At 43.1% G+C, this 144,179-nt stretch overlaps 4 protein-coding genes across 16 annotated transcripts in view; 1 reads left to right on the forward strand and 3 right to left on the reverse strand.

The window, feature by feature from the left end:
• Window positions 1-922, reverse strand: part of LOC106566436 (crk-like protein) — a 14,379-nt gene extending 13,457 nt beyond the window's left edge. Inside the window, exons 1-2 of one of the 3 annotated variants that reach the window (XM_014134491.3) lie at window positions 535-922; window positions 1-75 (exon numbers count right to left, since the gene is read on the reverse strand). The exon at window positions 1-75 is cut by the window's left edge and continues 255 nt beyond it. In XM_014134491.3, coding sequence (XP_013989966.3) covers window positions 1-56 — 56 coding nt within the window. In that variant the 5' untranslated portion in view covers window positions 57-75; window positions 535-922. The other 2 variants (XM_014134481.3, XM_014134472.3) reach the window with 2 other exon arrangements.
• Window positions 923-17,141: 16,219 nt separating this feature from the next.
• LOC100195848 (mediator of RNA polymerase II transcription subunit 15) lies at window positions 17,142-51,746 on the forward strand. 5 transcript variants are annotated; one of them, XM_082955388.1, is made up of 18 exons: window positions 17,142-17,314; window positions 19,091-19,178; window positions 19,323-19,374; window positions 19,489-19,515; window positions 19,632-19,787; window positions 41,484-41,806; window positions 41,993-42,259; window positions 42,487-42,612; window positions 45,641-45,751; window positions 47,285-47,409; window positions 47,543-47,673; window positions 49,469-49,603; window positions 49,690-49,753; window positions 49,838-49,904; window positions 50,119-50,279; window positions 50,513-50,679; window positions 50,941-51,039; window positions 51,289-51,746. In XM_082955388.1, exons 1-18 carry the CDS (start codon window positions 17,157-17,159, stop codon window positions 51,423-51,425), a joined length of 2,394 nt encoding a protein of 797 aa, XP_082811514.1. In that variant the 5' UTR covers window positions 17,142-17,156; the 3' UTR covers window positions 51,426-51,746. The 5 variants fall into 5 exon arrangements, with proteins under 5 accessions (XP_082811514.1, XP_082811515.1, XP_082811517.1 ...); XM_082955389.1 differs by having other exon boundaries at window positions 47,546-47,673; XM_082955391.1 differs by having other exon boundaries at window positions 47,291-47,409.
• Window positions 51,747-51,824: 78 nt separating this feature from the next.
• ccdc74a (coiled-coil domain containing 74A) lies at window positions 51,825-57,846 on the reverse strand. 4 transcript variants are annotated; one of them, XM_014134394.3, is made up of 7 exons: window positions 56,941-57,846; window positions 56,110-56,157; window positions 55,765-55,894; window positions 55,463-55,682; window positions 54,038-54,138; window positions 53,890-53,940; window positions 51,825-53,802 (listed from the first exon to the last, which is right to left on the reverse strand). In XM_014134394.3, the coding sequence occupies exons 1-7, from the start codon at window positions 57,224-57,226 to the stop codon at window positions 53,667-53,669; spliced, it is 972 nt and encodes a 323-aa protein (XP_013989869.1). In that variant the 5' UTR covers window positions 57,227-57,846; the 3' UTR covers window positions 51,825-53,666. The 4 variants fall into 4 exon arrangements, with proteins under 4 accessions (XP_013989869.1, XP_013989874.1, XP_013989873.1 ...); XM_014134399.3 differs by having other exon boundaries at window positions 55,765-55,882; window positions 56,941-57,842; XM_014134398.3 differs by having other exon boundaries at window positions 55,463-55,679; window positions 56,941-57,839.
• Window positions 57,847-70,343: 12,497 nt separating this feature from the next.
• nsma3 (Sphingomyelin phosphodiesterase 4) lies at window positions 70,344-80,022 on the reverse strand. Of its 4 annotated transcripts, none has more exons than XM_082973434.1 (20): window positions 79,792-80,022; window positions 79,211-79,301; window positions 78,964-79,050; window positions 78,624-78,760; window positions 78,421-78,496; window positions 78,210-78,318; window positions 78,041-78,093; window positions 77,788-77,939; window positions 77,445-77,577; window positions 77,268-77,339; window positions 75,792-75,881; window positions 74,919-75,061; window positions 74,694-74,784; window positions 74,431-74,528; window positions 74,092-74,255; window positions 73,736-73,941; window positions 71,467-71,694; window positions 71,246-71,377; window positions 71,017-71,145; window positions 70,344-70,787 (listed from the first exon to the last, which is right to left on the reverse strand). In XM_082973434.1, exons 2-20 carry the CDS (start codon window positions 79,247-79,249, stop codon window positions 70,479-70,481), a joined length of 2,448 nt encoding a protein of 815 aa, XP_082829560.1. In that variant the 5' UTR covers window positions 79,250-79,301; window positions 79,792-80,022; the 3' UTR covers window positions 70,344-70,478.
• Window positions 80,023-144,179: the final 64,157 nt, after the last annotated feature.

Genomic DNA, 144,179 nt, shown 5'->3' on the forward strand with positions numbered 1-144,179 from the left:
ACCGGCCCAAAATACCAACTGGACCGGTCCGATGGATCGAACCGTGCAGATGACATATTTGATCAAAATTAACTTCTATAAACAAAATAGAAATAACAAATATTAGTTTAAAACAATAAATAAACAAAAACACAAAGTTAACTAAATAAGCTGGATAACGATTTTGACAACGTGATTGTGAAGATCCAGGGAAGGGTAATCAGCCGCCCTAAAGCGCTCAAATTGATTTTCAAGTCGAAGGCTGCAGGCTTCAGTTAGTTAAATGCAATACAAACGTTTCAGAGACAGGCTGCGAATAGCTTGAGACAACTCTGAAGCGTAACGGTTATTCGTTTGTCAATGACAAATGCCAGTTCTCAATGTCTAAAAGTAGAAGCTATACATATACAGAATGCCTGACTGCAACAATGATCAATCAAGGTTCCTCTTTAAGTTCCGTCTTCCGAAAAAGCAAACATACATCTCTATCTCATGAAACAATATAATGTATCTCCAGTCCCTGTCAGTAAATGAGAACGGAAAAGGTCGCCTCACTACTTGATTAAACGAGTCTCCATGTCGATACAATGTTGCAAATTGCTGTGCGCCCGAGCCCAAATTGTTACTTTGTATCTTCTTGGTCGAACTGTAAGGCACGAAATATATATGTTCAATTCTTTTCTTGAGTCCCGACAGACTTTTGAGGCAGTAACAAAAATGGCGGCCTGCAACACGTCTCCACACAAAATGAAATCACAAGAGTGTCTCGGATCCCATGCATGCATGTAGAGTCCCAAAACAGTAGAACTACTTGAGTATATTTCTGTCCTCTGCTTTTTTCCAATAATAAGGTCTCACTAGTATTTTTATTTCCCTTGTTTATACTCGGCTCCACACCTCCAACCTGATTGAGTCCGAGACCAAAAAAATGGCGGATAGAGGGCGGGTCTGCGCGCTCCCAGTCTATCTGCACGTCACTGTCGCCTCGAGCGAGTGCTCCACCCCGGCGCGACAAAAAAAAACATTGTGGGTTTCTGAGAAGAAGAAAACAATCACTATAGCTGTCTATATGAAATAGATGTCTATCTGAAACGACACAGTGGATTTTATTATTAGTTGGCCGAGGCTTATCTAATTGCTTGAAAATCCCCACTGATAATGAGTGGAGGTAAAAACAGGTTCTTAGCCTGCATCCAATCATGTGGACAACATAGGAGGACCATAGGAAGACCTTGATGGTGGACCTTTGTACAAATGTATAGTTTTCAAATGGGCTTTGATTCAGAATGCAACTTGTGGTTCTAGTCAACATTTCTAGACATAGGGGCATAGCTGCTGGAACTGCAGCACCCGTGAAGAAATCCCAATTATAAAACAAATGTTAAATTTTTAAAATATTATTTGCTAAAAAAAAGTAGTACACTGGGCCTTTACTTTTTAAAATGTGTTATTTAACCTTTATTGAACTAGGCAAGCCAGTTAAGAAAACATTTTAATTTACAATGACGGCCTACCAAAAGGCAAAAGGCCTCCTGCGGGGACTGGGCCTGTGATAAAAAAAATATATATATATATATATATTTTTTTTAAATAGAACAAAACATGCATCACAACAAGAGAGACAACACAGCACTACATAAAGAGAGACCTAAGACAACAACATACCAAGGCAGCAACACATGAAAACACAGCATGGTAGCAACACAACATGACAACAACATGGTAGAAACACAACATGGCAGCAGCACAACACATGGTACAAACATTATTGGGCACAGACAACAGCACAAAGGGCAAGAAGGTGGAGACAGCAATACATCACGCTTGTATTACTTGTATTAGCGGACCGATATAGATGTCTGTAGCTCGGGCAAAACCTTTTTTAAGCATATCTGCTTTGGCAAAAAAGGTACAATAATTCTATAATTAAGAACAGTATCTTGCAGGATTCAATAGTTGGAATTTTAAGCCCTGTCCCTTTCTCTGCAATTGTAATTCTAATGGAATCCAAAAATAACAAAACCATGTCCTCAAACATTTACATCAAACGGTTCAAAGTTATGGGAAAAGACAGAAAACATCCACATCAAATTAGATATTTTTCTTGATCAAATAACATGGAAAACAAACACTTTTTGTGCAGTATTAATTTACCATCCTTACAAACCACTTAATGTAAATATACATTACTGGATCTTACATAGCCTGGTCATCTAGATTTGTACCATTAGACTTTCTATCACCACTAAGAAAAACTATGCACAATACAGTAATTGAGTACATTGAGACGTCTAGTGGTTTATGGCAATGTGATGTGATGATGTGGCTCAGTTGGTAAAGCATGGCACTTACAATACTAGGGTTGTGGGTTTGATTCCCATGGGGGACCAGTATGAAAATGTATGCACTCACTAGTAAGTTGCTTGGATAAGAGTGTCTACTAAAAATGAATGAATACACTTTTTCAGTTTTCACATAGAAATAAGTTGCATTTGCAAGGTATTTCAAGAGACTGGACAAGATATATCAAGCAAGTATTTTTTATTCCACAAGTATTATCAGATTAACCGTTTTGTACAGATAATTATCAGACTCAAGTTACAAATGCTGGTAAACATTCAAATACATTTAATGTGTTATTTTTTATACTAAAGTAGTGCACTGGGCCTTTACTAGTCCTGTATTAGTGGACCGATTTAGACATCTTCAGCACAGGCAACTGTTAAATTGACAGTAGATTATTAGCCTAGTGTATGCTATTCACTATTCAGTCTACACATGAATAGATGTCCCCAGCAGCATATTTCCCTATTTTCAATTCCTGTTGATCCTCAACTTCCCCTCCATTCAAGCTTCTCTGAAGTGTCATCTGGCACAGAACCGTGACAGATCAACTTGGGCCTCCCCACATTCTAGAAAGGGAAAGGCTGTATTTGAATGCAGGAAACATTGCCACCCAAGACCCCTCCGAAAACCATAATGCAAATGAGTTCATGCATGGCATTAGGACTAATATTAGCATGAGATATTGTTTTGTAGACTTTGTGAGGCAACCACATAGGACAGAGCAAAAAGTATAACATTGGGCCACATTGAGATTGTATCTTCCTCTCTTGGTTTGGAAATAGAAGAGGTGTCATGGTCCATACCTCTTGAGACTGCAGCTGGTTTGGTCTCATCACTGCAACACAGTCTGAATGTTAATAGATTTGCACCCACTGGTTCTTGCTAATGCCTGCCAATTCCCACATTCTCGCAAAGGCTCACTGGTGCAACAAATTGGATGAAAACAATCAGGAGTTTTTATGTGAATGTATAATATCTGCTGATTTTACCAGAGGCGGCTGGTCTGAGGAGCTATAGGAGGACAGGCTCATTTTAATGGATGGAATGGAATAGATGGAATGGAATCAAACATGTTGTTTCCATGTGTTTGATGTGTTTGGTACCATTCCATTTATTCCATTCCAGCCATTATAATGAGCCCGTCCTCCGATATCTTCTCCTATAGCTCCTCCCACCAGCCTTCTCTGGATTACAGGTATAGGCCTAGGATGCTTTATACAAATTGCATTTGTTCTCTTCACTGACCAAGATGGAAAATACCACAAAGAAGGATTTACAGAATTTCTGCGAACCTACTGATTTATTTTTTGTGTTTTTATGTATAATTTCTGCATTATGGTTCCTTGAAAAATGCCTTCTAAGTTATTTGTTTCATTTTAATTTCCAATTGAGGAAGAATGTTTAGTGTGGCTGTTTTTTATGATTGTGTTTTGCTTTCGTATATTGTTTTGTATAATAAAGTGTATTTTAATGTGTATGGATGTGTAATTTAATGTGTATATTGCATTTTGATGTGTAATGTTATGCAAAACAGGGCTCATCTGGAAAAGAGACATTGGTCTCAGCATTGACTCCCTATCAATACATTTCACCAGCAGCATACCACCCAGCATCCCACTGCTGGCTTGCTTCTGAAGCTAAGCAGGGTTGGTCCTGGTCAGTTCCTGGATGGGAGACCTGATGCTGTTGGAGGGCCAGTAGGAGGCACTCTTTCATCTGGTCTAAAAATATCCCAATAGTGCAGTGATTGGGGACACTGCTCTGTGTAGGGTGCTGTCTTTCGGATGGGACGTTAAATGGGTGTCCTGACTCTCTGAGGTCATTAAAGATCCCATTGCACTTATTGTAAGAGTAGGGGTGGTAACCCCGGTGTACTGGCTAAATTCCCAATCTGGCCCTCATACCATCACAGCCACCTAATCATCCCCAGCTTACAATTGGCTCATTCATCCCTCTCCCCTGAAACTATTCCCCAGGTTGTTGCTGTAAATGAGAATGTGTTCTCAGTCAACTTACCTGGTAAAATAATGATAATAGTTTTTTTTTTAATTGCAGGAATGACCAATGATTCTGTAAAAACAATAAAACGCACACACAAAAACAACTACTATGGCAGTCATAAGTGTTGGTAAGGACAGACAAAAGTTGATATACTGTAGGCCTATGCATATCAGAATCAGACCTGTTTCCTTGTCCCTTTAAAATACACTTCCCCTTTCCAAATAACAAATTACCCATGCAATATACTGTGTAATTTATGTTAAAAATGGTAATGCAAAAATGTATGCATTTAGGCTATTTGGGAGATGCAATCTTTGTGTTTGTTTGACTCTGCTGGAATGCAGGACACCTGGTTTCCTCGATTTCAACACCCTCTAGTGGGTAATGGAAACCACCATGAACCTTCATTTATTTATTTAGAACTTTCATTATTTCCACAGTGAGGTCACATGATGCTGAAATAGATTCTGAATAGACTGAGGTCCCTGGAGGAGAGACTTGGATGAACATGGGTGAATATTAACACGAGTGAACATTTAAATCATATATCACATTAACCCTATATATAGATTCCTCTCGCTTCTTATTTCTCGTGTTTTATTTATATATACACTGATTGTACAAAACATTAGAAACACCTGCTCTTTCCATGACAGACTGACCAGTTGAATCCAGGTGAAAGCTATGATCCCTTATTTATGTAACCTGTTAAATCCACTTCAATCAGTGTAGGTGAAGGGGAGGAGACAGGTTAAAGATGGATATTTAATCCTTGAGAAATGGATTGTGTATGTGTGACACTCAGAGGGTGAATGGGCAAGACAAAAGATTTAAGTCCCTTTGAACAAGGTATGGCAGGCACACTGGTTTGAGTGTGTCAAAAACTGAAACGCTGCTGGGTTTTTCATGCTCAACAGTTTACAGTGTGAATCAAGAATGATCCACCACCCAAAGCATATCCAGCCAACTTGACACAACTGTGGGAAGCAGTGGCATCCACGTGGTCCAGCATCCCTGTGAAATGCTTTCGACACCTTGTAGAGTCCATTCCTTGGCAAATTGAGGCTATACTGACGGCAAAAGGTGGTGCAACTTAATATTAGGAAGGCCTTCCTAATTTTCTATACAATCAGTGTGTGTGTGTGTGTGTGTGTGTGTGTGTGTGTGTGTGTGTGTGTGTGTGTGTGTGTGTGTATATATATATATATATACACTGCTCAAAAAAATAAAGGGAACACTTAAACAACACAATGTAACTACAAGTCAATCACACTTCTGTGAAATCAAACTGTCCACTTAGGAAGCAACACTGATTGACAATAAATTTCACATGCTGTTGTGCAAATGGAATAGAGAACAGGTGGAAATTATAGGCAATAAGCAAGACACCCCCAATAAAGGAGTGGTTCAGCAGGTGGTGACCACAGACCACTTCTCAGTTCCTATGCTTCCTGGCTGATGTTTTGGTCACTTTTGAATGCTGGCGGTGCTTTCACTCTAGTAGTAGCATGAGACGGAGTCTACAACCCACACAAGTGGCTCAGGTAGTGCAGCTCATCCAGGATGGCACATCAATGCGAGCTGTGGCAAGAAGGTTTGCTGTGTCTGTCAGCGTAGTGTCCAGAGCATGGAGGCGCTACCAGGAGACAGGCCAGTACATCAGGAGACGTGGAGGAGGCCATAGGAGGGCAACAATCCAGCAGCAGGACCGCTACCTCCGCCTTTGTGCAAGGAGGAGCAGGAGGAGCACTGCCAGAGCCCTGCAAAATGACCTCCAGCAGACCACAAATGTGCATGTGTCTGCTCAAACGGTCAGAAACAGACTCCATGAGGGTGGTATGAGGGCCCGACGTCCATAGGTGGGGGTTGTGCTTACAGCCCAACACCGTGCAGGACGTTTGGCATTTGCCAGAGAACACCAAGATTGGCAAATTCCTAAAGCCTGACTGCCATTAGGTACCGAGATGAGATCCTCAGACTCCTTGTGAGACCATATGCTGGTGCGGTTAGCGCTGGGTTCCTCCTAATGCAAGACAATGCTAGACCTCATGTGGCTGGAGTGTGTCAGCAGTTCCTGCAAGAGGAAGACATTGATGCTATGGACTGGCCCGCCCGTTCCCCAGACCTGAATCCAATTGAGCACATCTGGGACATCATGTCTCGCTCCATCCACCAACGCCACGTTGCACCACAGACTGTCCAGGAGTTGGCGGATGCTTTAGTCCAGGTCTGTGAGGAGATCCCTCAGGAGACCATCCCCCACCTCATCAGGAGCATGCCCAGGCGTTGTAGGGAGGTCATACAGGCACATGGAGGCCACACACACTACTGAGCCTAATTTTGACTTGTTTTAAGGACATTACATCAAAGTTGGATCAGCCTGTAGTGTGGTTTTCCACTTTCATTTTGAGTGTGACTCCAAATCCAGACCTCCATGGGTTGATAAATTGGATTTCCATTGATTATTTTTGTGTGATTTTGTTGTCAGCACATTCAACTATGTAAAGAAAAAAGTATTTAATAAGATTATTTATTTCATTCAGATCTAGGATGTGTTGTTTAAGTGTTCCCTTTATTTTTTTGAGCAGTGTATATACAGTTGAAGTCAGAAGTGTACATACACCTTAGCCAAATACATTTAAACTCAGTTTTTCACAATTCCTGACATTTAATCCTAGTAAAAATGCCCTGTCTTAGGTCAGGTAGGATCACTACTTTATTTTAAGAATGTGAAATGTCAGAATAATAGTAGAGAGAATGATTTATTTCATCACATTCCCAGTGGGTCAGAAGTTTACAAACACTCAATTAGTATCGATAAAAGTGTTAAACAAACCAAAATATATATTATATTTGAGATGCTTCAAAGTAGCCAGCCTTTACCTTAATGACAGCTTTGCACACTCTTGGCATTCTCTGAACCAGCTTCACCTGGAATGCTTTTACTACAGTCTTGAAGGAGTTCCCACATATGCTGAGCACTTGTTGGATGCTTTTCCTTCACTCTGCAGTCCAACTCATCCCAAACCATCTCAATTAGGACTATAATTTGAGGTCAGGTGATTGTGGAGGCCAGGTCATCTGATGCAGCACTCCATCACTTTCCATCTTGGTCAAATAGCCCTTACACAGACTGGAGGTGTGTTGGGTCATTGTCCTGTTGAAAAACAAATGATAGTCCCACCAACCGCAAACCATATGGGATGGCGTATCGCTGCAGAATGCTGAGATAGTCATGCTGGTTAAGTGTGCCTTGAATTCTTAATAAATCACAGATAGTGTCACCAGCAAAGCATCCCCACATCATCACACTTCCTCCTCCATGCTTCATGGTGTGAACCATGCATGCGGAGATCATCCGTTCACCTACTCTGCATCTCACAAAGACACAGCAGTGAGAACCAAAAATCTTACATTTGGACTCATCAGACCAAAGCACAGATCTCCACCTGTCTAATGTCCATTGATAGTGTTTCTTACCCCAAGCAAGTTTCTTCTTTTTATTGGTGTCCTTTAGCAGTGGTTCTTTGCAGCAATTCGACAATGAAGGCCTGATTCACTAAGTATTCTCTGAATAGTTGATGTTGAGATGTGTCTGTTACTAGAACTCTGTGAAGCATTTATTTGGGCTGCAATCTGAGGTGCAGTTAACTCTAATGAACTTATCCTCTACAGCAGAGGTAACTCTAGGTCTTCCATTCCTGTGGCGGTCCTCATGAGAACCAGTTTCATCATAGTGCTTGATGGTTTTTGCGATTGCACTTGAAGAAACTTTCAAAGTTCTTGACATTTGCCGGATTGACTGACCTTCATGTCTTAAAGTAATGATGAACTGTCATTTCTTTTTGCTTATTTGAGCTGTTCTTGTCATAATATGGACTTGGTCTTTTACCAAATAGGTATATCTTCTGTATACCACCCCTACCATGTCACAACACAACAGATTGGCTCAAACGCATTAAGAAGAAAAGAAATTCCACAAATGAACTTTTAACAAGGTGCACCTGGTAATTGAAATGCATTCCTGGTGACTACCACATGAAGCTGGTTGAGAGAATGCCAAGAGTGTGCAAAGCTGTCATCAAGGCAAAGGGTGGCTACTTTGAAGAATCTCAAATATAAAATCTATTTTAATTTGTTTAACACTTTTTTGGTTACTACATGATTCCATATGTGCTATTTCATAGCTTTGATGTCTTCACTATTATTCTACAATGTAGAAAATTGTAACAATTTCAAAAAACCCTTGAATGAGTCGGTGTGTCCAAACTTTGACTGGTACTGTAATATATATATATATATATTTATATATATATACTATGTTGATGTTGATTTCTGGACTGTTCGGTAGAGCTTGCGAGTTAAGCATTTCACTGACAATAAAACTTGAACATAAACTATAGCTACTATTACAGATATTTCAGCATATAGTCTCATTCCAATTACATGGTGATGCTTTGAAGCTGGTACTGATAGCCTGTAAAAAACACATGCCACCTGGTGTATGTTTGTAAAACAATGCACATCTAATTCCTTGTCTCACAGTTACATCCTTAGAATAGAAGGCTTTGTAGACCCATGAAATTCATAGACCAAGGCCAAAATTTTGTCATTGAAGGGATTTTCCTGCCTACTGATTTAGATTGCCTTGATTTGAACCATTTCTATTTTGCGTACAAAAGTGCATTGCTTCCCGTCAAGGATTTGCTGATCACTAGTACAATCAACTTAATCAGAAATGTCTTCAAAAATTACAGTCACATTGTTGCATCTATTGAATGGATGGAAAACTTTAACAGTAAATATGTCTATTATTCTGCGGTGGGGTTTAATGGTGGTTGGCATCCAATATGTTGCATTACCGCCCCTAACTGGACTATAGTATAAAAAAACACCCTTCCAACGAACCCTACACTCAATAAAAACCCACTACCCCATTCCACTACTTTGACCCTATCTGCTCCTGCACCATGCCAACGGCCTGGGAGGACAGGACACCACCAGTCAACACACCCTGTAACTCTTCTGAAGTCAAATCTCGTATACCCAAGTACTTATCTGCAGCTGACACCACAACATCTATTGTCTGTGATTTACGTTCAATTTCTATGAACGCTAAGAAGCCAACATTACTGATGCATATACCACTTGTTGGCGTATCCCTCTGTGCTGGCACAGATCCACTAATGCCTCAGCATACAACACCTTCTGCACTACTCTGACTCTGGCCACCTCAAACTGCTTCTCTCACACCGGACACTTCCGATCTCCAGCACCATGTCCACCCATACAATTAGCACATACCACTAATTTCCCCAATACTACACATTCCTTTGTCTCATACTTTTCTGCACACTTCTCACACCTAGGAACTTCCCTCATACACACTGCTGCCACATGCCCATAAGCTTGACACCTGTAACAATGTAATGGATTTGGCACAAAAACTCCTATTGGATAACTGAAATATCTAAACATCACTTTGTCAGTCAAAGAATCAACATCAAAACAACAGACAACAACTCTTCTGTCTCACCGCACGCGCCACCCTGCCTACGTTGCACCAACCGAGCATCACAAACACCGGGAATCTTCCCATTCAGCTGGTCCACCTTCACATTTACTGCTACCCCAATAATCACTCCTTTCAATGGTGCCCTGTTCCTAAGAGCAAAGCATTAAACCGATCTTGTCCTGAGTTGCGTGACAAGGAGCACCTGCTCCCTCTGGTTGGAAGAAACACACACAAATATCACAAACCCGCTACGTGTTACTTTCACTGACTCAACTCCTTTTCCATCAAGCCTGAAACCACAAATGGATCCGCCAAAAGGCAAGGATCCACTTTCTCCAAAAATCTCACTCCTACTAGACCAGATTCTACTTTATCATGTTCATTGATGCCAGGTTTGGGCTCTGACCTATTCACCACACCTTCCACTTCACTTATCTTGCCATCACTCACTTCCATTTCACCTCCAGCACTCAACTTGGCATACTGCTCACTCTGTACTTGACACCAGTCTTCTTCACCCCATCTCCCTTTCTTCTGTAATCTTCATCAAATTCAACCTCTGCTTTCCTCATTCTCTTCGATGCCTTCTTCCTCTTTTTCCTCACAGCTAAAAACAGAAGACTTTCTCCTTGCAGCTTAGGTAGCGGCAGTAAATCCCCACACTCATGGGGAGTGTTCCTGTTGTTCCCGCTTGTCTCTGTAGCCATTTTCCACTCTACTGTCCCCACAAAATCCATGCTCCTGGATCCGCCCCTGCTATGTAGTTAGCTAATGTTAGTTAATGTTAGTTAGCAAGATGCTAGCTACAACACAGACCCCAGCGACATTCCTGCTTGGCCTCACTTGGAATAAAATGCACTTTATCTGCCAGGAATGTAACTAATATCATTGGCATGTGTTGCTAGGAAAATACAGCAGGCAAAATCTATCTGAATCGCTTCCTCTTTTTTAGTGAGTAGGAGATGAGAAAGGCTGGGACTCCCCACACGAAGTCCAGCAATGATGTGGAGAATCATGTTCATGTCAAAGCCAAATCTAGTGTAAGTGAACGTTTTAAATTACACACACACCTAGTAATCCCATCATGGATCATCAGACAACTCTTTAACATTGTATGTGAGCAACTGAAATTTTTGGTAAATAATGATGACCATCTCTCATCTAATAAGTATGTTATTGTTTACTTCTGAAAAGGAAGAATACTTGTTCCTGGTAGCAAGGTGGATCATTCACTTATGGGACATTCGTACGTACCCCACATACTTTTTCTATCTGCTATGTAGTTCTGGTTCACAATCAGATTTTTCGAGACAGCTATTCTGTCAAGTTGAGTTGCGTAATGGACTGTGCTTTGATTTGCAGATAAAAAGGTGCAAGGAGGTCGTCCTGGGCCATGTTTCAGAAAGCGGGTTTAGAGTTGACTCAGAGTTTAAGGAAACTTTGGGTTTTCGGTTTCACAAAGCCAGTTCAGCTTGACTCTGAGTCAGTTACTATGGCAACATACTCTGTGAAGCTAACCTGCTCACTGGCAGGTTTTCTTCAACTAACCCTGTTTCTCCTCCTCTTTAGCTGAAGCCTTCAGACTGAAGGAGGTGTCAGACAGGAGGTGTCATCTACCGAAGAAGGTGTCATCTACTCAGACATGGCATGTCCTTTTCTTGAAGAGTCAGTTTATATAGGAGCACAAATACTCAGCAGAAATCTCAGTCGGGAGAGAGTGATCAGATCCTGCTTGGATGTTTTATCATTCCCTGATGCTTATCTGTTTGAGCGTTTCCGTTTTTCTGCACGATTGATCATTCATCTGAACAATTTTCTCAGGCCTCATATCGTTCATATGACATATCGTGGTCATGGTCTCAGTTCGGAACAAATTCTTTGTGTTGCACTAAGTTTTTTTGCCAACGGGAGTTTTCTATATAACCTCGGTGACACTGAGCATATTTCCAAGGCAACAGTCTGTCGGGCTGTCAGAAATGTGACTCTTACACTGAAATGTTTACTGTACACTTTTGTGGTGTTCCCAAGTCACAGACCCACAAGACTCAAAGAAGAATTCCACAGAATTGCAGGTATCAGTCTAATCAATAATTAATTACGTATGAAGCTTTGAGACTTGAAGCACCAATCAGTTAATTTGATATATTTTAGGATTTCCAGGTGTGATTGGCTGCATAGATGGCATTTATATTCCTATCACAGCTCCTTCAGTAAATGAAGGAGAATATGTGAATAGGAAGTCTTTCCACAGCATTAATGTGCAGGTAGGCCTAAATAGTAGCCTTTGGCATTCCAAATGAAAGTTACATCAGAATACAGCTACTGCAGCTAATTACTGTTCTGCACTGAAGATCATATGTGATGCAGCCCACATCAGCCACGTGGAAGCAAAGTGGCCTCGGTCTGTGCATGACTCGCACATTTGTGAGTATACACTGAGGGCTAGATTTGCCTGTGTTGATATATATATATATATATATATATATATATATATATATATATATAGCTATTTCCAATTGTTTCCTCCTTTTGCAACTGAAAATGTCAACTGTGTCCTCGTATTATCATAGGGAGTTCGATGGTTACCTGCTCTGTGACAGAGGGTACTCCTGCCAGCCCTATTTGTTGACCTCTTACCCTGATCCTGAGCCCGCCTCGCAGCAACTTTATAACTTGGCTCACTGCAGGACACGAGCCAGGGTAGAGATGACCATTGGGATGCTCAAGACCCGATTCCAGTGCCTTCATAGGCTCAGGATCACCCCAGAAAGGGCATGTGACATTATTGTGGCATGTGTGATTCTCCACAACATTGCCACAATTAGAGGAGATCAATGTCCTACTCAACCAGTGAACGATCCTGATAATGATCTTGACCACCGCCTAGTGGTTAGAGCGTTGGACTTGTAACCGGAAGGTTGCAAGGTCGAATCCCCGAGCTGACAAGGTAAAAATCTGTCGTTCTGCCCCTGAAGGCACCCACTGTTCCTTGGCCATCATTGAAAATAAGAATTTGTTCTTAACTGACTTGCCTAGTTAAATAAAGATAGAATAAAAAAATAAAAAAACCCGCTGACGCATGAGATGGAAGAGCAGTCAGACACAATACGCTACCATAATTTCTGATTGATCCATCACCTCCCCAGTGTCAAATAAAGACAATATGTCTTTCTTTTTATGAAGTCTTTATTTCCTGCAAGGACAAATGCAGTACAGTAGTTCATATTTGTATGTTGTTCAAACAAGTTAAAGCATCCACCTGTGGGTACCTCACCCACCTTTAACTGATGTTCTAGCAGTTTTATTTATATTTTTATATTTTGCATCTGCAACCTTGTGGTCAATTTCTAAATTACATTTTTCAATTTGTTTCTGTAAGTAGACCTTGTACAGCTGTTTCATAGGGAGCTATAGGAACACAAAAAATGACATTGAATTTCACAAAGCCAGGTCTACTTAGTTTCATTGTAAGTCATGGGTCAATGCTGTGGAGGTGGAGGGACCCTCTTCCTCATTGTAATTTGCAGCATTGCTCTGTTAGAAAAAAAGAAGGTGCAAGTTTTATTATGGTACAACACTATCATCAACTGATAATGTTATTTAAGGTGCAAACCTCAATAGGCCTCTCTGTATCTTCTCTCTCTGTGGCAGCTGACAAGGTGTCTTCATCCTCCTGTAATGAAAATTCAACACTTTTGGTGTTCTACTCTAACCCATTATGAAAAATCTGTGGAGTATCAAGAGTACTTACAACTGCATGGATGTCTCTTATGGCAGAAGGCTCCACCAGACAGATTTCACCATCAGTAACTGGTAGAAGATGAAGATTAGAAAGTTAAATTATAACTTTACCCAGAAAAGTGCCCCACCTAATATGAATTTTGTTTTTACAACAGTGTGCAGGCCACATCAATTTTTTTTTATATATAACGCTGAGTCACCTTAAAATAGATTATGTCTGAAGGACAATTAAGAATCTGAAAAAGTAACAGCAGTCAATTACAAAGAATTGTACTGCTTCAAGAAAATCAGTGTGCCAAGTTGTGTCTAAGATGGATGGGTGGGCGTCACTGAGGTGACACTGGCAAAAGGATGAATGTACATATAATTTATTTGAATAACTAACCTCTTATGTAGGCCTTTGTGTCCCTTCAGCCTCTGTGGGTGGTGGTGGACCCCCAACAGTTTTTCAGCCCTCAGCCTTTTTTATATTGGCTATAATGGAGGTCAAATTTGAACATGTCCAGTAAGCACAAATTTGGAGACTTGTATGTACAAAGGCATTTAGGTGTTACTTTAAAATAGACAATATTAAATATTGGCAGTGTTGGGATGGCTGAAAATGCTACTTTCTTTTGCATTGAAAATTTCACTAACTACTTAAATATCACATGTTGAATGTAGCCACTGAATGCTGTTTAATTAGGTAGTGTCATGACGTTGCCCTCTTTGGACACAGCGAGCACCATCCCCCTACCTCTGCACCATCCCTCTCTCTCCTACACTCAGGCTGCTGTGGTCAGAGAGGTCGGAAATTCCTAGAGGAGAATCCTCTCCTCATGGCCAGAGTATAGAGAGAGACTGAGTTTGAGAGAACAAAGGAATTTCTTCCACCTCAGAACTGGAGAACCGAACAATATTTATGTTCTGGAGAAGGGATAAAAGATCGGTGAAGAATCCAGCTACGAACTGGTCCGTTTGGTACAATTTTGTGAAACTCATGAGAGACAATACAGCCACATTACCATAACCATGTTTAAACAAGTGTCTCCGTTATGAGGCTTACATCTAATGGTTGTATAAAATGAATGAATAAAGATGAAACTTTGTGAAATTATGTAATGTGATTTTAGACTGTTTAATGAAGGAAACTCCAATTCCCTTTGGAGTTTAACTAAATCAGAGGACCGCCCATGAGCACCGTTATGGTCTGGCGTCATGGGACAGGCCCTTTTCTGCTCACCAGACCAGCCTACCTCGATTTCCACGAGAGGGCTAAGGTTTCAGACCAGACCATAAAACCTGAGTATAAGCTAAGGTTGTAATGGTTGTTGAAACTAAGACTATCGATACCGACAGAATAAGAACAAATCTTTGATACTAATTACTAGTCTGCAGCTAGGAATTCGGTATCATTGAACGCGAAGACCGACAACCGCCGAAACATCTATTCTATAATGACATGAATGAATGTTGCTCTGAACTATCCAGACAGACAGACAAACTCTCCAACAGAAACAAACTTTCCAACAGATATCAGGACACACTGAGCGCAAATACATACACTGATTGCAATTATTCCCGAATGAGTGAGCGTTCATGTGCAAAGGTTTAGCATTTCAATTGTTATAATTATCAACTGTGTGTTGTCTTCAGTTGACCCCCACTTCCCTTTTTGTCTAACAAGCCGCCATGCCGGTTTAGCCCACTAGGGCACATTCCCCTATCATTTCCTTGTAACCATATCTACTGTTTGTTATGCATTTCTGTGAATTACTTAGTTAGTAAATAAAGGATTTAAGACAATTGATGTATGGATGACTCATAGTGAAGACTGGGTTCGTGCAAATAACCAACAATTTACGACATTTGGAATGAGACTAGCGTAAGGTAAATAATAATTCATTAAGTTGAAGACTAATTGATCAGATATTAAAATATCTGAAAGTTAGATTAGGAAAATTATAACTTTGTAATCTGAATATTGTCCTTGGTGCCCTGACTTCCTAGTTAGTTACAGTTACATGATTAATCAGTTTAATCGCATAATAATAATAATTACAGAGAGTTATTTGATAGGTCTTCAGTTTTAATGATGCCAAAGACACGACAGTAGGGTAGGCTAAACATCACAATTGCTTGTAATGAAATTATACCTTACCTGTTTGGAGTATATTTTTATATTTCATCTTCAGTTGCTGCCAAGTACATTTTGTGCCTGTTGGGTTGCACCTGCATAACACACTATATAAAATGTTGAATAAGTGGAACACTCAAGATAAAAGCATTTTTTTTGCCACGCCAGCTCACGTTCTTTTGCTGCTACTACTGTATTGCTGTTTTTCTTAAATATATACTCATATTCTGCATACACATTCATTAATATTTCTAACTCAACTGGTGTGAAGCAGGTTTGAGACCTTTTTTCTCCTGTTGCCATGATGAATCATGTTATTTAATTAATTTCCCAAACGCTACTTTACCACTCTATATTGCTATAGAATGTTCACAAATGCCTTACTATACGTCATTCTTTGAATTTATGAAAATGTGAACAGGGCACCGCTCAAAGGGGTGTTCAGTGGGGTAGCGTTGAGTGTAGAGGTGGCTCAAAGGAAAAATAACATTCCTGGTGTTTGTGACGCCCACCGTTTGGTGATCCATAGACTCAGTGGCATTGGCGAGACTGAGAATAAATTGTCTGTTTTGTAGATCTTTGACACAGAGTTTCTATCTGATGAGTTCAGGTTAGGTTGTAGTTGCTACTCTGTTATGAAACCTCTACGGTGCTTTAGGTGCCAAGGATTCAGACATGTTGCAGCAATATGTAGAAGGGAGATCCCAAGATGTGAGAGATGTGCAGGAGGACATAGTCAGAGGGAATGTACAGTTGGGATAGAGAAAGCACTGTGTGTCAACTGTGGGTGCACCCATGCAGCTGGGGATCCGAAGTGCCCTGTGAGAGAGAGAGAGAGAGAGACAGGTTGAGATTGCCAGAGTTCGAGTGTGGCAGTAAGTTTCCTATGCTGAGGCAGCGAAGAGAGTAGAGGATAGCCCAAGCGTGAGTGATTAGACTGTGAGCCCCCCCAGTGAGTAGGCCTGAAGAGAGAGTTTTAGTAAGGTTGGATTTCTTGTGTTTATAGCCATGGTGATCAACTGCACTGTACTGATGGAGTGGGAATCACAGGAGATAGCTGTGGTAGTTGCAGCAGCATAGTTTTTTCCCCTAATGGTCTTTCCTATGCCCTATATGAACTTGTTCATTCCCTTTGTTATTATTCTGAAGGCCATTGAAGGCTGAAGCGTCAATCTTTTAAACTTGTCTAATAAAATGATGTATTTTTATGGTGAGAAAGCGTTGCGCCTTTTCCTCTCCAAGGTTGCAGCAGCAGATAAATATTTTGTGTGTGAGAGGTTTTAGTGCATAAGATCTACAGGAAGTTGAGAGAAGGGGTTCCATCCTCCCAGGTCGACAGCCTGGCATGACCATTTAGGGCCAAGTAGTGGGATGGGGTGGTGGGTTTTTGGGATAGTGTATATGTGCAGGGTTAGATGGTTGAGCAATTTAAGATTTCCCCATTCCCCTGTGACCAAAATGTGCAATCCGCACTCCGACCGGCGAAAGGCAGCAATACGCAACACAGCGTCTAGTCTGCCGGAAATTTACACGAAGAAGAAGTGTGCAATGGAGGTCCCAGGACCAGATAGCGACTGGAGAAGCCCTGCATTCCGACAGAAAGTTGTTGCACAAATGTGAGACAATTATGTTTTATTAATACTGTTTGTAAACGCTGTGATATTTTAGTTACTCCGCTATTATCACTACAGTGGCTAGCTAACTCACCACAACTTCAGTCAGCGCTAACGAGTTAGCAGCTAGCCAGCTAGCCGGGGCAGCCGCTAGTTGGCTTTATGGATCAGCCCATTAGCGGCTGCTCTGGTTACTAGCCAGCTAGCTATGAAACATGCTTGTTATGAGGCCGTTAACCAAGCTTAATCGGGGTTGATGTAGTTAGCTACATGTGTCCGTATTTGCCATAAATACCTAGTTAATTAGAGTTTTTTTTCCTGAGAAGTTGAGACGTTTAGCTATTTGGGCTTTCAGCTAATGGTTAGTTAAACTAGCTAGTTTCTATAGCCTTCGCTGGCTTTGCTTACTATGTAACTTCTTCAGAGAGGTTTAACGGCGGTTGGCATCCAATTTATGTTGCATTACCGCCACAAACTAGATTGGGATATAAATCCATTATAATTTGATACACAAAATGGGGGGGGGGGGGGGATAAACCTACATATTAAAACCCACCACCCTATTACACGATTTAACCCTATCACGCCTTACCCCAGGACAATGGCCTGCGAGGACAGGACATCAACACACCTTGTAACTCTCCTGAAGTCATATCTCGTATTCACACATACTTCTCTGCTGTACAGTTGGTAACCATAGCTACAAACGCTAAGAATCCAAGCTTACTGAAGCATGTCACTCATTGACCTATCCCTCTGTGCTGGCACAGATACTATTAATTAGCAGGGATTGTCTCACTATCCCTCACCCTGGATCCATCTTCCTCTACATTTTTCACTGCCTCAGCATATGACACCCTCTGCACTACTCTAACCCTGGTAACCTCAACCCGCCTCTCACCGGACACTTCTGATCTCCAGCACCATGTCCACTCCTACAATTAGCACATACCGGTTCTTTCCCCAATACTACACATTCCTTTGTATGATGATTTTCTGCACATTTCTCGCACCTAGGAACTAACCTCCTACACACTGCTGCCACGTTCCCATAAGCTTGACACCTGTAACAATATAGTTGCGTGACGCGTAGTGCCTGCTCTCTGGTTGGAAGAAACGCACACAAATGTGTTACCTTCACTGACTCAACTCATTTCCCACCCAACCTGAAACCACAAATGGATCCACCAAAAGGCAAAATCTCACTCCTACTGGACCAGATCATTCGTTTTCATGTCCATCGATGCAGACCTTGGGCTCCGACCACTACACCACACCGACTTCACTTAACTCGCCATCACTCACTTCCATTTCACCTCCAGCACTCGACTTGGCATACTGCTCACTCTGTACTTGACACCAGTCTTCACCCCCCCCCAAATCTCCTTTTCTATCGCCATCATCAAATTCAACCTCATTCTCTTGCACACCTTCCTCTTCCATTCCTCACAGCTAAAAACCGAACACTGTCTCCTGCAGCTTAGGTAGCGGCAGTAAATCCCCACACTCATAACAGATGTTCCTGTTGTTCCCACTTGTCTCTAGCCATTTTCCACTCTACTGTCCCCACAAAATCCATGCTCCTGGATCCGCCCCTGCTATGTAGCCAGCTAACGTTAGTTAGCAGGATGCTAGCTACAACAGACCCCAGTGACATTCCTGCTTGGCCTCACTTGGAATAAAATGCACTTTATCTGCCAGGAATTTAGCTAATATCATTGGCATGTGTGCTAGCAAAATACAGCAGGCAAACTCTCTGAATCGCTTCTTCTTTTTCAGTGAAGAGGCAATGAGAAAGGCTGGGACTGCCCACACGAAGTCCAGCAATGATATGGAGAACCATGTCTATGTCAAAGCCAAATCTAGAGTGAGTGAACGAACGGTTTGATTTACACACACCTAGTAACCTCATGGATCAGACAACTCTGTAACATTGTATATGAGTAACTGGAATAATTGGTAAATAATGGCCATCTCTCATCTAAGTGTGTTATTGTCTACTTCTGAACAGGAAGAATACTTGTCCCTGGTAGCAAGGTTGATCATTCATTTCAGAGACATTCGTACGTACCCCACATAATTTTTCTATCTACTATGTATGTCTAGCTCATTCATATTTCTCGAGACAGCTATTCTATCAAGTCGAGTTACGTAATGGACTGTGCTTTGATTTGCAGATAAAAAGGCGCAAGGAGGTGGTCCTGGTGTGTTATTTTGCAAAACATGTTCTCCGTTACTAAAATACATTCAGAAGAATATCTACATAGCTACACATGCCACTGCACATGTGTAAATGTACACATTGCCTCCCCTCTTCCAGATCCCATGAATGCCCTGACAAATCTCCCAGGTGTTCCAGGGGTTCCAGGGGGCATCGGTATGGGGCCTCGGCCACCTGGTGCGCCCATGGGTGGCATGGGGCAGATGCAAATGGGTCAGCATGCCATGGCAGGAGTGGCTGGAAATCCTCAATCGAGTGAGTGTAACTCTGAAGCTATTTAATTTTCTCACATTATTGCATGTTTATACCATGGCGTTGTTGAATACTCGTTTTTGATTGGCTTGAAGGGCATTCTAGAGCCTGCATTATTTCACTAACGCATGGTAGAATTCAATGGCTATAGCTCATTCTCACATGTTCTGTTTGGGCTGCTTTTGAAAGCAAAAGTTGAATTTAAAACATTGGTATTATTAGATTTTTATAATAGCAGGCAAGGACTGATGGTTTGGTTTGCTAAACTAGCTGGCAAGTTAGGTTTGGTTGGCAAGGCAACTACTATAGCTATCTAGTAAACTTGCTAGCTACTTCAGTGGATGTTGAACACATTTCTACCTGCAAATGAACACATTTCTTTCAGCAAATGTGTTAAAGTGATACTGACAGCATTTTAACTATATACTTTGCAGATATGAAACAATCATACCAGTCAAAAATAAAATTCCCAGTTTGTGAGGTTTTAAAAATAGGTTACATTTGACAAAAAAATTCCATGACATACAGTAAGGCATTGTTGGCAGAATAGATGGATGCAGTTCAATATGATTCACCAATACTTGGTAGTCCAAAACATATTGCTATCAGGTTGTAAATCAGATGGCCTGGTACATTGTTTGCTGCCTCCACCCAATCGGGGCGCACCGTTTGTTTCAATGACTCAATATTTTGAACAAAAACAGACGAATGTAACTACAATCAAATTAGCAAGAGCAATGATCACAAGTCAGTCATAACGTGGATAATAGGTTAGCGCACATGTGTAACAAACACAAAGCCTGTGGGCCGACTACGGCACACAAGCGAGGATAAAGGAGGCAACAGTTGAGTCATCTACTTTATGAAACTACAGGCTGATGCGCTTGCGTTGTTGAATTCAACATCAACTGCGCTGCTTTCGTGTGTCCCATTTAGAGCTTACAGCGCAGGGAAACTGTAGACAGACAGACAGTCCTATCTAGGCTGCTAAAATGTTGCAGTCTGGTTTCGGGTTTTTACAGCTGGACAATGAATGACCAAAAACTAAACACCATGCAAAGGAGAAATATGTAGGCCTATTACAGCAACATATTAAGCAGTAGCCTAGGCTGGCTACTCAACTACAATACATTAAGTGCACCATACAGCAATGCTGCCTTCAACCGCACCGGGGATTCATGCAGTACAAACATTTTTGAAATACATGTTAAGTTTAAATGTTACAACCTATAGATAGGTTGTTTTTTGGAGTAATTAAATACTTTTTGATTAGGGTCGCAACATTATGCACACCTGCAGGCATAGCAGCACAAATATTATTTATCTTTTGTTTAAATTAGTCAAAATGCTATATACGGCATCCTATGTACATAAGTGGACATTATAAAGGGCCATATTTTGGCCGAAGTTCCACATAAAAAATACATAGCCTCTGTCTAGCCCGCAAATTCATTGTTTTTTTCAATATGGCCCGTGATACCCCTGGGCTAGCATATATCTATCCAAGATCGCGTAGCAGTCAGACGTCTTTGTCCTGTCCCGTGTGTATATATTTTTTTTCACATAGATTTAAAAAATATTTTTCCTAAACCTCAACTTCTAAATACTCTCCTGCAACCCGCCTCACCCAATGTGGCATGGATCTGTTTTTTTTCCTGAAGTATTTCTATTTACTTTGGATCTGGAATCCCTCAACTGAAGCTAGCCAGCTAACTACCTACTAGCAAACCACTGCTAGCGGTAATCAGCTAACCTTTAGCTCGGAAATCTCTCACCAGTTCGTACAACGTGACTCAAACCAGAGCATAACAGACCTATTTTTTTTTTCTCTCCATATCCCCGGATTCTTACCGCGAACTCTGAACATTTATCTGGATCTTCGCAACTAGCTAACCGCAATCCCGGGTGACTACTCCTGGCTCGCGTTTATCCCGGAGCAAGCACCAATTAGCCTGAAGCTAGCACGGGTAGGGCTCCTGTGCTACCACCGAAGCCCACTCCTGGGCTACAATATCCGGACCCCTTCTACTGCCGGTATGGGGCACGGAACCCCGCCGATCCTCTACGACTGGAATACCGACAACCTGCCCGATGATTCCAACAGGCCCCTCAGGCGCGACGTCCGCTGAAGGCCCATTCTGCTAACCGCGGCCTGCTAGCTACCTAGAGCTACTTGGAACCCTACTAATCCACGACTGGTCTGTCGGTCACCGCACGAAGAGGCAAAAACAGACTTACCTCCATCGCGACGTTCCCCAAAGGCCCTTCTGCTAACTTGCTTGCCCCGGGCTGCTAACTGACTGAATCGCCGTGTCCCCAGCCAGCCCAACCACTCACTGGACCCATATGTTCACTTGGCTACGCATGCCTCTAATATCAATATGCCTCGTCCATTACTGTCCTGGTTAGCGATTACTGTCTTATTTCACTGTAGAGCCTCTAGCCCTGCTCAATATGCCTTAACAATGTTGTTCCACCTCCTACATATGCGATGACATCACCTGGTTTAAACGTCTCTAGAGACTATATCATTACTCAATGCCTAGGTTTACCTCCAATGTACTCACATTCTACCTTACCTGTACACTATGCCTTGAATCTATGCTATCGTGCCCAGAAACCTGCTCCTTTAACTCTATTCCGAACGTGCTAGACGGCCAGTTCGTATAGCCTTTAGCCGTACCCTTATCCTACTTCTCCTCTGGTGATGTACAGTGAGGGAAAAAAGTATTTGATCCCCCGCTGATTTTGTACATTTTCCCACAAAGAAATGAGCAGTCTATAATTTTAATGGTAGGTTTATTTGAACAGTGAGAGACAGAATAACCAAAAAAATCCAGAAAAACACGTCAAATGTTATAAATTGATTTGCATTTTAATGAGGGAAATAAGTATTTGACCCCCTCTCAATCAGAAAGATTTCTGGCTCCCAGGTGTCTTTTATACAGGTAACGAGCTAAGATTAGGAGCACACTCTTAAAGGGAGTACTCCTAATCTCAGCTTGTTACCTGTATAAGACACCTGTTCACAGAAGCAATCAATCAGATTCCAAACTCTCCACCATGGCGAAGACCAAAGAGCTCTCCAAGGATGTCAGGGACAAGATTGTAGACCTACACAAGGCTGGAATGGGCTACAAGACCATCGCCAAGCAGCTTGGTGAGAAGGTGACAACATTTGGTGCGATTATTTGCAAATAGAAGAAACACAAAAGAACTGTCAATCTCCCTCGGCCTGGGGCTCCATGCAAGATCTCACCTCGTGGAGTTGCAATGATCATGAGAACGGTGAGTAATCAGCCCAGAACTACACCGGAGGATCTTGTCAATGATCTCAAGGCAGCTGGGACCATAGTCACCAAGAAAACAATTGGTAACACACTACACCGTGAAGGACTGAAATCCTGCAGTGCCCGCAAGGTCCCCCTGCTCAAGAAAGCACATATACATGCCCGTCTGAAGTTTGCCAATGAACATCTGAATGACTCAGAGGACAACTGGTGAATGTGTTGTGGTCAGATGAGACCAAAATGGAGCTCTTTGGCATCAACTCAACGTGTTTGGAGGAGGAGGAATGCTGCCTATGACCCCAAGAAAACCATCCCCACCGTCAAACATGGAGGTGGAAACATTATGCTTTGGGGGTGTTTTTCTGCTAAAGGGACAGGACAACTTCACCGCATCAAAGGGACGATGGACGGGGCCATGTACCGTCAAATCTTGGGTGAGAACCTCCTTCCCTCAACCAGGGCATTGAAAATGGGTCGTGGATGGGTATTCCAGCATGACAATGACCCAAAACACACGGCCAAGGCAACAAAGGAGTGGCTCATGAAGAAGCATTAAGGTCCTGGAGTGGCCTAGCCAGTCTCCGGACCTTAATCCCATAGAAAATCTGTGGAGGGAGCTGAAGGTTCGAGTTGCCAAACGTCAGCACCGAAACCTTAATGACTTGGAGAAGATCTGCAAAGCGGAGTGGGACAAAATCCCTCCTGAGCTGTGTGCAAACCTGGTGGCCAAGGAATAGATAGTCCTTGGTTCACTCCAGACCTGTCTGCCCTTGACCGGCACAAAAACATCCTGTGGCGTTCTGCATTAGCATCGAATAGCCCCCGTGATATGTAACTTTTCAGGGAAGTTAGGAAAGCTAAGGCTAGCTTTTTCAAACAGAAATTTGCATCCTGTAGCACAAACTCAAAAAAGTTCTGAGACACTGAAGTCCGTGGAGAATAAGAGCACCTCCTCCCAGCTGCCCACTGCTCTGAGGATAGGAAACTGTCACCACCGATAAATCCACTATAATTGAGAATTTCAATAAGCATTTTTCTACGGCTGGCCATGCTTTCCACCTGGCTATCCCCACCCGGGTCAACTGCCCGGCACCCTCCACAGCCCCCACCATTTCTCCTTCACCCAAATCCAGATAGCTGTTCTGAAAGAGCTGCAAAATCTGGACCCCTACAAATCAGCCGGACTAGACAATCTGGACCCTCTTTCTAAAATTCTGCAGAAATTGCTGCAACCCCAATTACTAGCCTGTTCAACCTCTCTTTCGTATCGTCTGAGATCCCTAAAGATTGGAAAGCTGCCGCGGTCATCCCCCTCTTCAAATGGGGTGACACTCTAGACCTAAACTGCTACAGACCTATATCTATCCTACCCTGCCTTTCTAAGGTCTTCGAAAGCCAAGTTAACAAACAGATTACTGATCATTTCGAATCCCACCGTACCGTCTCCGCTATGCAATCCGGTTTCAGAGCTGGTCATGGGTGCACCCCAGCCACGCTCAAGGTCCTAAACGACATCATAACCGCAATCGATAAGTGATATTACTGTGTAGCCGTATTCCTCGACCTGGTCAAAGCTTTCGACTCTGTCAATCACATTCTTATTGGCAGACTCGACAGCCTTGGTTTCTCAAATGATTGCCTCGCCTGGTTTACCAACTACTTCTCTGATTGAGTTCAGTGTGTCAAATCGGAGGGCCTGTTGTCCGGACCTCTGGCAGTTTCTATGGGGTGCCACAGGGTTCAATTCTCAGGCAGACTCTTCTCTGTATACATCAATGATGTCGCTCTTGCGATTCTCTGATCCACCTCTACGCAGACGACACCATTCTGTATAATTCTCGCCCCTCTTTGGACACTGTTATCTAACCTCCAGATGAGCTTCAATGCCATACAACTCTCCTTCCGTGGCCTCCAACAGCTCTTAAATGCAAGTAAAACTAAATGCATGCTATTCAATCGATCACTGCCCGCGCCCGCCCGCCCAGCATCACTACTCTGGACGGCTCTGACTTAGAATAGCTCTATCGCCTCAAAGCATCCTTCACTCATGCTGCCAAACATACCCTCGTAAAACTGACCATCTTACCGATCCTCGACTTCGGCGATGTCCTCTATAAAATAGCCTCCAACACTGTACTGAAAAAATAGGATGCAGTCTATTTACAGTGCCATCCGTTTTGTCACCGAAGCCCCATACACTACCCACCACTGCGACCTGTTCACTCGTTGGTTGGCCTTCGCGTCATACTCGTCGCCAAACCCACTGGCTACAGGTTATCTACAGGTCTCTGCTAGGTAAAGCCCTGCCTTATCTCAGCTCACTGGTCACCATAGCAGCACCCACTCGTAACACACGCTCCAGCAGGTATACCTCACTGGTCACCCCCAAAGCAAATTCCTCCTTTGGTCACCTTTCCTTCCAGTTCTCTGCTGCCAATGACTGGAACGAACTGCAAAAATCACTGAAGCTGGAGACTCGTGTTCATGCGCGTGTTCATGTTGGGTACCCTCGTTCCAATACGTTATAAAAGAGTATGCATTCGTCCACCTTGAATATTATTCATGTTCTGGTTAAAAAAGGCCCTAATGATTTATGCTATACAACGTTTGACATGTTTGAACGAACGGAAATATATTTTTTCCCCTCGTTCATGACGAGAAGTCCGGCTGGCTTACATCATGTGCTAACGAGACGGAGATTTTTGGACATAAATGAGCTTTTTTGAACAAAACTACATTCGTTATGGACCTGTGATACCTGGAAGTGACATCTGATGAAGAGAATCAAAGGTAATGGATTATTTACATAGTATTTTCGATTTTAGATCTCCCCAACATGACGTCTAGTCTGTATCGCAACGCGTATTTTTCTGGGCGCAGTGCTCAGATTATTGCAAAGTGTGATTTCCCAGTAAGGTTATTTTTAAATCTGGCAAGTTGATTGCGTTCAAGAGATGTAAATCTATAATTCTTTAAATGACAATATAATATTTTACCAATGTTTTCTAATTTTAATTATTTAATTTGTGACGCTGACTTGACTGCCGGTTATTGGAGGGAAACGATTTCCTCAACATCAATGCCATAGTAAAACGCTGTTTTTGGATATAAATATGAACTTGATAGAACTAAAAATGCATGCATTGTCTAACATAATGTCCTAGGAGTGTCATCTGATGGAGATTGTAAAAGGTTAGTGCATCATTTTAGCTGGTTTTAGTGACCCTGTCTTTGACTTGACAAAACATTACACACAACTCTTGTAAATGTACTGTCCTAACATACTCTAAATGTATGCTTTCGCCGTAAAACCTTTTTGAAATCGTAAAACGTGGTTAGATTAAGGAGATGTTTATCTTTCAAATGGTGTAAAATAGTTGTATTTTTGAAAAATTTGAATTTTGACATTTATTTGGATTCAAATTTGCCGCTCTTGAAATGCACCTGCTGTTGATGGAGTGCACCACGGGTGGCACGCTAGCGTCCCACCTAGCCCCAAGAGGTTAACCTCTTACATCTAGACGTTCCGCTAGCGGAACACCTGCTCCAATATCCAATGATGGGCGTGGCGCGAAATACAAATTCCTCTAAAATCCGAAAACTTCCATTTTTCAAACATATAACTATTTTACAGCGTTTTAAAGACAAGACTCTCGTTAATCTAACCACCCTGTCCGATTTCAAAAAGGCTTTAAAGCGAAAGCAAAATATTAGATTATGTCAGCAGAGTACCCAGCCAGAAATAATCAGACACCCATTTTTCAAGCTAGCATATAATGTCACAAAAAACAAAACCACAGCTAAATGCAGCACTAACCTTTGATGATCTTCATCAGATGACAACCCTAGGACATTGTTATACAATGCATGCATGTTTTGTTCAATCAAGTTCATATTTATATAAAAAAACAGCTTTTTTACATTAGCATGTGACGTTCAGAACTAGCATACCCCCCGCAAACATCCAGTGAATTTACTAAATTACTCACGATAAACGTTAACAAAAAACATAATTATTTTAAGAATTATAGATACAGAACTCCTCTATGCACTCGATATGTCCGATTTTAAAATAGCTTTTCGGTGAAAGCACATTTTGCAATATTCTCAGTAGATAGCTAGCCGTGATGGCTGGGCTATTTAGACACCGACCAAGTTTAGCCCTGACCAAACTCCGATTTACTATTACAAAAGTTTGATTACCTTTGTTGTCTTCGTCAGAATGCACTCCCAGGACTGCTACTTCAATAACAAATGTTGGTTTGGTCCAAAATAATCCATCGTTATATCCAAATAGCGGCGTTTTGTTCGTGCGTTCTAGACACTATCCGAAGTGTAAATAAGGGTTACGAGCATGGCGCAATTCGTGACAAAAGATTTCTAAATATTCCATTACCGTACTTCGAAGCATGTCAACCGCTGTTTAAAATCCATTTCTATGCCATTTTTCTCGTAAAAAAGCGATAATATTCCGACCGGGAATCTCCTTTCAGGTAAACAGAGGAAAGAAAACAAAGCTTTCGGTCGACGCGGGCACGAGCCTGAGTCTCACAGTACTGTAACCAGCCACTACCCAAACGCGCTACTTTGTTTCAACCAGAGCCTGCAAAGCCACGATTCAGCTTTTTGCCGCCTTCTGAGAGACCATGTGAGCCGTAGGACGTGTCACGTAACAGCAGAGATCCTTTGTAATGGATAGAGATGGCAAAGAAGGCCAAGAAATGGTCAGACAGGGTACTTCCTGTACAGAAACTTCTCAGGTTTTGGCCTGCCAAATGAGTTCTGTTATACTCACAGACACCATTCAAACAGTTTTAGAAACTTGAGTGTTTTCTATCCAAAGCTAATAATTATATGCATATTCTAGTTTCTGGGCAGGAGTAATAATCAGATTAAATCGGGTACGTTTTTTATCCGGCTGTGAAAATTCTGTCCCCTATCCATAACAGGTTAAGCACCAGCTGTCAGAGCAGCTCACAGATCACTGCACATAGCCCATCTGTAAACAGCCCATCTACCTACCTCATACTGTATTTATTTATCTTGCTCCTTTGCACCCCAGTATCTCTACTTGCATGTTCATCTTCTGCACATCTACCATTCGTGTTTAATTGCTATATTGTAATTACTTCACCACCATGGCCTTTTTATTGCCTTATCTTACCTCATTTGCGCTCACTGTATATAGACTTTTTTCTACTGTATAATTGACTGTTTTGTTTATTCCATGTGTAACTGTGTTGTATGTGTCGAATTGCTATGCTTTGTCTTGGCCAGGTCGCAGTTGTAAATGAGAACTTGTTATTAACTAGCCTTCCTGGTTAAATAAAGGTGAAATAAAATAAAAATATTTATGTAGCTAGCTAAAAATCACAAAGCGTAACATTAGCTAGTTGCTAGGAGGATGTCATTGGAGGAGTGGGTGAGTGACTTTTCCCTCTCTTTTTGGGTAGCTACAGCTAGAGATGCAGGTGGCATTTGGTTAGCTAGCAAGAAATGTGAATCGCTTTGCTAGCTATCTAGTTAAGCTGAACTTAGAACGACTTATCCACAGTGTCACGAACCGGCTCAAAGCACATAACAAACAAGGAGACAACGTGGAGATAGTTAAATACATACATTTTGTTATTGCCTGAAGTAAAATAAATATAATTAACAATGGTGTGTGTGTAGTCAGTAGTGTAAGTGAGTGGTTGCGTGCATTAATGTGATGAGGGGTGTTCAAAGGTGCCAACGCCACCAAAAAGCCACAAAAATGCCACAACCAAAATCTGTGTCTGCATGGAGAGAGTCTCCTCAATGAATGGGGAAGAGGTGCATTTATCCTGTGACACAGGTGAGTCCCATTTCGCTGTCGACCCTCCCAGCTCCGACCACCGACATCCCATTAAGGAAAACACAAGCAAAGAGAATTCGGCAGACCGAGTGGGAGGGTCATCACACACCCCCCCCACCCATATATCCTGGGACCAACAAAGACCCCGGAACACCATACCAGTCACACAACAAATTAATCCAGCCTTTGCGTCCCTTTGCCCCAGCCAACCTTGTCCTCCCCAGACCTCAGCAACCTTTGGACAGGAAGCAACCTTTAAGAGGAAAGAAAACGAGACCAGAAGGGAACAGACAGGAGCGACATAACAGGACAATACCAGACACAAAATAACATTTAAGGGAGCAACCACAGTAGAGAAGTTCCTTCAAAAACTACGGTAATAACCAATCATTCCCAAGAAACGCATCAGTTCCTTTTTAGTAGTTGGTGGTGGAAAAGCATCAATAGCTACCACTTTAGCCCAAACAGGACTCACTTCACCCTGCCCAACCACCTTTCCAAGGTATGTAACGGTCGCCTGAGCAAACTCACATTTAGCCAGATTGTGAAGCAACCCGCAGCTAGGCGGTCGAACAAGGCTTGAATACGGGACAGATGTTCCTCCCAAGTATCTGCATATATCACTACATAGTCCAGATAAACAGCGCACCCGGCCAGACCAGAGACAACCCTGTTCATAAGTCACTGAAAAGTGGCAGGTACATTACGCAGGCCGAAACACATAATTGAATACGAGTACAGACCAGAGGGTGTAATCAAGGCAGAGATTTCACATGCCCTACTCATCAGTGGCACCTGCCAATAGCCCTTTAACAGGTCAAATTTGCTCACAAAGTTAGCTGCGACGACTTGATCAACACAGTCCTCCATCCGAGGAAGAGGAAATGAATCTGGCTCAGTGACACGGTTTACCTTCCGGTAGGCCGTACAAAATCTGTTTGTCCCATTCGGTTTACTGACCAAGATACAGGGAGAAGCCCAACTGGGGAAATTAGGCTCTGACATCTTACTCTCCAGCATGTACCTGACCTCAGCATCCAGACAACGCAGTTTCTCTGAAGAAACTCTATAGAACCGCTGACAAATGGGGTCAGCATCTCCAATGTCAATATCATGTTCTATTAAGTTTGTATGGGTAGGTGTATCAGAACAAACCTGGAAATCTCTGAATCAGACCAACCACCTCTTTCCGCCTATCAACCTAGCATGACAAGAATCCAGGGCAATAACGGTATCGGCCAAAAGAACAGGTTTACCGTCCTCTGTAGAATCCCAATTCAGTCACAGAGGAACGTGCATAATAGGGTTTTAAAAATGTACATAGCACAGTTGGTGGCAACTAGATAGTTTTGCTCAGTGTACTGGCGCACCACCGTATATGGACCATGGAACTTGGCTTGAAAAGGAGAACCAACGATTGGCAGCAGAGCAAGAACCTGGACTAAAGTGACGAGGCTCAGTTCGCCGATCAAATATGCCCTTCATCCTCTCCTATGAAGATGATAGCTTCTCTTTAGCCATTTCACCAGCGGCGTACAGTCGTCGCCGGAAATCACACACATACGATAACAGGGACTGAGGGGACTTCCAATCATCCTGGAGAACAGATAGCAGTCCACGCCCCTTATGTCCAAACAAGGTCATTTGGACTGAAACCCGTGCTCTCCTGTGAAACCTCCCTAGCGGCTAACGGTAACCAAGGCAACCCCTTCTCCCAAGCCATCTCAGTACAATAAGCGCTCAACAAAGACTTAAGTGTTTGATGGAAACGTTCCAGTGCTCCTTGACTCTGCACGTGATAGGCGCTAGACAAATTGTGTTTAATATGGAGCTGTTGGAGAACCTGACCAAACAGATTGGAGGTGAAATTAGATCCTTGATCACTCTGAATAACTTTAACTTTAGGGATTCCAAACAGTGAGAAACTGAGTCAAGGCTTTTAACACAGACTTAGTTGTGATAGACCAGAGAGGATAGGCAGCAGGAAACCTAGTGGTCTGACATTAGTGAACAGGTAACTACTACCCTTTTTAGAATGAGGCAGAGGACCAACACAGTCAGATACTCAAAAGGTTGACTGAGTACAGGAATAGGAAACAGTGGTACCGGCTTAATAGCTTGATTAGGTTTACCAGTTAATTGACAGGTGTGACAAGTTGATGAACTCAGAAACATCCCTCTAACCTAGGCCAAAGAAATGTCTTAATATGTGATTGTAGGTTTTCCTCACACCCATATGTCCAGCAACGTTGTTGTGGGAAGTCAACACCAACTCACGAAGCTTAACTGGTACAACAATCTGACTAATCGCCTCCCCCAGAAAACAACTACCATGAGACACCCACTTTCTCATGAGAACGTCCTCTTGGAGAAAATAGCCATGGGCGACATCTCCCAACTGTTCCACACGCAACCCTTCTAATGTGGGGTCAATCCGTTGCGCATTGATTAGATCGGAGCGGGATACAGATAACGGGATAACAGGGAAAGCAGTGACAGACTTCTTTGTGGTATTCTCGTTAGCCGGCGCAGTGACCAGGTCGCCACGGCTCATAGAACGCGTCACTGCACACGCAGAGAACACCTCTGGGAAACTCTGCGCACTCATCAGGAATCCCTACAAATGACGACTTAGTGGAAATCACTAGAGATGGAAACATGACAGGCCATACATGTTCACCAGCCAAGTTATTCCCAAGGATAAAGTCGGTACCCTCAATAGGCAACGAAGGACGCACCCCCACAACAACCTCACCAGTCCACAATCCAACATCAGTTTTTATTAGAGGTCGACCAATTATGATTTTAACGCCGATACCGATTATTGGAGGACCAAAAAAAGCCGATACCGATTAATCAGCCGATTTTATTTATTTGTAATAATGACAATTACAACAATACTGAATGAACACTTATTTTAACTTAATATATCAATAAAATAAATTTAGCCTCAAATAATGAAACATGTTCAATTTGGTTTAAATAATGCAAAAACTAAATGTTGGAGAAGTAAAAGTGCAATATGTGCCATGTAAGAAAGCTAAGGTTTAAGTGCCTTGATCAGAACATATGAAAGCTGGTGGTTCCTTTTAATGAGTCTTCAATATTCCCAGGTAAGAAGTTTTAGGTTGTAGTTGTTATTATAGGACTATTTCTCTATACGATTTGCATTTCATATACCTTTGACTATTGGATGTTCTTATAGGCACTTTAGTATTGCCAGTGTAACAGTATAGCTTCCGTCCCTCTCCTCGCTCCTACCTGGGCTCGAACCAGGAACACATCGACAACAGCCACCCTCGAAGTAGCGTTACCCATGAAGAGCAAGGGGAACAACTACTCCAAGTCTCAGAGCGAGTGACATTTGAAACGCTATTAGCGTGCACCCTGCTAACTAGCTAGCCATTTCACATCGGTTACGCCAGCCTAATCTCGGGAGTTGATAGGCTTGAAGTCATTAACAGCGCAATGCTTGAAGCATTGCGAAGAGCTGCTGGCAAAACGCACGAAAGTGCTGTTTGAATGAATGCTTACGAGCCTGCTGGTGCCTACCACCGCTCAGTCAGACTGCTCTATCAAATATCAAATCATAGACTTAATTATAATATAATAAACACACAAATACGAGCCTTAGTTTCCGGATTCGACCATATTAATGACCTATCATCTCAAACTATCATCTCAAACAAAACGTTTATTCTTTCAGTGAAATACGGAACCGTTCCGTATTTTATCTAACGGGTGGCATCCCTAAGTCTAAATATTCCTGTTACATTGCACAACCTTCAATGTTATGTCATAATTACGTAAAATTCTGGCAAATTAGTTCTCAACGAGCCAGGCGGCCTAAACTGTTGCATATACCATGACTCTGCGTGCAATGAACGCAAGAGAAGTGACAATTTCACCTGGTTAATATTGCCTGCTATCCTGGATTTCTTTTAGCTAAATATGCAGGTTTAAAAATATATACTTCTGTCTATTGATTTTAAGAAAGGCATTGATGTTTATGGTTAGGTACAGTCGTGCAACGATTGTGCTTTTTTTCACAAATGCGCTTTTGTTAAATCATCCCCCATTTGGTGAAGTTGGCTGTCTTTGTTAGGAAGAAAGTCTTCACACAGTTCGCAACAAGCCAGGTGGCCCAAACTGCTGCATATACCCTGACTCTGTTGCAAGAGGTGACACATTTTCCCTAGTTAAAAGAAGTTCATGTTAGCAGGCAATATTAACTAAATTTGCAGGTTTAAAAATATATACTTGTGTATTGATTTTAAGAAAGACATTGATGTTTATGGTTAGGTACACGTTGGAGCAACGACAGTCGTTTTCGCAAATGCGCACCGCATCGATTATATGCAACGCAGCACAGGCTAGATAAACTAGTAATGTCAACCATGTGTAGTTAACTAGTGATTATGATTGATTTTAAGATAAGTTTAATGCTAGCTAGCAACTTACCTTGGCATTCACGTAACAGGCAGGCTCCTCGTGGAGTGCAATGTAAAGCAGGTGGTTAGAGCGTTGGACTAGTTAACCGTAAGGTTGCAAGATTGAATACCCGAGCTGACAAGGTAAAAATCTGTCGTTCTGCCCCTGAACAAGGCAGTTAACCCGCCGTTCCTAGGCCATCATTGAAACTAAGAATGTGTTAAATAAAGGTGTAAAAAAAAAAAGAAAAAAAAATGGCAAATCGGTGTCCAAAAATACCGATTGTTATGAAAACTTGAAATCGGCCCTAATTAATCGGCCATTCCGATTAATCGGTCGACCTCTAGTTTTTAATGCAATGGAACTAACAGTGTTCAAACCTATTCCCCTAATTAGAACACTATTCCCCGAATCAGTCTCAGCAGAGAAGGGTAACACAGATTCCAACAAACAATTCAGAGGCACCTGTGTCTCAGGATCTTCACTGGCACTAGGTTCTTACTTCCTAACAGACACTATCCCCTCCGTAATGAAAGGTAAATAGTCTGGGTCAATATGGACTTTCACATGCCCCTGGGCATGAGACAAGGTGTCAGGAGTGAACTGATGTGGAACAGGCGCAGCTAACGCCATAGGCTTAGATTTAACGTAAGCACATGTACTGAATTTACCCCTAGCCCTGAGAACCGGACATTCGTTTTTCCAATGACCTGAACCTTGACAGTAGTGACACTCTTGACCAAAGGAGTCAGGCTCAACCCTAGTTGAATGTAACTCTGCCCGTGAACCAAAGTATCTCGATGAGCGAGGCCCAAATCGCTCCGAACGTTCCCACTCGCTCCGAATGCGTGGCTCTGCAAAGACACTTGTGAGTCAAAACATACTCGTCTACCAAAACCGCAGCTTCAGCGACAGTCTTAACTTTTCGTTCGTTAATGTACATGGCTATACAAATCAGGGAAAGTGTCCTTTAATTGCGTTAACATAATCAGATCACACAGCCCTTGGAAAGTCATAACTGCAGAGGTGCAACACCAGCGATTAAACAGTGAAGATATTCTCATGTAAACTCAACACGAGTCTGTTTATCATCCCTTTTTAAAGTTCTAAATCGTTGGCGGTAAGCCTCAGGAACCAATTCGTAAATCTGTAACACAGCTGTTTTAACCTTATAACTGACACTGTCAGCAACACTAAGAGCTCAGTCAGCACACACTGCAACATTAAAGTGCGGTCAGAATCAGGCCAACTCCTAGCGTCAGCAACACGCTCAAACAACGAAAAGAATGTCTCAGGGTCCTTTTCATTAAATTGAGGCAACAACCGTAAATTCCCAACAATGTCAAATGTGTCCGGGGCACGACCAAAAGAGGAACGACCCCTAGGTACATGTGGGTCACCTTCCCAGAGCAAACTCCCTTGAACTTTCCTTCCCTAACCAACTCTAACCGCTCTTGTTGCAGCTTAATTTGAGCACACTCCAAATCCAGTTTAAACACCAATTCCTTTTCATGATCATGCTCTAACTGTAACAGAAGCAGTTCTTTCTGCTGTTCAAAAAGACTACTAGGACTAACCGATGGAGCGGTCATTTTAACAATACGGGGAGACAGCGAGTCCTCAGAGGCTGCCCCAGTGGTAACTTCAAGAATACCACTCCATCAGATTGGCCTTCAATATTAACCTAATAGAATTTGACATTTATCACTAATTTCAACCTTGTAGTGTTCAGCAACCTTCAACAGCTGTTCTTTAGTACATAATTCTAACAGTTCCTCTGATGGAAAGCGAATGAACTCGTCTACGTAGGACGCCATAGTCACAAGAAAATAGAAAGAAAATCAAAGATATCTCACTCTTCCCCTCTGCTGAGCACACCAGACCACAATCAGAAATTACAATCACACTGGGCACCACAGAAGAGAGAGGAGATATGTATGGAGCTTCCCCAAAACCTACAGTAACTCAACCCTAGTCTTCGTGCGGATTTGCAGTGGGTAATTACGCACTGTAGCCCGCTGGCAAGGAAATAAACCACCCAGCACACTGGCAGATTCCTCCAAGCCACAGATGTGCCCCTGAGACAACTGCTCAGTCCACAGACACCACACAAAAATAACAAACAAAATAACCATGCCCAACGTATTCCAAAGTGAAATATGTCGCTAAGCCTAACAGAGCAAAAAAAAATAACTATAGCTCCAGGTAGCTACTGTCACGACCCTACCCTAATCTCCCACTGAGTTACACAGCCAATTGTACTCACCCCCTCGGACCAATGTCCCAACAGCGAGTAGAGCAAGAGTCTCCAGCCTGGGCAGGGGCCTGGAAACTAACCAATGTACTTTCTCCAATGCAGCACACAAACTATCCACCGCAGTGGCAAGTTTACCAACCAAACAAACAAAGGCAACCAGTACTGGGCACCAAACATTACAACTCAAACAAGCTGTAACAAAAGATGCAAACAAAGCACCTACAGAGTTTAACATTAACTCCACATTTTCTCCCAAACACAACACACATACTAGTAAGCCAAATTACACTAGTATTAGTCCTTCATAATGCAACAAAGTGCTATACGCCAAAATGTCTAGGAACCAACCTTATGAAATCCCGGACAAGCCCCCACTTGTCACGAACCAGCTCGACACACATAACAAACAAGGAGACAACGTGGAGATAGGGAATAACAAAATGTATGTATTCAACTAAAGTAAACTGAATATAATTAACAAGGGGTGTGTGTGTGTGTGTGTGTGTGTGTGTGTGTGTGTGAGGTCAGTAGTGTAAGTGAGTGGTTTCGTGCATAAATGTGATGATGGGTGTTGCCCGGTGCCAATGCAAACAACCAAAATCTGTGTCTGCATGGAGTCTCCTCAATGAATGGGGAAAAGGTGCATTTATCCTGGGACACACCCGAGCCCAGGTGTGTCCCATTTCGCTGACGACCCTCCCGGCTCCGCCCACCGACATCCTATTAAGGAAAACACAAGCAAAGAGAGAATTCGGCAGACAGAGTGGGAGGGTCGTCACAACAGTAGGCATATCTCTTAGTTGTCAATCAAATGTATTTGGCATCGATCAAATGGGTGGGCTGGCAAGTTCGTCAAAATGTGGGTTGGGACAAACATGCATTGGCAGTCAAGCTGCAGAAGGACGAGCAGGCGATTATTCCACGCCACTATTCCCCATCGTTTATCTGTGAAATTTTGACGGCCAACTAGCTGAAAACGTTTGAGAGGGTTTATCTGTTGTTCCCTCTAGATTTTAGCTAGTCTTGCTCTGGCTAGCATTAGTTGTTGATCTTGTTGATGTGCATAGGCAACTGAGGGAGAGAGCCTAACTTTTCATGGTGGTTTGATCAATAGGACTGTGAAATCTATTCAGGTGTATGTTGTGTAGCTGTTGCTACTGCCTGTAAACACAGTCCATTTCAAAGTGAAAGATATTGGGCCCGTATGGCAAATGGGTTATTTGCATATAGGCCCACTGTAGCTCTGATTGGCTATAGCGCACCAGTTTGCTTAGACTCCGGTCTTGGACAAGACAGATGTTTTTTAGGTTTTATTTACTGCAGTGTCTGTCTATTAATTGCCCAAACGCACGACCGCTTTACCACTCTATATTGCTATATAATTTTCAAATGCTATACTTTGTTCCCAAACATTCTATAGATTTATGAAAATGAATATATCTAAATTCTCGCTTGTCGGAAAATGTCATATTCTTCCCGGGGGTGTATATGAACAGATTTTAACAAGATTTCATGTTGCTAAAATGCTGCGAGTTCCACTTTAAATTATAGCCATGGTATAAAAGGGATAATCAACTCGAGGCTCTTTGCGTTCTCTGGAAAATAATTCAACCCCGTGGAAGGTTAGTGGTTCCTCAATTAAAACTTTCGAGATTAGGCCGCGGGACTTAAAGGTAATTTGTGGTTTAGTACGTTACCCTGCGCCACTGCTTCATTGCTCCAGACCACCGCAAGGGGGAGATAGAGCGCTGATTATGCTTTTTGGTCCCAAGGCGTTAATGGGTGTCTACCTGAATGAATGCTGTCAATGATTTGGCGATATAAACCAAATAGAAAATGATAATTGTTACTACTAATTACTATAAATATTGAACTTTCATGAAATCACAAGTGTAATACATCAAAATAAAGCTTAACTTGTTGTTAATCGATAAAGTCCCTCTTTATATCCAAAAATGTAAATTTTGTTGGCGCGTTTTGTTCAGTAATCCAATGGCTCAAATGCAGTCACAAGAGGCAGACACAAATCCCAAATAGTATCCGTAAAGTTCATAGAAACATGTCAAACGATGTTTATAATCAATCCTCAGGTTGTTTTTAGCCTAAATAATCGATAATATTTCAACCCGGACAATAGCGTCGTCAATATAAAAGAAAAACAAGAAAGGCGCGCTCTCGGTCGCGCGGAGCAAAGAGCTCTGGGGACATCACACTATCCACTCATTGAAAATGGTCATTCTCCCTCATTTTTCAGAATAAAAGCCTGAAACAATGTCTAAAGACTGTTCACAACTAGTGGAAGCCATAGGGAACCCAATCTGGGTCCTATCCCTTTAAATGGTGGATAGGCTTTCATTGGAAAAACAGCCATTACAAAACACTGGCACTTCCTGGATGGCTTTTCCTCAGGTTTTCGCCTGCCATTTCAGTTCTGTTATACTCGCAGTTTTAGAAACTTTGGAGTGTTTTCTATCCAAATCTACTAATTATATGCATATCCTAGCTTCTGGGCCTGAGTACCAGGCAGTTTACTTTGGGGACGCTTTTCATCCGGAGGTGGAAATAGTGCCTCCTACTCTAGTGAGGTTAAACTAAGGTTTTTATTCTAAGTGAAACACAGATGTTCAGTTATATTCCATTATATTCTTAAAATATCTGTTGACTGAATATAAGCAGCAAGTGATGTCTGCTAAATAAACAAGTTGATGGTGCAGTCATATAGCCTCGGCACATACAAACGACAACTACATCACACTTGCCCAGACCCACCTGCTCACACCCCCATCTCCAGCGCCTGTATCACTCTCTGCCACATGGCCTCAAACTGCACTATTTTGTTTCTCTCCGTTGCCCACACACTTTCAACATTTAGATAAAGCATTTAAAGGCTGACTTTGGTTGATTTTCAGTTTGTAAGTATACATTTTTTTCAAGATGATTGACGAGAAAAGTATCGTCCAACCCATAGGGTATCTCACTGCACCCTTATATCCCAGAAGAATGGCTTCGGAGGGGATGGCTGGTTGAGAGAATGCCAAGAGTGTGCAAAGCTGTCATCAGGGTAAAGGGTGGCTACTTTGAAGAATCTATTTTGATTTAACACTTTTTTGGGTTACTAAATGAATACATATGTGTTATTTCATAGTTTTGACGCCTTCACTATTATTCTACAATGTAGAAAATAGTACAAATAAAAAATACAACTTGAATGAGTAGGTGTACTGTATAGCCACTAGGCTAATACATTATCACATTTTTCCTTTGGATTATTTAATTAACCTATATCATGTTATTTCAAGTTATCCCTTTGGAGCACATGCAAAAGCAATTTGGAGTTGTTGAACGGGAGTGACAAAATGTATTACAATTGAATTTTAATGAGCTGATTGATGAGGATGATGAAGTGTTTGAATTCAGAACAATACTGTAAGAATTGCTCTTCTGTCCCACGCGCACACTAAAAAAAATAGTTTTTTTTGTTTCTACTTTGTCAGAAAAAGCTGTAACTTGACCGTAGCTTATTACTTACTAAAACTGTTGTTACACTGTATGGTTTTTATTCTAAGAGAAACGAAAATGGTCTTATATTCTTAAAATATGTGTTTGCTGAATATACGCAAGTGATGTCTGCTAAATTAACAAGTTGATGGTGAAAACCAGAGCTATTTAATGTAGGTGTTATATTTATTACATTTACTTGTGGAATGTTACTGAATAGATAACAACAATTGAAAGAATATTCTGGTGGCATTGGTAGAGTCAGGTGGAGAATGGCGTGAAAGTGCACTGTACTGTAAGTACGCAATAACGCTGTGGGCCAGGTGTAAATGGTTTAGCAGCCTTTCCAATAAATTGGAATACATAAGAAGGCATCCACCCTTGATGGGCTATCAGCAGGACAATACTCTTGCTGAGTTTAGGGACTTTAAATGTATTAATGGATGTTTGCGAGGCATGTCACTTGACCCATCTCTTTGCATAGCCCACCACATGCACTGTTTTCTAACCACATCTGGATGGATCCATAACGAATTACTATGGGAATAAATCACTGAATGACAGAAATAGTGGAATAAAGTAGGCTAATGCAATTGAAGGCAACAAATTGTTGCATACTGATACACCCAAAGTCATGCAACTGTTATAATAGGATTTGAAGCAATAGCCTACCCACGTGTGGTCAACTATTTCTGCACCGTTTCGCGCTGCTTTTAGACATGTATGGGGACTGGTCTTGATAAATCAATCATATCTTCGTTTGAATATTAGTTAGCCTACAATTAGGCTGTGGAAATGTTAGGATTATTTTGCTCTTCTCTTGCAGTCACTTAGTAGCCTAGACCTACTCTCGACCGGTCATGTTGTACAGCGCCATATTTTCCTAACGGAAACCCTGAGGCCTACATAGGCTAATGTAAAATGCATTTTCGTTTTTCTTAGAATAGAAACACCATAATATTAATCAATTTAATTAAGCTACATTTCTAACAGTATAAACAGCACAACAAATACAATAATACTTTACAACCAAATTATAATCAATCCCATATAGTTAAAAATGTTTTAAAGTCTGTAGTATAGCCAATATTAAAAACAGTCAAATGCAATCGTGAATTCAATCGCTTTAGCCACATGTTGCGGTTTATTCATTGTTTAAATATTCAAGGGTCCCTTAGTTATTTAAATACATGGTTGACTTGTATTCTGTGTGATGACATGCAGGAATGATTGATTGATATACTGCATATTGAAGTAGGCCATTATGCCAATAAGTAAGTTACGCTAAAACAGCTACAGTAAACAGGACTCTTAGGCTTACAGCTCCATGTCATTTCAATAACTTCATTTCATTAAAAACCTTAAATCCACCTGTCCCTGAATTTACTGAAATATGTGTATTTTACACTCAAGCAGTAGGCCTACATTAAGATAAATATCATAAAAGACAACTTACTGAGCATTTCATCAAAGCTCCATGAAGGTCTGCTGTGCGCTATGCATATTAACAGTAGAATAGCCAGGACTCAACAAGTAGCCTACCAATAGCTGCCAGTCTATAAATACATTTAATATACACAACCACAAAGAAATCCATTAATATTTTGTTTAAGGTAATTAAAGAAAAAACAATACTAAGACAATTTATTTCAAAAGAACAGAATAGCATGTATTTCTCTGTGCTATAGTAGCTGAGGCTATGGTTGCTTCATGTCAACAAAATTCATTAACTTGTTATGCTCTTTCAGATAGGGAATAGCAATCAAAACGTCTGGCCTGCATGGACCTCTGTAAGATTATTTAGGAAAGTAAGCAAGCGCCAACAAGCTTCATGAAGACACCCTCAAAGATGCCCTCTGGTGGCTTCAACAAGCATTAAGGGCATTAACGGCAACAATGGCTGACAGTAAAATACTATGACGTCATGCACTGCAATCGGTGCTGCAGTATGATGCAACTTTTAAATGAGGAACACACCTTCCACATCATTCAATATTTTCCATAGAACGCATAGCGCCTCGTTGATTATCCCTTACTTATTTGAATTCTGTCTGTTAGCCCACAGAAACAATTGGATCAGTAGCTTACCAGTCATGACATTTTGATTTTGTATCAGGGACCTCCAAACTCATATTTCTGTGTCCTCCGTGAGGCTCAGAGCATGTGAGCGGAGATGAGTGGGAGCTGAGCGGGCACAGTTTGACTGGAGCGCGGGAAAAGACGTGGAGCGCTCTGTGAGATGAGCAGGGTGTCCAACTGCCAAACTCGGCTTACATGCACTGCTCCAGACTCTTATTTCTGTGTGCTCAGGTGTAGGGCTTTTCCTCCAGCGCTTTCCCTAAGTTTTCAGCTGGAGGATGTCTGTTTTGTCCACATCCTCCCTGTAGTAGGAGGTCCGGGGCAGATGCAGATGCAGCAGATTGCCCAGCAGCAGGCCCAGCAGCAGGCCCAGCAGCAGTCCATCCAGTTCCAGCAGTTCCAGGCACAGCAGCAACAGACAGCCATGCAACAACAGCAACAGACGGCCATGCAGCAGCAGCAGCAGACAGCAATGCAACAACAGACAGCCATACAGCAGCAGCAGTTTCAGGTCCAGCAGCAGATGAAGCTGCAACAATTACAGCAGCAACACCATCAGAACCAACAGCTCCAACAGCAGCACCAAAACCAGCAGCAGCAGCAGGCCCAAAACCAGCAACAACAGAACCAGGTATAAGCGTTAAAGCCCTGCCATGATAGCCTGCCTAGATGTACAATTAAAAGCAAACAGAGACATGTAAGAAGGCAGTTGAATTGGTTTATCTTTTGGTAGTATGACATGAGAATAAAATATATTTTTGGTTTCAAATAATCTGCATTTGATGTATTTACACACACCCTCCCCATCTGTCTTCAGATGCACCCATCAAGGCACCAGCAACAGCAGATTCAGTTACAACTCCAACAGCAGCATGCACAGTCCATCCAGCACATGGTCCAGCAACAACAGCAGCAACAGGTTCAGTCTCAGCCCCAGCCGACCCAGCTGCCCCCCCACTCCCAGCAGCAGGGCATGGTGCCCCAGTCTCTGGCTGGGCAGATGGCCCCCACACAGCATGTGCCCATCAGCTCGCTCAGTCAGCAGCAGCAGCAACAGCAGCAGCTCAAGATCCAAGCCTTGCAGGTAAAGCAGAGGTGGTGTTATTGAAAAAGATGAACTTAAAGTTTAGTTCAATCTCTGTAGAATAGTGGGGACCTTTTGTTGTCCACTCTAAATTCATAATCTATAGTATCTGGGATAACACACCTATTCCAGTAACTTGTTTACACACCCCTCTGCTTGCTTGCTTCCCTATGTGTGTGTATGTGCCGTGTGTTCTTTGTATGTGTGTGTGCTTTGTGTGTGGCCAGGCTAGAGCATTGCAGCAGCAGCAGCAACAGCAGCAGCAGCAGCAAGTCCAGCAGGCCCAGCAGGCAGCACAGCAAGCCCAACAGGCGGCGGCTCAGGCCCAGCTAGCGGCAGCTGTACCTGGCCAGGTAAGAGCTGGTGTGGTGGGACTGATTGACTGCCACTGGTCACTGAGCCTGGCCTGGAGTGAGTGCATGCTTTCAGATTTACCCGTTTGGAATGACGACAGGGTTGATTGAATTTTGGGTTGCAAGCTCTACGCTGCCCTACCAAGCAAAAAGGCAGTAACTGCACATAGTGTGGAACTGAGAAAAAAATTGCTTTTATTTACCTTGGTTTCACAGTAACTTTATGCAGTTACTGCTAACATGACCCCCATTTTTTTCTCCAAAACACAATACAATAGAGTCAGGATACTTGTCCACATGATTAAGCATTTAATGTAGCAAAAATGACATTAACACATTTTTGACTAAATGAGCAGTTACTGCCTTTTTGCTTGGTTATGGCAGTACTGTTTTGACCATATTTAGCTTTCTGTGTTGCCTGTTGCCATACTTAAGCTGCTGCCATAGCCAGAAGGTAGTAGTGGTTGTTATATCACATAGCATTAGCTAGAGAGACTTAAGTTTGCATCGATTCATATAATGGCAACTTTGGGGTTCTTTGGTTTGAACAGAATGATGAATCTCCTACGTAACCCAGGGAATCAATTTAGTTGGTTGTCATTTGCATGTACAGTGCCTTCAAAGGATTCACACCCCTTGTCTTTTTCCACATTTTATTTTGGAACGGCTTGAATTTAAAATGGATTAAATTGATATTTTTATCACTGGCCTATACGCAATACCCCATAATGTCAAACTGGAATTATGTTTCTTTACATTTTTATGAATTAATAAAAAACGAAACGCTGTAATGTCTTGAGTCAATACGTATACAACCCTTTTGTTATGGCAAGCCTAAATACATTCAAGAGTAATAATTTGCTTAACAAGTCATCTAATAAGTTGCATGGACTCACTCTGTGTGCAATAATATTCTTTAACATGATTTTTGAATGACTACCGTAATTTCCGGACTATTAAGCGCACCTGAATATAAGCCGCACCCACTGAATTTTAATTTGTATTTTATTTTGAACATAAATAAGCCGCACATGTCTATAAGCCGCAGGTGCCTACCGGTACATTGAAACAAATTAACTTTACACAGGCTTTAACGAAACATGGCTTGTAACAAAAATAAATAGGCTTTAACGAAACACGGCTTGTAACAAAAATAAATAGGCTTTAACGAAACACGGCTTGTAACAAAAAATAAAAAATTAGCAGTAAACAGTAGCCTACCAAGAAAGTCATTGGTCACTATCTTCCTCCTCCTGTGCACTGAAACCACTGAAGTCATCTCCTTCGGTGTCGGAGTTGAATAGCCTCAGAATTGCTTCATCCGATATTGGATCGTTTTCATTGTCGCTCTCGTCACTTTCATCCGGAGGCAAATCCCCCGCTGAGCCCTCTTCAACACGCAGCAGTCCAGCCTTTCGAAACCCGTTGATGATAGTGGATTTTTTGACAATGCTCCACGCTGTCAGGACCCACAAATTTGAAAGCGGGAAAAATCCATATATTAGCCGCGTCATTGTTTAAACCGCGAAGTTCAAAGCGTGGGAAAAAAGTTGCGGCTTATAGTCCGGAATTTACGGTACCTCATCTCTACCCCACACATACAATTATCTGTATGTGTGGGGTAGTCGAGCAGTGAATTTCAAACACAGATTCAACCACAAAGGCCAGGGAGGTTTTCCAATGCCTCACAAAGAAGGGCACCTATTGGTAATTGGGTAAAAATATAAAATACATTGAATATCCTTTGAGCATGGTGAATTTATTACTTACACTTTAGATGGTGGATCAATGTTCCTGAGTGTCCGAGTTACATTTTTCACTCCCAGCTGTAATCTCTGCCAAAGCTGCTTATACAAAGTATTGACTCGGGTGTGAATACTTATTTATGTAAATTAGATATGGCTGTGTAAAATGTTCAATACATTTGCTAAAATGTCTAAACATGTTTTCACTTTGTCATTATTGTGTGTAGATGGTTGAGAAATATATTTAATCCATTTAGAATTCAGGCTGTAATGCAACAAAATGTTGAATAAGGGGCATGAATACTTTCTGAAGGCACTGTATGGTGCTTTTTGAGAATTCCCTGATTGGCTTGGTACTCATCTTATCGTGATAGAGCTAGGATTCATTTCCACAAGACACTTCCCCATCCCTTTTTTCTCTACCAAACTAGAATTAATGGAGACCTCTTCACCCCAACGCTAATTCTCCTCCCTATTGAAGATTTCTCAGAATGAAACCCACTGGTGGGCTGCTGAGAGAAATTTAAGTTTCTCTCCCAGAGGATGTCTCTTTATTATACCTCAGACCTACTTTAGATTGTCTTGTTCCCCCTTCATGCATGTGTGCTGTTCGTGCAATGAATGCTGTAACTGCATGCCGACTCTGTCCTGCAAACCAAATATATCCTTTAACTCGGCTGCTACATCTACTAGCGATACTCTTAGATGCAAAGACATGGCATCATCAATTATTGAAGGACCCCCACCATCTCATCCAATTGACCAATAGACACGGTTGGGAAATCACTGTCAAGCCTCTTACTGGGGGGGAACAATGAGGTTCCACCATTGGCACCCATTTAAAATAGTTAAAGCTAGATATACTAGATTACCAAAAATGATTATGTTATTTGTAGTCATTTGACAGATGTTTACCTTCTGTGCTTCCCTATCCATTTAAATAATTGTCATACACACTGCATAGTTTGGCCTTGTGAATAAAGAGGGAGCATGTCTCCACTGGCTGCGGCAGGCCTCATCACTGTTGTCATGGTAACACTGCCTGGCTGTGTGTCTCACACCAGGGTTAAAGATATGACTAACTGTTACTGTGTGATGTGTGTCAATGAGTGTGCGTGCATATGTTTGCTCTTGTGTACCTTACAAGAGTTGTTCCTGGGAGCTTGCTTGCATATGCGTGGGCAAATGCGTTGTTGTGCATGCATGCGCCTCATCTCCGCTGATGCACTGCATTTCTTGTTTTGCTTGTGACATGTCTGTTGTCCCCTCTGTCCTCCTCCAAGATGATGATGCCCCGCCTTGGGATGCAAATTCCGCCCCGGTTGCCCCGCGCTGCCTCGAACCCCGTCATACCTCCAAACTCTGCTGCCGTGGGAGGACAGCAGTTACCACAGGTATTTACGCCAGGGTAGAGTGACCAGGCAGTACTCTGACCCTGACCTCTATGGTGACCACCACCTCTCCTAAAACCATGTCCCTCTGGTGTGCTTTCTTATGCCAACTCTTACCCCTAGTACAGCCCTCTAATCTCCCAACTCTACCCAAACCACCACTCCTGCTCCTTACACAGACCAGTGGAATTAGATCTGATAGTGAATGTCTGTTCTCATGCTCAGTATGTAGTTGATTCATGAAAAGAGAGTTGTACCTTCTACAAGCAGGTTCCGACAGACATTGCCTTCCTCTTACCGAAGCATTTTGCGTACGTCTGTAATTTTTTGTGGTTTTGCTACACAACGTTCCTGTAGATTGTTCTGAAACGATTTTTTTCCCACAGTAATAGCCTATGCATTATCTGCTATGAAAGTATCTGCCTGTCCCTGTTTTGCTGTTGGCTGCTGTGTGAGCGAGCCACTCCCTCTCCCCACTGTGACACGGAGGAGGGGGAGATGCATTCTGAGAAGCACAAGTATATGACCATTTCTCAAAATGCAATTGTGGGAAAAATAGTTTTTAAAGCAACTACTGTTCCAGTTCCAGAGAGGAGTGTCACAGCTTTCTGTGAGTATATAATTTATTTCTCACCTCTTAATATTGAGTTCATGGCACCACTTTATAACCGGAGTAGGCTGTAGGCCAATATGGTTTCGATGCGCCCGAAGAGTGGAGCGCGCCATTTGCAGTGAATAGGCCTACATCAAGTAGCCTAGGCCTAGCGCTGGAAAGTTTTGTAGGACATTAGCCTAGATTTACTGATAGATTCATTAATCAGCCTACATGGCTATATAGCAACAATATCATATTTAGCCTGTAGTCCGATGTGCACAGAGGCAAAATTAAATCTGATAGGCTAATCCTAGGCTGGATCCTATTTTGACAGGTTGCACATCCAAATAACAATCATGTATTCCCTGGATATGTTAGATGAAATAGCTTACTTTTTTAATCGTAAGCTACCGTCTGTTGTCTTACTGGGTACTAGAAATTTGTCTAGAGCCCTGCCGCTAATGTAAAGTAGTTGTCCATCTTTTTTTTATAGTTGTATTTATTATCCAGCAAAATAGTTACATTTATCACAATGACTTTTTGTACATATCGCCCAACTCTAGCACCTCCCCACAAAATAATAATTTTGTAATGATTTATCATATTTCGCAAAAGACTGATCAATTTATTGCATTATGGATTTTTGTCCATATCGCCCAGCTCTAGATTTTGTTGGAAATGTAGTGTATTATTTTGCTAAGTATTAGGGCATCTGGCCAGTATTCATTGTTGTGTTTGGTAAGTATCAACAAGACACTCAATAATATTTTCTTCCCATCTTCCTCAGTAGGCACTCAAGCCCTGATCGGTGTAATGGCTTGAAGCAAGTTTGTCCCCCTGCTATTAAGGTTGGATGGTAATGTGATGCAGCTTCCAACCAGCTGAACAGTTGCTTGGGTTCCTCTGATGTGAGCTCTCTTTTCTTTTCACCTCCTCCGAAGGTGCAGCAGCACCAGATGATGTCATCGCCCTCGCCGGTACAGGTGCAGACACCCCAGTCCATGCCCCCCCCTCCCCAGCCACAGCCATCGCCACAGCCCCCATCCTCCCAGCCAAACTCAGTCAGGTGAGCAAAGTTTGCATGCTCACTTTCTTATTGACTAGAATATGGAATTTGAAAGTTTTATTTCAGGTGTAGTCTTGAAATGGAATGACATGCTCTGGTGCCAACTGTGACCCTGTATTGTGTTTCTTCACAGCAGTTCTGGTCCCACACCGTCCCCGGGGGGCTTCCAGCCTAGCCCGTCCCCCCAGCCCTCACATAGCCCAGCCACCGCACGCACCCCGCAGAACTATGGTGTCCCCTCCCCAGGACCTCTCAACACTCCAGGTACTGTCCTAACTCCTCATTGGAGCAGAGGTGCGGTTCTAAGCCCCTAAGCCTCATACCTCACCTATGATTGTTTTCCTTACTAAAGTTGACATTCTTAATTGTCTTTATGTAGAATGTTGATTTGTATGGAGCTTCTTTAGTTTCCCATTTGCCTGTTCTGCCAAATATTGGAAGCCCAATCAAGCCCATTCTCAGTGCCATGGTATATTTTATACACATATTGAATGTACAGTTGAAGTCGGAAGTTTACATACACTTATGTTGGAGTCATGAAAACTCGTTTTTCAACCACTCCACAAATTTCTTGTTAAAACAAACTATAGCTTTGGCAAGTCGGTTAGGACATTTACTTTGTGCATGACAAGTAATTTTTCCAACAATTGTTTACAGACAGATTATTTCACTTATAATTCACTCTATCACAATTCCAGTGGGTCAGAAGTTTACATACACTAAGTTGACTGTGCCTTTAAACAGCTTGGAATATTCCAAAAAATGATGTCATGGCTTTAGAAGCTTCTGATAGGCTAATTGACATCATTTGAGTCAATTGGAGGTGTACCTGTGGATGTATTTCAAGGCCTACCTTCAAACTCAGTGCCTCTTTGCTTGACATCATGGGAAAATCTAAAACATTGGTAGACCTGGTTAATCCTTGGGAGCAATTTCCAAACGTTCATCTGTACGAACAATAGTACGCAAGTATAAACACCATGGGACCATGCAGCCGTCATACCGCTCAGTAAGGAGAAGCGTTCTGTCTCCTAGAGATTAACGTACTTTGGTGCGAAAAGTGCAAATCAATCCCAGAACAACAGCAAAGGACCTTGTGAAGATGCTGAAAGGCCGCTCAGAAAGGAAGAAGCCACTGCTCCAAAACCGCCATAAAAAAGTCAGACTACGGTTTGCAACTGCACATGGGGACAAAGATTGTACTTTTTGGAGAAATGTCCTCTGGTCTGATGAAACAAAAATGGAACTGTTTGGCCATAATGACCATCGTTATGTTTGGAGGAAAAAGCGGGAGGCTTGCAAGCCGAAGAACACCATCCCAATCATGAAACACGGGGGTAGCAGCGTCATGTTGTGGGGGTGCTTTGCTGCAGGAGGGACTGGTTTAATTCACAAAATAGATGGCATCATGAGGAGGGGAAATTATGTGGATATATTGAAGCAACATCTCAAGACATCAGTCAGGAAGTTAAAGCTTGGTCGCAAATGGGTCTTCCAATTTGACCATGACTACAAGCATACTTCCAAAGTTGTGGCAAAATGGCTTAAGGACAACAAAGTCAAGGTATTGGAGTGGCCATCACAAAGCCCTGACCTCGATCCTATAGAAAATTTGTGGGCAGAACTGAAAAAGTGTCTGCAAGCAAGGAGGCCTACAAACCTGACTCAGTTACACCAGCTCTGTCAGGAGGAATGGGCCAAAATTCACCCAACTTATTGTGGGAAGCTTGTGGAAGGCTACCCAAAACATTAGACCCAAGTTAAACAATTTAAAGGCAATGCTACCAAATACTAATTGAGTGTATGTAAACTTCTGACCCACTGGGAATGTGATGAAAGAATTAAAAGCTGAAAAAATATCATTTTCTCTACTATTATTCTGACAGTTCACATTCTTAAAATAAAGTGGTTTACCTAACTGACCTAAGACAGGGAATTTTTACTAGGATTAAATGTCAGGAATTGTGAAAAACTGAGTTTAAATGTATGTTAACTTCTGACTTCAACTGTATATGAGTATTCTGATTGTTGTCCCATGTGGTTGTCTGGTGATGTGTAGGGAACCCCAGTTCAGTGATAAGTCCAGTCGGGGCCTCTCAACTGGAGGACCAACAGTACATGGAGAAACTCAAACAGCTTTCCAAATACATCGAGCCGTTGCGCAGGATGATCAACAAGATAGACAAAAACGAAGGTATACGCTCACGCCATGCTCTTTCTTACTTTTATGTCCACTCTTGGCTGTTCCCACTCACTAAAGGGAGTTTGTGTTCCCAACAGATAGGAAAAAGGACCTGAGTAAGATGAAGAGCCTGCTGAACATTCTCACTGACCCCAGCACAAGGTAAAATAATACAAGTGTGTCAGTGCCCATCAATGTTGGTCTTAACAATGGTTATAGAACGTATCTCCTCTCCCTGACTTGCAGGTGTCCTCTCAGGACCTTACAGAAGTGTGAGATAGCCCTGGAGAAACTGAAGAATGATATGGCTGTGGTAAGCGTGAGACCCCGTTTTTCAACCATGGTGAAAATCTTTGTACTGTTATATTGCTCTTTGGCTCTCAAAATGTCTTTCTGTTGTGACTTCATAAAGGTTACCCATTGAAAGTGAATCATTAGTTGTAAAGGACCTAAAACCCTGGCAACTATTTAACTAAATGTTTCCCTATTTAGCTTATTAATAAGACTTTTTTCTAAACTTGTTCTAGCCAACACCACCCCCTCCACCTGTGCCGTGCACCAAGCAGCAGTACCTGTGCCAGCCCCTCTTGGATGCCGTCATGGCAAACATCCGCTCTCCTGTCTTCAACCATTCCCTGTACCGTACCTTTGCCCCAGCTATGACAGCCATCCACGGGCCGCCAATCACGTGAGTTTACCCTAACCACTCCTTCATGTCCAGAAACCCTACAGGGTGGACAGATTTTCGGCTGACATCTTGGAGCGACCCTACTTTAGATCTGTCCACTTCTCTGTCATCGATACAAGACCATCCTCATTTCCTACAGTGCATTTAGAAAGTGTGTGAAAGAGTACAGTAGCAGTGGGATCAGGCCGTCATCTGACACCCATCTCTATTCTCTCCCACTCTCCACTCCACAGGGGCCCCACCATCGTGGCCCGGAAGAGGAAACACGAGGAGGATGACCGCCAGACCATCCCCAACATCCTGCAGGGGGAGGTGGCCCGCCTCAATGCCAAGTTCCTGGTCAACCTGGACCCCTCATTCTGCAGTAACAACGGCACGGTGCATCTAATCTGTAAACTAGGTGAGTTTAGGGCAGAGGTAGGCAACTAGATCCAGCCACAGTTACATTGAGACACGATCGTCTCCCTTTTTATTCGTGGGAACAGATTACCTAAATTAAATTAATTTGTAGCTGAATTCCTGATTTTACAAAATGAAAATCCTTACGGCCTGTTGCCGTCCCCTGGTTTAGGGCATTAAGAGGCTGGGGGAAATCACATTATCCTCCCTCAAAGATACAATTAATTGATGGCTGATGCTTTTCTCTGCTTTTCTCTTCCAGATGACAAAAACCTGCCAAGTGTGCCACCTCTCCAGCTCAGCATCCCTGCAGACTACCCAGACCAAAGCCCTCAGTGGGCAGACGATGGGCAAGTGTATGGTAAGACACACTGGCTCTCTCTGTACCCATACTCAACTATGGAGCCTGTTTTAGTCAAATTGACTCTACTTTAACTTTGGTTGTAATGAAATGTTGCCCAATATTACCTACAGTTTAAAATGTGTAACAAATTAAATGTTTAGCAAACTAACATTTATACTTTTTTAACCATACTGCCATGTCAGTAGCCAGTCTCTGGTTTCATGCACTTTCTAGTTGATTAATGCATCACTTTGTTTTCCTCTCCAGGTGCCAACCCCTTCCTAAAGAACGTTCACAGAAACATGACCTCCAAACTCCTACAGCTCCCAGACAAGCACTCTGTGACTGCACTGCTCAATACCTGGGCCCAGAGTGTCAGACAAGCCTGTCTTTCTGCAGCGTAGACAAGACTCACCTCACCTCTTCATCAAACCTCTGTTGGAGACAACATAACTTATCACAGACTGTGCAAACTGAAAGGGGTGGGCTACCTCACTCTGGAACGCCAGCTCTCCCCTACCACAACTAGGGTGTGCTGCTGAGGCTTCAACACAAAATGGTATTATGAGAAAGTCCATTTTGGGGTGTGTTCGGTAAAGAATTCTAAGGTGAGAAAATGTATAACCAATAACTGAACACTTTGCTGTGTAAAGCTTTGAAGTGTGTATATGTACTCGTAAGGGAATTTGTCTTTTTGTTATCAAGAATAAATACTTTTCTGCTCACCTGTTTTCATTAACCAGATCCATCCCATCATCCTATATCATAAGATGAAATTCAACTGACTTGACCAACCTACCAACAACGGCACACCAAAATAAGTTTATTAGGGAGAAATAAAAATGTATGTACATTGAAATATTAACTTTATATACAGTACCAGTCAAAAGCTGACACACCTACTCATTCCAGGGCTTTTCTTTATTTTGACTATTTTCTACATTGTAGAATAATAGTGAAGACATCAAAACTATGGAATCATGTAGTAACCAAAAGTGTTAAACAAATCAAAATATATTTTATATTTGAGATTCTTCAAAGGAGCCACCCTTTGCCGTTCATCCACCTCTGGCCTGCTCGCCTCCCTACCTCTGAGGAAGCACAGTTCCCGCTCAGCCCAGTCAAAACTGTTCGCTGCTCTGGCACCCCAATGGTGGAACAAGCTCCCTCACGACGCCAGGACAGCGGAGTCAATCACCACCTTCCGGAGACACCTGAAACCCCACCTCTTCAAGGAATACCTGGGATAGGATAAAGTAATCCTTCTAACCCCCCCCTTAAAAGATTTAGATGCACTATTGTATAGTGGTTGTTCCACTGGATATTATAAGGTGAATGCACCAATTTGTAAGTCGCTCTGGATAAGAGCGTCTGCTAAATGACTTAAATGTAAAATGACAGCTTTGCACACTCTTGGCATTCTGTCAACCAGCTTCATTAGGAATTTTATTTATTTTACCTTTATTTAACTAGGCAAGTCAGTCAAATTCTTATTTTCAATAATGGCCTAGGAACAGTGGGTTAATTGCCTTGTCAGCTCAGGGATTTGATCTTGCAACCTTTCGGTTACTAGTCCAATGCTCTAACCACTTGGCAACCTGCCGCCCCAATGCTTTTCCACCAGTCTTGAAGGCGTTCCCACGTATGCTGAGCACTTGTTGGTTGCTTTCCCTTCACTCTGCGGTCCAACTCATCCCAAATCATCTCAATTGGGTTGAGGTCGGGTGATTGTGGAGGCCAGGTCATCTGATGCAGCACCATCACTCTCTTTCTTGGTTCACCTACTCTGTCTCACAAAGACATGGCGGTTAGAACCAAAAATCGTAATTTTCCAGATTGACTGACCTTCATGTCTTAAAGTAATGATGGAGTGTTTCTCTTTGCTTATTTATGCTGTTCTTGCCAAAATATGGACTTGGTCTTTTACCAAATAGGGCTATATTCTGCATACCACCCCTACCTTGTGTTGTGCCAACTGATTTGCTCAAACACATTAAAAAGGAAAGAAATTCCACAAATTAACAAGGCACACCTGTTAATTGAAATGCATTCCAGGTGACTACCTCATGAAACTGGTTAAGAGAATGCCAAAAGTGTGCAAAGCTGTCAAGACAAATGCTGGTTATTTTTAAGGATCTCATAAAATATATTTTGATTTGTTTAACACTTTTTTGGTTACTACATGATTCCATATGCAGGTAGCCTAGTGGTTAGTGTTAGTCCAGTAACTGGAAAGTTGCTGGATTGAATCCCCGAGCTGACAAGGTAAAAATCCATCGTTCTGCCCGAGCAAGGCAGTAAACCCACTGTTCCCCGGGCACCGAAGATGTGGATGTCGATTAAGGTAGCCCCCTGCTCCTCTGATTCAGAGGGGTTGGGCTAAATGTGGAAGACACATTTCAGTTGAATACATTCAGTTGGTCTGACTACGTATCCCCTTTTCCCTTCACTATTTTCTACAATGTAGAAAATAGTAAAAATAAAGAAAAACCCTGGAATTTGTAGGTGTCAACTTTTGACAGGTACTGTTAACATTCATTCAGTGGTAATTGAAGTCCTTCAATGGCCATAATAGGAGCCAGTCCTGATCTTATTTAAAGAGGCTTTGGTTCTGCGGTGCTGGCTGGCCTGCTGTCTGTGCCCTCTCAATGCACTGTTCTCCTCAGCCTGCTCCTTTGTACAGCCTGGGTCCTTTTCTGCCTCTCTGCGATGCTGGAGCTCAGGTGCTGTTTGAGGGCTGGGAGGATCACCCTCTCTGTCACCCCTGCCTGGTTCCCAGACCTGGAAAAGGTACAGGGACATGGAGGATAGCTGTTCCACTACAAAGGTTAATGTTTCTGTATAAGAGATTAGGAAAGATTCACTTACATTCTCTTGGGAAGTGGTTGAAGTGCTATTTGGGGAAACTTCTCTGCCTTGCTGAGGGAAATCAAATGTATTGTACAATTTACCCGCTTTAAAAAAAAAATGTATGACTTAATCAGGTGAAAAAGATGCGTACTAAACTGCTATTTACCTGGTGCTGTCAGCAAGGTAGGCCTTTGTCATGATGTAGTTCTCAGGAGTGATTTTCTTGTTGAACACAATGTCTCGGAGGACAGCCTTCACACGTATAATCTATATGAAACAAACCATCAGGGAGAGCGATACCTCACTGAAAAAACACTGACAGTCAGTTCTCCATGTAAACTTTACATTGAGATATGGAGAACATGGTCAGAAAACTAGCTATTGGGCAAATGACAAATCATGCATGCCCTTGGAAATGTAAGACATATTTATGTAGTTTATGGTTTTACAATGTGACAATCTATTTTAATTGCTGCACGAAATGACCAGTTTTAGTAGAATCATTCTAAACCAGTGGTCGCCAACGGGTCGATCGCGATCTTCAAGGCATTCCTAGTCGGTCACCAACATTTTCTGTAGAAAAGCCGATCAAACGATAAAGGCTTGCGCTCCTTTTTTAAAATTGAGTTGAGCTGTTGCTGGTAGGTGCACTTGATTCAAAAGTCCTGCGCACCGGGTAAGCAAAGTGTTCCCATGAGACAAACTCCGCCTACCTGGCGGACCGGCAAATCTGTGACTAAATCGAGTGCACCTACTGCGCTGCCCAATCGGATAGCTCAAATCACTGTGGTTAGAGCTTCCATGACCCTGGCCACAGCCAAGTTTAATAGGCTACTAGCCTAGGTAAGATTTAATAACTTTTAAAACCATGACCACAGAGAGACTCAACAAATATAGCAAAGAGCTGCTGTTTTTATGAGTGAGTTCATGTTTAAGTTTATATTCAGCACTGTCACTTTTTATACAACACTATTACAAAACACGCTTCTCCGCGCTTCTGCTCAGGCTGCAACTGCAATGAATGAGTAGCCAAGTATCGATAGCCTGCGTTTTATTATTATTAGCAGCTCGACTTGTCGAATTTAATATTAAGGGATATTTAACTTTCTCTGGTCATAGGAACAACATGAATTTGTGCATGAGGCAGATGCAGTGCGACTTGGATTTCGCCATCAGGTGGAAGACTGTGTCCCCTCTCTCTGGTCAGTCTCACCGGAGGAAAGGAAGTAGAGAGCAGGGACCGTGAGAGGCGGTTGGGAAAAATAGTTTTGAACGGTCATCGTCGTGATTTGACCTCATTTACCATCAGATGCAGGTACCATCAGCCCAGTAAAATAAAAAAGTTAATTATTTCAATTCATGCTCCACAGTGCCTCAAGTGCTAAACCAACTGATATTTTGTTATCAGTTTGAGTTTTGAAATATAATATGGTCTGATTAATAATATTGGCAGGCCAATCATAAAGCCAATATGCTGTGATAATGTTTTAGGCCTACTGCCCAAACCTTATTTCTACAAAACTGTATGAGGTTAATGTAAAAAAACTAAATCTGAGCAATAGCATCGATGTGTCAGAGGATGACATCTGACCTCCTGAGACTGCAGGCTGTTGGCGTTGTAGAGCTGCCGTATGATAACCTCACATTCCTGCAGGGTGGGGGGTCGGGGGGGATGGGATGGGCTGCTGTGGATCCGGAGGGGCTGTAGAGAGGTGATGAGGCCTCCCCTCAACTCTGACTCGTGTTCTTGCTTTGCCACTCCAGTGGTCTCAGTGTAGGCGTGAGCCACACAACCGTCTTCCGCTATACTGCTTCCATGGGGGTCAAACAAGTGTTTTTAGATAAGGCACTTTTGGAGAAGATGAACTAGGGGGTAGAGGTATGGATGCTTACCTGAGCCATGGGTCTTGAGATAGGCGTGTGTCTTGTAAAGGTTGCTCCAGGTAGATCACTCTCTCTGTCTGGGCCTCACTGCCCTGTGTCGGTGGCCTTGTGCTCCAGCGGCTTGATCCTAAAGAAATAACTTCCCCAATAGGTAGGCATATGCGCCACACAAGCTTACACAATCATTGTTCATTGATTTATATTATGGGAAACTTAAAGGGATGTTGTGAAAAGTAATATCTAACGACCACAGATCTGAAAGTCCAAGATCCAATGCTTTCTTGGTCCCAAGAGGATTAAAGACCTAGCCCACTTGTTCCAGCATAGAGGTTGTCAAAGATGATTGAAGCCTACCTTTTCTGCAAGACTTTGAAGGCTCCATGATCAGCTTATACTGCAGCTCTGTAACATCAAAGTCAAAGAGAGGTCATGTAGAAGACATGACACAGAACAGAAGTAGACATGACAGGTGGCAGCAACAGCATACCTCAACTGCCGTGCTGTTTATAAGCTCTTGTAACAAGGTCCTTTGAGCAACCTTGGCACTGTGTGTCTAGCTGCTCTGACAGAGTGAAGATAGAGCACCCATGTGATTCTTTTTCAACTGGATTGAAATATCTCTTTGTGGGGGGATAGGATGAGGAGGCGATATAGAGAAGCTTGTCTGTTCTGTAAAGTGATACTGCATTCCACCGCCTCCCACGGTGAGATACTCACCATCCTTTCATTTTCCTCATTCAACAACTGTATCACTATGCAACCACTAGCGCTAGGCTATAGTGTTTCACCTCTGTCAGCAGTGCCTCATCCTCAGATCCCTGTGTGATTATCATGCTAAAAAGCGTGCAAACAAACATGTATTACAGATACAGATTTCCACTAAAGAAAACTTTATCATATGCAAATTATTGCTGGCTAGTGGCTACCCATAAAATGTAGGCCTGTTAGGCTGTATGGAAAGAAAGGCTGTAGTCTAGCTTAAATGGTGGCATTGGTATAGCTAAGGGGAAAGGCCATACATTGTATATGCTATTTTAACTCAGTAACATGATGTATAACGTTACTGTGCAAAGATGAAAATGATGATGCACAAAGCTCAAACCATGACAAACAAATCTGCTGCCTATGATGACGCTTTTGGAAATCAAAAACATCAGCAAAGACACGAGGACAGGTTTGACTCACCTTTATTTTCCCGTCTGAGGTCATCTATTTCACCGTGTAGCTTCTGAAGAGTGTCCTTGTGCTGTAGTTGCAGGAACTGAATATTCCTCTGAAGCGATGCAACGCGAGTATCCATGTCCCGGAGAGATGAGACCTCTCCCCCTCTGTCCCCACGGGGTGAATCGGACAGCGGTTCAAGGTGGTTAAACGGGAAAGGACGTGGTTGTGGAAAGCAAGGCTTGTCAAGACATCCAACGCGGGACCAGTGGGGTAGATTTCGCACAGGCGGAAGACTGTTTCCTGACATAGCTAAGCTATACGGTTAGCTAGCACCACGACAGTTTTTTTTAACTGGCTAGCTAACTTAGCTAACTTACATAGTAGCTAGCTAGACTAACAAGCAACAACAGGTCATTCTATCCGCAAGAATAATCGTGCAGCCATTACCCCTTATCGTAAACGTTCCCGGTTGAATGCATTGTTCACCTCCACAATATGCAAAGTTTAGAAACAATTTAACGAGATAACTAGGAAAAATAAAAATACACCGATTACCCACAGCCACTACCGACTACGATTTATTTCCCTTTTCACTGTCCATGGTGGACATGCACTCCTCCCATACAACGTTGCCATGACAACCATAATGCGTAGATAAAAACGTATCTAAACATTCTACCATTCGAACGCAGCATTGTGTCACTGTAAATGTCTGTCTCGTCTTTGCAAGATCACATATAGACAAGCATACAGAAACGATAAAGGCAAATCATTTCATCTTCAATTCAATTTTCATTACTTTATTTCTTAGATGTTAAGTGCCCCATTTGGGGGACTTTGAGCGGGTTTGGACCGGTTCCGACTGACATTTTGGTGTACAAAGCACCCTGTGAATGCCATATAGTCCTATGTGTAGCAGAGTTTCTAAACCCAGAGGAGCAACATCGCGAGACTTCCGGGCACGCTTGCAAAACTTCCGGACACGTTTTCTCGGAAAGCTGTGAGTGCTATTAATTGATACAGTATCAGTACTAGTTACATTTACACAGGGGCGGAAAAGTACCAAATTGTCGTACTTGAGTATAGGTAAAGATAACTTAATAGAAAGTGACTCAAGTAAAAGTGACAGTCACCCAGTAAAATACTATTAGAGTAAACGTCTAAAAGTATTTGGTTTTAAATATGCTTAAGTGTCAAAAGTAATTGTAATTGCGCCAGTATACTTAAGTAACAAAAGTAAAGTATAAATATTTTCTAATTCCTTATATTAGGCAAACCAGATGGCATGAATTTCCGCATATACATTCATTGCACTATAATGGTGACAAACGGTGCCCACAAACTGTTAGGGCCAACATAAAGCTGTCCCAACAGCAGAGTCCCAACAGCAGTCCCAACACCTTACCACTACTACACCTGGCTATCAGCTGAGCCTTGACTGGTAGCAAAACAGTTCATTCAGCCTCATTTGCTGCCTTTAAAAAAACATAGCTGATATGGCTGACTTGCTTAAACAAATGTGGTTTCTACTGTCAATTGAGATGTACAAACTATGGCATTAGGTGACGACGAGCGAATAAGAGGCAATCCGTAATTTCAATTAAGAAATTAAGGCGCGAGCTAGGACGGGCGTAGTCAATATAACGGTTTGTTCAGCACTTTTGAAATGTACAGCGACAGAATTCAGAACATGGGTTGTTCTTACAGTATTCTCCCTGTACACCAAGTTAGAACCGTAGGATAAATAAAGGGGGCATATAAACAGACAATGAAAGCTCTTACAATATTAGATAATTACGTTTCTTAATAACAGGCTATAGGCTACATGTGCTCCACCAAGTCAGAACAGTAGGTTAAATTATGAGGGAAAAAGGGACCAAATTATTAGGGTGAGGCACATGGGCTACTAACAGCTTACTATACAACATACACTTAGTATTGCTTTCTTAGCTACAGTATACATATCTCCCTGGCATATTACATAATTTATGCAGCAGCATACAAGACATTTTTGAACTCACCTTGTTGTTCTGTGCTCACTTGAACAGGAAGGTGGCGCGGAACTCTGGAACTCTGAAAAAACTAAGTCGAATCACGACGATGTCAGTGATCTTGGTCCCGTGTGGCTCAGTTGGTAGAGCATGGTGTTTCCAATGTCAGGGTTGTGGGTTCAATTCCCACGGGGGACCAGTACAGAGAAAAAATGTATGGAATGTCTGCGTTCACTACTGTATGTCGCTCTGGATAAGAGCGTCTGCTAAATGACTAAAATGTAAATGTAATCTTCAGGTCGGAGCTCCAGAAAGAGGCCGAGTTCCCGAGTTGGATGACCGTTCAAAACGTATTTTCCCAGTCAGAGCTAGTTTTTTTTCCAGTTCCCAGTTGTCTTGAACTCACTGAAGTCTGAAATGTCCCAGTTCCGAGTTTCCAGTTGTTTTGAGCATTGCAGAAGTCATGCTGGATTGACAGCAAGGCCAATGTCGAATGTTTATCCTTTTAAGCTTGGAAAATAGACCCTTAACCTTAGCCTTGGACCACAAACCCACTCTACTGAATAGCAGGCTCGTTATTAGAATATCTAGTTAACAGAAGAAAAGAAAGAGAAAATCAGGACAGAAGAAAAAGGATATCAAAGTGAAACAGTTCTCTAAAGACACAGGAGACAATAATACAAGAAACAACACTTCTGTAGCTTGTCAACTATGTGTCTGTCTATCCCTGTTCTCTCCTCTCTGCACAGGCCATACAAATGCTTCACACCGCGTGGCCGCTGCCACTCCAACCTGGTGGTCCCAGCGCGCACGACCCACGTGGAGTTCCAGGTCTCCGGCAGCCTCTGGAACTGCCGGTCTGCAGCCAACAAGGCTGAGTTCATCTCAGCCTATGCTACCCTCCAGTCCCTAGACTTCCTGGCGCTGACGGAAACATGGATTACCACAGATAACACTGCTACTCCTACTGCTCTCTCTTCGTCTGCCCACGTGTTCTCGCACACCCCTAGAGCATCGAGCCAGCGGGGTGGTGGCACTGGAATCCTCATCTCTCCCAAGTGGACATTCTCTCTTTCTCCCCTGACCCATCTGTCTATCTCCTCATTTGAATTCCATGCTGTCACAGTTACCAGCCCTATCAAGCTTAACATCCTTATCATTTATCGCCCTCCAGGTTCCCTTGGAGAGTTCATCAATGAGCTTGACGCCTTGATAAGTTCCTTTCCTGAGGATGGCTCACCTCTCACAGTTCTGGGTGACTTTAACCTCCCCACGTCTACCTTTGACTCATTCCTCTCTGCCTCCTTCTTTCCACTCCTCTCCTCTTTTGACCTCACCCTCTCACCTTCCCCCCCCCTACTCACAAGGCAGGCAATACGCTTGACCTCATCTTTACTAGATGCTGTTCTTCCACTAATCTCATTGCAACTCCCCTCCAAATCTCCGACCACTACCTTGTATCCTTTTCCCTCTTGCTCTCATCCAACACTTCTCACTCTGCCCCTACTCGGATGGTATTGCGCCGTCCCAACCTTCGCTCTCTCTCTCCCGCTACTCTCTCCTCTTCCATCCTATCATCTCTTCCCTCTGCTCAAACCTTCTCCAACCTATCTCCTGATTCTGCCTCCTCAACCCTCCTCTCCTCCCTTTCTGCATCCTTTGATTTTCTCTGTCCCCTATCCTCCAGGCCGGCTCGGTTCTCCCCTCCTGCTCCGTGGCTCGACGACTCACTACGAGCTCACAGAACAGGACTCCGGGCAGCCGAGCGGAAATGGAAGAAAACTCGCCTCCCTGCGGACCTGGCATCCTTTCACTCACTCCTCTCTACATTCTCCTCTTCTGTCTCTGCTGCTAAAGCCACTTTCTACCACTCTAAATTCCAAGCATCTGCCTCTAACCCTAGGAAGCTCTTTGCTACCTTCTCCTCCCTCCTGAATCCTCCTCCCCCTCCCCCCCCCCCTCGTCCCTCTCTGCGGATGACTTCGTCAACCATTTTGAAAAGAAGGTTGACGATATCCGATCCTCGTTTGCTAAGTCAAACGACACCGCTGGTCCTGCTCACACTGCCCTACCCTGTGCTTTGACCTCTTTCTCCCCTCTCTCTCCAGATGAAATCTCGCGTCTTGTGACGGCCGGCCGCCCAACAACCTGCCCACTTGACCCTATCCCCTCCTCTCTTCTCCAGACCATTTCCGGAGACCTTCTCCCCTACCTCACCTCCCTCATCAACTCATCCTTGACCGCTGGCTACGTCCCTTCCGTCTTCAAGAGAGCGAGAGTTGCACCCCTTCTGAAAAAACCTACACTCGATCCCTCCGATGTCAACAACTACAGACCAGTATCCCTTCTTTCTTTTCTCTCCAAAACTCTTGAACGTGCCGTCCTTGGCCAGCTCTCCTGCTATCTCTCTCAGAATGACCTTCTTGATCCTAATCAGTCAGGTTTCAAGACTGGGCATTCAACTGAGACTGCTCTTCTCTGTGTCACGGAGGCTCTCTGCACTGCTAAAGCTAACTCTCTCTCCTCTGCTCTCATCCTTCTAGACCTATCTGCTGCCTTTGATACTGTGAACCATCAGATCCTCCTCTCCACCCTCTCCGAGTTGGGCATCTCCGGCGCGGCCCACGCTTGGATTGCGTCCTACCTGACAGGTCGCTCCTATCAGGTGGCGTGGCGAGAATCTGTCTCCGCACCATGCGCTCTCACCACTGGTGTCCCCCAGGGCTCTGTTCTAGGCCCTCTCCTATTCTCGCTATACACCAAGTCACTTGGCTCTGTCATATCCTCACATGGTCTCTCCTATCATTGCTATGCAGACGACACACAATTAATCTTCTCCTTTCCCCCTTCTGATAACCAGGCGGCGAATCGCATCTCTGCATGTCTGTCAGACATATCAGTGTGGATGACGGATCACCAGCTCAAGCTGAACCTCGGCAAGACGGAGCTGCTCTTCCTCCCGGGGAAGGACTGCCCGTTCCATGATCTCGCCATCACGGTTGACAACTCCCTTGTGTCCTCCTCCCAGAGTGCTAAGAACCTTGGCGTGATCCTGGACAACACCCTGTCGTTCTCCACTAACATCAAGGCGGTGACCCGATCCTGTAGGTTCATGCTCTACAACATTCGCAGAGTACGACCCTGCCTCACACAGGAAGCGGCGCAGGTCCTAATCCAGGCACTTGTCATCTCCCGTCTGGATTACTGCAACTCGCTGTTGGCTGGGCTCCCTGCCTGTGCCATTAAACCCCTACAACTCATCCAGAACGCCGCAGCCCGTCTGGTGTTCAACCTTCCCAAGTTCTCTCACGTCACCCCGCTCCTCCGCTCTCTCCACTGGCTTCCAGTTGAAGCTCGCATCCGCTACAAGACCATGGTGATTGCCTACGGAGCTGTGAAGGGAACGGCACCTCCATACCTTCAGGCTCTGATCAGGCCCTACACCCAAACAAGGGCACTGCGTTCATCCACCACTGGCCTGCTGGCCCCCCTACCTCTGAGGAAGCACAGTTCCCGCTCAGCCCAGTCAAAACTGTTCGCTGCTCTGGCACCCCAATGGTGGAACAAGCTCCCTCACGACGCCAGGACAGCGGAGTCAATCACCACCTTCCGGAGACACCTGAAACCCCACCTCTTTAAGGAATACCTAGGATAGGATAAAGTAATCCTTCTAACCCCCCCCCCCCCCCTTAAAATATTTAGATGCACTATTGTAAAGTGGTTGTTCCACTGGATATCATAAGGTGAATGCACCATTTTGTAAGTCGCTCTGGATAAGAGCCTTAAATGACTTAAATTTAAATGTAATGTAAATGTTATTGCTTTGCAATGCTTGCAGTTAGCTACTGATTCCTTCCAAACCACTCATTGTTGAATTTGCGATTTCCAACTTGTTGTGTAATGTTTATGTCCAATGGCCGATGAGCACTGATACATTTTTATCTAAAATTTCTCTTCATTAATTCTCTTCATATGACAAGGATTAAAAAGGATTTTCCAGTAGATTGTTGACTTGATTCATGATGATGACTCCTAGCTAAGATTTGGAAAGTATGATGTTGACGCTGTCCAATCAAAGCTACTGTAGATTTAACGTGATTTGACGTCATTTTATCTGTGGCCAATGACCTTGAGCCTTCTTGGATTGGCACTCATAATATAACTGTATGGCAGCACCCAAGGGGCTTGAAATTTCGAGCTCTACCCATAGATTCTGTGTTGACGTATTGTCCCCATGAGTGACAAATCACCAAGCCAATCATGGAGCAACTAGAGAACATTACTAACCCCTACACTCCATATTTTCCACTTGCTGCCCCACGACCACAGAAAGCACTGAGCTAGGTTGAAACACCTGTATTTTGGAGCTGCCTTACTCAAGAAAGCAAAAAAGAGACAACATTTGTTTGGGACTTTATTAACACAATGATATACAGTACCAGTCAGAAGTTTCGCCACACCTGCTCATTCAATGGTTCAACCAAAAAAGTGTTAAACGAATCATATTCATATCAAATCAAAATATATTTTATATTTGAGATTCTTAAAAGTAGCCACCCTTTACCTTGATGACGGCTTTGCACACTCTTGGCATTCTCTCAACCAGCTTAATGAAGTAGTCACCTGGAATGTATTTCAATTAACAGGTGTGCCTTGTTAAAAGTTAGTTTATGGAGTTTCTTTCCTTCTTAATGGCCGTGCTGCTGCTCCAGTTTCAACTGTTCTGCCTGCGGCTATGGAATCCTGACCTGTTCACCGGACATGTTACCTGTCCCAGACTCGTTGTTTTGAACGCTCTAGAGACAGCAGGAGCAGTAGAGATACTCTGAATGATCGGCTATGAAAAGCCAACTGACATTTACTCCTGAGGTGCTGACCTGTTGCACCCTCGACAAAAACTGTGATTATTATTATTTGACCCTGCTGGTCATCTATGAACATTTGAACATCTTGGCCATGTTCAGTTATAATCTCCACCTGGCACAGCCAGAAGAGCCACCCCTCATAGCCTGGTTCCTCTCTAGGTTTCTTCCTAGGTTCTGGCCTTTCCAGGGAGTTTTTCCTAGCCGCTGTGCTTCTACACCTGCATTGCTTGCTGTTTGGGGTTTTAGGCTGGGTTTCTGTACAGCACTTTGTGACATCAGCTGATGTAAGAAGGGCTTAATAAATACATTTGATTGATTGATTAATGTGTTTGAGCCAATCAGTTGTGTTTTTACTTGGTAGGGGTAGTATACAGAAGATAGCCCTATTTGGTAAAATACAAAGTCCATATTATATCAAGAACAGCTAAAAAAAAAAAGCAAAGAGAAACGACAGTCCATCATTACTTTAAGACATGAAGGTCAATCAATGTGGAAAATTTCCAAAACTTTGAAAGTTTCTTCAAGTGCAGTCGAAAAACCATCAAGCGCTATAATGAAACTGGCTCTCATGAGGACCGCCAAAGGAAAGGAAGACCCAGAGTTACAGTTGAAGTCAGAAGTTTACATACACTTAGGTTGGAGTCATTAAAACTCGTTTTTCAACCACTCCACAAACTTCTTGTTAGCAAACTAGTTTTGGCAAGTCAGTTAGGACATCTAATTTGTGCATGACACATGTAATTTTCCCAACAATTGTTTACAGAAAGATTATTTCACTTATAATTCACTGTATCACAATTCCAGTAGGTCAGAAGTTTACATACACTAAGTTAACTGTGCCTTTAAACAGCTAGGAAAATTCCAGAAAATGATGTCATGGCTTTAGAAGCTTCTGATAGGCTAATTGACATCATTTGATTCAATTGGAGGTGTACCTGCGGATGTATTTCAAGGCCTACCTTCAAACTCGGTGCTTTTTTGCTGGACATCATTGGAAAAACAAAAGAAATCAGCCAAGACCTCAGAAAATAAATTGTAGGCCTCCACAAGTCTGTTTCATCCTTGGGAGCAATTTCCAAACGCCTGAAGGTACCACGTTCATCTGTACAAAACAATAGTACGCAAGTATAAACACCATAGGACCATGCAGCCGTCATACCGCTCAAGAAGGAGAAGCGTTCTGTCTCCTAGAGAAGAACATACTTTGGTGCGAAAAGTGCAAACCAATCCCAGAACAACAGCAAAGGACCTTGTGAAGATGCTGGAGGAAACAGGTACAATAGTATCTATATCCACAGTAAAACGAGTCCTATATCGACATAACCTGAAAGGCAGCTCAGCAAGGAAGAAGCCACTGCTCCAAAACCGCCATAAAAAAAGCCAGGCTATGGTTTGCAACTGCACATGGGTACAAAGATCGTACTTTTTGGAGAAATTTCCTCTGGTCTGATTAAACAAAAATGGAACTGTTTGGCCATAATGACCATCGTTATGTTTGGAGGAAAAAGGGGGAGGCTTGCAAGCCAAAGAACACCATTCCAAACGTGAAGCACGGGGGTGGCAGCAGCATGTTGTGGGGGTGCTTAACCCAAGTTAAACATTTTAAAGGCAATGCTACCAAATACTAATAGAGTGTATGTTTACTTGACCCACTGGGAATGTGATGAAAGAAATAAAACCTGAAATAAATCATTCTCTCTCTAATATTATTCTGACATTTCACATTCTTAAAAATAAAGTGGTGATCCTAACTGGCCTAAAACAGGGATTTTTTACTAGGATTAAATGTCAGGAATTGTGAAAAACTGAGTTTAAATGTATTTAGCCAAGGTGTATGTAAATTTACGACTTCAACTGTACCTCAGCTGCAGAGGATAAGTTAATTAGAGTTACCAGCCTCAGATATTGCAGCACAAATAAATGCTTCACAGAGTTCAAGTAACAGACACATCTCAACATTAACTGTTCAGAGGAGACAGTGTGAATCAAGCCTTCATGGTCCAATTGCTCCAAAGAATCCACTACTAAAGGACACAAAAAAGGAGAGCAATGGACATTAGACCGGTATAAATCTGTCCTTTGGTCTGAAAAGTCCAAATTCAAGATTTTTGGTTCCAACCGTCGTGTCCTTGTGAGACTTACAGTAGGTAAATGGATATCTCCGTATGTGTGGTTCCCACCGTGAAGCATGGAGGAGGTGTGATGGTGAGGGGTGCTTTGCTGGTGACACTGACACTGGGAACTCCTTCAAGACTGTTGGAAAAGCATTCCTCATGGAGTTAGTTGAGAGAATGCCAAGAGTGTGCAAAGCTGTCATAAAGGCAAAGTGTGGCTACTTTGAAGAATCTCAAATATAAAATATACACTGCTCAAAAAAATAAAGGGAACACTTAAACAACACATCCTAGATCTGAATGAAAGAAATAATCTTATTAAATACTTTTTTCTTTACATAGTTGAATGTGCTGACAACAAAATCACACAAAAATAGTCAATGGAAATCCAATTCATCAACCCATGGAGGTGTGGATTTGGAGTCACACTAAAAATGAAAGTGGAAAACCACACTACAGGCTGATCCAACTTTGATGTAATGTCCTTAAAACAAGTCAAAATGAGGCTCAGTAGTGTGTGTGGCCTCCACGTGCCTGTATGACCTCCCTACAACGCCTGGGCATGCTCCTGATGAGGTGCCGGATGGTCTCCTGAGGGATCTCCTCCCAGACCTGGACTAAAGCATCCACCAACTCCTGGATAGTCTGTGGTGCAACGTGGCGTTGGTGGATGGAGCAAGACATGATGTCCCAGATGTGCTCAATTGGATTCAGGTCTGGGGAATGGGCGGGCCAGTCCATAGCATCAATGCCTTCCTCTTGCAGGAACTGCTGACACACTCCAGCCACATGAGGTCTAGCATTGTCTTGCATTAGGAGGAACCCAGGGCCAACCGCACCAGCATATGGTCTCACAAGGGGTCTGAGGATCTCATCTCGGTACCTAATGGCAGTCAGGCTACATGGAGGGCTGTGCGGCCCCCCAAAGAAATGCCACCCCACACCATGACTGACCCACCGCCAAACCGGTCATGCTGGAGGATGTTGCAGGCAGCAGAACGTTCTCCACGGCGTCTCCAGACTCTGTCACGTCTGTCACATGTGCTCAGTGTGAACCTGCTTCATCTGTGAAGAGCACAGGGCGCCAGTGGCGAATTTGCCAATCTTGGTGTTCTCTGGCAAATGCCAAACGTCCTGCACGGTGTTGGGCTGTAAGCACAACCCCCACCTGTGGACGTCGGGCCCTCATACCACCCTCATGGAGTCTGTTTCTGACCGTTTGAGCAGACACATGCACATTTGTGGCCTGCTGGAGGTAATTTTGCAGGGCTCTGGCAGTGCTCCTCCTGCTCCTCCTTGCACAAAGGCGGAGGTAGCGGTCCTGCTGCTGGGTTGTTGCCCTCCTACGGCCTCCTCCACATCTCCTGATGTACTGGCCTGTCTCCTGGTAGCGCCTCCATGCTCTAGACACTACGCTGACAGACACAGCAAACCTTCTTGCCACAGCTCGCATTGATGTGCCATCCTGGATGAGCTGCACTACCTGAGCCACTTGTGTGGGTTGTAGACTCCGTCTCATGCTACCACTAGAGTGAAAGCACCGCCAGCATTCAAAAGTGACCAAAACATCAGCCAGGAAGCATAAGAACTGAGAAGTGGTCTGTGGTCACCACCTGCCGAACCACTCCTTTATTGGGGGTGTCTTGCTAATTGCCTATAATTTCCACCTGTTGTCTATTCCATTTGCACAACAGCATGTGAAATTTATTGTCAATCAGTGTTGCTTCCTAAGTGGACAGTTTGATTTCACAGAAGTGTGATTGACTTGGAGTTACATTGTGTTGTTTAAGTGTTCCCTTTATTTTTTTGAGCAGTATATATTTTGATTTGTTTAACACTTTTTTGGTTACCACATGATTACATATGTTTTATTTCATAGTTTTGATGTCTTCACTATTATTCCAGAAGAAGAAAAACCTTGAATGAGTAGGTGTTTCCAAACTTTTGACTGGTACTGTATATATACCGTTCAAAAGTTTGGGGTCACCTAGAAATGTCCTTGTTTTTGAAAGAAAAGCATTTTTTTTTGTCCATTAAAATAACATCAAATTGATCAGAAATACAGTGTAGACATTGTTAATGTTGTAAATGACTATTGTAGCTGGAAACGGCTGATTTTGTATGGAATATCTACATAGGCGTACAGAGGCCCATTATCAGCAACCATCACTCCTGTGTTCCAATGGCACGTTGTGTTAGCTAATCCAAGTTTATACTTTTAATTGATCATTAGAAAATTGATCATTTAATTGATCATTAGAAAAACCTTTTGCAATTATGTTAGCACAGCTGAAAACTGTAGTTCTGATTAAAGAAGCAATAAAACTGGCCTTCTTTAGACTAGTTGAGTATTTTGAGCATCAGCATTTGTGGTTTCGATTACAGGCTCAAAATGGCCAGAAACAAAGAACTTTCTTCTGAAACTCATGTCTATTCTTGTTCTGAGAAATGAAGGCTATTCCAAGCCAGAAATTGCCAAGAAACTAAAGATCTTGTACAACGCTGTGTACTACTCCCTTCACAGAACAGCGCAAACTGTCTCTAGCCAGAATAGAAAGAGGAGTGGGAGGCCCCGGTGCATAACTGAGCAAGAGGACAAGTACATTAGAGTATCTAGTTTGAAAAACAGACACCTCACAAGTCCTCAACTGGCAGCTTCATTAAATAGTACCCGCAAAACACCAGTCTCAACGTTAACATTGAAGAGGCGTCTTAGGAATGCTGGCCTTCTAGGCAGAGTTGCAAAGAAAAACACATATCTCAGACTGGCCAATAAAAATAAAAGATTAAGATGGGCAAAAGAACACAGACATTAGACAGAGGAAGATTGGAAAAATGTGTTATGGACAGACAAATCTAAGTCTGAGGTGTTCTGATATGTCTGTTGGTCAAAATGAATTCAATTCAATCAGAAAGAAAAACATTTGTGAGATGCATAAAAAATGAAAAGATGCTGGAGTAGTGCTTGACGCTATCTGTCAAGCACGGTGGAGGCAATGTGATGGTCTGGGAGTGCTTTGGTGGTGGTAAAGTGGGACATTTGTACAGGGTAAAAGGGATCTTGAAGACGGAAGGCTATCACTCCATTATGCAACACCATGCCATACCCTGTGGACGGCGCTTAATTGGAGCCAATTTCCTCCTACAACAGGACCATGACCCAAAGCACAGCTCCAAACTATGCAATAACTATTTAGGAAAAAAGCAGTTAGCTGGTATTCTGTCTATAATGGAGTGGCCAGCACAGTCACCATCACAGTCACCGGATCTCAACCCTGCTGTGGGAATAGCTTGACCGTATGGTACATAAGAAGTGCCCATCAAGTCAATCCAATTTGTGGGAGGTGCTTCAGGAAGCATGGGGTGAAATCTCTTCAGATTACCTCAACAAATTGACAACTAGAATGCTAAATGTCTGCAAGGCTGTAATTGCTGCAAATGGAGGATTCTTTGACGAAAGCAAAGTTTGAAGGACACTATTATTTAATTGAAATATCATTTATAACCTTGTCAACATCTTGACTATATTTTCTATCATTTTGCAACTCATTTCATGTATGTTTCCATGGAATATTTGTAGGTGAAACTAGAACTTTTGAACGGTAATGTATATATATATTTTTTTTTTTACATTGGTTTGCAAACTGATATGTGACACATTAATGCCAAAATAATATAAAAAAACAATAATTATTTTTCTGAACAAGATGGGCTCATCTGCCCTGAATGACAGGTCGCCACTCTATCATAAAACATTAACGTTTTTTAACTAGGTAAGTCAGTTAAGAACTAATTCTTATTTACAATGATGGCCTACTTGTAAAGCCCCCGGCCAAACCCTCCCCTAACCTAGACGACACAGGGCCAATTGTGTGCCGCCCTATGGGACTCCAGTCCACGGCCGGTTGTGATACAGCCCAGGATCGAACCCGGGTCTGTAGTGATGCCTCTAGCACTGCGAGCAGGTTGAGCATGGTGAGATTGTAGACTCCTAAATTGATAGTGCATTTAGGCGATTTTACAGTTAACATGCTGATATTGTATTTGGTATTTCAAGTACAAATAATGTTAATATTATTTGTGCTTGTGTCCTAAAGTGAGGACACCTCAGCAATTTATAACTATTTTTTTTACAAGAAAAGGTCAGTTCTAGACCGTCCTAAAACTATGCAACATTAACTGTAATTGTTTATGGCCAGCTCATGAAATATAAATACGTTCAGGTATGTCTATTTTTGCCAGAAACCTACATTTTCCTTTCCCATTGAGGTAAGAATAGTAGTGCAAGTCTTTATTACACCTGTAAATCTTGTAGTTTGACAATAATCACCACCATCCATCCTGTCATTGCTCAAGTGACAAAGATTCAATATCTTGTTAGAATTTTAAACCGAACTTTCCTTTACATATCAACCAGTAAAACAGCTTAAAAAAATATTTATATTTAGCATAACGACATCCAAACAGCAATGCGCTTGCATTTATTTACAAGATTAAAAAAGAACAACATTTATCACAATAGGTGGCCAAGCATGAAGGCAAGTGGCAAAAAAAAAGCCATTTCATTCTCCTGCTACTGGGACTTGAGTTTATCTCCAAACAGGGCAACTTAAGAGTCCGTAGAGAAAGCCTCCTGTAAGGATGAGTAGTGTGCTGGACATGGGGCCGAATGAGAACAGTGCCCCAAACAGGTAGAGCAGTAAAAGCATCAGCAGGGTTCTGTAGCTCGCCAGCATGCGCAGGCTTAGCCGTGGCCGTCGGATCCTCTCCGCTGTTACTCGCGTCTCTGGGCTCCTGCGCCTGCCATCCGCCACGGCCTCGGGGCTGGCCAGGTAGTGCCGTCCCAACTGGCCCAGGAAGTCCGGCCGCGAGCACAGAGCATCCATGTGACCTCCGAACTTTGGATGGGAGAGAGGCAACAATTATGACAGGCCAAAACAGACAGAACTCTGACTTCTATGAAAACCCATATTCTCTTAGTTCATCTTTTGGGTGTATACAACAGATGTACATATTTCAGAATAGATCATGATACTTAACAGCACTGCTGAGGTCTCACAGTCAAATAGAAATTACAGGTTCAGGGTATCAGTTTTGCAAATCGCAAAGAATTGCCATGTCACATACCCTCTCATTCACCAGAGATGAGATCTTGAAGAACAGTCTGACCAGGATGGCGTTCTCATAGCTCCTGATGGGCTGAAGCTCCGGGTCCCCTTGGTACTCTATCTCAAATCTACGCAGTCCATTGATGACCTGCAAAAACATCACATATTTAACAGTGTGTGAGATGCATATATCCCTTATGATATGTGATGTTGGGGTTTGGTTATTAAAGTTGAATAAGTAGTCTGACCTGCATCCGGCCCAGGTCTGTGAGGATGAGTCCTTTCTGCCCTTGAACACAGTCTGGTAGCTGCTTGGAGTTCCCATCGTCCTGACCAGAGCCTAGGGTAGCCATCAGCTGAGACAGTTGTCCTGCATTCAGCTGTAGATGACAAAACATAGCATGAGTTGAGGAATTAAGTCTGCATTAGCTCATGCTAAATATTCAGGAAAAGTGATGTGTAAACCTACCCGAAATATCTGACAGAGGTAGTCCAGAGACCTCTCCAGAAACTCATGGGTCTTAACACACGCCCCGGTGTCATCCACCTCTCCTCCATTGAAGGTGTAGTTGAGGTCAGGGGAGCCCATTCCAAACCAGGACATGAAGGAGTTGTTGGCTGCCACCTCAGCTGACTGATCTGATATCTTCTTGGCGGTCTGCCTCGCCTGGTCGATGATCTGAATGAGCTTCAAGACCTACACCAAAGGAGGATGACAACGTTTATATTTGGTCCATCTAAGACAAAAGGGCAGGCCTAGACGGTTGGGTCTTGTGATAAACAAGAACGTAGTCTTACCAAGACAGTCAGCAAGCAACAGCAACACAGAGTGCAGCACAGAGAGATCTAATCTCGCAGAATGTAGCTAGCACATTTTACTAGCACTGGGAATTTTCAGGGACCTCATGATACTATCTTGATACTTAGGTGCAGATACGATATGTATTGCGATTTGATACTGCAATTTTATTGTGATTCGATGTTCCAAATATATTGCGCACTATACAAAACACTAGGACCACCTTCCTAATACTGTGTTGCACCCCCTTTTGTCCTCTGATCAGCCTCAGTTCGTCGAGACATTGACTTTACAAGGTGTCAAAAGCGTTCCACAAGGATGCTGGCCCATGTTGACTTCAATGCTTCCCACAATTGGGTCAAGTTGGCTGGATTTCCTTTGGGCAGTGGACCATTCTTGATACACACGGGAAAATGTTGAGCTTGAAAAATCCAGCAGCGTTGCAGTTCTTGACACTCAAACCAGTGTGCCTGCCACCATACCCTGTTCAAAGGCACTTAAATTATTTTCTTGGCCATTCACCCTTTGAATGGCACACAGAATCCATTTCTCAATTGTCTCAACGCTTCAAAAAAATAATGGTTCTTTAGCCTGTCTCCTCCCTTTCATCGACACTGAAGTGGATTTAACAAGTGACATCAATAAGGGATCATAACTTTCACCTGGTCAGTCGGTAATGGAAAAAGCATGTTCCTAATGTTTTGTACACTCATGTCTGCTACAGAGGGACAAGACGGCCATAATAAAAATTGGTTTTGAGCAGTCATGGAAATGAAAGTGCTGAAAACATGTTGGCTCGAGCTATAGAGGAGAAATACTGAAGTTTCGTTGCAGGTACAGCCGACTAGCATATTGATACTTGTCATATCAATATAATACCCCCCCAACCTTCCATTTTACCACACTGAGACTAGTTAACTAATACAATTAGTGAACAGTAAATAGTGCTGAGTGATTAGTGCTTTTTGAAGTCAGTTCAGTTAGATTATTTAAAAAAATATATCTTGGTTTTCAATTTAGATAATTTGGGTTGAATGCTGTAACACATAATAAAACAATTAAAAGTCCCATGATGGTAGTGACTGACCATTACTGCTCATCACTTAACCATCATTTATTCACATTACTCAACTTTTTCAGGTGTATTACATTTTTTTGATGACTTTATTATTTAATTCCAAGTCATCTCTATAGAGCTGCTGCCTATGCTGTCTGACAAATCACTATTTTGTACTTCTTCAAAGTAAATAAGGTATACTTTTATGACTGCTGAATACCAACTATCAATCACTTAGATCATGTATTTTCAGGTAGAGATACCTCGACGAAACAGCTGCACTCTAGATCGCCTTACAATCGCACATTCTTTGTCTCTTCCATAGCAGGCATAAAAGAAACAGACTGGACAAGTAGATGCACATTGGATTATGGTCATTGTAGTTAATTACCATGTTTTAATGCACAAAACTATGTAGAATATTGGCCTGTTTGAAAGTACAACTCCCTACGTCACACAGTTCAGGCTGGATCTGATTGATCTCTAGAGAAACTGTGCAATGTGCTCATTGAGCTCACAGAAAAATAAAAAAAGGAAATGGAATTCAAATAATTTAACTGACGTTGGTCAATTAGTTGTTTAAAAGCGGAAAAATAAGACATTGCTGTTTAAAAAAAATCTAAAAATACAAATAAATATATAAAAAAAAGATTTAAAAAATAAAATAAATATTCGCTCAGCGAAGAGTAAGCCAAGCTAATTCAATCAAATCCACACAGATTATGCTGATAGCTGGTGGCTAATGTTAGCTCACTAGTGGCGTGCTTAGAAATCTCAGATCTTTTCTCCCAAAGTTGGGCTCAATTTCAGAACTGGGATTTGCAAACTATCTGGAATTGAAATTCACTCGATCTCTAGTATGGTCCCCTCTGCTCCACTCACCGTGCCCCTCAGCTCCGTGCCGAACATCTGTTTATACTGACAGTCCTGGCCCTCCAGACCATACACGTGGCTCTTCACCCTGAACACCCTGTCTGTCACCACAGGCTGCCGGGCCGATAAAAAGCTGCCACCGTGGCCCGGCGAGAGGAAGCACCGGTGCTGCCGGTGGTGGAGGACATGCTCCGGCTCCAGAAACAGCTGCTCTCCTGGGGAGGGACAGGAAGTGGAAGGACAGGAGAATTACATTAGGACAGGGCAGTGACAGCTCAGACTGCTGTAGCTGGACCATTACATTACTATTAGTGCATATACATCACACAAGTATTATAAGGCTGGGTGACTGTTTTTGTCCTTACCTTTCTGAATCATCTCTGATAGGTTTGGCTGAGCGAAGACTTTGGCCACCCTGAAGACCATTAGTGCATTTTTGACGTTGACCAGGTCTGTGCGTACCACCCTGTTTAGGAAGCCCTGAAAGAGCTTGGTGTACATCAGCAGGTTCTCCTGAACAAACAAGCTCCTGAATTTTTTGTTGAGAAAAACTGGTTAGGAAGACAAATATAAAAATTTGAGGAAGCAATAAGACAAACAGCCAATTCCTTGTCAGTACCTCAGAGTCAAAGACTTGAAGGAAGGAAGCACTGCAAACACATTTATTCAGCCTGACCCATCTGGTGATCCAACAAATAACTCACCATTTCTCAGGTACACCTTTGTTCTGGTCTGTCTGAGGATTGGTCTTCTCTCCTGTGTACCTCCATGGCTGGATGTAGCTAAGCCACGTCTCCAACACCTAAACGTAGAGATACAGTGGTGCTTTAGAGATAAAAATGTTTGTGTGCTCTTATCTCCATTATAGAGGTGGTGAGTTGTATTGGTTGGACCCAATGAGAGGTTGTGATTGACACCAACACCTCACCCAAGCTGAGAAGGTTGAGGATTGAGCTGTGATACCTACCACTCTGAAGGAGGCATCTAAAGGCCAGTGACCAAAGCAGTGCTGGAGGAACACATATAGCTTCTGCTGAACAAAACGATGGACCACCACCCTAGAGACAGACCAACGACAGGGCCATAGTGAATTATAGGCCAAACTAGATCCAGACCATTTAAAGTTACAGTAAAGTTTGAGAGAATGTCGACCCTAATGTCTGACCCTGGTGGTGCTCACTGCTCAGCTCACCTCTTCAACTCCTCCAGAGGGCTGGTGTGGGAGTGAGCTGAGGAGGAGACCTGCTCAGGTTTCAGGCTGCAGGAGAAGGCATGGAGGTGCTTCACTAGGAGACGAACCACCAGAACGTGCTCCTCTGTCGGGGTGAATGGCTCCTGAAACAGAAGCCAGTCATACACAAATCCACAGGGACAGCAGCCAATCATAAGAAGGTCCTCGGATAACAATAACCAATCACACAGCAGGCTTGGAACATAACCCCTATTCCTGGTACTGTTTCTCAAATGACCCTGCTGTTGAAAAAGCCTATCTGGAAAAGGCATTCAATGTGTCTAGCTCAGAAACAGGCACATACTTTAAATTGAGATTCAGGCCCATTATTCTTAGAATGAGGTAGACAATTTGATGATGAATTTATTGATTTAGGGCAATGTGGTTGATGATGTTTTGAATACTGTAGTATTGTTTGCGCAGAACGGAAAAATGAAATGAGAAAGACAAAATGGTACACACATTAACCACATAGTAACATAGCAAGACATGCTTTAAATGAAAAAAAGGGTGCGTGCACACACGCACAAATTAAAATGTCGATCTCTTCAAATTCTCCTTTCAAGGATATTTCTCTATGGGCCATATTCTACTGTGAGATGGTCTGACATGTCAAAATGATGTGCTGTCAAAATGGGGCCCATCCAAGGATAGGTCTTTGACTGGTTGCGTTCAGGCAGTTGGTTTTATAGAATGCACTGTAACAGCATTCAAATGCTTTCTTGAAGAGAAGTACCCTTGACCTTCCTGTCCTAACCTTAACGCTACTCTGTCTTCAGGGCCTAGGTTTACCTCCAGCAAGCCTAGTGGGATTGAATGAAAAGGGAAAAGTACTTGGTACGTGTCGAGGGTCCCAGAGCCAGGAGGGGTCAGGGGTTGGCACAGCATGCTGGACATACTGAGGCGATACTGCAGCAGCGCCAGCTGTACGAGCCATCACAACCAGGGGAGGAAGAGGAGGAAAACAACATTACAGTGGGGGAAATAGGAGAGAGAGAAGAGGGAGGTGAACATGAGAATAGAAAGGAAGGGGTGCATCCACAAAGAAAAAGGGGTGAAGACCAAAAATAGGAGAAAACAAGTAGAAACAACAAAGGATAAAGACAAACAGAAATATATTGACCACATGAACACAATGCTATGGCAGCTAGAGTGATGTAGTATCCCTTTCACACCAAACACAGGAGGGATAAAACCATTCATCTCTACAATGAGGGACACAAAACATGGTTAAAAACATTTGTTAGAGGTTTTTGGGAAAAACAGTTCAAAGGTTAAAGGATTGTTTCGGTCCAATGGCCATGACCGGCAGTTTTTTTTTTTTTTTTTTTTTTAAGAGGGGAGAGGGAGTACTGCATCTCTTACACTATGGAGGACCACATACTTTAACTATACATTCTAACAGAAGATGGTATACGTACTAGGCTACTAGGTGATAGCAGGGATGGGAAGAATATGGCTTGTACGCCTTTGGGGATTTGAGAGGTGTATGAATAATGAAAAAGTGTTGGCTAGATTATATTGAACTGATGTAGAGATGACAACCAGCTGAGCAGCCCAACAGCCAAATAAACAACAGAAGGGTACTGAAACAGTGAATGGAGCCACAGACACCATGCACAGGTCTGACAGAAGCAAAAGCACTACTACCAGATACACATGCAAAAATCAGTGCAGTTAATTTGCACTGCAGTTGCCCATATGCCAATAATTCAGCAACAAAAGAAAATCCTCAAAACAAAAAGCCTGCCTTTCAGGTAAAATTAGAAATGCCTGATCCCATGCCCTTTGATTGGTTTCACATTGAACTTTGATCATTTTGATAGTATTCATGTTGCATAATCTATGCAAATAAGGATAGTCAAGACAAACTAAAGCCAGACCTCCCCGTCTGATTTTCCAGTTACCCTCAAAGATGCATTCGGGAAAGAAATACAATAATACACAGTATACCTATGCAGTGAAAAAGGAGATGGCTACAAATCACATTTCTATAGCCCAGGTGAGAGTGCACATCTTATTCAGATATAAATATTCCCCTCTAGTTAAAAAGAGTACAGTGGGACCCGTTTTGTGTCCCAGTTGTGAAAGCCAGGGGACAGGCTGATTTGATGCAGATCACCATGAGGCAAATGTCAGTGGGGGTGGAGGAAGGCCAATCATGGTACTCGATGGGGTGAGCCCTGCTGTGGTTCAAGTGAGGGGGGGGGGGGGGGCAATAGTGATCAGCCAGTCAGCCGTGCGGTGCTGCAGTGCAGGTGAAGGGGTTGAGACTGGTAGTGGGAAGGGCCATGTGTGACATGCTCTTACCTTCACCTGGGGGGACTGCAGCTTCTGGTACATCTCCAGGGAGTAGTGATGCAGCCACATCTCCACAAACACCTGGGGATAACACACACACACACGTTTTATTCCCAATTCCCTAAACACCTGACTGACAGTCACACCAAATCCATTCATGGCTGACAAAGGATGAAGGAGGCTCACCTGTAGTAATGCCTCTGACCTCCAGATCTCCTGGGCTGCAGGGTCAGCAGTGACTGAGGGCTGATGGGATATGTGGCGCTTAAGGAGGCTGGTGCTGTGGGTGCCATACCCTGCAAAAGGCACACTGGAAGCCCTGGACACCAAAGACATGACAGTGCGCACTGAGTTTCCTAGCATTAGGAAGGAAAGAGAAACTAAAAGGAGGCAAAGGAATAAGAAAGTATTTGCTCTTATTTGACAAGTTCAGGTAGCATCCTTCAAATGTTATCACCAGACGGATCACAACCCTGTTAGTGCTCTCAGTCACATCTGACTTTGGAGTTCTATCCCCACTGTAGAGTACCTGGGAGCAGGTGGAGACACAGAGCCTCTTTTGTAGGTGAATGGAGAGGGGGGAACACTGCCCTCTGTAGGGAGGAAATACTTGAGGTAGGTGTCCACTAGCACAAAGTATGCACTATCCAAGCTGCTCACATGCGGTCCTAGAGAGTAGTTCTGAGAACACAACATCAACACACTTGTGTGAGGTCAAATAATAGTCTGATTCATGCATCACAAAATAAGATATTGTTATAATGACAGTTGAGCATTGTTACCTTTGGTGTGATGAGACTGGAGGCAAACATAAACATGTAATATTCAAAGGGATCTGAAGAGGGTTAAGGACATACGACCAGACTATAAAATATACTAAATCACAAACATACATTGTCAACAATGTTTTTGAGAAAGCGAGGGCCGAGTGAGTTTGGGCGGTAAGGATACTAAGTGCCAGGCTGAGTGTCTGCAGACCAGACAGAGGAAAATGCAGCTTGTTGTTTAAAAGTGGGCAATCTGGGAGGACGCCTTCCTGTATGGACACCTTTACAGGACCCTGCAAGAGCGGGGGGGAGAAAAAAATAAATAAAAGTGGTTAGTGTAAAAAATAAGTTGTGGAAGACTTTGCTATGTATCAAAAAAAAGAGATGCAACTTACAGGCAGAAAGCTGACTGGTATTTCATATTTGTAGTCCTCTGCTTGAAGCTTGTACACAAGCTTCATCATTGGACCACTGAAAAATCACATGAGATCATAATTAAGTCAGTAAATTACTGCTTTTCTAAAATTAAACATCATAAAGGTAGACAGTGGACAGAAAGACATAGGAACATAAAGACAGACATAGGATGACAGAATACCTAGGATTGAGAAAGTCCATGACGATGTTGTACTGATTGCTGCATGCCTGCAGAAATCGCAAGTTCCAGCCCACGATGATGCCATCCAGACTGCCAAAAACACTCTCTACCAGCCAGGGGAAGATCAGGTGCAGCTCCTGCAGAGAGAGATATTAACTGAGGATGAATGTGATTAGGTAACATGGTTGAGTTGAACCAGGTTCAGGCACAAAGCTGACACGCTGACTGACTAAACATTGACATAGTTGGATATTGATGATCTGACCTATTGACAAACATGCTCTTCCTCCACTGCCCCCCGTCTGTATAAACAACACTGGTTTATACAGACAAACTGTACCTTCACAGGGTAGTCATCAATGACCTTCACCAGTTCCTGGCAACACTGGAGAAAAGGCTTGGTGGTCGAGTCAATTTTCAGGTTGGCCTGTAAAGAAAAGACAACATCATTACTGCTGACAACAGTTACTGCTGCCACGGTACTACGCTAGCTATTATGTGACAATTACTTGGCTCATGACAAGTTCATGTAGGCAACAAGAAGTTCACACGTTGCTCATGACGAGAAGCAACACAATACAACTAACCAGAAGGAAACTGGGCTGTTGCATGGCTGGGGCGGCCATAGAAAATTCAAGTTAGACGAGACGGGGTCACGATTCAGAATCCAATTGACACCTGGATAGACAACAATACAGAAATGGTTCAGAGGGGCTTTGTTGATATTGTGATTATCTATATCAAACAAATTTGAAGCATAGCTAGCTACAGTTAGCCGGCTAGCTACCCAGCGAGGAACACATATGGCTACAAAACGCTTGAACACCGGAAGCAAGTTAGCCAATAAGCCAATCAAATTTAAACGTGGCTGAAACTATAACCACCCGTAATTACATAGTTTTGCGTTGGATAACTAACGTTACCTAACATCAGCAGGCTAGCACTAAACGTTTGCTTGCCAGCTAGCTAGCCAGCCAGCCAACTGTAATTAGTTAGCTTTCTGTACTGCCATCAGCTTGTGAGCTAACGTTAGCTGGCTTAGTTTAGCGGCTAACCCAGTTGACAGTGTGGCAGGCAGCAGCTAACAATGCTACGGGCTGACAAAGCAATTTGTTTTCAAAATAGCCTCATCTCAACATGCACTGGGTTAACTTAAAATGTTTCTTACCTCCCTCGACAAAAAATGGCCAGCCTTTCCAGTTCATCAAATATGTGTATAGTTCCTCGTCCTATCTATGGGTTCCAATCTACCGCGTTTCTATCAGAAACAGCATAGCGAAGCGAAATTGTGTCATTTCACTAAAGGATGTGGCACGCGAACGCGCGCTCCAGTGTATATCGTGGCTGAAGGAAGGAAGAGCCAGGTACAATCTTGTAGGTAGATGGCAGCGTTGCCACCTCCAAAAAGTTTTAGTAAACCTAGGCCATAGAGATAGATAGAGGACTCATCTTTGTATCTGTGCCATTATAGCGTCTGTGACAGCCTCAATGGCGCTGCCCATGCTATCTCCATTTTAAAGTAGTTTCTTCTTCACAATAGGCTGATCCCTCCTGATAACCCGGTTGGACATGACTCCAACAGGGTCACCCGGAGGGATCAGCTAATGATGTTGGAAGTCTCACCCAGTTGACTACGTTAGAAGCCCTCAATGGCGCTGCCCATGCTAGTACAACCTTTTGGCCACTAGAGGCCTCTATCCTTCTCTATGTCAGGGTTAGGCAACCCTGGTCCTGGAGTGCTGCAGGTGTAACAGTGTAGTTTCCGTCCCTCTCTTCGCCCCAACCTGGGCTCGAACCAGGGACACATCAACAACTGAGACCCACGAAGCATCGTTACCCATCGCGCCACAAAAGCCGCGGTCTCAGAGCGAGTGACGTCACTGATTGAAACGCCATTAGCGCGCACCACCGCTAACGAACTAGCCATTTCACATCGGTTACACAGGCTCTTCATGTTTTTGATTTAACCAACCTGGAAGACCAGGTGTGTTGAATATTAGGCCATCACTGAACTGATCAATTAGCTCAGTTGGTCTGGTGTGGTGTATAGTTGGGACAAAATCCTGCGGCACTCCAGGAACCTAGGTCGAGGATGAAAGCTGGTTCATAGGCTACATGGAATTGTGATAAAGTAATATTACTTACTGCAGGGTGGGATTACCGAAATGTTGTGGGCCCCCAGGAGGTATGATAGCAAAATGTGTAGAATTGCAGAAAATGTGCTTTAAAAGCTCAACATTCTCTCTTAGCCTCATGGCAAAATGTGTAGAATGGCAGGAAATTAGTTTTAAAACTGATACATTTTCTCTTAGCCTCATGGCAAAATGTGAACAATAGCATGAGATGAGCTATAAAACAGCACACTTTTTTCTCTGAACCATGGCAAAAAGTGTAGAATGGCTGGAAATGAGCTTTAAAATTGCTACATTTTCTCATAGCCTCATTACACACAAAATGTGTAGAATAGCATTATAAAACGGCACATTTCTTCTACACAAAATGTGTTGAAATGCACAAAGTTAGCGGTCTCCCCTCCAATTACAAAAAAAAAATCAGTTTTCCAAAAAAAAAGGCCCCTGGGCCCCAAATGCTGCAGTTTAGCCCTGACTTACTGTTAAATATTGTTACATTTACATAAACTTTCTAAGTATATCAACAATCAATCAGGTGAATCAATCATCATGGATAGTAGATTTTTTCAAACCCCTTGACTGAATCAAATTCAAATCAAATTTATTTATATAGCCCTTCGTACATCAGCTGATATCTCAAAGTGCTGTACAGAAACCAGCCTAAAACCCCAAACAGCAAGCAATGCCTGTGAAAGAAGCACGGTGGCTAGGAAAAACTCCCTAGGAAAAACTCCCTAGAAAGGCCAAAAACCTAGGAAGAAACCTAGAGAGGAACCAGGCTATGAGGGGTGGCCAGTCCTCTTCTGGCTGTGCCGGGTGGATATTATAACAGAACATGGTCAAGATGTTAAAATGTTCATAAATGACCAGCATGGTCTAATAATAATAATCATAGTAGTTGTCGAGGGTGCAACAAGCACGTCCGGTGAACAGGTCAGGATTCCATAGCCGCAGGCAGAACAGTTGAAACTGGAGCAGCAGCACGGCCAGGTGGACTGGGGACAGCAAGGAGTCATCATGCCAGGTAGTCCTGAGGCATGGTCCTAGGGCTCAGGTCCTCCGAGAGAAAGAAAGAAAGAGAGAATTAGAGAGAGCATATTTAAATTCATTCATCTGCTTTCATTTCACATTTAAGTGGTGCCTTCCATGAGGCCAATTAGCATTTCTGTCATAGAGGAAGCAGAGGAACCAGGCCAAGGCCTTTGTTTCTCAAAGAAACTAAACTTAATCAAGATAGGTGCAAAGTATGCTTTTTGCAAGTGCAAAGTTAAGTGTGCTTAGTGTAGCCTAGTATGTGGCATAACTATTGGTTTGTGTGTATCTTTATGATGTGTTTTAATTTTATAGTGACATGCCCCTGTGTTAATGTAGTATTAAATCCCAGCGGAACAGCCTTACAAATCATATTACATCCTGTTTTGATTTAAGTGCACGCATCCCTCACAAATACCCTTTGGAGTCCCCTGTCCTGCCGGGAAATTAGGCAGTGTGTCAAAATGATTAATCAATGGCTGATTAATAATTCTAATTTCATCACTTTAAACTGCAGAGTGTTATTGCAGGCGCATCCCGGTCTAGGCGTTCAATAAGCTCCCGTCTTTCTCTGTGGATGCCGATGTGGGCTTATCTGATCTGATAATACCTCTGATTAAAGGGACTCTTTACATTTAATGATTATATTTGTTCATAAGGATAATGCAAAAACAAACAGGATTACAGGACAATAACCAGATTTCTCAGGATAATACAACATTTAAGCACCAAATATCCCGTAAAAAGAGATCACCTATAGTATTTATGCTCACAAAAAGTTGAATGAGGTACTGTATGTATCCCATGGTCCAATGACTCTCTGTCCTTTTGGAGCATAATTTAATATACTATTACTATATAACCCGATTAGGAAAATAAAAGGCCCATGATCAGTGATAATACATATGGCAGTAGAGGGCAAGCACATGAATATAATAATAATCAGATTAATTTCCCTCAACTCCAAACCCCCCTCCACCCATTTACATAATACCACTAATGTGGGTTTTTACTGGATGGGATACAGCTTTTGTCAGATTTGACTTTTTATAGCAGTTGGATTTTACGCAGCAGGTTAGGAAAATTAATGTATCAGGTTAGGATAATTAGGTTAAGGTTAGGAAAAGGATTAGGGTTAGCTACAATGCAAAATAAATGCAACTTTTTAGTTAATTTGACAAAAGCTTTATCCCTTCTAGCCATGACCACTAATGTGTGACCAAGTCACCATTAACCTATGGCATCCCGGAGAGAACAATTTTAGGCTACAAAGACCCCGTGTGGCATTGTGAGCAATACCTTTTCACCTTTTCAATAAAACATTTTAACAGGTTCCTTAGCAACAGTGTTGAGAAACAAAGGCCTTGGCCTGGTTCCTCTGCTTCCTCTATGACAGAAATGCTAATTGGCCTCATGGAAGGCACCACTTAAATGTGAAATGAAAGCAGATGAATGAAGCTGTATGTATGCATGGTATTCATGAATAATGAGAACCAATTCTGTGCACTTTGATTGTATTGGTTTAGTTGCATAGGTTTGAAAAAAGTTTTTGGGAATGAGAATCAATGAGGAGAGGGCACACACAAAGACAGTGATTCTCACTGAGACATTCCAAATATGCCATTATTGTACCTGTCAAACTATAATCCAATAACAAAAATATCAATTTTTCCCCCTCCTCTTTTGTTAATTGCTTATGTGACCTGATTGGTTGCAGGTGTGAATCTGGAGAATGTAAAGCCACCTGTTTCCTACAAAACGGTGGTGCATTTCCTGCTTGAGCTGCTTTTGTCTCCAAGTCCCACACCAGACTTGATAAACTGGAGGGGCCAAACCATTTGGCCTCTCTCTGTCTACATTTATTTTCTTTTGTCAATCAATAAAAAAAGGAAGACCATAAATGAACTCTCTATCATCAACAATACTACTCTAGTCCTTAATTAGCTGTCCGTATATTAATGAAGGTCCTCTGATGCTTGACCTTAATTGTACTCTGCTATACGTTTTTAGCTATCCGTAGCAATATATTTGCGCTTAAAATGTCTTTCCTGTATAACATTAAAGCAGGTCCAATCACTGTAGATGTAGAAATTATGGTCTCCAGTATGATCTCAATTGACGTGATGATCGATTTGCCCGTAGGTCAAAAGCGAAGCACCGCCGCAATGCGTTACATTTTAGAGCGAAAGCTGCAGCAGAAGCGAACTCCTTTGTCTGCGACTGTTTGTCCGCGCGCCCCCCTGTGTGTGCATGATTGGCTGAGGAACAACGCCTGTGCGTGGTTGGCTGGGTAACGACGGCTAGATGGTGGCTCGGTGGGGAAACCTTTCTGATGGCTCTCATATATTGGTTCACTTATGCCCTAAAATAAGATTGTTTATATGGGCAAAATATTGTATATACATTTGTTTATATGTGCAGAATATTGTATAAAAAATATATATAATTCTTCCTTTTAGACAGAATAAATAAATCCGGGTTGGGTGAACATCTTGAAAAACAAGCCTACAAACACATTCATTAATTCATTAATAAAAAACGTGCACAGTATACAGCTTTCAACCCTGTTATAGTAAATGTTCTTTCAATTTGATCTATATCATCTAATTATCAATATAATAAAACTAGGCCTATGATTTACTTGAATAGGCCTATAGCCTACTCAAACATCATGATTGGCTTTAGCAAGGAGTGCCGATTCATTAATTTCAAGCACATTATGATTCATGTTTTTAGAATAGGTTGATTATTAGAGCTTCTGCACGCTGTTTGTCAGCAGCACACTAAATCTTTCCATCGATTAGAGTATTAGGCTATAGTGATTGGCACCGACAGCCTATGTAAAGTCATATCAGTATGCTACCAGCTGCATTTTTTCAATATGAAAAGGCAGTGTTGGAAAAAGTACCCAATTGTCATACTTGAGTAAAAGTAAAGATAACCTTAATAGAAAATGACTCAAGTAAAAGTGAGTCACCCAGTAAAATACTACTTGAGTAAAAGTCTAAAAGTATTTGATTTTAAATATACTTAAGTATCAAAAGTACATGTAATTGCTAAAATATACTTAAGTATCAAAAGTAAAAGTACAAATCATTTCAAAGTCCTTATATTAAGCAAACCAGATGGCTCCATTTTATTGTTTTTTTTATTTACAGAAAGCCAGGGGTTCACACTCCAACACTCAGACATAATTTACTAATGAAGCATGTGTGTTTAGTGAGTCCGCCAGATCAGAGGCTGTAGGCATGACTAGGGATGTTCTTTTGATAATTGTGTGAATTGCACCCTTTTCCTGTCCTGCTAATCATTCAAAATGTAACGAGTACTTTTGTGTGTCAGGGAAAATGTAAGGAGTAAAAAGTACATTATTTTCTTTAGAAATGTAATGAAGTTAAAGTAAAAGCTGTCAAAAATATAAATAGTAAAGTAAAGTACAGATACCCCCCAAAATGACTTAAGTAGTACTTCAAAATCTAATGCTTCTAACCGAGTCTCCTAACGTGCGTTGTTCTTCAATAGGCAATGCCTAGGCTAATAGATCTACTTGTTGGATGCACGTATCCAGCTGTTTGTTAGGCATAGTGATATTGTCAACCATCATCAGCTGATTACAGTCAAGTGACAAACAGCTGTTGTGATATAGCCCTTGATGCAAAAGAATCCAGTCCAGAAAACAGTGTTCAGAAAGAATGTCCAGAATATGTTAATGTCTTGTTTGTTACACCAGTGAAGACAGTTTTGATCCACATTAGATCCAATCCAATACCCCTACATTTATGTTGATTATCTGCTATTGTCTACAGATTACAGGAGGGTCTTAAAGATTTAACAGAGAAACCACCAGGGTCTAAAATATTTAACAGAGAAACCACCAGGGTCTAAAATATTTAACAGAGAAACCACCAGGGTCTAAAAGATTTAACAGAGAAACCACCAGGGTCTTAGATATTTAACAGAGAAACCACCAGGGTCTTAGATATTTAACAGAGAAACCATCAGCGTCTAAAATATTTAACAGAGAAACCACCAGGGTCTTAGATATTTAACAGAGAAACCACCAGGGTCTTAGATATTTAACAGAGAAACCACCAGGGTCTAAAAGATTTAACAGAGAAACCACCAGGGTCTAAAATATTTAACAAAGAAACCACCAGGGTCTTAGATATTTAACAGAGAAACCACCAGGGTCTAAAAGATTTAACAGAGAAACCACCAGGGTCTAAAAGATTTAACAGAGAAGGCATCAAGGCAATGCGTTAATGTTTTCATATGTTTCTGTGCATGGGATTGGACACCGAGGTCAGCTACTTTGCGTGACTGTGTAGGATAGGCTAGGCTGTTGTAGAAACACCCAAAGGTATTTCCTTTCTATTATCCAGGACATTTATTGACAACAATTTAGTAGCCTAGTGGGCTTCTAAATACATTATTTGGTGATTTTGAATTATGTAAATCATGACAATGATGATGGTAACAGATGGACTCTGGTCCCTTTAATCATAAACTATTGTTACCTTGTGTCTCTGAAATCACAATGTCATGTGATTTGTCATGTGACAAATTGTATTCTTTAAATTGAAACAACCAAATGTCAGGTTTTACCAGATCTGAATGTTTTAGAACTGTTTATTTTCATAAATCCAGTAGCCTATGCTACAAAGTATAACATTCTGACCATATGAATGAATTTATTTTAGGCCGTAGCCTAAAGAACAGCAGTTTGCACTTTAACCTCATAGTCAATGTATCATTTGAAATCCTTTGCTGGAGTACAGAGTGAAAAAAAAAGAATGTGTCACTGTCCCAATACTTCTGGAGCTCTGATTTAGATGGGGGATCTTTTTATTTCTACCAATTAAATTGACACACCGGCGTGTCAGTAGACTCAAAGGGGATATTATATTCCCAAAAAGTTTTTGACAAGTCTTGATCCCAGATGTGCATACATGTACAGTACGACAGTGACCAGATCCCTCTGATCAATGATCTATCATTCATTGGCATCGTTGCCTGGCAGCTTGCTTCCTCACATCTCAAATGATCAATTCCCTGAGTTATGGTCCCGACCAAAAGTCCATCCACAATCCAAACCTCATCTTAATGATATTTTAACTACTCTGCTTTGATTGCATTACATTCAATAACAGTGCAATTAACCCACTGCCATTTGATTAGTCCATTCACATCTAATCAGAGACTGTGTCTTATTTGATTTTACATCCATTACAGAGTGATGGAAATGAGAATGTATTTTACAAATGTATGTAGATGCAGTGATCACACTCATAGTATAGATTGCACGTGTGTTGGTATTTAACCCGTATCGGTGCAAATTCAAGTCCCCGCCTTATCCCACCCCAGCATAAAACAATCCAGACATAATGTACGTAGAACGCAGCAGAGAACAACGAGGCTGTGGCCTGCCCCTATAATGCTCAGAGATGAGTGGAGGTGGTGAAATGCTAATCAAATTTAAGAAAGCAATTTGGAAAGCCCTGTCCCCAATCCCCATACTGCATCTCTGCATGTGTGACGTGTTATCAGTCCCCTGGGGGGTGGAGGGGAACTTGGTCCTGTACAACGTCAGTGGGGGGGTTAACTCCCACACACAATGTGAATGCCTGCAGGAAGTTAAACAGGTCAGGACTCCCGTGAGCTGATAAGGGAGAAGACTCATGAATTAAAAAGTGAAGAAAGAAATATGACATTTTTCTTTTCCATTCTGTCTATTGGGATTACTTGGTTGCCAGAACAATTACCTGGAGAGAAGCCTGCCTGATAATGGACTGAGATTCACTCCAGTAGTTTCTCTCTCCCCGCACAGTAAGGGCATTGAAAATGGCATTGAAAATGGGAAACAATTTAGGGTGCCAAGTTGGTTATGTATGGCAGTGGAGGTTACATTATCATGGTAGAGCATTAGTATTTATTGTATAATACACTTTTCCCCCATCTCTATTATGAAATTACATCAGTAGTGCTTGCCTTGCCCCTAGCGTCCCCTTTCAGTAAACTCTATATTTGGCAACAATGCATGACATCCATGCTGTTCTGCATGTGTTATAAGTCCTTGGTCAAACATGTTCCACAAAGTTTAATTCCAAGTCCCATAGATTAGAAGTGGGGAAACTCAGTGAATCGCCTCTTCTTATTTTGAGGGAAAATAAGATCTGTTATTTTCTGTTCTTCCTCTTGAGAAGCGGGTGATTGATACCAGAGCTCAAATGGCAGGGCGTAGGGCAGGGATAGACAAGATTGTATGTCTTCTTTCTCTAATGATTGTTTTAACTGTGCCAGGGTCAGTGATTTGCGGGGCCTTTGCCCATCGCCAGGGCATAGAGACAGGCTAGAGGCTACAGAGGAGCACAAAGCGTCCCTCTGCTCCAATCACCCACAAACTGAGTATTACTGTCCAGTACAGGAAGTATTACTGTCCAGTACATGAATTTCTCCATCCACGACTGCAAGGCCCTTGGTGCTCCCAGCCATCTAGGACATCTACTCTAAACAGTGCCTGAGGAAGGCACGCAGCATCATCAAGGACCCCACACACCCCAGCCACGAGCTGTTTACTCCCTTACCGTCGGGCAGACGTTATTGGAGCATGAGGTCTGATACCAACAGGCTCAGAGACAGTTTCTATCTACAAGCCATCAGACTGCTGAACACTTGAACTGGAATGACCACCTGCACTGATTCTCCGCACCTTAGCACACATGCACTCACAAGCACGCACACACACAAACACACATGCATTCACGCTACACACACACACACACACACACACATCGCAACTGCTGCTACCAGACTCTTGTGATTGCCAAATACTGCACAATGTAAAATACTTGCCCCCCAATCCCCCCCTTCCCCAAAACACATGTAAATATTGGACTATAAATTATGCTAAAAAATGTATTCTATTGAACCATTTATGTTTGTATGCTTCTCTTTTATTATTTCTTATTGTTGTTGCATTGTCAAGCAGGAACCTGGAAGTAGGCTTTTTGTTGGATGGTGTATACAATGTGTATCCCGTACATACTACTAATAAAACAGTGTCCACCACAGCTCAGTGAAATGTGGTCTAGAATACAATAGTGATGAGGCAACAGGAGATGAGTGGCCTGTATCCTTGCTTAACCTTTCAGTGTGTGTAACTGTAGAGGGGTATACACATGCATGATGCTTAAGCATTCATAAATAGTAAAAAGTTGATTGCAAAGAGAAACAAAAGTTGTGTGATGTAGCATCACCCAAGGTGCTATTAAAAAATGCATCCCATCAGCCAATGAAAACATTTTGTCAATGAATTTATTATTATACATTTGTTTTTGCCACTTTCAGGATATCAAATTGGTAGTTACAATCTCGTCCCATCACTGCAACTCCCGTACAGACACGGGAGAGGCGAAGGTCAAGAGCCATGCGTCCTCTGAAACACAACCCTGCGCAAGCTGCACTGCCCACTTAACCTGGAAGACAGCTGCACCAATGTTTAGGAGGAAAAATGTACAACTGGTGACCGAAGTCAGCATGCATGCGCCCAGCCCGCTACAGGAGTCACTAGAGCGCGATGAAACAAGGGCATCCTAGCCAACCAAACCCTCCCCTAACCCGACAATTGTGCGCCAGCTCATGCATCTCCCTGGGATCAAACCTGGGTCTGTATTGATGCCTCTAGCACTGCGATGCAGTGCCTTAGACCACTGCGCCACTCTGGAGGCTTGTTAGACAATTTAACCGATACATAAATAACATTAATTTCCAACTTGACCAAAAGGTCACTATGGTCTCCACAGGGTCTTTTGTTTGCCTATCAAAGTGTGACAGTCCCTGGGGGAGAGTGTAGGTAAAAACCCTCTAATGGGGTCCTAATTGGAGAAGGCAATCTGTAGAGGGTTGCCCCTGGCTGTGCCGGTTGGGCCGGTGAGACGGAGATGACAGTGTGGAGGTTATTATTAGTGCCATCATTGATCAGAAAGCCGGAGCAGCGGGGATGGAGCGGGCTGATGGAGCTCATGGCTCCAGCCCAGCCATGGCAGATGTCAACAGAGGCGTCATGCCCAAAGGGGGCACAGGGGCACTTGCCCCCTCAGATTTGTCCTGTTTTTAAAAAACGAAACAATAAATAAATGGTAAAACATTTTGTTGTTGTTTCTCTGTAATACTGCTAGACACCTAGAAATGTTATGAAATTCATAACTAGCTATCAAGAAGCCATTTCAGGCTCTCAATTAAATTAGAGTAGCTAGCTTGTCTAACTATCTTAGCTGGCATGCCTGCTGGCAAGGTTGGTAGACTTTAGAAAATAAAACAATTACCAAATGTACTGAATAAGACTCACATGTCTTTCAGTCTTTTACCCAGATTTGAGCAGAGATGCAGAGAAGCATATTGTTTCTTTAAAAAAAAAACAATCCACCAGTCAGGAGGATACAGACAACTCAAGTAGTATGCTTACTATGCAGAAAAAGAAACATATTTTTGTCATAGAATTATGCATAATGATTATGGCTCTAGATTGCATGAAGAATTTTGGGGTGCATGATGCCCCTGGCTGTCCAGGCCAAGGCAGGAGGTTGTGGAGGAGGAAATGGGGAGTGAGTTGGGGTGGGTGATGATGGTCCTGCGATGGTAGAGAAGGCATCCAACAGTTGTGGGAGATAGCTTGGCAATATTATTGTTGGTGTCTGTGTTTGCAGTTGTAGGAGAATGGGCTGTTGTGGTGGGTTTACACCAAGTTTGTGACTTCTGAAAAACAGAAACAATCTATTAAGTCTGATAAGCTGTGGCTTGATCTATTCACTTTTTGACCCCTGTTCGTTTTTCCTTTCTCTCAGTCTGAGGATAGGATGTGCGGATAGCTCCACTCCAACAGTGACTATCAACCAGTTTACGCTGATCCAGCCTAATCCCAGTTCTTGAGACGTTCCCCCTCACAGCTCTTTGAAAGACAGGATAGACATGTGGAATTAAGGCTCGTTGGGATGGCTGTCTGTTATCAGCACCACTAACTTCTCCTATCGCTCCAGTCCTGTCTCTCACTTCAGTCTCCTTAATATCACCCTCAAACCTTCTCCAGTAGAAATGAACAGAGAGTCTGTGTCCCAAATGGCAACCTATTCCTATAGGGCTCTGGGGAAAGTCATGCACTAAATAGGGTATATGGTGCCATTTCAGACGCACAGCTCTGACAATGGAGGGAGTGCTTAAAGCAGAATGCAGAGCCAATTGTATTTCATTAAACAAGAGCCATCCATGGTTAGCAGCATGCATTCAGGTGCTTTTATTCGTTCTGTTCAATTTATTTGCAGATTCTTCGCGTCGTGAGAAACGACATACAGTAGGATATTTTTATTCTCACAGAGAGGGTTATTCAAGCTCAACCTCAAGACATAATGAAGCTCAGAACATACAATTTTGTCAAGGGACACAACGTTGTTTTCTTGTCCTGCCTGATTAAAATCGGGTTCATTTTACTCACAGGCATATTTGTTCATTTTACGTTTGGTGGTGTTTGTCAGGGTCTGTCTCAGTACCTTGGTAGAAAACAGTATCATTATTTTTAAAATAGCATGTTGTAGACAATCATTATTGATTTATTCAGTGGTCGTTTTTAATTTGTCTTGCATGACAATTAGAAAACCAAAACTTGAAATGTATACACTGCAAAATTGAAAATATGCTATTAATGGCTCAGGGGTTTGGTCTACAGCAGTTTTATTGATTTCGATCAGAGTCAACTATAACACTACGTTTTTAACTCTGAACAACTTCAGCTGTCAACTTTTCAACTCCTGAGCTCTTCATGACCTCAAAGCTTTCTACCAATCTGTAAAAAAAAAAAGAAAAAAAAAGTTCATCCCAGACCCGCCATTCAGCTCATTGAGAAGTACATAGAAAATGCATCATTCATAACACTCACTCTGCTGCTTACCCAGAATTCCACCCAGCAGGTGGGGATGGTGGAAGTGGGGTCTTGTCCATTAAATATTCCTGACTGGAGACGCGAGGTACTCCATAAAAAAAATTAATAAAAAAATCATAGATGACATCAATTAATTTCAGTAAAAATAGTGTCATCAGTACGGCAGAGGGGAACAGCCTGTCTTCCAGGACCCCTCTCAGCAAGGAGAAACCAGGAAATGCCAGAAACCTTCTGACATAGAAACACAAACCCTTTGATTGAACAGCTCTTACATTAACACGAGAGTGTCTTTCTTGAAAAATGTTTGGCTATACATTTCTGCCATATGTTCATATACAGTATGTCCTTCTATTTCGACATATACCTATCATGAGAAATGGTTTGAGAGACCAAAGTCAGTGGTATTGATATTGAATGACTATGGATAGGGCTATTTGTAGACTGTTTTTGAGCAGATGGTCTTTAGGCTGTGATTTTATGTATTTATTGAATCCGTCCTCCCCCAATTTTACATGCAAAGGGTAAACAAAAATTACATTTACCATAACGTCCAACAGGATTGGAGCAGAGATTAAAATACCTGATAATGGCCATGTTTGCTAAATTTTTTAAGGACTCCATTTTATTCTGCTCCCTAAGGGCCTCCACTTGTCATTCAGAGGGATGCACCTCATAATGAATTCAACTCTTAATGACCTGAATCCTCCAGAGCTAAATTAATCACACGCAATGGTGTCATTAGGTGTTACCGACAGGGCGGTTGAAGTGGTGGATTGCACCTCGTATTTGTCATGGTGATAAGGCTGTGGGTGCATGTAAACATGTAAAGGATAAGCTCATAGTGTGAGGGAAGTGGTCTCTGTAAACACAACACTACAGTCACAGTCCAGTGTTATAGGCCAGGCTGGATTTCAGATGAGCATTACAGTAAGCTCCTCAGGGATAGGCTGGTGTTATAGACTACAATGGTAATGTTTTAATGACATGTTAATGCAAAACCTACAGTATATCTCACTCTGCACACCACGTCATTTCAACGTGGATAATATTTGGTTGAGATGTTCGTCAATGATTGCAACCTATATTCACCTACTCAAAAAGACTGCCAGTTAGTTGAATTTCCAATGTGTTATCACTTTCAACCATCTAAAAGTTCAACCAAATTCCAATGTAAAAACTGTCAGATTTTTGGTTTAGATGTCACCCAAATGTCTATCGCTGCGCTTTTAAAAGCACAATAAAGTTAAAATGGGAACACAATGTCAGATATTTTGTTTATACAACAGATTAATGTATTCGCACTGTCCTTTCTCTAATAGCAGAACCAAATGACCTACATTGCAGTTAAAATTACATTAATAGTACATGGTGCAAGTGTTCAATGCTGTTTGTGATTCTGCGCAGATTACAGCACAGGTGAAGATCTCCGTAGACCTGCTACAACCTATGCATGCGCTATATGTTTACATAAGAAGAAATGCATAGGTACAGTAAACTCAAGATGTGGCCATGGATGTGTTACTCATTTTAAGGTTGAATGTTACATTAGTTTGTAAAATAGCTTTAACTTTAGGCTCTTTACTGTATTTCAAAAGTAATATTGAATTGTGTTTGCATTAGGTATGAAGGTAAGACCCAAATGCAGACCACGTTGAATAAACAATAGTTTAACATTCCAACAGGGGCAGGCAATAGACATGTCAAGGCAGGCAGGGGCCAGTAAACCAGAGGGGCAACAGTACCGGGCAGCAGGCAGGCTCAGGGTAAGGCAGAGGTTGGTAATCCAGAAGGGGGCAAAGGTACAGGTTGGCAGGCAGGCTCAGGGGCAGGCAGAGTGGTCAGGCAGGCGGGCTCGGCGTCAGGACAGGCAAGGGTCAAAACCAGGAGGGCGAGAAAAGATCGCAAGCAGGAGCTGAGACAAAACCGCTGGTTGACTTGAACAAACAAGACAAACTGGCAATAGGCAAACAGAGAACACAGGTATAAATACACAGGGGATAATGGGGAAGATGAGTGATACCTGGAAGGGGGTGGAGACAATCACAAAGACAAGTGAAACAGATCAGGGAGTGACAGTTTGGTTGACAGCACTGACTTAATCCCATTCTTTAACTTTTATTTTTGGTTGATAACTTTTATTTTTGGTTGAGTTGGAAACATATCATTTGTTAACCTGCAGTGGTGTAAAGTACTTAAGTAAACATACTTTAATGTACTACTTAAGTAGTTGTTGGAGGTATCTGTGCTATACTTTACTATTTATATGTTTGCCAACTTCTACTTTTACTCCACTATGTTCCTAAAGAAAATAATATACTTTTTACTCCATACATTTTCCCTGAAACCCAAAAGTACTAGTTACATTTCGAATGCTTAGCCAGAAATGAAAATGGTCCAACTCACACACTTATCAAGAGAACATTCCTGGTCATCCCTACCGCCTCTGATCTGGCGGATGTCTGGGTGTTAGAGTGTGTCCCTGGCTGTCCGTAAATTAAAAAAATATATATATATTGTGCCGTCTGCTTTGCTTAATATAACTAATGCCAAATGATTTATACTTTTACTATAACTTTTGATACTTAAGTATATTTAAAACCAAATACTTTTAGACGTTTACTCAAGTAATATTTTACTTGATGACTTTCACTTTGATTTTAGTAATTTTCTATTAAGATTATCTTTACTTTTACTCAAGTCTGAAAATTGCCTAATTTTTCTACCGCTGTTAACCTGTCTGTCACGTCCTGACCATAGTAAGATGTTATTTTCTATGGTAGAGTAGGTCAGGGCGTGACAGGGGGTGTTTTGTGTTTTTCTATGTTTTGTATATCTATGTTTAGGATCTAGTTTTCTATTTCTATGTTTTTTTGGGGGGGGGGGGATGATCTCCAATTATAGGCAGCTGGTCCTCGTTGTGTCTAATTGGAGATCACACTTAAGTAGGGTTTTTTTCTTTTCCATCTGTGTTTGTGGGTAGTTGTCTTCTGTTTAGTTTATTTACCTGACAGAACTGTGTGCTTTCGTTTTCTCTTTGTTATATTTCTTTAGTTTTCTGAGTTTAAATAAATATTCATCATGAGCAATCAACCGGCTGTGCTCTCTACGACAGCCTGTAGAGTCAACTATCAACAAGTTAATAAGCTATTTATTGTATTTCAAACGTGATATTGAGTTTGGTTGTCAATGCAACCAACTATCAACATTCAAAGGAGATTTATCTCCTGTTGGATAGTTCCGTCTGTGTCACTGATTTAGTCTTTCTTTAATTCCAGTTTATCTCCAAATTGATATGTTAGATTCACACTAACACTCAAAAGTTTGGGGTCACTTAGAAATGTCCTTGTTTTTGAAAGAAAAGCACATAAAAAATAACAAATTGATCAGAAATACAGTGTAGACATTGTTAATGTTGTAAATGACTAATGTAGCTGGAAATGCGGAAGCACAGTTCCCGCTCAGCCCAGTCAAAACTGTTCGCTGCTCTGGCACCCCAATGGTGGAACACGACGCCAGGACAGCGGAGTCAATCACCACCTTCCGGAGACACCTGAAACCCCACCTCTTTAAGGAGTACCTGGGATAGGATAAAGTAATCCTTCTAACCCTCCCCCCCCCTACCCCCCCCCCCCAAAAAAGATATAGATGTACTATGGTAAAGTGGTTGTTCCACTGGATATCATGAGGTGAATGCACCAATTTGTAAGTCGCTCTGGATAAGAGCGTCTGCTAAATGACGTAAATGTAAATGAAATGGCTGATTTCTTATGCAATATCTACATAGGCGTACAGAGGCCCATTATCAGCAACCATCACTCATGTGTTCCAATGGCATGTTGTGTTAGCTAATCCAAGTTTATAATTTTAAAAGGCTAATTGATCATTAGAAAACCCTTTTGCAATTATGTTAGCATAACTGAAAACTGTTGTCCTGATTAAAGAGGCAATAAAACTGGCCGCCTTTAGACTAGTTGAATATCTGGAGCATCAGCATTTGTGGGTTTGATTACAGGCTCAAAATGGCCAGAAACGAATAACTTTCTTCTGAAACTCGTCAGTCTATTCTTGTTCTGAAGGCTAGTCCATGCGAGAAATTGCCAAGAGAAATTGCCAAGAAACTGAAGATCTCATACAATCCTGTGTACTACTCCCGTCACAGAACAGCGCAAACTGGCCCTAACCAGAATAGAAAGAGGAGTGGGAGGCCCCGGTGCACAAGAGGACAAGTATATTAGTGTCTAGTTTGAGAAACAGACGCCTCACAAGTCCTCAACTGGCAGCTTCATTAAATAGTACCCGCAAAACACCAGTCTCAATGTCAACAGTGAAGAGGCGACTCCAGGATGCTGGCCTTCTAGGCAGAGTTCCTCTGTCCAGTGTCTGTGTTCTTTTGCCCATCTTTATTTTTTCTTTTTATTGGCCAGTCTGAGATATGCCTTTTTCGTTGCAACTCTGCCTAGAAGGCCAGCATCCCGGAGTCGCCTCTTCACTGCTGACGTTGATTTAGTCATATTCTTTAACTTTGATTTTTGGTTGAGATGGAATTGTCAATCCAACATATAAATTATTAATTTGTAGACAAACTGGAATTAAAGACAGACTAAGTCAGTACCACAGATGGAACTATCCAAGGAGAAGATTAATTTCCTTCAAATGTTGATATTTGGTTGCATTGACAACCAAACACAATTCAATGTCAATAATATCACTAATGATAATATCACTTAATATAATTATTGTATTGTCTATTTTTAGAAAGAATTCTGGGTTGAATTGAAGCGATAGCTATTGGTGACTGCCGTGTTATATAGGCCTAAATACCATCATTGATGATATATGAGTGATAAAGTGGTCACATTTCATGTGCTCTGTTAAACCTACCCTTTGGAATGACTTCTATATCAACAGTGAAATGATTTAGTTTTTAAGTGGAGCTCACTCAGCAATCACTCTCACTATAGCACATTGGTAATAGTCAGTGACAAATATCATAGTTATCCAGGGCTGGGCTTGGTTAAAACCATGGATGGGAGACCAAAGGGTAGCTTTGGTCTCCCATCCGGTAGGAGGTGCCTATAGATATAACATTGAAGTAATATAATATAGATAAAACATTGAAGAGATTAATTTGTTTTAAAGATACAAATACAGTGCATTTGGAAAGTTTTCAGACCCCTTGACTTATTCTAAATGTTGTGACCTTACAGCCTTATTCTAAAATGTATTAAATAATTCCCCCCTCATCAATCTAAGCACAATTCCCCATAATGGCAAAGCAAAAAACGGTTTTTAGAATTTTTTTGCAAATGTATTCAGACCCTTTGCTATGAGACTCGAAATTGAGCTCAGGTGCATTCGGTTTCCATTGATCATCCTTGAGATGTTTCTACAACTTGATTGGAGTCCACCTGTGGTAAATTCAATTGATTGGACATGATTTAGAAAGGCACATACCTGTCTATGTAAGGTCCCACAGTTGACAGCGCATGTCAGAGCAAAAACCAAGCCATGAGGTCAAAGGAATTGTCCATAGATCTCCGAGACAGGATTGTGTCGAGGCACAGATCTGGTGAAAGGTACCAAAACATTTCTGCAGCATTGAAGGTCCCCAAGAACACAGTGGCCTCCATCATTCTTAAATGGAAGAAGTTTGGAACCACCAAGACTCTTCCTAGAGCTAGCCGCCTGGCCAAACTGAGCAATGGGCAGAGAAGGGCTTTGGTCAGATATGTGACCAAGAACCCGATGGTACCTCTGACAGAGCTCCAGAGTTTCTCTGTGGAGATTGGAGAACCTTCCAGAAGGACAACCATCTCCACAGCACTCCACCAATATGGCCTTTATGGTAGAGTGGCCAGACGGAAGACACTACCCAGTAAAAGGCACATGACAGCCTGATTAGAGTTTGCCAAAAGGACTCAGACCAAGAGAAACAACATTCTCTGGTCTGATGAAACCAAGATTGAATTCTTTGGTATGAATGCCAACCATCACATCTATAGGAAACCTTGCACCATCCCTACGGTGAAGCATGGTGGTGGCAGAATCATGCTGTGGTGATGTTTTTCAGTGGCAGGTACTGGGAGACTAGTCAGGATCGAGGGAAAGATGAACAGAGCGAAGTACAAAGAGATCCTTGATGAAAACCTGCTCCAGAGCACTCAGGTCCTCAGACTGGGGTGAAGTTTCACCTTTCAACAGGACAACGACCCTAAGCACACAGCCAAGACAATGCAAGAGTGGCTTCGGGACAAGTCTCTGAATCTCTAGATAGACCAAAAAATAGCTGTGCAGCGACGTTCCCCATCCAACTGAACAGAGCTTGAGAGGATCTGCAGGGAAGAATGGGGAAACTCCCCAAATACACGTGTGCCAAGCTTGTAGCGTCATACCCAAGAAGACTCAAGGCTGCAATCGCTGCCAAAGGTACTTCAACAAAGTACTGAGTAAAGGGTCTGAATACTTGTAAATGTGATATTTCACTATTGTGTGTAGATTGATGAGGAAAAAAAACGATTTAATCAATTTTAGAATACGGCTGTAACATAACAAAATGTGGAAAAAGTCAAGGGGTCTGAATACTTTCCAAATGCACTGTATTTTATACAAGGTTTGTTTATGTTGGAATTTGGTTACCATTTTGACATAATTCTGTGGTTGAAATGTCACCCCTCAAACAACAGTTTAAGTTTTTTCAAATCCAATGTATTTTCCACATAGATTCCACATCACAATACGTTGACAAATGACCTTGAAACAACATTGATTCAACCAGTTTGTGCCCAGTGGGATGACTTTGACGTGATCAATAATATGACCTGTTTTGATGCTCCAAATACCACTCAGACATCCAACGCTAATTCCTATCCCCCCACCCCTTAGCTATCTGAGAACTACCCCTACTACATGAAGAGCAGATGTATTCACATTTTAGCAGATCAAGCAGGCCTATCTCCAAAACTCAATTACACTCGTATTTAAACCATGAGGAGAGACACAATTTCAGATAACGGATGCTGTGGTTGTGATAATCGCCCCTCATAAGGAGAAAAAGATAATCTGCTTTAGAGGAAAACAACTCTCTTACTGGTCGTGGTCACTGCTGGAGGGATGGTGTTTTCTCTGTGAATTTGATTTGCCAGGAGGGTCTTTATTACCCGTGGTAAAACATTCAGACCTTAATGTGCGATAGTCTCTTTTTCTTTATATACTGCTGCAGTGTGGTGTTTCCCTCATTATAAACATGCTGTGCCTGCAGTTCGACACCACTCTGCTCTCCTGTGTATCCCCTTCTCCCCCTGCCTCACTATCCTCCCTGTGCCTCCCCCTCCTCCCCCTGCTTCTCCCTCCTCTCCTAGCTACAGCGGATAAGCGCCTTCATATGTCACCCTGACAGATACAGCCACTGGTGGGTAAACACTTCAGCCGGACTCACGGCTGCACTCTGGGCCTCTGCACCTAAAAGATCTGACCATATTGGTTTGATATCTTCGTTGGGGTGAGGTGAGATCAAACTGAAAGAGAGCAAACCGACACCATAAAAAGACATGGCTGACAAGTTTGTGTAAGAGTTTATGTTTCTTTTTCATATTAGATTAACTATATTCTCACTTTCTTATTTTTTTTGAAAATAGTGGTTTCTCTTTGATTATACAGTGCCTTCAGAAAGTATTCCGCCCCCTTGACTTTTTTCACATTTTGTTGTGTTACAGCTGGAACTAAAATTGCTACAATTTAGTTTTTTTGGTCACTTGCCTACACACAATGACCCATACTGTCAAAGGGGAATTCTGTTTTTCGAAATGTTCACAAATTAATAAAAAATGAAAAGCTGAAATGTATTGACTCAATAAGTATTCAACCCCTTTGTTATGGCAAGCCTAAATAAGTTCAGGAGTAAGAATTTGCTTAACAAGTCACATAATAAGTTGCATGGACTCACTCTGTGTGCAATAATAATGTTTGACATAATTTTTGAATGACTACCTTATCTCTGTACCCCACACATACGATTATCTGTAAAGTCGATCAGTCAAGCAGTGAATTTCAAACACAGATTTAACCACAAAGACCAGGGAGGTTTTCCAATGCCTCACAAAGAAAGGCATCTACTGGTAGATGGGAAAAATATTGAATAACCCTTTGAGCATGGGGAAGATATGAATTACACTTTGGATGGTATATCAATACAGCCAGTCACAACAAAGATCCTAACTCAGTTGCTGGAGAGGATGGAAACCGGTCAGGGATTTCACCATGAGGCCAATGGTGACTTTAAAACAGTTACCGAGTTTAATGGCTGTGCTAGGAGAAAACTGAGGATGAATCAACAACAATGTAGTTACTCCACAATGCTACTTTAATTGACAGTGAAAAGAAGGAAGCCTGTACATAATACAAATATTCCAAAACATGCATCTTGTTTGCAACAAGGCACTAAAGTTATACTGCTAAAAATTTGGCAAAGCAATTAACTTTTTGTCCTTGTGGGTGCAAAATGGTTTTGTTACAGTCTAATGCTATATAAATGCTTGAGTTGAATAGTACTAGTCACTTGTAATTTTCCACAGTCATTGCTAATTTTCCACAGCTGTCCAGTAACCTCTTTAGATACCGCACAGAGGAGTAAGTTATTCCTGGGTCATTATCTATAGGGCTCTAAAAGCCAGGCGGACATCTAGTTTCCTCTGGTTTAAAATTTTTATCACTCATCTATCTTGGACATTAATAGGCTGTGAGGACTGGTTAGAACGTGTTCTCATTTGTGCTATTTTTCTAAAGAAGTGGAGCCAATTACCCCATCTCTTGTCTAAGCTTACCTCCCCTAGAAGGTGGTATAGCTCTTTGTGTAGGTAGATAAGGTATATTAAGACTATGTCGTTTGTAAATTGACAATATCCTCTCCGGGTCCATCTTGAGAGAGTGATCTTCCTTGCAATTGCTTGAATAAACCTCTTATTGCTGATAAATGAGTTCTGCCTGATTCCATGAAAGAGTTTTCTTCAACATCCTGAATACATAGTGTTATGGGCCTCTGGAATGACCATAATTGGTTTAATATCTCCATTGGGGTGAGGTGAGATCAAACCAAAACGGAGCAAACCGACATGGCTGACAAGTTTGTATTATGTGAGAGTTTGTTTCTTTTCATATTAGGTGAATACAAATATTCCAAAACATGCATCCTGTTTGCAACAAGGCACTAAAGTAATACTGCAAAAAAATGTGGCAAAGTAATAAACTTTTTGTCCTGAATCCAAAGTGTCATATTTGGGGCAAATATAACACATTACAAAACATCTCCATATTTTCAAGCATTGTGGTGGCTGCATCATGTTATGGGTATGCTTGTAATCACCAAGGACTGGGGAATTTTTCAGGGTAATAAAGAAACGGAATGGAGCTAAGCACAGGCAGAATCCTATGGGAAAACCTGGTCCAGTCTGCTTTCCACCAGACACTGGGAGATGAATTCACCTTTCAGCAGGACAATAATCTAAAGCGCAAGTGGCTGAGTTACAGTTTTGACTTAAATCTGCTTTAAAATCTATGACAAGACTTGAAAATGGTTGTCTAGCAATGATCAACAAACAATTTGACAGAGCTTGAAGAATTTAGAAAATAATAATGGGCAAATATCCTACAATCCAGGTGTGCAAAGTTCTTAGAGACTTACCCAGAAAGACTCACAGCTGTAATCACTGCCAAAGGTAATTGTAACATGTATTGACTCAGGAGTGTGAATACTTATGAGATATTTCTGTATTTCATTATGATTTTCAATAAATTAGCAAACATTTCTAAACATGTTTTCATTTTTAATATGGAGTATTGTGTCTAGATGGGTTTGAAAAAAATGTATTTAATCCATTTTTAATTCAGGCTGTAACAACAAAATATGGAATAAATCAAGGGGTATGAATACTTTCTGAAGGCACTGTATATCAAAACACTTCTCAGCTCTGTAGGAGAAGTTGTTACTCTCTTAAGTATGATGAACAATACATCCAGTTTTCTCTCTCTATCTCTCTCGCTCTCTTTCTCTCTCCCTCTCTCAATTCAAAAGGGCTTTATTGTCATGGGAAACATATGTTTACATGGCAAAAGCAAGTGAAATGAAACAAAAGTGAGAAGAAACAAAAACGATATCAATAAACACCTTTAGAAATTAACATAATTAAAAATATACACATTTCAAGTGTTACTATCAGCTATCTACAGTGTTTTAGAAATGTGCAAATAGTTATAGTATGAATAGTGGGGTAGGATACATATTTACAATGTTGTTTGTGCTCCACTGGTTGCCCATTTCTCATGGCTACAGGCCACACATCTTGCTGCTAAGATTGCACATTATTTTAGCTAAGAGATATGGGAGTTTATCAATGTTTGATTTGTTTTCAAATTCTTTGTGGGTCTGTGTGATCTGTGGGAAATACCTGGGTCAGTCACAGTGGCCAATCAAGTATTCTGCCACTGTGTACTCGGTTTAGTCCAGATAGCATTCCAATTTGCTCCGTTTTATTTGGTTGATTCTTTCCATTGTGTCATAGTTTATCTTTTTGCTTTCTCATAATTTGATTGGGTCTAATTGTGCTGGTGTCCTGGAACCCACTGGTTGAGAGGTCTCTTCTCTAGGTTAATCTCTCTGTAACAGGTCAGGGCTTTGTGGCGGAATGTGCGGGAAACGCTTTGAACCAGACTGACTTCGTTTGATTTTCCCATGATGTCCAGCAAATAGGCACTGAGTTTGAAGGTAGGCCTTGAAATACATCCACAGGTACACCACCAATTGACTCAAATAATGTAAATTAGCCTATCAAAAGCTTCTAAAGCCATGACATAATTTTCTGGAATTTTCCAAGCTGTTTAAAAGCACAGTCAGCTTTGTGTATGTAATCTGCTGAACCACTGGAATTGTGATATAGTGAATTATAAGTGAAATAATCTGTCTGTAAACAATTGTTGGAAAGAATTACTTGTGTCATGCACAAAGTAGATGTCCTAACCGACTTGCCAAAACTATATTTTGTTAACAAGAAATTTGTGGAGTGGTTGAAAAACTATCACGGCTGTCGAAAGGATCGGACCAAAGTGCAGCGTGGTTGTAGTTCCACATTTTATTAAATCCGTGAAACTTTTACAATACACAAAATAACTGAATTTACAAAAACAACAAACCGTGACGCAGAGAGAAACAGACACTACTCAAAAGATAATCACCCACAAAACCCAGGAACAAAAACCCCTACTTAAATATGATCTCCAATCAGAGGCAACGAGGACCAGCTGCCTCCAATTGGAGATCAACCCAAAAAACAACAACATAGAAATAGAAAAACTAGAACTAAAACATAAAAATAGAAAACATAGAAAAACACAAAACACCCCCTGTCACGCCCTGACCTACTCTACCATAGAAAATAACCTCTTACTATGGTCAGGACGTGACAAAAACGAGTTTTAATGACTCCAACTTAAGTGTATGTAAACTCCATGGTTGTGGACAGAAGCACCAGATCATCTGCAAACATTAGACATTTGATTTCTGCATCCAGTAATGCTAGGTGCTGCATACTGTTCTAGTGCCCTCTCCAATTCATTGATACAGTGCATTCGTAAAAGTATTCAGACCCCTTGACCTTTTCCACATTTTGTTACGTTACAGCCTTATTTTAAATTAATTAAATAGTTTTTTCCCTCATCAATCTACACACAATACTAATAATGACAAAGCAAGTGTGTTAGCAAATGTGTAAAACATAAAAAAATGGAAATATTACATTTACATAAGTATTCAGACCCTTACTCAGTACTTTATTGAAGCACCTTTGGCAGCGATTACAGCCTCGAGTCTTCTTGGGTATGACGCTACAAGCTTGGCACACCTGTATTTGGGGAGTTTCTCCCATTCTTCTCTGCAGATCCTCTCAAGCTCTGTCAGGTTGGATGGGGATCGTTGCTGCACAGCTCATTTTAAATCTCTCCAGAGATGTTCAATCGGTTTCAAGTCCGGGCTCTGGCTGGGCTACTCAAGTACATTCAGAGACTTGTTCCAAAGCCATTCCTGCTTTGTCCTGGCTGTGTGCTTAGGGTCATTGTCCTGTTGGAAGGTGAACCTTCACCCCAGTCTGAGGTCCTGAGAGCTCTGGAGCAGGTTTTCTTCAAGGATCTCTCTGTACTTTGCTCATCTTTCCCTTGATCCATACTAGTCTCCCAGTCCCTGCCGCTGATAAATATCCCCACAGCATGATGCTGCCACCACCATGCTTCACCGTAGGGATTTAAACACTTTAAAAATAGCAGCTTGATATGGTATATAGCTACAGATAGTACACTACATAATGAAACAATTCTTAGTCAGCTAGTGTTGGACTGACTGTATTATTTGGCATTGATAGACTGGTTTTACTCTCAACCTTCTATCCACGCTGGGAGAGAGCACAAGGACGTGTCATGTCATGCAGGTTCAGCTAGGTGACCTTGCGGATATCCTCTGAACCATTGGCATTCCCAGCACCTCTTTGCAGTTTTACAAGAAGAAAAATGGGAGTCATTGTGGTTGTTATAGCCAATCCAGCCTAAAAGGAAACATTTTCAAATGTGTCAGGGGTATTAAATGGACTGACAGTTATGGCATTTGTAAGGGTTATCAATTCATATGACAGGTAGCTGTCCACCCTCACAATTGGAGAGGCTTGGTAACTGTGTGTGTGATGTGATGGGCATGATAATGACTCTCAGATGAATGGCTGGTGATCCTTTATGTCATAAAAGTAGTAATGGCAGGGCTTCCTTTAATGACTCAGAGATTGACTTCATGACAATGATTCATCGGCCATTTTTAATTGAAACTGTCTGGCAACGTCTCAGCCTGTAGGGAACAAGTCTGGCCACATGATTCATCAATGTTAATATTGAGGCTTAAATGACAGTGGTGATTAGTATTTTCTCTCCACTAAAACACACCTTTATAAGTGTTGCTAATGGACCCACTTTCTCTCATTTTGAGAGACAAAGCCAGAGGCCCTACAGGTCAGACACACATTAAACTCTGGATGCAGGGGCACCATATTGATTATCTTATGCCACTAGGGTTAGTTATTTTTACATGGCGGCAAATAAAATAAACATATTCCTATGCTTACAGTCCTGCTGGACTCAATTAGGTTAGTCCTCTACATGTGTGTCCAGCAACACAAGTGAGCAGACTATGACTGCGGGATTGACCTTCTCCCTTCTGCCAGGCATCACTCCACCCGGGGAATGACTGTACTCTCTGTCCGGTCCGGAGACCAAGGCTATGGAGACCTACATTGAGGACTGCAGGGTAATCTGTCCTTCTGCCTTCCCCGCCGGCGCAGGGTTCTTCCTTGTGGAGAAGAAGGACAAAACCCTGCGCCCGTGCATCGACCACCGGGGTCTCAACGACATCATGGTGAAGAACCGCTACCCGCTACCTCTCATCTCCTTGACCTTCGAGCCGCCCCAGGGGGCCACCATGTTCTCCAAGCTGGATCTATGGAATGCCTACCACCTGGTGTGGATACGGGAAGAGGACGAGTGGAAGACTGCCTTCAACACGACCAGCGGTCACTAGTATCTGGTCATGCCATTTGGTCTTACCTATGACCCTGAGGTGTTCCAGGCTCTGGTTAATGATGTTCTCTGCCACATGTTGAACCAGTTCGCCTTCGTCTACCTCGATGACATCCTCGTTTTCTCCCGCTCCACCCAAGAACACGTGCTCCACGCCCGACAGGTTCTCCAACGCCTCCTGGAGAACCAGCTTTTTGTAAAAGCAGAGAAGTGCGAATTCCATTGCTCCACCATCTCCTTTCTGGTTATCATCGCTGCAGGGAGTGTAAATATGGATACCGGGAAGCCTATGTCCAGAATACAACTGCAATGTTTCCTGGGGTTTGCCAACTTTTATCGCTGCTTTATCCGAGGCTACAGCACCCTGGCTTCCCCCCTGTCTGCACTCACCTCTCCAAAGGTTCTGTTCACGTGGTCCTCAGCTGCTGACCGGGCGATCCGAGATCTCAACCACCACTTCAGCAGAACTCCCATCTTGGTTCATCATGACTCGTCCCGCCAGGTCGTGGTGGAGGCGTATGCTTTGGATGTCGGAGTGGGGGCTGTCCTGTCCCAGCGGTCTGCCCTGGACCTCAAGTTGCATCCCTGTGCTTTATTCTCCCACTGCCTCAACACCATGGAGAGGAACTACGATGTAGGGAATCGTGAGCTTCTCGATCCAAGAATGTCAAGCCGGATGCGCTCTCACGCAGCTATAGCCCCATGGTTACTACCCCGGAACCTGAGACCATCCAACTCACCTCGTGCTTGGCGACAGCACATTTAGCTGGGGTATAGGGAAGCATGTTCGTGAGGTGCAGTGTTCCCAGCCGAACCCTGGGGGGGAGTCTGCTCCTCGGTCCTGACGCGCTCTGCTCCTCGGTCATGGAGTGGGCCCACTCCTCCAGTCTTGCCTCCCACATGGGCTCCCATCGGACCCTGGCTTTTGTGCGACAACGCTTTTGGTGGCCTACCATGGCTCCTGATGTCTCCGCATTCGTTGTCGCTTGCACGATCTGTGCACAGAACAAGACTCCTCAGCAAGCTCCAGCTGGTCTCCTCCAACCTCTGCCTGTACCTCACCATCCCTGGTCTCACATCTCCCTGGACTTTGTCACGGGTCGGACTGCCTGTCCTCCGGGTTCCACCCCCAGTACAACAGCCAGTCGGAGTGAGCCAACCAAGACCTGGAGACTACTCTGCACTGCATGATCTCCGCCAACCCCACCCCCTGGAGCCAGCAGCTTGTGTGTGTCGAATGCGCCCGCAACACCCTTCCCTGCTCTGCCACGGGCCTCTCACCCTTTGAGTGTTCCCTGGGGTATCAGCCCCCGCTCTTCCCTGAGCAAGAAGATGAGGTCTAAATTATAAAGACAACATCTGTCTCTCCCTTCTCGACCCCATCACCTCACCAAGGCCCTAAGGTTTTAAAATTCCATGTTCCCATCACATTATGAAATATATTACTTCATAATGTGATGGGTGTTTGTCCGCCGCTGTTGTCGTACATGGAGGAGAGCCCGGTCGGCCCTCCTCAAGACCACCTCCAAGGTATAGACGACAAGTGGATTTCCACCGGACCCCGGCTCCCTGGTACCGTCTCGGGCAGAAGGTATGGCTGTCCACCCGGGATCTGCGTCTCGGGGCAGGGGGTTCCAGTACCTGGTTGACTGGGATGGTTATGGCTCGGAGGGGAGGTTCTGGGTCCCCGTTAGGGACATCCTGAACCCAGGCCTCATTGCGGATTTCCAACGCCGGCACCCCAGTCAACCAGGTATGCGCCCTTAGAGGAGGGGGGCGGGGTCTGTCACACCCTGATCTGTCTCACCTGTTATTGATCTTGTCTCCACCCCCCTCCAGGTGTCGCCCATCTTCCCCATTATCCCTTGTATTTTTACCTGTGTTCTCTGTCTGTTTGTTGCCAGTTTGTTTTGTTTCGTGAAACCTACCAGCTTTTGTTCACCTGCTCCTGTCTGCTCTTGCTCCTGTTTTCTAGTCCTTCCCAGTTTTGACCTTTCTGCCTGCCCTGACCCTGAACCTGCCTGCCGTTCTATACCTTGCCCTCACTGGATGATTGACCTCTTTCTGCCCTGACCCTGAGACTGCCTGCCATTCTGGACCTTTTGCGCACCCTCTCTGGATAACTGACCTCTGCCTGCCTTTGACCTGTCGTTTGCCTGCCCCTGTACTAGAAATAAACTTTTGTTTCTTCAACACTGTCTGCATCTGGGTCATACCTGAAACCTGATACCCTGGGATGATGGTAAAATGGGCAAAACAATAAATGGACATTATTACTGTCCTTCCTGATTCCACACTGATGATCATTTGCATGATTATTCTGTGTCATGGTTAAGGTGAGTCTTTGGGTATAAATGTTGATATGGCTCAAACTAATGAACGTTTGCGTTGTCTCTAGTCTTAGATTGTGCCTCTAATTCAGACATAATCTACCTGTTCAAAAAGCTGTCTGACCATCCTGGCATACTGTTCCTTTTTTACCTCCCGGTAAAGAGCTTTTTGGCATGAACAAAATGAAGTGATTTATATTCTTAATGCAGGAATACTACCATGTCAGTAATATCAGCTTTGGTTCTTTCAGCCTCTGATGGCATAATGTGTCCTTGTGAATTATCTATCTATCAGTACTGCTCTTTAACCCACATTAGTTGGCCACTCTACGGGTAGCTTATCAATGTGCTTATGATGACCCTGCATCCCTCTGCCAAAGCCTAATGCCCTTCAATGGGAGGCTGTATGGGAGTCTCAAGGTTTTACATCAATGACGTAATAAGATGTCCGTCAACTTAAATTAAACATATTTACCCATTGCCAGCAGGGTCTTACCACTCAGCGTTTTCCAGACCCAGATGCAGGAATAAAATCACATTGATGAGGTGGATCTCGCCCGGTCCTACTTTTTATTTGTATTATTTACATTTTTTACCTTGTTTTTACCTTGTTTACACCCACACATTAGATGTAATGGATGTGATGTTTACACCATATAGTCAGAATTACCTGTCTTACAGTAGATAATGACTGCAGGTGGCAGTTTAGTCTTGATCTAAGCTCGCCCTCTGACTGCCTGCCATTATAATGACTATAGTGTGAGAACATAGAGCGGTGGAAGGAAAAGAGCAGTGCAGGTAAGACATCACTCTCCCCTCGCGGGGAAAGGTCTTACTCAGAGACTGATAAATGTTAATTACTGGACCTGACATTAGCAGACAGAGGCCAGAGTACAGACACGCAGGCAGCAGAGTGCATTGGCCTCTAAGGGAAGATTATTGTGTTTTTCCCTTGCTCTCTCTCTCTCTCTCTCTCTCTCTCTCTCTCTCTCTCTCTCTCTCTTTCTCTGCCTCTCTCTGTGTATTTAATATTTTTTGACTATGCTTGCAAGATGAGTAACCTTGCCTTACATGTAAAGATTTGTCAGTGGTGTAAAGTACTTAAGTACAAATACTTTAAAATACTATTTAAGTAGTTTTTGGGGGTATTTGTACTTTACTATTTCTATTTTTGACAACTTGTACTTTTACTCCATTACATTCCTAATGAAAATAATAAAATGTTAACTCCATACATTTTTTCTGAACCCCAAAAGTACTCGTTACATTTTGAATGCTGAGCAGGACAGGAAAAGGGTTCAATTCACACACTTATCAAGAGAACATCCCTTTTACCTGAGTCATTTTCTATTAAGGTATCTTTACTTTTACTCAAGTATGACAATTGGGTACTTTTCTCACCACTGAGAACCGTGTTAGCTCCCTAAGGTAATACCTAGGCTTTAGCTCAATGGGCCAACTTGGTGTGTGCAGACAACCCACGTACCTGGTCAATACCTGGTCTGGTCACGTTGAGCGTAGAGTTAGAAGATGACATGAGGACCTCATGCCCTGAAGTTTTCTCATCAAATGTCTTCCTGTCCAGTCATCCAAAGACATGGGCATCGTTGTTGAGTTCCTGCATACCCTTCATTACCTCCATCCATCCACTAATTGATACAGATGGGCTAACAGTCTCACATGGAGTCAGATCAATGCAGCAGCACCCGTCTTATGCAGTTCATCAATTATTTAGTGATTTTGTCTCTGTGTGAACACTGACTCTGTGAACCAGCGGGTAGCAGGGCTACTAAACACAACCAAGTGTTCTCAGTAGGTGGGGATGTACTTGCTCCCCAGGTCCCAGATACTCAAAGAGCCACTCTGACGCTGCAGTGAGTCAGTCAATCCTCTTAGTCAGACAGACAATTAAACTCAGCCAACAGAATCAAGATGTCTGTCCTCTTTATTCAGTCAGTTATCTTGCCTGCAAAGAGACATCTGGGAAGCATGTACTGAGGAGCACTATGTCAAATAAGACATGATGAGGATTAGGACTAATGCTGGGGAGTTGTGTTTGTGGATTTGTTCTCTTCATCCTATTTTGGGATGTGATTTCACAGTCAACAACCATTTTCCACTACAAAACCATTTATGTTCTTCAGATCAAGAGTTCTCTTGATGTGAGGTGACCACTACAGTTATGGACAACGTGCATCTCTCAAAGCGCTATGACAGAGGACACCAAACAATGGAAGGTAACCACTCAGTTGTTCGTGCAAACAATGAATGAAAACCCTGTTTTTTTTTTCTCCCACCATCTCAAGTCTACTTACGTAAATGCCCCTGGGCAGATGGAAGGGATGAGAGGGGAGGGAGAGCAGAGGAAAGCAAATAAAACTTCCCTCCTCAAATTCACACACGTCATTCCTCCTGTGACGGTCAGTAATATGCCAGTTAGCTTTGAGACTGGAGAGGCTTCAGCTGTGAATTGCTGCTCTTCTGCCTTCCTTCCCTTTGTGTCAACAGTTAGGCTTTCCATTATGCATCATTCACCGTGGCTTTGGAACATGGGGAGTGTGTGATCATGGCTAGAGCCCCTCTTCCAGGGTCACAGAGAGACACTCATGCTTAGTAAAACCACTTACACTCCAGTTAGCCTACTGAGAGATATACTATGTGATGTTGGCCCTTTGCTAAACCACTGGTTGGAATTGTCATGGGGTTTGTTCATCAAATTGACCAGACAATCTTTATTTTCTCTTGTATGGATTTTAATTGTAATACAATATGTGCTAGTTTGTTTTTACTCTTTCATTCCAGTCTCTTTAGCAGTCATGATTCAACTATGCTCTTTAATCATATAACGCCACTGTTTCCACATAAGCTCTATTACAAGAAACAAAAAGAAGACTTCTGTTACTGATCTAAGTGAAAAGACAGCTCCCAGTGGTTGATGTCAGTGCCTGTACAATGATATATCCTATAGGGGGCACTGTTGATTCTTATGAAGGTCCCATACTGTAAACTGTGAGACCAACCCAACAGGTTGTATGCAACTGTACAAGGACTTCTGTTGTGTATGCATGTCATAGCTGCTCTGAATTGAATTGATGAGAGAAGAGCCACTAAATAATGTAGGAGGAAAAATAGAGGGTTGTCATGACGATTTATAATTATTCAAAATGACCAGAGAGGTGAGGTGAAGGGAACCATTGCAAAATGATCATTCTGAGTGTCAAACACATGCTTTTCCTATTACAGGACCTTAGTAAATGACAGGCAGGTGTTTCTGCTGGAAGCTTATCATCATAACCCTATAACATTTTACAGCCTACTAATTCATATGAACGCAATCATTTCAAGGATGTTGGGAATTAGCCTACATATGGTAGGTGTCGGTGCAATTTGCCAGCACGTGATGCCTCCTACTAAGAGCAATCCATCCCATTCGGTTTCTCTGCGCGCGCGCTAATCATGACTCACTCACTGCCATTGCTGCAGAGTGGTGAGAGGAGCACGATATTAATTAAACTATTTCTTCAATTATTTTACACACAAAAAGTAGAACTATTAAAAGAATGATGGAATCTTATGATAGCCCAACCTTCATATTGATTAATCTCAGAGAGCGAAATAAATGAATTACTCTACCAGAATGTAGCTGGACACAGTAGCCGGATAAAACATCTTAGACTATACAGTGACAAGAGCATTTTTCTGCTGAACATCTGATGAAAACGTGGAGGAAATAATTATTTTGGAAAAATGATATGCATTGTTTGGGACCCTCGCCGTATTCTATAGACAGTAGTCTAACACTCGCAAAAGAAACATGGACCATGTGATATCTAGCAGACATCTAGGTCTATTGAGGAAATTGTTATAAAATGAGAATGATATTTGAGTAATTCTAAATTGAAGATAGTTTTCATGAGTTGTTTTTACAATAAAGGTGGCCAGCGCGCTAGGGTCTGATGTGGAGACCACTGATGCACCCTCCGGAAAAAAATCTGGGCGCACGGTTTCTCGTGTTATGTCAAAGACCTGCGTCAAGAGGTTCAACTGGTGATGTAGGAATCATAGTCTGCGCAACGGACACAAATGTGAACAACGGTCAATACAACTTACACTCGGTAACTCTCTAAACCGGCCATTAAAATCTTAAATTTATTAAATAAACAGATAAATGAAGGATACATTTTAGTTTATTGCATAAGGGTTGGATACTGGCACGGACCGTTATTTCCCTGGAGTTGCTCAGTTCCCTCCTCAGCACCAAGACATTTCGCACTGTTTGGGTACCTGTCGTGCCAGGGATGGCTGTTGACTGTCGGACTTTCGTGAGCTTTCAGCGCTTGTACTGAGGAGATACATCAATTGTGTAATTAATGGAAAAAGTGTATCCTGTTAATTTTTGAAATAGACAAGAGAAAAGTTGTGCGCAAAGTTCTGGCACCTTCCCTCCGGAGCGTCGTTAGGGACCAGAGTCGTCCCGCCTTTTTTCTCTTTTTTGTACGTGTGGAAGTTTCTGAATCACCGGAAGGAAAGATGACTCTACTTTGCACAGTGGGGTTTGCGGTGGTCGTTCTTTGCGGAGGTGAGAAATTCTCCTAATCCCACTTTTGTTCATATGAATAACAGGCTATACTGCAATTTTAGCCAGTGCGCGTCATACACTATCATTTTCTTTCATTGAGATGCGATGCCTTCTGCACACACTATTCACATCATATTTAAATCAGGCTATTTCTGGGAATAATCTCCAATGTGTTCTGTGATGAGTATCCAACCATATCCAGTATAGCCACAATTTAATTGTTATTTAATAGACACTATTTAAATTGCTATTTAGTAGCAATCATATTAACTTTCTCTCAATGATCTCTGAATGATCTCTCAAAATAAAATACAATTGGATTTGATTTGACATCCTTTTCTAATTTATCATCTTAATGTTAGTCATCATCATGAACAAGGCAAAGAATAGGCATGGGTTGAATCTAGGCATGAATCTCTAGCTCTTTCTCCTGGAAAGTGGAGGACTAAATTGTAATATGAAATACCACTAGGAATGGTGAGATGTTAGATAAAATAAATGGGAATTGCTATATTCAAGGCAGGGATATAGAGCGAAGAATAATTTGTTATGGTAGTGACTAAACTCTATGTGTAATATTCTAGCCTATGGGTCAAGGACAGGTTGGTTTGGATTATGGGCATTGTGAATAGAACTAGATATAGTTTTAGCATAGTTGCAGGTGTGTCCCACCACAGTTTTGAACCTCAGTCATGTTCTATAAACCTGATGCTGGGCTGAGAGAGGAAGTCTGGTAATGTACTCAGCATGGCTGCTTGCCAAAGCCTGCCATTGGCAAGCAGGTGTGTGTGCGAGTACACAGCATTTGTGTGTGGGGAAAGAGAATGTGGTGTATTAGGGATCTTCTCAGTGTGTACTCTTGTGGTTGTACATGTTTGTTTGTGTGTGTGTGTTGCATATGTGTGCAGGTGGGAGAGGTCAAGGAACAAAACATAATTGGACCGTTAACTTAAACATAAAAGGCTGAATGGATTATGTCCTGCACGTTGTCTGCCTCCTGGTGTGTGGAGCCTCAGGGGATGTCGTGGCCCAGTTCAGTCCCACAGACGGCTCTCCCTTGAGGGGTAGAGGAGCTCTGGAGTCTGGGTGGTCTCTTTCTGAGATTAGAATCCTACACACACACACACACCATTTCACTGCAGAAGACCAGAGGTCGGCACTATAAGCCTGGCTGAGCAGTAGAGTAAAACAAGCGGTATATGTTATAGGACTCCATGGTTAAGGAGCAGCAGTGTAAAGAGCTGCAGTAGGGAGGAATGGTGTGTAAAAACATCAGGAAGAGTGCAGTAGTGGGCAAAGCTGGGGTATTCACTGAACCAGCATATATAGGAACAGTATGCTATAGAGCAGTCTATAAGAATCATAACATGGAAACACAGGTCATCTTGAGGAGGGTTGAGTACATTAATCTGATTTCTCCTCTTCAAATCAATGCTGATTCCACAGCCTGTTTTTTCTGATGCTGTTTGTATTATCGCGCTCTGCTGATTACTGTAAACCGTGAAAATGACATCAGATTTGAAAGGACAATTGATTTTTATTTGAATGTGATGGACCTTTTAGATATAGCAGTCACCTGTTGGGGAGGTAGAGATAATGAGGAGGAGAGGGAGTCCAGAGAAATAATGGAAAGTGAGACAAAGAGACAGCTGCAAATGCCAGCATCATTACACACACACACACGCATGCGCAAGCACACGCGCACACACACACACACACACACACACACCCCCACACACACACACACACACACACACACACACACACACACACACACACACACACACACACACACACACACACACACACACACACACACACACACACACACACACACACACTATTACAAGTGATTTTTAGGGATGTCTGTTTGTATCTGAGTGACCTGGTTAGAGTGAAGAGGGCTGTTATCACCTATTTCATAATGTGGGTCTTCTGACATCGTGTTTACTGCTCAGTGTTAGTAACAGCAACACAGAGTGCCGTTTATTTGGACACATCATGAGTAGATTCATAGAATAAAAAAATGTAAAACCCTGCCTTCACTACAGTAATATGTACTACGGTAAAATTACATGACCAAGGGCCTAGCTACAGTATGGGATTGGCTTTGTGTATAGCTGTGTGTCATTATTTGTGTAAACTGTGTCATTCACTTTACTAGAAACACCAATGAATAAACACAGAGGAAAAAAAAAGTCTTCATTGTTTCACATGAATGTGATCAGAGGTACATCTGAACAAAGCACCGGTTCCAATCCAAGTGCCAATACCCAAACTCCAGGTGTTTACTAATGTTGGATGACATGCAAATAGAGCTCTTTGGCCATGCACACCAGTGGTGGGTTTGGCGTCGAAATTAGAATGCATGAGCAGAAAGGAATCCCATACCTACTGTAAAATATGGCGGTGGATCTTTGATGTTATGGGGCTATTTTACTTCCTCTGGTCATGAACTTTACCCAGTACCAGGATATTTTAGCCCAAAACATGGTTGCCTCTACCAGGAGGTTGAAACTTGGCCGCAAGTGGATATTCCAGTAAGACAGTAACCGCAAGCACACATCAAAATCCACAAAGAAAGGGCTAATTGGCCACAAAATCAACATTTTGTAATGGCCATCTCAGTCTACAGACTTGAAACACATTGAAAATGTGATTTGAATTGAAGAGGGCAGTTGATAAGTGCAGACAAAGAATATCAAGGATATGGAAGGATTCTCTTTTGAGGAATGGTCGAACATCCTTCCCAATGTGGTTTCCAACTCATACAACACTTTAGAAAAAGTCTGAGTGCTGTAATATGTAATATGCTGCTATTCTTGCAAGGTGAGGTATTGAAGGTATTGAAAACAGGGGTGTCAATACTGTCATATTGACCCCTATCTTTTTGAGAAAAAAATATTACTTGTTAAAAGCAACTGTCTTAGTATAAACAGTGCCTCAGTATTTTAATTATTTATTTTATACAGTAATTTCTGCTCATCTTTATCAAAGGTGTCAATAATGTCAGACCCCACTTTATGTGGGAATGGAGTGGGGTTAGATGTATGCAGGCAGTAAGATGAAATAGAGCCTTTGTTGATTCCTGTGTGACATCTGGGAGTCGAGGAGGGAGGGGGGAGCATTGGGAATATGGTACACGTCTTCCCCGGATGGGACTGGGAGCTCGGAAGCTCCACGCTGCTCTCCATGCACTCATCTCAGTGGGCAAACAACATTAGAGCCCGCCAGGCGGGAGAACGCATCACAGGAGGTCTGGAGACATTAACATAGTTAACAGAGCATTACTTAAAAGACTTACCACACATCCCCGCACATCCCCACACATCTACCCAATCAGGAGTCATAGACAGGGAGACATTAGACAATCTCTCCTCCCCTGGCAGCTCTAATCCCTGAGGGGGGCCAATCTTTTCCATCTTCTGTCTTGTTTTAATTCCCTGTTGAGTTGGACTAACATTTTGACTTTATGTGAAATGTATGAGTTTTAGAGGAACACGTCAGAATAAGTTTTTATTTTGAAGGAGACAGATTTCTGTTCTGTTCCAAGTAGAAGTAGTACAATCAACCAGGATTGTACGTACATAGATTGTGTAGTGAGCTAGTATGTCAGCAGTTCCATAACAACATTGCTGGTTTTCAGTGCTATCCATCCCCACAGAGCAGTATGTTATTGGGCATCTGGCATCAAACAACATGACCTTGTTATTGATAATGGCTTGAATGGTTTTGATAGCTGGCATGACATTATAGTCTGTTCCTGTGGAACACCAGTGATGAGATACTCTTTCTTTCTGATTGTCTTGTTCCCGGAATGGGGTAACTCCGAGCTATTTCCCATTGATCAATTCCTGCTTCATCAAATGTAAGGGAACAAAAAAAACGAAAAACACCTTGAAAAGTTCAACCTAACACAACAAAACTGCACACACATTCTTATACCCAGGAGGAAAATGTAGACAGGTGACTTTTAATTTCAAACTTAACAGAGGCTCAGGAATTGAACCGGGGACCCAAGGGAGGTTATTCCACAATTCAAAAAATGTGATTTCCAAACCAAGAATCAATTCCCTAACCAAATGTTCAGCAACACTGCCTCAATAGGTGCAGTAAACATTGCTGAAAGCACCACCAATACAAACAATATTAGAAATAGGAATTACTCCATAAACCTACATTCCTACGTGTTAACCAACTGAACCGTATATATGGGGAGAGTCATTGGAATGCTTGAAGCATTTATTTGCTGAATAACATACTCTCTGACCATCTGACAAACCTTTCCCTATAATGAATATATATTAGGGTGTGCCATGTGACCGGTGATAAATAATGCTTTCTAAAATCTGGGAAGGATTCAAAACAGCTCTTTCTTCAATTGACTTATGTTGAAACCTATAACTCCTGGCAATAATACCATACCCATTAAGGTTAGTTTTGTGCTAGGCCTTTTTAGTTTGGTATAGCCTATATTGTTTGTGTGTACTGTGTTTACTGCTCAGCAGAGTACATTGGATATGAGAATGAGAGATGGATGCTGATCGATGTGCACGCTAAAAGCCAGTCTGGGCTCAAGAAAATGTGTACCTCCCTTGGAAAACTCATATCGGTCTATTTCTAGTTTGCATTGTATTTATTGGCCAGTCGCTACTCCCTATTTCGTCAGAAAATTGCAATCTGCACTGAAATAGGTTTCATCAGGGAATGAGAAAAGTTTTCAGGCTTTGACAATATTGTTATGGGAATGTGTGTGTCTGTGTGTGTGCATGTGAGTGTATTTGTTTTTGTGCCGATTAATTTGAACAGGGAGGAAGTCAAAAGTTTTAGCAAGACTTTTACCTCTTCAATGAAAGCGGGGCTTAGTTCAGCACATAATCTAACACTGGAATCAAGAGCTTCACCTCCAGGTCCTTACTTTCAACCTACTTCTCACATCTTAATTTCTTCCATTCTCCTTCTCTTCTGAAGTACTTGCTGTAGTTGGCTGCTCTGAGGGGAGAGTGGCGAGTGGAAAACCCTGCTGACACATGCATCATTTACATTATTATTTTCTGCAGACGAAGTCTGTGATCCCTGTTAAGGTTGTATTGCAACCCCCCTCACCCTTTCTCCTCACCTGCCCTCCACTTCTTCACTCCCTGGCCCCTCCCCTGTCCAGAGTGGAGCTCCAGCAGAACGAATGGAAATCAAAAAGGAATAGGCAATCCCCTCCTTCCCAGGCTGACTCCACTGACGCGAAGGACAAATCGAGGGACGCAGTTCTCGTCTCGCTGAGCACCGACCCGACAATTTCCTCTTCCAGCTGCTCCCTCGTCTCGTCTTCCTTTGCTGCATACTGGCTGTCGAACCACTGTAGCTTGACCACACACCATACTTCAACATACAACATGAGTAGATTTATATTCTATTTTTGAGTCCTTTTCCACAATCAGGGAAGGTTAGATGTCCATGCAACATTTTGTCAACATGACAAGAGCATATGGCATTGGCAAGGCAGGTCCCCAGATTGACCCCAAACCGATCACTCCTGATCTATGTGTTTTATGTGATCTGGTCCATGCTTAGGGTGTTCCTGTCTCTCATCCAGGACAATTATAGTGGTTTCCAATGTATTGAGCTATTCTTTCACTGGCCGATAACCTGCCAGATCCCCACTAAGCACTGAAGTAGCTTTGGTGCTGTAGACCTGCCTGGAGCCAGCCCTGCCTGGACCAGCCCTGCCCGGAGCCAGTCCTGCCCGGATCCAGCCCTGCCTGGACAAGCCCTGCCTGGACCAGCCCTGTCCGGAGCCAGCCCTGCCTGGATCCAGCCCTGCCTGGACAAGTCCTGCCTGAACCAGCCCTGCCCGGATTCAGCCCTGCCTGGACCAGCCCTGTCTGGAGCCAGCCCTGCCCGGAGCCAGCCCTGCCCGAAGCCAACCCTGCCTGGATCAACCCTGCCTGGAGCCAGCCCTGCCCGGATCCAACCCTGCCCGGAGCCAGCCCTGCCTGGACCAGTCCTGCCCGGAGCCAGCCCTGCCCGGAGCCAACCCTGCCTGGATCAGCCCTGCCCGGAGCCAGCCCTGCCCGGACCAGCCTGCCCGGAGCCAACCCTGCCTGGACCAGCCCTGCCTGGAGCCAGACCTGCCCGGAGCCAGCCCTGCCCGGAGCCAACCCTGCCTGGATCAGCCCTGCCTGGAGCCAGCCCTTCCCGGATCCAACCCTGCCTGGATCAGCCCTGCCCGGAGCCAGCCCTGCCTGGACCAGTCCTGCCTGAACCAGCCCTGCCCGGAGCCAACCTTGCCTGGACCAGCCCTGCTCGGAGCCAGCCCTGCCTGGACCAGCCCAGCCAGGAGCCAGCCCTGCCTGGACCAGCCCAGAGCTTAGTAATGGAGGATAAATCAGCTCTTAAAAGGCCCACATAGGGGGAGCTGAGATGCAGCCAAAGCCTGTGGATTTAAAAAGAATACTGAGATTGAAAACATGGGTATAATTCCCCGGCGAGTTGAGATGTTGAGTCATACCCAGAGTTTTACCTGGTTAGGTTAGCCTACCAGATCAGGAAAAACTCTGGGCCCCAGGAAAACAATTTCCCCCCACCAGTCTAGGACCTGTGGTGCCACTTCAGCACACAATCTTACAAATGAAACAACTGATTCTATTATTGTGATATACTATCTAAAAATATTAACTTACGTAGTTTGCCTAGCGTATCTCAACATTTTGAAATAGTAGGCCTATTGACAATTATTTTTCTTAAATGGTGGCGCCAATGGGCTTTCATAGTTTTACGTGGCTCAGTGCAGCCAGCAGGCGGCAGCTATTCAGAATGTAACAAGCTGTTACTGCAATGTTTGGTAAAATCTCAATAAACAATTCTCAAATATAAAGAACATTTTCTATACATTTCAGCTGTTTCAAAAACATTGATCTGCTATTACAATTTATACTTTAGGAGTGTTGAGCTCAACGAGACAATTCTGTTCACACTGCCACGCTCGGAAGGGGACAACTGTCGGATGAGTGTCGTGCGCGACCTCTGGAAGTAGTGCTCGAGACGTGATCATTTCGCAAGTTTACACAACAGTATTGTCTCTCGAGAACCTCTCAAAAATGTCCCTTTGCTATTGTCAATGTGAAAACGGTTTAAGTTGTAATAGACTAATGACAAATAGTTCCAAACCTCTTTGTCAATAACCTCTCTCCCATTAGGCCCCTCCAGCACATTAATGGCCATCCCCTCCCCACTCAGACTGCTCCCAGACAGTCCTAGCAAAATTCTTGATTGAGAAATATTTGATAAAAAGCATATTCTTTTAGATACTTAAATGTTACCCTGAAATGATTTGATTTTTAAATAAAAACGGCTGCATTGGGCTTTAAGTGTTTCTTTGTAGATGTATTACCAAGGCTCTGTGTGTCTGTGTGTCCAGATCAGGCTACAATAGCAGACCACAGATTAGGGCCAATCTTTGTCCAAGAACAGCTTTCTATATGACCTGGCTTTGGAAGGAAGGCAAGGCAGTATGTGAAAGAATGCAGCACAGCGTCCTGCTATAGAAAGAACACAGATAGGCATCAAACAAACCCATCACACAGAGAACACACACTGGAAAAGTATTTTGCCGTGCACTACACAGAAGAAACATTTGAAATAATGTTTAGATGAACACATGATATACACCACAGAACAAACTCTAAAGACGCCATATTTTTACGCCAACATGTTTACTCCCAGCCCTTCTTGAGATTACTCCCAATGTTATTACATCCACTATCTCCTGTGCTCTTTTCATCCAGTTTGTAATTAGGTTTCCCAGGGTGCGCTGGTAAACGCTGCTTTGTTTTACTTAAATCCACACCTTGCCTTCACCGAGGTATGTGTTAGTGCACGCTGAGAAACTCTATCACCTCTGTACGGCTAATTAGCACTATTTTCATTCTGTTGTCGTACAACTGTAACCTCTTTCATATGCAAATCTGATTAATTTACTCTGTGGTGAGCTCATCAGTTTGGAATTACATTTAGAGCTGACGTTTTGCGCTCCCTCAATTTGAGTGTGTGTGGAGCAGGGAGTGAGGAATCTGATGACCTGACATTTCCTGGCTCAGCTCCAACCACCACAACACACAGCTCCCACCACCACAACACACAGCTCCCACCACCACAACACACAGCTCCCACCACCACAACACACAGCTCCCACCACCACAACACACAGCTCCCACCACACAACACACAGCTCCCACCACCATAACACACAGCTCCCACCACCACAACACACAGCTCCCACCACCACAACACACAGCTCCCACCACCACAACACACAGCTCCCACCACCACAATACACAGCTCCCACCACCACAACATACAGCTCCCACCACCACAACACATAGCTCCCACCACCACAACACACAGCTCCCACCACCACAACACACAGCTCCCACCACCACAACACACAGCTCCCACCACCACAACATACAGCTCCCACCACCACAACATACAGCTCCCACCACCACAACACATAGCTCCCACCACCACAACACACAGCTCCCACCACCACAACACACAGCTCCCACCACCACAACACACAGCTCCCACCACCACAACACACAGCTCCCACCACCACAACATACAGCTCCCACCACCACAACATACAGCTCCCACCACCACAACATACAGCTCCCTGACACTGCTGCTAATCAAAGCTAGAAAATGGCTCCCTGTGGCTCAACTAAAATGATGTCTCACTTTGTTATTCAACATCAGATGGTGGATGGAGGGGTGCTGTGTAATTTTGTGGGCTGGAAGGGGTGGGTCAAAGACTTATGCTGAATAGATGAGCCTGCTCTAGAACACTCCACTGGTTGTGGTTTGGTCCTATATGGTGGATGGATGTAGGATGTGTTTGTGGTAGAATGTGTAAGGGACTTCTGCCATGTTGTTTAGCTAAGGGACTATGTGAGCCCGGTGGTAGAACTGGGCTACTTGAAGAAATCAGTGATCGACTTGCTGGGGAATACATTAGTAAAAGGGTATTCTCGTTCACCAGCTGTGTTTGACTGTAGGACTAGGACTGCTATAGGTCTGGCAAGCACAGCTCCTCTACTAAACAGCTAGTGGAATAGGAGGAGACTGAAGGCTTGCTTCTTCAGCCCTCCAGGTCTAGTATTGCGTGGTGCTCAGTAGGACTCAGACGTGTTCTGAAGTAGACACTTGCTCTGCACAATGTATTCTAGAGATAATCCGAGCAGTACTTTCCCACGGCTTGGGGCTTGGGGTTCGGGGCTGGCACAGGGAGATGGTCTGCATGGCTTGTGGTATGATACTGACAGGCCGAACACTGACACTGGGCCTGACTGTATTCTCTGCTGTGTACTGCTGTGACATTGCTGGGTTTAAGCAGGGAGAAAGCCTTTTTAGCTTAGTCAGACAAAGCCTGCTTTTCATTAGAGTCCACTAAATAACAGATAACAGGACAAAAGAGAATGAATAACACCTTTAAAAAGAGACTCAAATGCAGCTACACTAGAGAGACTTTCACCGTGACTGAAACATAGATACTGATAAATGTGGTATTAGAATTAATTTAGTGCATTATCTATCATTGTCACTGTAATTTCTTTAATGTAGCAAGATGAATTACAGTCAGATGTCGGGTGAATGTGAACAGGGACTTGTACTTTGCTGATCATCCAGCAACACAAACTTAAATTATTTTCTCATCTATTTTCATTGTCCCAGGACAATGTCCCAGGAATCATGTGATGTATCTGGAGTGCTGAATGCTGAATATTCAATGAGTCTTTGTAGACTAATTATAATGTGCATCTTCATAAACTAGGGCTGCATGCAGTGACTCAATAACGCACAGTCAAAAATAAATTGATTTCTGCTTTGATGCAGCTGTGTTATGTGGGAAAAAAGTTGGAGAACGGCGTGCAATACATTTCTTTATTCCTCTTTATATGATAATTTAGGCCAGCAACAACTCATTGTACTGCTTCCCTGGCTCAACAAGAGGATTGCAAGCATGCTATTATTAGTTTTGATGAAATTAATGGAACACTTTATTGAGTGCAGGTCTTGCTCCTGGCATCGCAGCTTTCTGATGAAGTAATGTTGAGGCAGTGGGATATTGGAATGCTAGAGGCAGGTTGAGTTGGCTATTCAAGAGGAAGTAAGTCCATCATGGGCAGAAGCTAGCCGCTCTAAGCAGGCAATGATTAATGTTTGTTTGAATGTGTTTGTGCATGCATGTGAATTGATTGAGTGTGTCCCTATTCATCACAACCAGATGTAAATACACTGCAAAAACACACACGCAGGAGCACACACACAAACACACATTTGACTTGCAGAGTGTGGTTTAGTGGCGGGTGGTGGACCCAGCTGTGGGTAATTTTACACCTAGAGATGGGTAAATACCATCTGGGAGCCAGGTGAACACAGGTCGCCTTCACACCTGTTTGAGTGAACTAGTGTTTAGCATGGAAATGACCAGCGTGATCCTGAGTGCAAAATGTTAAGCTGCTGTTGAATGAGCCATGTATAGATAAGACAATGTAATAACAATCTTCTCTGTCTACTGACTATCATACAGAAGTATGCCATGTGTCCAGGCTAATCCTTAAAAGCAGGAGAGAAGAGGGACCAGCCTATAAAGAAGTTTGAAACATGGTCGGAGCATTCAGTTGTTGGATATTATTGTGAGAGGCCTGTCAAAAAAGACAGCAATTGTAAATGTTTGAGCCTCACTACCTTGTTTGAAATGATTCCAGATTAACTATTTTCTTCTGACTCAAAGTTTTCTCTTGACACGTTCCCTGACCTTGAGGCGTCTCCTCAAAGATTGATTTCAGAAATATTCATTTCAGGAGAAAAAAAGAACCCATCTCAACCATAGAAAAAAAGGCAAAATGAAAACAATTGTAATAGCAAACACAACAGAACTATGTTTTCAGCACACTATAATTATATTTAAATTATGCAAATGAGTTGGTTTTGGTAGTTAGGGGGCTGTTGGGGTGTGTAATTGAAAAAGTGGAATATTGTCTCGCATCAAAATGTATTGGAACGCGCTGGCTCGACTGCTAATCAGAGCGGTCTCCCCGTGCAGCATGTGTCCAATCGCTGCTCAATCTCACCAGAATTGAATAGTTTCATCTTAATTAACTGTGCAGAGTCCATCCAGGTTTGTAAGCACGACAATTTCAGCCTCCTGCGTACACACACAAAGAAATCTGTTTCTTCCTCCTTCCTTTAATAAATATTTCTGGCTCCCCTGTGATATCAACTCGAGGAGCAGTGATCGACTGATGGAATGTGGCCCACTGATAGATTGCGTCTGAAACAGCCCCAGCACGACCCCAGCACATAAGAGCACCACATGACCCCCTGTAGACAGCCTAAACTGAGACAGAAGAGAAGGGGGTGGGAGTGATATATAGGCAGGTTGACGTTTATTGCCCTGGAGGTAGAACTGAGGGATATCTGCTAGATGGGCCAGCTGCAAAGTCAAAATTGGTTATATCGTTTAAATTTATGAAAACAAAAAGGAGCTTTTTGGTCTTACTTTAAGGTTATGGTTAGCCATTAGGGTTAGGTTTAAAATCAGATTGTATTGCTTTTTGGCTTGGCCAGCTAGTGACCACTCTGCAGAGTTGCCTCCAGGGCAACATTCTTCATGCCTTGTGTGTATCACTGTGAGGGTATAGTCCTACATGATTTGGATGTTTTTATTTAAGACATACTTCAGCCTCTCTCACAGTGTTAACAAGTCTCTGTCCAGTCAGCCCAGAATACAACAGAATATTATATTATGGTTATGGGGCATATTCACTGAAAAATACTTAGGAAAATGATTGAATTTGTTGTTTTTCCATTCCACTGCGTATTGCGCCGCACTTCCTCTTCCCCTCTCCTTCGCTCAGTGCCCAAAATCCCCTTGAGGCCCAGGATTATTTCCCCGATAATAAGAAGCAATTATTTTAAATCATGTTCCCAGTGTGATCTAGCCGTCCACTGCTGTTTAGACATGCAATTTCACAGCTTTAATTGCTCTGAGGAATTTACCGCCTCTCCTATTTGCTCAATTACCGACACATGCTAATTGAATAATGAGGTTTTTAATTGATATACCTTAATGTCAGATTCTATACCTGTGATAGTCAGTATGAATTATTGAATTTAAAAGGTCATTTAGATAGGGGCCAATTGGTCCTAAGGCATACCGAGTGCTTTAAATGTCTAATATTGGTAATTTTAGATAAAGTATTCGTGGAACTGTATATTTAAAGTGGAAATACATTATGTTATGCTACAAAATGAATATGGGTTGGGGGCATGTAATAAAGTGTATGTTGTGCCCACAGGTTTGAAACACTATATGAGACTGGCAATGTACAGAAGCACCATGATATTGGCATCCATCCACTCATCCAATAGAATGTGCACTCAGCTCCCATTCAGTCTAACTGAATCCTGGCTAGTACCTCCATCAGACCATTCCTGGCCACTCAACAGACCTGTCCACTTAAGATATCAGCCACCCAACACTGCTGGCGATGATGTACCCATGGCAAGCACAGTAAAGTGCTGGTTTTTGGCCATATTGAGGGAGACCAATCATCCAGCCCATCTTTCTCTCCTCAATGACTCACTCTTCAATCAATCATCTCACTTCCTCCAGATCTGCCTCTTTTCCTCCAATATTCTTAGAGCGACCAACAAGAAGTACACAAGGAAAGTCCTTTTCACCCCATAACTTGAGCGGCAGAGTCAGCTGTAGAACTTTTTCTATTATTTTGGACGGCACTCAGTAAACTTGTGCTAAGATGGAAGCTGTGTGTTTTTGGAGCTATTCCTGCACTTCAATCCAGTTGCTAAATGAAAGACAAATGTGCCCAATTAGTGAGGCAGTGGGCACACGCAAATGGTTGGTTTTGGCTGTAGGGCTCACTCGCTTTCTCACTCCGTTGGTGTGCTGTAAATATTGACTATGGCAGATTTGGCGGAGAGCAGCAAGAAACGTGCATGTGTGCATATGTGTATGTGTGTGTGTGTGTGACAGGAGCTGTGACAGCTGCCGAACACTGAGAACACAATCTAAAAAACTGGACCTTGCCTTTCCTTGGTTCCATTGGTGTGTGCACTGGCATGAGTCTGTGAAAGAGAGTGTGTCTATGTGTGTGTGTGCGTTCCTGCATATGTGTGTGTTTAATCAATTCATGCCTGTACGTGTGAGAGTGAGTGTGAACTGTGAATCACCAACTGCCAGACTAGGGGATAGGAGCTGTGTCTGAGGTGTGTGTCTGTGATGCAGCGCTGATGGGGAACTGGGGGACAAGCGGGCCTATTTCCCTGGGGCGTGGCCTGGGGGCAGAGGGAGGGAGGGGGGAGCCACGGGTCACTCCTTCAGAGTGCAGGTGAAAGGGGGTCCTTCTGTGACGCTGGGGGTCCCTCTTCCCCACGTCTCCTCCTCCCCATCTCCCTCTGAGACCCAGTACTCATTATACAGATAATGTGTTTTTGTGTGAGAATGAGGTAAGGATAGTAAAGAGAAAGATAGGTGCAGGAGGAGCGAGAGGGGGTGAGTGAGGGGTGGGGAGGAGAGAGAGGGGTGGGGGTGTGGAGGAGCGAGAGGGGGTGGGGGTAGGGATGAGAGAGAGGGGGTGGGGGGTGGGGAGGAGCGAGAGGGGGTGGGGGGTATGGAGGAGAGAGAGGGGGTGGGGAGGAGCGAGAGGGGGTGGGGGGTAGGGAGGAGAGAGAGGGGGTGGGGGTGGGGAGGAGCGAGAGGGGGTGGGGGGTATGGAGGAGAGAGAGGGGGTGGGGGTGGGGAGGAGCGAGAGGGGGTGGGGGGTAGGGAGGAGAGAGAGGGGGTGGGGAGGAGAGAGAGGGGGTGGGGAGGAGAGAAAGGGGGTTGGGGGTGGGCAGGGATAGTGAGGGAGATGGACAAGAGAGAATTCCAAGTCTATAGTTCTGTGAAATAAAGCCCATAGTCAAGTCAACCAATGCTAAAAATGGAACCCACATTGCCTGTCCATCACCCCTGAACACTTCTCTCCCTAGCTTTTCCATAGAAACTGGACTGCTTTTTACAATCCCTCTTCTATTCTATCACTCTCTATCTATCCCTCTCCACAGTAAATGTGGTATTAGGGCTGTGCTACACATAACTAGTAATGAACAGAGCGGCAACAGACGACAGGACTGAATAGGCGTGGGGCTCACAATCACAAAGAATTGTCTATAGAGTCTATAGAGAGTCACAATACAGTACAGGCAATCATACATATATACAGAAAGTAGTACATGTATGTCTGTGCACACAAAGTAAACACACACTCCCTCACTCAGCTTGAACACTCTTTGTGTTATCATTCTGTGTGTGTGTGTGTGTGTGTGTGTGTGTGTGCATGTCTGTGTGTGGTGTTGAAAGACCACCCAGAATATGTCCTATACTATTCTCATATCCAGACCAGTGAACAGTGAGAACTGTCAGCTCTCTAGCAGCAGCAGCAGCAGCAGCAGGTACTGTACAGTATAACAGCTACAACAGAAACAGTGGTGCTAGTGGAGATGGGGAGTCTCTTGTATAATCCCACAGCTCACAGTATGGGTTCTGTTCGTAGATCTGGAGTCATGCGACACACACTTTTCTTAACATGCCACCCTGGCGAGAGCACAGTGTGACCCGAAAGCCATCTCAACTTTGGCTGAACGAGGGGGATGACCTGGGAGGCATGGAAATGGGTTTACACACACTGCATTGGGAAAGAGAGCCCTTGGGAGAAAGAAAAACAATGGTCTGAGTGGCTGTGGAGCTCTGGGTTGGAGTGCTGAGATGTGGTGCTGTGGACTTGTGGGTGGTTTCATAGCCTACAGTTGAGAACGCGCAGCAAATCTGTCAGTGAAGAGCATGCAGACAAAACAGGCCTTTCACAATGTATCAAATACAGTTGCGGGAAAACACAGGTTGGAAAGCAAATGGCTCCTGCTGAAAAGAGAAGACTCTAATCTGTCTGCTGTGGGCTACCAAAATATTTGATCAACGTCCAGAAATTGTACAAAGTAAAACAAGAGAGAGATAGGCTTTTGGCATGAACACATCGGCCATCATCGGCGAGTGAGCTGCCCATTATTGGGTGAGTCAGTGAACCTGGAAGGCAATTTTAGGACAAAAATTACTTCTCATATTGTAGCCTACAATATTTGTCTCCACACACCTATGCCTATGCTATTGATGGATTCAACACAAGGTAGTTTTTATCGATCTCAGATTCTCAGTTTGTCGGTGTCAATAGCCTGTCATTTCGATCATTTGTACGGTAATAAAAACTATACTGCCAAAGTCTCCAGTCATGTAAAATGATGTAGAATTGCTTGAAATGCATTTTTTAAAGGCAGTAGCGGTATGTGTGTAAAATCACTGGAGAAGCCAAGCCCCCCCCACAAAAAAGCTATAACCTGTTAATTCATATGCCTTGTGACTGTAATATATAGGCCTAAAGGCCGAGACAATAAGAAGACACAGTGGTAGAATAAATTCAACCACACCTTTGTTTTATCACAATACCGTATAGCAACCTCTGTCCAGTGAAGTCCACAAAGCATATTGCATGTAACAGACAGTTACATGACCTAATGATATACACTGCTCAAAAAAATAAAGGGAACACTTAAACAACACAATGTAACTCCAAGTCAATCACACTTCTGTGAAATCAAACTGTCCACTTCGGAAGCAACACTGATTGACAATAAATTTCACATGCTGTTGTGCAAATGGAATAGACAACAGGTGGAAATTATAGGCAATTAGCAAGACATCCCCAATAAAGGAGTGGTTCTGCAGGTGGTGACCACAGACCACTTCTCAGTTCCTATGCTTCCTGGCTGATGTTTTGGTCACTTTTGAATGCTGGCGGTGCTTTCACTCTAGTGGTAGCATGAGACGGAGTCTACAACCCACACAAGTGGCTCAGGTAGTGCAGCTCATCCAGGATGGCACATCAATGCGAGCTGTGGCAAGAAGGTTTGCTGTGTCTGTCAGCGTAGTGTCCAGAGCATGGAGGCGCTACCAGGAGACAGGCCAGTACATCAGGAGATGTGGAGGAGGCCGTAGGAGGGCAACAACCCAGCAGCAGGACCGCTACCTCCGCATTTGTGCAAGGAGGAGCAGGAGAAGCACTGCCAGAGCCCTGCAAAATGACCTCCAGCAGACCACAAATGTGCATGTGTCTGCTCAAACGGTCAGAAACAGACTCCATGAGGGTGGTATGAGGGCCCGACGTCCACAGGTGGGGGTTGTGCTTACAGCCCAACACCGTGCAGGACGTTTGGCATTTGCTAGAGAACACCAAGATTGGCAAATTCGCCACTGGCGCCCTGTGCTTTTCACAGATGAAAGCAGGTTCACACTGAGCACGTGACAGACGCGACAGAGTCTGGAGATGCCGTGGAGAACGTTCTGCTGCCTGCAACATCCTCCAGCATGACCCGTTTGGTGGTGGGTCAGTCATGGTGTGGGGTGGCATTTCTTTGGGGGGCCGCACAGCCCTCCATGTGCTCGCCAGAGGTAGCCTGACTGCCATTAGGCACCGAGATGAGATCCTCAAACCCCTTGTGAGACCATATGCTGGTGCGGTTGGCCCTGGGTTCCTCCTAATGCAAGACAATGCTAGACCTCATGTGGCTGGAGTGTGTCAGCAGTTCCTGCAAGAGGAAGGCATTGATGCTATGGACTGGCCCACCCGTTCCCCAGACCTGAATCCAATTGAGCACATCTGGGACATCATGTTTCGCTTCATCCACCAACGCTACAGAAGCTATTCAAATGTCATGTAAAATGTCATGATTTGGACTCTACTACCCCCCCCCCCCTCCCCGTTATTTGCTGTTTAGTCATATGCCTTGCGACCATGATATATAGGCCTAATAGCTGAGATAATAAGAAGACAGTGGCAGAATAAATTCAACCACACCTTTGTATTATCACAAAACCGGATAGTAACCTCTGTCCAGTGAAGTCCACAAAGCATATTGCATGTACAGTAACAGACAGTTACATAACCTAGAGCATGGTCAAGCAGGTTAATGTTTCCGACAATTTCTGACCACTGAACAACTATTGATTTAGAACAATGGAGAGTTACCGCAAGTCGAAAAGAAAACAGTAAAACAGTGACAACTAGAAGATACCAAAAACTATTTAGTCCAATCAACATAAGCTAAATATGATGTGGCTGTCCATGGTCCTGATTTCTGTTTGTGTGTGTGCATGCGTGTGCGTGCGTTCATTTGTGCAAGTATAAAAACATGTTAACGCCAATGCCATCCTCCTCTCTTTCATGTTGACAAAACGGTCTATCACTCTGTCATCCAGTACACACTTGTATTTTTTTGTTGTCCTAGGCTACCTGGCTAAAATGCTTGCTTGCTAGCCTAACTTCCATTCATGGGCAACGTTAGCTAGTTAACATTAGCCTTCTACATCTAGCTACATATTGAACTTCCATCCTATCAGGCCAGGGGCACAATGTATGAATTTATGGTTGGATCAGAATCACCGTTATAACATTGGCCAGTACAGAGAATTAAGTAAAACCACACGTCCAAATCCCTATCTCCATCCATGGCTAATATAGGAAAGAGACAATTTTAGCTAGCTAGCTAGAAAGCTAGCCACTGAGCGGCAGGTAGCCTAGTGGTTAGAGCGTTGGACTAGTAACCGGAAGGTTGCAAGACCGAATCCCCGAGCTGACAAGATAAAAATCTGTCATTCTGCCCCTGAACAAGGCAGTTACTCCACTGTTCCTAGGCCATCATTGAAAATAAGAATTTGTTCTTAACTGACTTGCCTAGTTTAATAAAGGTAAAATAAAAAAATTAAAAGGACACAACACAACGAGATGGAACATTTCAAGTTTTTCTGTCAATGGCAAATGGGATTTGATAGGAGTGATGCCAAAATCTAAGCTGGCATACCTGGCCAGGACCATTCACAGTTGAGCTCGCTCATTTTAGCGCCATGCAGATTGGCTAATTTTGTATACTTTTTTTTTATCAAGGGAGGCCAAATGCTGGCTGGCTTCCCTTGCCTTCAATGCTACGGGCTGCAACAATGTCATACACGTTTGGACCAGACAGTATCAGATAGATAGCCTACACGTAGAGAGACAGAGGGGAGCTGTTTTGCTCGCTGTTACGGCTGTCGTAGAGAGGGGACCAAAGCGCAGCGTGGTAAGTGTTCATTATATTTATTAAACAATGAAACACTAGAACAAAGAAACAAAACAAAAAAGCCAAACAGTTCCGTCAGGTAACGAATACAAAACAGAAAATAACTACCCACAAAACACAGGTGGGAAAAGGCTGCCAAAGTATGGTTCCCAATCAGAGACTCCCGGCCGCAAACCTGAACCTATAGGGGAGGGTTCCGGGTGGGCATCTATACTTGGCCCGCTGATCCCCCCGCTTCTGTGTCGCTGGAGGAACCAGACCGTGGATTGTCGCCGGAGGCTCTGAACTGCCGACCGCCGCTGAAGACTCTGGGCTGCAGGCCGCCGCTGAAGACTCTGGGCTGCAGGCCGCCGCCGAAGACTCTGGGCTGCAGCCCGCCGCCGAAGACTCTGGGCTGCAGACCGCCGCCGAAGACTCTGGGCTGCAGACCGCCGCCGAAGACTCTGGGCTGCAGACCGCCGCCGAAGACTCTGGGCTGCAGGCCGTCTCAGGAGGTTCCGTACTGGGGAACGTCGCTGCAGGCTCCGGACTGGGGAGCGTCGCTGCAGGCTCCGGACTGGGGAGCGTCGCTGCAGGCTCCGGACTGGGGAGCGTCGCTGCAGGCTCCGGACTGGGGAACGTCGCTGGAGGCTCCGGACTGGGGAGCATCGCTGGAGGCTCCGGACTGGAGAGCATCGCTGTAGGTTCCGGACTGGGGACCGTTGCTGCAGGCTCCGTGCCATGGATCATCACTACAGGTTCCGCGCCATGTGTCATCACTGGAGGCTTTGTGCCATGGATCATCACTGGAGGCTCCGGGCCATGGATTATCACTGGAGGCTTCGTGCCATGGATCATCTCTCCAGGCTCCGGGCCATGGATCATCCCTACAGGCTTCTTGCCATGGATTATCCCTACAGGCTCCGGGCCATGGATTATCACTGGAGGCTTCGTGCCATGGATCATCCCTACAGGCTTCTTGCCATGGATTATCCCTACAGGCTCCGGGCCATGGATCATCACTGGAGGCTCCGGGCCATGGATCATCACTGGAGGCTTCGTGCCATGATCATCACTGGAGGCTTCGGACCATAGATCATCACTGGAGGCTTCCTACGTGGAGCTGGAACCGGTCTCACCGGACTGGGGAGACGCACAGGAGACTGGGTGCACAGAGCAGGCACAGGGTATACTGGGCCGAGGAGGCGCACTGGAGGTCTGGAGCTTAGGGCTGGCACACCCTGCCCTGGCTGGATGTTTATTTTAGCCCAGCAAGGGCGGAGCGCTGGCACAGGACGAACTGGTTTGTGCCGGTGAACGGGGGGTACCGTGCGTAGAGCTGGCGCAGGATAACCTGGGCCGAAGAGACGCACTGGAGACCAGGAACGCTGAGCCGGCACACTTCTTACTGGCTGACTGCCAACTCTAGCAGGGCAACTGTGGGAAGCTTGCACCGAGCGCACCGGGCTGTAGCTGCGCACTGGTGACACAGTGTGCATCCCCGCATAACACGGTGCTTGCTCGGTCACTCACTCCCCACGGTAAGCACGGGGAGTTGGCTCAGGTCTCAACCCCGACTTTGCCAATCTCCCCGTGTGCCCCCCCCAAAAAATGTATTTGGGGGATGCATCTCGGGCTTCCGTTGTTGCCGTGCTTGTCCTCATAGTATCGCCGTTCTGCTCTCGCTGCCTCTATCTCCTCTTGCGGACTGCGATACTCCCCAGGCCTTGTCCAGGGTCCTGCCCCATCCAGGATTTCCTCCCAGGTCCAGTCCTCCTGACCACGCTGCTTGGTCCTTTGGTGGTGGGTAGTTCTGTTACGGCTGTCGTAGAGAGGGGACCAAAGCGCAGCATGGTAAGTGTTCATTATATTTATTAAACAACATATTTATTAAACAACAAAGAAACAAAACAAAAAGCCAAACAGCTCCGTCAGGTAACGAATACAAAACAGAAAATAACTACCCACAAAACACAGGTGGGAAAAGACTGCCAAAGTATGGTTCCCAATCAGAGACAACGATAGACAGCTGCCTCTGATTGGAAACCATACCTGGCCAAAACATAGAAATAAAATACATAGAATGCCCACCCCATATCACACCCTGACCTAACTAAACAGAGAAAAACGGCTATCTCAGGTCAGGGCGTGACACTCGCACGGATGCTTTCTTCTGTGAGATACATTCTGCCTCTTGCAAATTGAAGGAAAATCATGAAACACAGAGAGACAAAATATTAATTATTTTATGTTGTTTTTTAAAAAAAATTGTCAAATTATTGGGGAAGCCTGGCTTCCCTTGGCATCTGTGAATACACACAACTGATAAAAGGACACATTTTTCCCAGACCCTAGGCTACTGCTCTATGCCACTATGAAAATGCGATGATATGCATGCAATGTTTTATTATAACGGTGATATTTTGTCCTCATGTATTCCGGTACCTCAGAGCTCCACAGATCACCCCCCTCTCATACTCACTTTTTGTTCCGCCACCTCCCGATTTACAAATTAAGCACTGGGTGGTTTTGACAACATTGTGGAGTTTAGTTAGAAATCCTGCAAAACCCTGGACTGGTAGGTCGTGGTGATCAGTGCCAGGCTGGGCACTGGTGCCAGGACTAACTGCCATTTCTGGGCACAAAGTTGGGTGCTTGTTACATTGGCACCAATGAGCACAAGGTCTACAAGCCAAGCCACAATGTTTAACTGGGAAGTAAAGACATCTCTGTATTTGTTTTGTTTCGTTTTAAGAGGAACTGTTGTGCTTGTTTGACTGAATACTCAATGTCTCTTTTTTCTGACAGAAACAACCAATCAAAGTCAGGGAAATAGTTTGTATCGACAGGCCCAACATGAATCAAATGGATTTGTCCGGGCCATCCACTTGGTGTCAGATCAATATGAACAAACACAAACAAAGAGCCTTTCCCATGGTGTTAGTCAGGAGAAGTCGTTAACTTGGAATTGGAGAGATTCATTTTGGGTCCCTTGTTTGGTTTGAAATTATAATAGGGGACTTAAATATTGATCTGGTCTCATCAGTGGACTGCCTCATAGATCTCTGCAAGCACAGTCAAAACAGATACAAGGGCAGTTGGAATGAGTTGCCACCAAGATGCTATGTCACCAGGTCTATAGGCCTATAGCTATTATTGCTGCCCCAATGTCCACTATCCACCCTGGGCGTAACGTCACCCCATGCCATCTTCTAATGTCCGTTCACACATTACTGTAAACAAAAGAGAAATTCTCACTCAATTTCAAAGTGAATTGTTAAGTGAATTTATCACAAGCTATTGCTCTGCATTCATAGCTAATGTAGTTGTAGTACAAACTGATATACAAACGTCTCCCATCTGTTGCTACACTGTTGCTATGGCACAGTACGAGCAGGAAAGTGTGTCTGTCCTGTAGGGACCCTTCTCTTGCCATGAGAGAAAGGGAATAACAACAACATATTGTATTGTAGACTGAGTTATTACTTGAAGGAGCTGTCATTTCATAGTTATTTTGAAGTCATTTACAGTGCTCTGAAGACGCTTTTATAGTGCCACTTATACACCCACTCCTTCTTCCCCCTCTTCTCTCCCATGTCACCAAGCTGTCTTTGTGTGTTGTGAGGGTGTCATAAGAAGATGTTTTATATGCACACATGATGGAACCTATTACTTCCTATGAAAAATATTAAAATTCTAAAAATACTTTTTGTAACAATAAATGTGTACGTTTCTACATTATCTAGATATGTGTTTATTTGTTAGTTGATTTTCTGAATGTATTTGACACATTGGTTGTGTTGTCGTCAGCTGCAGTGTAATCTACTTGACGGTTATTGCATTTGTTGTGATACTCTCTCTGAGATGATACCAGGGCCCTTGTGTGAGACTTCTGTATAGGAGAAGTTTGATCTTAGAGTATCCTGCAGCTGTACAGTCATGTGACCCTGGTTGGTGTGAGATCTTGAAGTCTACATGAGTCAACCATGTTGGCTGTCTGGCTGCACTGGAAAGGCGAGTGCTAACGATTTTAAAAGTAATATATGGGATTTAATTGGGCCCACTATGCTTTGAGACTAATAAGTAGCACAGTGTGGTAGATTCACCTCTCCAGGGGGTATTCGTTTTCTATCCCAGAAAAGGCTGGTGACCACTGTCGTGTCTTTGGCTATGCCGGATTAAGTGATATGACATGCTATTCTATAAAATCCTTTCTCTGTAATTAATATCACCTGATTGAGCTAATCATGTAAATGTAATTAACTAGAAAGTCGGGGCACCGCGGAAGAACGTTTATAGAGCTGTTATCTTCCGAATAAACTCTTAAAGATCTAGTAATCTTTTACGTCAATAGCAGTCCACATTAATCGTCACCTTATTTTCAGTCTCATGAAAGTTGTAAATTCTTGGTTATCTTCACGAACCCACGAACCCAAGTTGGCCAACAGATCTTCCTGTCCTCGGAAGAATGTCTCTGGTGGTAAATTGGATACGTTGTAGTATCTTCGTTGTGTGTTAGACTGGATCCGTCGTCCGTCCTTTCCTAGCCCACGTTTACAGTGGCCACTGCTAACTCAACGGCTAGGAAGTATCACTTCTATAGTGAATAAGAGTTCCAAGTTCATACCATTCACAACCAAAGCTCACGCCGAGGTTGGCTTAGTTCGGTACTTGACATGTGAGTCCTTTTAACGCAGAGGCTGCAGACCTCACGTACCTGGAACAGGCTGGTTACATTTTCGTCAAAGGCTTATATAGTGGAGAGGGAGAAGGGTGTGTTTCATCATTTATAACCCATGTCTCTTCACAGGGGCGGGCCACTGATTGGTCAGGGCTCTTTCCTTATGAAAACCAAATTCTCTCAATTGGAAGCTAAATTACATTTAATCTCCTAACAAACAGTTTCAATATCAAACATTTAAATTGCACAACAATTCCATGTGAATCTGATAACTAGAATGTGTAGACTTTCCCTGGTACAGTTTATGTCGTCCTGTCATCAGTCATAATGTCTCAGATGACAACCGAACTGACATCCATACTCATTAAGTACCTGGTGTATTTCCAACTGGTTCTATTACCGAAATATGGTTACTTTCCCCCCACTTGTTTGATGTTCCCAGACTCTCTATATTTAACAAAGGCTATTCAAAAGTCCTTCAGTAGGGTAAGAGAGAGAGGGGAAGGGAGAAAGGTATTTATGGGGGGTCATAAACCTTACCCACAGGCCAACGTCATGACACCACTGTCCTAGAGTGTATCTACAACTCACAATAGCCGCAATAGTCACTTTAACTATACATATACATACTATCCCAATTAGCCCGACTAACTGGTGCCCCCGCACACTGGCTACCCAGACTATCTGCATTGTGTTCCGCCACCCGTCAACACCTCTTTTACGCTACTGCTACTCTCTGTTTATCATTTAAGCTACTGCTACTCTCTGTTACCCACCACCCGCTCTTATATGCTACTGCTACTCTCTGTTTATCATTTACGCTACTGCTACTCTCTGTTACCCACCACCTGCTCTTATACGCTACTGCTACTCTCTGTTTATCATATATGCATAGTCACTTTAACCATACCTACATGTACATACTACCTCAATCAACCCGACTAACCGGTGCCTGTGTATAGCCTCGCTACTGTTATAGCCTCACTACTGTACATAGCCTCACTACTGTTATTTTTTATTTCTTTACTTGTCTATTGTTCACCTAATACCGTTTTTTACTTAAAAATTGCACTGTTTGTTAGAGCCTGTTAGTAAACAATTCACTGTAAGGTCTACACCTGTTGTATTCTACACACGTGACTATCAAGGCACAAGGCGAAACCCAGATGCAGACACAGGAGGCAGATGGTTGGAGTCTTACAATGTTTATTAATCCAAAGGGGTAGGCAAGAGAATGGTCGTGGACAGGCAAAAAAGGTCTAAACCAGATCAGAGTCCAATAGACATTTACATTTACATTTAAGTCATTTAGCAGACGCTCTTATCCAGAGCGACTTACAAATTGGTGCATTCACCTTATAATATCCAGTGGAACAACCACTTTACAATAGTGCATCTAAATCTTTTAAGGGGGGGTTAGAAGGATTACTATATCCTATCCTAGGTATTCCTTAAAGAGGTGGGGTTTCAGGTGTCTCCGGAAGGTGGTGATTGACTCCGCTGTCCTGGCGTCATGAGGGAGCTTGTTCCACCATTGGGGTGCCAGAGCAGCGAACGGTTTTGACTGGGCTGAGCGGGAACTGTGCTCCGTTTTGCCGAGGTTCAGCTTGAGGTGGTGATCCGTCATCCACACTGATATGTCTGCCAGACATGCAGAGATGCGATTCGCCACCTGGTTCTCAGAAGGGTGAAAGGAGAAGATTAATTGTGTGTCATCTGCATAGCAATGATATGAGAGACCATGTGAGGATATGACAGAGCCAAGTGACTTGGTGTATAGCGAGAATAGGAGAGGGCCTAGAACAGAGCCCTGGGGGACACCAGTGGTGAGAGCACGTGGTACGGAGACAGATTCTCACCACACCACCTGGTAGGAGCGACCTGTCAGGTAGGACGCAATCCAAGCGTGGGCCGTGCCGGAGATGCCCAGCTCGGAGAGGGTGGAGAGGAGGATCTGATGGTTCACAGTATCAAAGGCAGCAGATAGGTCTAGAAGGATGAGAGCAGAGGAGAGAGAGTTAGTTTTAGCAGTGCGGAGAGCCTCCGTGACACAGAGAAGAGCAGTCTCAGTTGAATGCCCAGTCTTGAAACCTGACTGATTAGGATCAAGAAGGTCATTCTGAGAGAGATAGCAAGAGAGCTGGCCAAGGACGGCACGTTCAAGAGTTTTGGAGAGAAAAGAAAGAAGGGATACTGGTCTGTAGTTGTTGACATCGGAGGGATCGAGTGTAGGTTTTTTCAGAAGGGGTGCAACTCTCGCTCTCTTGAAGACGGAAGGGACGTAGCCAGCGGTCAAGGATGAGTTGATGAGCGAGGTGAGGTAGGGGAGAAGGTCTCCGGAAATGGTCTGGAGAAGAGAGGAGGGGATAGGGTCAAGTGGGCAGGTTGTTGGGCGGCCGGCCGTCACAAGACGCGAGATTTCATCTGGAGAGAGAGGGGAGAAAGAGGTCAAAGCACAGGGTAGGGCAGTGTGAGCAGGACCAGCGGTGTCGTTTGACTTAGCAAACGAGGATCGGATGTCGTCAACCTTCTTTTCAAAATGGTTGACGAAGTCGTCTGCAGAGAGGGAGGAGGGGGGGGGAGGGGGAGGAGGATTCAGGAGGGAGGAGAAGGTAGCAAAGAGCTTCCTAGGGTTAGAGGCAGATGCTTGGAGTTTAGAGTGGTAGAAAGTGGCTTTAGCAGCAGAGACAGAAGAGGAAAATGTAGAGAGGAGGGAGTGAAAGGATGCCAGGTCCGCAGGGAGGCGAGTTTTCCTCCATTTCCCCTCGGCTGCCCGGAGCCCTGTTCTGTGAGCTCGCAGTGAGTCGTCGAGCCACAGAGCAGGAGGGGAGGACCGAGCCGGCCTGGAGGATAGGGGACAGAGGAAATCAAAGGATGCAGAGAGGGAGGAGAGGAGGGTTGAGGAGGCAGAATCAGGAGATAGGTTGGAGAAGGTTTGAGCAGAGGGAAGAGATGATAGGATGGAAGAGGAGAGAGTAGCGGGAGAGAGAGAGCGAAGGTTGGGACGGCGCAATACCATCCGAGTAGGGGCAGAGTGAGAAGTGTTGGATGAGAGCGAGAGGGAAAAGGATACAAGGTAGTGGTCGGAGACTTGGAGGGGAGTTGCAATGAGATTAGTGGAAGAACAGCATCTAGTAAAGATGAGGTCAAGCGTATTGCCTGCCTTGTGTGTAGGGGGGGAAGGTGAGAGGGTGAGGTCAAAAGAGGAGAGGAGTGGAAAGAAGGAGGCAGAGAGGAATGAGTCAAAGGTAGACGTGGGGAGGTTAAAGTCACCCAGAACTGTGAGAGGTGAGCCATCCTCAGGAAAGGAACTTATCAAGGCGTCAAGCTCATTGATGAACTCTCCAAGGGAACCTGGAGGGCGATAAATGATAAGGATGTTAAGCTTGAAAGGGCTGGTAACTGTGACAGCATGGAATTCAAATGAGGAGATAGACAGATGGGTCAGGGGAGAAAGAGAGAATGTCCACTTGGGAGAGATGAGGATTCCAGTGCCACCACCCCGCTGGCTCGATGCTCTAGGGGTATGCGAGAACACGTGGGCAGGCAGAATCAAGTTCAGGGCAGGCAGGATGATCAGGCAGGCGGGAAAGTAGTCCAGAGTCAGGCAGGGGTCAGAACCGATAGGAATATGAAAAGAGAATAGAAAAGGAAAACGGGAAAAACACGCTGGTTGACTTGACTAACATACAAGACGAACTGGCACAGAGAGACAGGAAACACAGGGATAAATACACTGGGGAAAATAAGCGACACCTGGAGGGGATGGAGACAATCACAGGAACAGATGAAACAGATCAGGGCTTGACAGTGACAAATAAACTTTGATTTGAAATGGCACATCTCAGTTCAGTGAGCTCATTAATGCACGACAAAGACAGTTTGTGTCTGTAAAAAATGAGGACATGGCTAATTCCTAATCAACCAGGTATAGGATTTACTCTCTGCCTATGGACCATGTCACCTTGGACACTGCTGCTCCATATTTCACCCAAAAGTGATGTTCCATGAAGAGACAGCTTTTTAAGAGTGCCATGGTGGTACAGTATTGAGCCATTTTATGATGCGGCTCCTTATTTTATGACTGGCCGTAAAAAGAGGGAAACTCTTTGAAAAGGTTTTTCTCAGCAAAACCTGAGGCAGCTAGTGGTAATTATCTGACCAAACTTTTTTCTTGCTGTTAGTCACAATATCATGCGACTGGGGGTGGAAGGCCTGAAAGATAGGGCCATGCCTCACAGTTGAGTGAAAATGACAGTGAGGCGTTTCCTCCTCCCCCCCCCCCCGAAACAAAGTGAGACTCAAATTCCTTGTGGCACTTTGGGAGAGGATATCGCGTGTGAGCTCTGAGCTTTGAATGCAGGGGACCCCGAGTTCATTTCATTTCAGAGTTTCAGAGCTGTACTGAAACACTGCTTTTCATTCCTCCTGGTTGCGCATGTTGAATTCCTCAGGGCCATCCTAGCACAGGCTCTGATCCCCTGTGCTGTTTATCACTACGCTGCTATCAGAAGCAGATTTTCCCCACCTCCACTATACTACTGATGAACGGAACCCTGTCTCTCTGCCAGCGGCTGCTTACTACTTACACCCAGACTGTAAACGGATCTGGACTATTCTCACAGATATTAGAGTTCAGGCTTTATCAAATCAAATCAAATGTTATTTGTCACGTGCGCCGAATACAATGTAGACCTTACAGTGAAATACTTACTTACAAGCCCTTAACCAACAATGCAGTTTAAAAAAAAATACCTAAAAAAGGAAAGAAATAAAAGTAACAAATAATTAAAGAGCAGCAGTAAAATAACAATAGCGAGGCTATATACATAGGGTACCAGTACAGAGTCAATGTGCTCCGGCACCATTTAGTCAAGGGAATTGAGGTAATATGTACATGTAGGTAGAGTTATTAAAGTGACTATGCATAGATAATAACAGAGAGTAGCAGCAGCGTAAAAGAGGAGGGGGTGGTGGGGGGGGGGGGGGGTAGCCTTGGTAGCCATTTGATTAGATGTTCAGGAGTCTTATGGCTTGGGGGTAGAAGCTGTTTAGAAGCCTCCCGGACCTTTAGAGGCAAAATCTTTGATCATCCATACGACGGAGCGAGCTGGCTCAATATACATTTCTGTTTACAGAGAGTTTCTGGGGCTGCACAGTGAAAACGCTCACGCACACTCACACACACACATTATACATTTCCTCTTCTGCTTCATCTTCCCCCTCTTCAACAGCAGCAGTCACTAAAATAATAACCTTGTCCCCAGGCTATTGCGCACAACGCATGTAAGCCTGGGATATCAACCACTCAAAGTTGGCCTTACTGGAAGTGACCATAGAATTCTATGGGAGTGAACTACTGAGTAAAGTATTTGTCATCATACATTTTTTACGAATCAAACTGTGCTTGTGGTGTGCTAGTTTATGGGGAGGGTTAGGTGGAAGGTGTTTGGTTGGTAGGTTAAGCCGATTAAGCCAATTATATTGGCACCGGGAGATTCTCCCGGCACTCTGTATTGGTTAAGGAAGGCCAAGTTTGATGTATTGGTCCACCAGACTCTTCGCGCATTTGGGAGGAAGAGTCTGGGAACGAGATTACTAGAATACTAAACCTTTATCCAATAGTCTAACCTCAAAACAAACTGTATGTTAATTTTACTCAAAATCACTCAGCTTTCAATTCCCAAAATCACTCCCTTTCATCTAATTTCCTCCCCATTTATGATGAATGTAAAATCTTCAGAGCAATTCGGCTCATACTGTTGCTGTTAGACAAAGCAGCTCCCCCTATGCTGAGTGAAAATTGGGGAGAGGCTTTGGTTTAATTGGTATTGAAATATATTCAGTTCATACTCTACACTCAGCAGCCCAGCATCTTTCTGAACAGCATGGGTATCCTTTCAACACCTCAGAGTTCAGAGAAGTACAGAGAAGACTTCTCAGAAGTGCAGTATCCTTCTGAATACAGGGAAATAAACCATTTATAATATCACAAAATCCATCAAGAGACCTTGGTTTTGACAATTAGTTGTCTTTAATTGTATTTTGATAGCAATTATAAAGTGCTTCCTGTTACCATAACCTCCTGCCTTTGACATTAGACTTCCACTTCCTCGGAGAATTTGACAATACGCTCTTCTGAAGGACCTTTTGTTTGTTATGATTTGGGTAAGATGGAATCTGCAAGGTTGTTGTGACAATGCTTTTCAGAGGTCCAACAGTCTGTAGTTTGATTTGAATGAATTACAAAAGGTATGTATTATTTATATTCCACTTGTGTACATTCTGCCTGGCCCTAGTTATAATGGACATGGTGGAATCTTGGTCAGGGCATATACTGTTGTTGCATCCTTCGAAATCATGTAATCTCTACTTTGTTCTCAAGTACAATTGACTCTCATTCAAAGTAACCTTCCTGTAAATGCAGGTATATTATTCACCCTCCTCACCTGAAACCCATTGCATTATTCCAACCTTATTCACTGCATCTTATTTCCCAGTTTTGCCAAGAAACATCATGCCGGGGTCTACACCTGAAATGGATTTACTTGGATGTGATTACCATGTGTCAACAGACACTGTTATTTATGACACAGGGCCTGGCTCGTGTCTGAGCAAAGAACCATGTAATCTGTCATTGTCATCACCACATTTATTTCGCTCACTTTGAATGATGGCAGCTTGCTACGAGAGAACAGCGAAATCTGATGATAATTTCACATTGACATGGGAAATAGGAAGAAGACTGGCTCCCTGGCTCTCTCCACAATCTGTGGCCCTAAACGACACAATCCGAACCATCCAGTTAAAGTTGAACTCTTTGGATTGCTGTTCTGTTGCCCTTATAGGAAGGGAAACTGCTGCATTGCTCAGCTCAGAATATTTGTCCCACTTCACTTTGAGTCAGTCCTCCCTAGTTCATCTCGGCTAAACGGTGACTGACTGCAGGCAGTGTCGATCCCTCCACTGCAATTCCCTTCCCTGGATCCCTCGATACAATGCACAGCATCGGGTTTACAGGCAATGGACAGGTTTGAAGTGTCATAAAAAGTCCATTCAGGTCCCCAATGTGTCTTAAAGCGGACAGCTTCTGTTTTTTCCTCTGCCACGACTGCCAGAGCACTGTTCATTGCTCAGTAACCCCACTCGGGAGAGATGTCTCCCTGCAAACTTTAGTGCAGAAAATTGCTTCCTCGTAGATAAAGAGAAGCTAGGCAGATGCTGAAAGAGTTTTCCCCAGCCATGCGTGACTAATGCCCAACTTGGTATTTTTTTTTTCCATTAGCGTTTCTTAAAGATTCCTATAGCATTGAAAAGCATAATGTCCAACCAGGGAAGCAGGAATTGAAGCATCCAGCTTTAGAGCAACTACCTCTATGCTCTAATTGGGGCTGCTTGATGTGTGGTGAATTTACTGTGGAGAAAACAACAAACAACTTGATTCAACTCCATTTCAGACTAAAGGCTTTTTCTCAGTTCTACACAAATTTGATGAAAGTGAAGAATTTAAGTAGAATACTTCCTTAAGTCCTTGATACTAAATATATTTTCTAAATCTAATTTCATTTTTCTGCTTTTCCAACTTCTCTAGGGCCAGTGGGACGATTTCGTCCCACCTATGTAACAGCCAGTGGAATCCTGTGGCGCGTTATTCAAATACCTTAGAAATGCTATTACTTCAATTTCTCAAACATATGACTATTTTACACCATTTTAAAGACAAGACTCTCGTTAATCTAACCACACTGTCCGATTTCAAAAAGGCTTTACAACGAAAGCAAAACATTAGATTATGTCAGTACCCAGCCAGAAATAATCAGACACCCATTTTTCAAGCTAGCATATAATGTCACATAAACCCAAATCACAGCTAAATGCAGCACTAACCTTTGATGATCTTCATCAGATGACAATCTTAGGACATTATGTTATACAATACATGCATGTTTTGTTCAATCAAGTTCATATTTATATCAAAAACCAGCTTTTTACATTAGCATGTGACGTTCAGAACTAGCATACCCCCCGCAAACCTCCGGTGAATTTACTAAATTACTCACGATAAACGTTCACAAAAAACATAACAATTATTTTAAGAATTATAGATACAGAACTCCTCTATGCACTCGCTATGTCCGATTTTAAAATAGCTTTTCGGTGAAAGCACATTTTGCAATATTCTAAGTAGATAGCCCGGCATCACAGGGCTAGCTATTTAGACACCCAACAAGTTTAGCCCTCACCAAAGTCAGATTTACTATAAGAAAAATGTTATTACCTTTGCTGTTCTTCGTCAGAATGCACTCCCAGGACTGCTACTTCAATAACAAATGTTGGTTTGGTTCAAAATAATCCATAGTTATATCCAAATAGCGGCGTTTTGTTCGTGCGTTCAAGACACTATCCGAATGGTAAAGAAGGGTGACGCGCACGACAAAATTCGTGACAAAAAAATTCTAAATATTCCATTACCGTACTTCGAAGCATGTCAACCGCTGTTTAAAATCAATTTTTATGCCATTTTTCTCGTAAAAAAACGATAATATTCAGACCGGGAAAGCGTGTTTACGTTCAAAGAGAGAGAAAATAAAAACATGGGATCCCCTCGTGCACGAGCCTCAGTCTGATGGTCCTCTGATCGGCCACTTACCAAAGGCGCTAATGTGTTTCAACCAGCGGCTGGAATTACATCATTCAGCTTTTTCCCGGGTTCTGAGAGCCTATGGGAGCCGTAGGAAGTGTCACGTTACAGCAAAGATCCTACATTTTCAATAAACAGAGCCAAGAAGCCCAAGGAATGGTCAGAGAGGGTACTTCCTGTACAGAATCTTCTCAGGTTTTTGCCTGCCATATGAGTTCTGTTATACTAACAGACACCATTCAAACAGTTTTAGAAACTTTAGGGTGTTTTCTATCCAAAGCCAATAATTATAGGCATATTCTAGTTTCTGGGCAGTAGTAATAACCAGATTAAATCGGGTACGTTTTTTATCCGGCTGTGTAAATACTGCCCCCTAGCCCTAACAGGTTTTAACTATCCCATGTTCATGTACATTATAAGACTGCTG

This window comes from Salmo salar, chromosome 01 (assembly GCF_965601325.2).
Source record: "Salmo salar chromosome 01, fSalSal1, whole genome shotgun sequence".
Classification (NCBI taxonomy): Eukaryota; Metazoa; Chordata; class Actinopteri; order Salmoniformes; family Salmonidae; genus Salmo; species Salmo salar.

Coding starts and splice junctions, on each gene's coding strand:
- LOC100195848 (XM_082955388.1), top strand. CDS start 17,157: ATGTGCAATCCGCACTCCGACCGGCGAAAGGCAGCAATACGCAACACA. Junction 42,260..42,486: donor TCAAGATCCAAGCCTTGCAG/GTAAAGCAGAGG, acceptor GTGTGTGGCCAG/GCTAGAGCATTGCAGCAGCA. Junction 49,754..49,837: donor CTCACTGACCCCAGCACAAG/GTAAAATAATAC, acceptor CCTGACTTGCAG/GTGTCCTCTCAGGACCTTAC.
- ccdc74a (XM_014134394.3), bottom strand. CDS start 57,226: ATGTCAGGAAACAGTCTTCCGCCTGTGCGAAATCTACCCCACTGGTCC. Junction 53,941..54,037: donor TACCTTGCTGACAGCACCAG/GTAAATAGCAGT, acceptor GATTTCCCTCAG/CAAGGCAGAGAAGTTTCCCC. Junction 53,803..53,889: donor CAACCACTTCCCAAGAGAAT/GTAAGTGAATCT, acceptor TACCTTTTCCAG/GTCTGGGAACCAGGCAGGGG.
- nsma3 (XM_082973434.1), bottom strand. CDS start 79,249: ATGGCCGCCCCAGCCATGCAACAGCCCAGTTTCCTTCTG. Junction 77,940..78,040: donor CCAGTCTCATCACACCAAAG/GTAACAATGCTC, acceptor TTGTGTTCTCAG/AACTACTCTCTAGGACCGCA. Junction 75,882..77,267: donor TGCAGTCCCCCCAGGTGAAG/GTAAGAGCATGT, acceptor TGGCTCGTACAG/CTGGCGCTGCTGCAGTATCG.